The sequence below is a fragment of the Vipera berus genome, assembly GCF_964194415.1.
Source record: "Vipera berus genome assembly, chromosome: 2".
Taxonomy (NCBI): Eukaryota; Metazoa; Chordata; class Lepidosauria; order Squamata; family Viperidae; genus Vipera; species Vipera berus.
The window spans coordinates 198,208,317-198,352,495 of NC_138203.1; the positions used below are offsets into that span (position 1 = coordinate 198,208,317).

Genomic DNA, 144,179 nt, shown 5'->3' on the forward strand with positions numbered 1-144,179 from the left:
GGATGACTTGCAGAGAGCACCTTTAATGTCAGGATCTCCAAGCATTAACAAAGTCAGCGTTGGGAGTTACTTACCCCCAACGCGCCTTTTATACTCTGCTGATAATTAGGCAACAGCTCCACCCATTAACCCCACCCTCTCCCCGCGCAGGCCAGCACCCGCCTGAGCTGCGTAAATACCCCGCCCCAATCCCGTCACCCCACACCCTACCTCTTCCCCTGCTACTGTGGACCACATAACTCGAAGAAAGGTACAATCCCAGCACCCCCCTCCCCCATTACCGAAAGCCCTCGCTGTGCTCCCCTTCACCATCCCAGCGCCCCGTATTGTTCCCGCAGCCGCGCCGTGTGAGCGTAATTGTAGAGCCCCCTGGGCTACCGCCGGTGGAGGTGGCCGAGGCTTCGCAAGCCCCGCGTGGTCACCGACGCTCGAACTCAGCCGCCGCACAGCTGACCGCCGTGAGGACCTGTAGCTGTTTCTAGCCGCAGGTGTCCCTGGCCGTCCCGCAGCCGATGGAGCCGCGCGACCGTCAACAACCATGTCCGACCGCCTCCCGGCTCTCCATGCCGGCACGAGCTCCCCGCGGCTGCGCGTAGTTATTCCCGGCCGCCTCTCAGCTGTTCGTGCAGTAGCGGGCTCCTTTCGGTCGTTTTTAGTGCTCTCCAGCTGCCTCGAAGCCGTTCCTGCCGGCGCGGGCTCCTTTCGGCCGTTTGCAGTGCTCTCCAGCTGCCTCGAAGCCGTTCCTGCCGGCGCGGCCCCGTCTCGGCCGCTCGTAATGCCCTCCAGCCGCCTCTCAGCTGCTGACGCGGCTGCGGGCTCGGCGGTCGCCCGCCGGACAGCTGGTGAGTTCGGGCGCGGCTGGACAGGGCGGGTAATTCCGTTTGTGCTCCCCCGGTCCCTTCTGTAATGTCGAGCCCAAAGGGCTTGACAGTCGGCCCCTCCTACCAAGGCTCTTCCTGGAAAGCAAGACACAGGAGTTAGGCATGCACTAACGAGAGCAGTAGTTTCCCTTCGTCTCCCCCCCGAGGGCCTGCCAGGATGCCTTCGATGAAATGCCTTAACTAACCTAGGGGCCTGGACATTCGGTTCCGCCACCCAGGATGCCTCAGTAACCGGGTATCCCTTCCACAGCACCAGGTATTGCAGTCGCCCTCTCCGTATTCTAGAATCTAGAATCTCCTGTATCTCGTATTGATTATCGCCCACGGGCCCCGGGGCCACTGACTCCCCCCGGACAGGAACGGGAGCTGGTTTTAACAAGCTGCCGTGGAACACGGGATGCACCTTGCCCAGGAACTTAGGCAACCGGAGGCGCACCGTGACTGGATTGATGACGTGGGTGACCTGGAAAGGGCCTATGTACTTAGGGCCCAGCTTCTTGCTAGGTACTTGCAACCTCAAGTATTTTGTAGACAAGTACACCCAATCCCCAACCCCCGGGGTGTAGAACGGTTGGCGCTTCTTGTCTGCTTGGGCCTTTACGATACCGGCTTGTTTGGTCAAGGCCTCCTTGGTTGCTGCCCAGGCTTTTCTGATTTGCAGCATCCACTCCTGGGGTTGACAGGGGGAGGTCGAACCTTGGTCGCACTCGGGTACGGGAGGGAAATCGTAGCCAGACACCACTGTGTACGGTGGGAGACCAGTGCTACTGTGCACAGCGTTGTTGTGGGCGATTTCTGCAAACGCCAGTAGATCAGCCCAATCTGCCTGTTGGTACGAGACATAGCTGCGCAGGTATTGCTCCACCGCTGCGTTGGCCCGTTCAGCAGCACCATTCGTGCAGGGATGGTACCCCGAGCTTAATCCCTGAGATGACCCAATGAACTGGAGGAATTCACGCCAAAACCTGGCGGTAAACTGCACTCCCCGGTCCGATATAATGCGTCTAGGCGCCCCATGTAAGCGGTACACATGGGTTATGAATAGCCAGGCCAAACGCCGGGCCGAGGGTAAACCCCTCAACGGGACAAAATGGGCCTGTTTAGAAAACAGGTCAACCACGGTCCAGATAACAGTGTATCCCCGGCTCTCTGGTAGGTCCACAATGAAATCCATCCCGATGTCCTGCCATGGCCGGTTAGGGTCTGCCACCGTCTGTAAAAGCCCCGCTGGCTTCCCGGGCTGGGGTTTGGCCATAGCACACGTGCGGCAACGCTGGACATAATCTTTGACCTGCCGCCTCATTTCTGGCCACCAGAACTGACGTCTAGCAAGGTGCAGGGTTTTCAGGAATCCAAGGTGTCCGGCCTGTTTGGCGTCATGGCACCTATAAAGCACAGCCCCTCGCAAGGTTTGCGGTACATACACCTTACTCCCGTACCAGGCCAGGTCATCCCGTCGGGTTAGGAGTCGCGGGTGTTGCTGTAGCCAGTCATCTCCCACCAGAGCTTTTTTCAGCTGCTGTACAAGGTCCTCCACACCCTTGTTCTGAACAACCCGTACCATCTCTGGGGCGAGAGGAGGGATAAGAGCCTGCACCACCTCCTCCCGCTGGTTGTCATACTGCGGAAGTCGCGAGAGGGCATCCGCCAGGAAATTCTTCCCCCCCGGAACGTATTTCAGGGTAAACCTGAACCGCCTGAAATACAGGGCCCACCGTACATGCTTGGGGGCCAACGTACGTGGGGACTGTAGGGCTTCTAAGTTCCTGTGGTCTGTCCACACTTCGAAGGGCTTCTCTGCCCCCTCTAGGAGATGCCGCCATGTCTCCAACGCCCACCGAACGGCGTAGGCCTCCTTTTCCCAGATAGCCCAGGCGCGTTCGGTGGTCGACAGTTTTTTGGACGCATAAGCACAAGGTTGCAATGTGCCTTTACTGTTGTGTTGTAATAGAACAGCTCCGACTGCCACGTCGCTAGCATCTGCTTGCACAACGTATGGTGCTGCTGGGTCGGGATGCAACAGTATGGGCTCTCGGGTGAACAAACCTTTCAAGGTCTCGAAGGCCCGTTGACACTCTATGGTCCACGTTACACGCAACCCTGGCCGTGGTTTTACCGCTAACTTTTTAGTTTTGAGCAAGTCTGTTAATGGAAGAGCTACTGCAGCAAAAGATGGTATGAATTGGCGGTAAAAATTGGCAAACCCCAGGAAGCTCTGTAGCTGTCGTCTGGTCCCCGGGGCTTGCCACTGCAATATAGCCTCCACTTTCTTGGGATCCATGGCAATCCCGGCCGCTGAGACCCGATAGCCCAAGTAGTCCAGTCGAGACGCGTGGAATTCGCATTTTGATAGTTTCACGTACAACCGTGCGTCTAGGAGTTTTCGCAAAACCTGGCGTACAAGGGCGACGTGCTGGTCCATTGTCTCCGTATATATAAGGATGTCGTCAAGATACACGAGCACCCCCCTATATAAATGTACATGCAAAACCTGATTTATTAGTTGCATGAACACGGCGGGGGCCCCCTGGAGTCCGAATGGCATTACACGAAATTGATAGCTGCCCAATGGGCAGTTAAACGCCGTTTTCCACTCATCTCCTTTCTTGATGCGCACCCGGTAATAGGCCTCGCGTAAGTCCAAGCGGGTAAACACCCTCCCCTTAGCCAGGTGGGACAACATGTCTTTCATTAAAGGCAGTGGATACAAATGTTCAATACACACTGCATTGACCCCCCGGTAGTCCACACAAAGACGCAGGCCCCCGTCTTTCTTCTCCCTAAAAAGAACTGGTGCTGCCATCCGCGAGCGAGCTGGTTGTATGAACCCCCGTGCAAGATTCGTATCGATATAATTTCGGAGTTCTGTCATCTCCCGCGGGGTCATGGCATACATCCGGGGCTTAGGAAGCTTGACCCCCGGCTCTAGCTCAATCGCGCAGTCCGTCGGTCGATGGGGTGGCAGGAGATCGCATTCCTGCTCACTGAACACCTCAAGGAATTCGGTATACTCTGGTGGCACGTGTACCTCTGCCCCAGCCCTGCAACTCTCCTCCGGTTTCCCTGGCGGGCCAGATGTGCTTGGCCGCTCATGATCAGGGGGCTGTGGCCCAATCCCTAAGCGCAGGTGACGGCAACCCCCCTCCCACCAAATGGTCGCCCCCCACCTGTCCAGCCATGTTAACCCCAAAATCACCTCCTCCGTCATGGAGGGCACCACGATGAACCGCAACCGCTCCCAGTGCTCCCCCATATCCAGCCGCACAAGTTCTGTGACATGGGTGATAGGCGCCCCCCCCAAAAGAGACCCATCCACCTGCTGGAAACGTATTGGACTCCTCAACCGAACCACCCCAACACCCAGTGTGGCCACCACCTTCCGGCTAATAAGACACCTCGTGCTACCCGAATCAATTAAAGCCCTAAACCCCATCACCTCCCCCGTGGCAGGGTTGGTTAACGTAACCGGAACTGAAAATGGGCTAACCGGAGCACTTACCATGGGGTCCTCCTCTGGCCTATCACCATGCTCGTAATACTCCACGTTCACATCGATGGCACCGTCCCCCTCCGTCTGGCCGCTTCCCCCTGTTGTTGACTCCACAGCTTGCCGAGAAGCCCGGGAATGCTCTGCAAAGCGCCCGGGGGTTGTGCTCCTTGCTGGAGTTGCTGCTGCAACCACCCGGGATGCAGGTATAGGGCAGGCGGCCACGCGATGCCCTGGCTGATCGCACCTGAAGCATCGCAGAACGGACCGTGGTGGCTGGATGGCACGACGAAGTACGGATGACTTGCAGAGAGCACCTTTAATGTCAGGATCTCCAAGCATTAACAAAGTCAGCGTTGGGAGTTACTTACCCCCAACGCGCCTTTTATACTCTGCTGATAATTAGGCAACAGCTCCACCCATTAACCCCACCCTCTCCCCGCGCAGGCCAGCACCCGCCTGAGCTGCGTAAATACCCCGCCCCAATCCCGTCACCCCACACCCTACCTCTTCCCCTGCTACTGTGGACCACATAACTCGAAGAAAGGTACAATCCCAGCACCCCCCTCCCCCATTACCGAAAGCCCTCGCTGTGCTCCCCTCCACCATCCCAGCGCCCCGTATTGTTCCCGCAGCCACGCCGTGTGAGCGTAATTGTAGAGCCCCCTGGGCTACCGCCGGTGGAGGCGGCCGAGGCTTCGCAAGCCCCGCGTGGTCACCGACGCTCGAACTCAGCCGCCGCACAGCTGACCGCCGTGAGGACCTGTAGCTGTTTCTAGCCGCAGGTGTCCCTGGCCGTCCCGCAGCCGATGGAGCCGCGCGACCGTCAACAACCATGTCCGACCGCCTCCCGGCTCTCCGTGCCGGCACGAGCTCCCCGCGGCTGCGCATAGTTATTCCCGGCCGCCTCTCAGCTGTTCGTGCAGTAGCGGGCTCCTTTCGGTCGTTTTTAGTGCTCTCCAGCTGCCTCGAAGCCGTTCCTGCCGGCGCGGGCTCCTTTCGGCCGTTTGCAGTGCTCTCCAGCTGCCTCGAAGCCGTTCCTGCCGGCGCGGCCCCGTCTCGGCCGTTCGTAATGCCCTCCGGCCACCTCTCAGCTGCTGACGCGGCTGCGGGCTTGGCGGTCGCCCGCCGGACAGCTGGTGAGTTCGGGCGCGGCTGGACAGGGCGGGTAATTCCGTTTGTGCTCCCCCGGTCCCTTCTGTAATGTCGAGCCCAAAGGGCTTGACAGTACATAATCATATTGTGTTCCATAATGAAATAAATTATGCATTAAGGTGATACTAAAGGCAATGGCAATTTATACTGCTGATTGATCCAGTACATCTTACATTACAGCATACCTTTCCTACTGAAAAGAATTTAAAAGAGGGAACTATTAATATAATCCTACAACTAAACCTTGTTTGAGTAAATTGTTCTGATCGTCCAATACATTTTATACACGAAGGATTGTTTTTACCATTTAATATAGACTAAAACTTAAGCAAGTTTCCAAATTTTGTTGCCAAACGGCAATTTTAAGTCCCATAAAAACATAATATATAATAAAGTGACAGTCAAATATTCATCATCAAAAATGATGAAGAATTTGTATATTTCCTCTTCAGCATAATTATAAAGAGCTGAGCTGAAGAGAAATGTAAATTTTTTATGTATATCTGAAAGAAACAACAATACACTACATCTATGTTTTTCCAGTGCCATATTGTTGATGTTATCACTTATAACTTGCCACAGGACTGTACCCAATTCAACATATGGCCATATAGTGATACATTCTAGAAGCAACACAGAGGCCAAGTCAATGGTATAGGGGCCACATCATGACGTTTGGATGCACCCTGAAGCCTTTAAGAAAACTATTTTGTGGTAATTAATTCAACTTTAAGGTAATCCATTAGTTACAACCATTTGTTTAGTGACCATTTGAAATTACAATAGTACTAAAAAAAATCTTGTATTTGTGACCATCACAATATCCCCAGAGTCATGTGAACAAAATTAAAACACTTGACAACTGGGATATGATCGTTGTAGTGTCCCAGAGTCATGGGGTTGACAGGCCAAATTTGCATAACAACTATGTGATTCACTTAACTGCAGTGATTTGCTTAGCAACCATGGCAAAAAGGTTATAAAAATTGGGTATGACTCACTTTACAACTTAACAATGGAAATTCTGATCCCAACTGTGATCCTAACTCAAGGATTATCTCTACTGGAAATGAGTAGGGTTTTTTAAAAATCTAACAAAGGACAAGCTCCCAAATCTCTTTGTTTTGGTTCTGTTGCAATAAACTAAGAAGTGATTGTTTTAAGAGACACAAGTTGTGAAGCAAGGGTGAGGCAGTGAGTTTCTGTCAATGGAAAACCACAATCCTCTACACTAGAAGGTTTATGATTTTTGCTACAATGCATCTGAGGGAACAGTCAATTAATTCAACTGCCCAAGGGGTGGCTATTTATATAGGAATAGGAATCCACATTTACTATTGGTTGGTGCAGATGGAAGTCAGCATTCTGAACTCCTATACAGTTGTAACTACTGTATGTTTGATGTGTAGAATTATAAGCTTGGAATATTAACTCTTCCTTCCATTCACTTTATGTTGTATAACAGAAATTTTATAACTAACCAGTGGAACAACCTGCCTCCAGAAGTGGTGAATGCTCCAACACTGGAAGTTTTTAAGAAGAGACTGGACAGCCATTTGTCAGAAATGGTATAGGGTTTCCTGCCTTAGCAGGGGGTTGGACTAGATGACCTCCAAGGTCCCTTCCAACTTAATATATATGTATATGTATATGTATATGTATATGTATATGTATATGTATATGTATATGTATATGTATATGTATATGTATATGTATATGTATATGTATATGTATATGTATATATACAGTGCTTTTTTTGTAAAAGAAAAAGGTGCCGGAACTCACACATGTCATACAACCTGCCTTGCCTACCCTACAAGGTTCCATCCAAAAAAGGTGCCGGAACTCCGTTCTGAGCGTTCTATGAGAAAAAAAGCCCTGTGTGTGTGTGTGTGTGTGTGTGTGTGTGTGTGTGTGTGTATATATATATATATATATATATATATATATATATATATATATATATATATATATATATATATATATATATACTCTGCCTGTCCATTAAATCCCTTTTTATGTCTACATATTCTGCTTTGTTGATTGTGATCATAATAAAAGCTACAGCTAATATTAATCCAATGCAATTCTGATGTCACTGTGCATAATCTAAACATGTCATGTAGCACATTGCTCATTCTCTATTCTGGGACCTTCATGCACATATGGTACTCAGGAATATCATGTTTCTCAGATGCCAAATTCAAATTATGCCGCAGATAATATTACATGGTTCTTAGAACCCTGCTGAATTAAACTTTATATTGAGCTATTATCTCACAGTTACAATATTAAGACTTTTTCAGCTATTCCATTTTTTCAGAAATGATTTCCGTATTATAAATATAATGGTTATGTAACTTAGTTATTTTAACAGCTTATATTGTTACAGATATTAAATCCATGAAAGGATATTGTCTCTAAATGAATATTCTTACCGTAATTTGTACATATTTCATAATAGGAACATGCATAATTGCTGCGTTCAAATCTATTATACCATTAGTCGAAGAGGTCAGTGATAACAAATCCTTTGGGCTCAATGTGTCAAAAAATTCAGAAAATGCCTAATTTGAGTCTTCTAGCATGTCATACATACTCCCCCCCCCAAAAAAAAAAACAAAAGTGGAACAATTCTTTACATATCCATTTACTTTTTAAAAATATATAGTCCAATCATATGTGTGATCCCCGGGATCTGCCACATCTTACTTTCAGGCAGTGATCTCTTTCTGTTGACAGGCCTCTGCAGCTACCCAAGGCTGCTCTAGTTCACATAAGACCTTCATTCTTGAAGCAGCTCTGGAGAATGCTCTTCTGCAGCTTCCAAAAATCCGTGTGAAAACATGCTCTGTTCTCATGCAATTTTCAGAGGCAGTAGAAATTGCAGGAATTGGATATGTCTTTGTTGTTGTTGTTGTTAGTTGCGAAGTCGTGTCCGACCAATCGCGACCTCATGGACAACATTCCTCCAGGCCTTCCTGTCCTCTACCATCTTCTGGAGTCTATTTAAGCTCATGGATATGTCTGGTCTAGTGAAAAGGACTAGGGCTGACATGATAGCAGTGTTTCAATATTTGAGGGGCGACCACAAAGAAGAAGGGGTCAACCTATTTTTCAAAGCACCAAGGCAAGACAAGATACAATGGATGAAAACTAATCAAGAAGAGAAGCAACCTAGAACTAAAGAGAAATTTCCTAACAGTGAAAACAACCAGTGGCTTGCCTTCAGAAGTTGTGGATGCTCCATCACTGGAGGTTTTTAAGAAGAGACTAGACCAGGGGTCGGCAACCTCGGCTCTTTTATGACTCGTGGACTTCAACTCCCAGAATTCCTGAGCCAGCTATGCTGGCTCAGGAATTCTGGGAGTTGAAGTCCACGAGTCATAAAAGAGCCGAGGTTGCCGACCCCTGGACTAGACAGTCACTTTTTCTGGATGGTATAAGGTCTCCTGCTTCATCACACGATGGACTAGAAGACCTCCAAGGTTCCTTCCACCTGTTTTTTCCCCTCTTCGGAACAATATGCAGTAGACTATTCACACTGAGAATCCAAAGTGCTTGCATGCAGAAACACACAGAGAATTCTCTAATGACCTGAACGAAGCTAGACAAGTGGTGTGGTGTGATCTTTCATGGCCTCTGGAGTCTTCAGAGGTTGCATGAGAGGCCAGTTCTCCTCTACAGCCTCCAAAAATCTCATGAGAACAGGGTGTGCTTTCAAGAATAGTTGTTGGGTGTTGGGTTACTCTGCAATAATGCTAATGTGTCACCAAAACTTTGACACGCATGCCATAGGTTTACCATTACTGTCCTAGCCTATGTGTTGTGTGAATTCAGTCCATGTAGTTAATTTATGGTTCAGTGTACCAGAAAAAAATGAGTTTGTTGAAAAACAATGGCTCAGCTAATCATGAATAAACACGTAATGCAAACTGGCATTTTCTCAGAAGGCCACTTTAATGCCTTTTTAAATTCTATGTGAAACTTGTTCCCTATAGTGTTAGAGAAGTCAGTAAGTGGCTTAAGAAGTGTTACAGAGAAATAAAACATTCTGTGAGAGATGATGCCCATGAAGGGGGAGTTAGCATGATGGACTCTAGTGAAGTAGCAGTTTCCCAGGAAGGAGGGACCACATTCCACAATGGGGAGAGAGATAAGAGGCAGCCCAGCTCAGAGCTGGATAGGGGACAGAGGAAGGAAAATGACTGACACTCCCTAGAATCTCCCAAGGAGATCCATTAGGGTGGAAGTAGTAAGTGTTCAGTCTGGCAAGAACCTGTCTATAGGTAATCTTGATTTACAAGTAATTGAACCCAGTCTTAAGTCTTGCCAGTCATTAAGCAGGTCATCATGTAACCGCACCCAATTTTACAAGCTTTTCGTGGCAGTTGTTAAGTGGTCATTAAGTAAATCCATAGTTCAGAATGGGCTTTTCTTTGCTGGAAGCCAAAAGTAAACACTGGTTTCTGGGGGGGGAAAGTTGTACATCATGGTGATGTGACCCTGAACCATTACAAATGGCTGTAAGTATAGGCTGGTAGCTGATTGCCCAAAATGTGATCATGTGACCATGGGGAGGGGGCCTTCAGAATTTCCAATCTTGGTCATCTTTTTGGGTATCCAATATAGCATCAAACAGTCGCTCAGAGATCAGTGTAAGTCAAGGACTATCTGTATTGTGTCAAAGCAAATAAAGAACTTCACTCTGATTGAATTGCTTTTCATTTTTCTTAGGCTTAGTCTAACACACCGGTGTCAAACATGCCACATCACGTGACGTGTTGCGATGTATCGCAACTTTTTTTGCATTGCCGGAGCTGGGGTGGGTGCGGCCTCTGTATGATGCAACCGGCCCATGAGCTGGCAGTTTGACAGCCCTGGTCTAACATATTCTGAATAATTGAATCTGTCTTCAGTCAAAGTGTTGAAGTCAGAATTGCACTCAGATGAATTTTGTTTTTTGAAGAGGGTTTTTCACTATGTCCTTCACTGTTCTGGGAGGTAGGAATTTTGCTAGGACAACATGGAGAGGCTCTAGATATGGATGTCAAAAGGTAAAATTGGGAAAGATGAAAGCCTCCATATTTCCTCAGTGAATGCCAGATTTTAATTTTCTCCACTTATACTGTAGAAGGAATGTTCAGTTTAATGAGGTATAAGTTTGGATACAATTCTTTTTAATTATATTTCTTTTCTATATTTACATAAATATCAATATAAATTCCCTTGTCACAATACAGTACATGTATATTATTTCAAATTTTTTATAGGTATTTCAGCCTATGCGCCTGATTTACAAACAGGGGCTTAACAAATGTATTTATATCATACCAGAAAGCTGTCTTTTCATTTTTATAAACAGATTCTGAAAAATTACTGAGAAAGTAATTGTTGGATTAAAAATAAAAAACATAATCTTAAGAGTTAGATAATGTTCTGATGTTTGCCCTTCCAAAAGAAATAGTTTAATCAACTATATAATTAATCAACTGTATATAATTAGTTACATTCTGTTTACAATCTTGTAAAGACCAATTACAGACTAAAAGGGCCAATTACAGAAAATAGATATTAGTAGAACAGGCAATAGATAAATTATATTTATTTTAGCTTTGGTCATACTTTGTTGTGTGAAGATGACTAAGCGTAAGTTCCAATCTGCTTGAGTCATCAAAACCTTCTCATATTGTGTTATAACTTGTGAGGCATAAAAGTCTGTGTATATGCAACATAATAGGTAAAGGTAAAGGTTCCCCCGCACATGCGTGCTAGTCGTTTCCAACTCTAGAGGCTCATCTCCGTTTCAAAGCTGAAGAGCCAGCGCTTGTCCGAGGACGTCTCCGTGGTCATGTGGCCGGCATGACTTAGACGCCAAAGGCGCACGGAACGCTGTTACCTTCCCACCGTAGTGGTCCCTATTTTTCTACTTGCATTTTTACATGCTTTCGAACTGCTAGGTTGGCAGAAGCTGGGACGAGTAACAGGCGCTCACTGTTACACGGCACTCGGGATTCAACCCGCCAAACTGCCGACCTTCTGATCGACAAGCTCAGCCACTGAGCCACTGCGTCCCTATGCAACATAATACCCTAGAGTTAACAATTGTTGATAAGAAAGACAAAGAAGTCTGGATAGTGGACATGAAAGTACCTGGAAATAGCAGAAGAGAAAGAAATTGAGATAACCACAAAATACAAATACCAGAAAATAGAAACAGAACGACAATATGTTTAACACCATCAAACATCCATATCTACCTATCCCAGGTTCAGAAGGACTTGATAAATGGATAAAAATGCCAAATTGAGTCTGAACATTTGGTTTTGTTACGAACCACATTATTTCCATGTAAGTAAAATATGACAAGCAGTACAATAAATATTAATTTTTGAAATTATAGTTTCTTCCTTTTGTTGAGCACAGAATATTCACAAACTGTACCATACAGTCTCAAGTAACAATCCATTTTTATCATCTCTGGATTTTAGAACCTCATTGTATGAAGTTATGACTCTGGCAGCGTTATCCGAGACTGAAGGACATGTATAGTTTTGAACGCATCACGCTCAAAGAAACAAGGGAGGGGGGGGGAGAGAGAAAGTTTCCATATCAGAGACCAGCATCTCCCCCGCCTCCTTTTTATAGCTAATGTTCTCGTTTAAGAAAGAACTTGCAGTTCGAAATGGCTTATTCCATTCTGGTTGGACATAAAAAAAATACTTAAATAAAAACCGCTCCGTTTCGACTGAATCCTCAAGAAAAAAAGGATTACCAATAGCTCGGGAAAAGGCTAAGGAAGGCGAGAGATACTCGGAAGAAAAAGAGTACGGGCAAGCAAAAGAGAGCAAAGACGTCCACCTACGATGCCCAATGGTACCGTCCGAAGGTTCCCCTCCCCGCTCCTTTCACTGGCTGCCGAAATACGTCATCCGATAGAACAGGAAAAGGGAGGGTGGAATTCCCGGCATGCTTCTTGGGTTCGTGCCCGGCCGATGGCTAAGATGGCGACTCCCATGCATCGTTTGATCGCTCGGAGACAAGCGTGAGTGTGTGGCGGGTAGAGAAGGGCTGGAGAGGGAAGCAACCACCCTGGGCTTCTCGAGAGAGGGGTGTTAAACGAGCTGGAGGCAGTCCTGCGGGTGAAGCGCGGGAAATCCAAACCACTTGCTCCCCAGCTGTTAGGGGAGGACAGCGCTAAGAGGGAAGAATTGGGAAGACTTTTTTTTAAAAGGGCGAGACATAGTTGCGTGTGTGCAATTGGTCTTTTAAGGAGGGTGGATTCTCGTGTACGTGTCGAGAGGGCAGGTGCTGAAGTACCTAGAACGCCGCCGCTTCTGCAGGGGTCAGGGAGTAAAGGTGCGAAAGACGTCCTAGCTCCCTTGATGCTAAACTCGGGAGGAGAGCCGTTGTGTGTTGCGGTATGTTTCGTTCAGCATCGCTTGCTGGGGAAAAACTGGCAGAGTAAGCGGTTTAATCGGTGTCCGGGGCAGTTATGGTCGTGACTTCTTGCCCTGTTTGTTTTGCTTTGCTTGGTGGCGTGCACATGGAAGTGCCGTCTCCCATAACTTTCTCACAAAGAGTTATTTGTTCGAACATTATTAGAAATAAAAGGGTAGTTGTTTCCTGTGCAGCGCTGCTAAATGTTATGTGCATGGTGATTCTACACAGTCTTAAATAGAATAGAATCAGTGGCTAAAGGTGTACAGTACTGAGCTAAAATGTGGTTTGTTTGGTGTGTTAGTGAATTGTTAGTGAATTGAGCCAGATTATGGTTTCATAAATTAATGATTAAATACATGCTAACACCTTTAAAGACTTCAGTAATGCTGTTTATATATATTACAGTAAATGTAATGAATATCTTCTAATTGGCTTTGTGTTAAACATTTTATAGTGAGCTTTCACTAATGCTGGCACTCAAAGTGTTCTCTCTGTAAATTTAAATATTTTGTAATGCTGGAATTAGTTAAGAGGTTCTTAACTTCTTTGGACTTTTTCATAATCTCTCAGCAGCTTTTGATACCATCGACCATGGTATCTTGCTGCGACGTCTCAGGGGGTTGGGAGTGGGGGGCACTGTTTTACGGTGGTTCTCCTACCTCCTGGGCCATTCGCAGTTGGTGTTGATGGGAGGGCAGAGGTCCGCCCCAAGGCCTCTCGTTTGTGGAGTTCCTCAGGGGTCGGTCCTCTCCCCCCTCCTGTTCAACATCTATATGAAGCCACTGGGTGAGATCATTCGTGGTTTCGGGGTGAGGTATCATCAGTACGCTGATGATACCCAACTTTTTCTTTCCACCCCAAACCAACTCAGTGATGCCCTCGACGTGATGTCCCGTTGCCTGGAGGCGGTTCGGGTTTGGATGAGGAGAAACAGGCTCCGACTCAATCCTGCCAAGACTGAGTGGCTGTGCACACTGGCATCTCGAGTGAACCATTCTTCTCCATCTTTAATGATGGGGGGTGAGGTGCTACCCCCCCGTCGATAGGGCTCGTAACGTGGGCGTCCTCCTGGATTCACGGCTCAGTTTGGAAGATCATATAGGAGCCGTGACCAGGGGGGCTTTTGCCCAGGTTCACCTGGTGCGCCAGTTGCGGCCCTATCTGGACCGAGATGCCCTACGCACAGTCACTCGTGCTCGTGACCTCCCGGTTAGACTACTGCAATGCTCTCTACATGGGGCTGTCCTTGAGGACCACTCGGAGGCTTCAGCTGGTGCAGAATGCAGCTGCGCGAGTAGTAATGGGAGTTTCCCGATACTCTCATGTAACACCTCTTCTCCGCGAGCTGCATTGGCTTCCAGTTGCCCTCTGGGTGAGATTCAAGGTGCTGGTGATGACCTATAAAGCCCTAAATGGCATGGGTCCGGATTACCTTAGGGAGCACCTGCTGCCAGCATCAGCTTCCCATCGTCCTGTGCGCGCCCACAGGGAGGGCCTCCTTAGGGTTCCGCCGGTTAGAGATTGCCGGTGGGTGATTCCCAGGGGGAGGGCGTTCTCTGTGGGTGTGCCTGCCCTATGGAATCAACTGCCAACGGAACTCCGGACTGCCCCCGATCTTCGCTCGTTTCGCCGGGACTTAAAAACTTGGTTGTTTGAATTGTCTGGCCTGGACTGAGGGATTTTAAATTATATTAAATTAAATTAAACTAAATTAAATTAATTTTAAATTTCAATTTTAATGTTATCTTAATTTTGTGGGCTTGTATTAATTTAATTGTATTTTATTCTCTCTTTTTGTATTGTTTTTAACTTGCCCTGTGAACTGCCCTGAGTCCTTCAGGAATAGGGCGGTATATAAATTCAATTAATAAATAAATAATAATTTAATTCTAAGTCTTCAATCCTTTTTCAATTATTATTTATACAATATTTGGATGTGTTCAGAAAACCTGGTAAATACATAGTCACAACAGTAAACATAAATAATACTATCTTTCTCTGTCTCTCTCTCTCTCACACACAAACACAATATTTTTCAGACTATATCATCTAATCTCACAATTGTTGGTATTCCTGTTAGCAATAATCAGAATTTGAAACTATTAAGTACTGTAGACAATGGCAGCTGCTCTGGGAGTGGACGACATTCATAGCTTTAAGAAGCAATAAATCATGGTTAAATGAGCCACATTAAATGGGAGCCTGGAAGTTGTGTGTCTTAATTTTCTAAAATTAATCACATTCTGTAAACATTGCTTAGATGTAAAATTAAGGTGGTTTATCTTTTTGTGATAAGAGAATATCACATTATTAATTTGCAGTAAGGTTTGTGTTCTTGAAAAGATTGGTTGATTTATACACTCACTCACTCTCTGACACTTTGCTGTATTTCATCTGAACTGAGCTTCAGATGACTGGTCTTCAGACAATCTGTTGCCATTTTCCACTGCCTCATCAGGAGAAGCTTATTGTAAATACAGGATGAAATTTTTATGTAAATGTTTGGATGGCCCATCCAGATATTATCTATGTTATAGCTGTATTTTAATTCCTCAATCCACATTTTTCCATATACAGTTTAATCGTTTAGGGTTTTTCTGACTGTCTTATAGGTACAATTTTCAACATTTTTCACCATCAGTTAATGGAGTTAGTTATTTCTGAGACTCTTAAAAAGATCACCCTTTTCAAGGGAGATAATCTCTTACCTTTAGTTCTGCAAACAATCTTATTCTAATCCAGTTAATTGGGAAGGTATGAATCTAAGAAGTGAACAATCCACTCCATATGCTATATGTCTTTAAAGGATTGTAAAATTCTGCTAAATTGCTTTAATGAATGTAATATTAACAAAATACTTTATTTAAAAACGTAGAACATGATTAAAGAACCAATTTTCCATAACCACACACTGAAAAGCAATGTTTAATAAAGTAATCAAATCAGTTTAGTTAGAAATAGAGCTTAAAGGATTTTAAACATTCAATTTTTATTCTTACTCTTTCCTACTTTAATCTTCATAGCAATATTATTTAAGCCTTGCAGAGGCTAAACACATTAATTTTATCCCTGAAATCTGGTGTGGAGCTAGTTCGCCCCCTGCAGTGCATCCTGAATAAGCACAGAAGCTCTAATACAAAATTTTGAGAATAAAAACTGGTTTTTTACTTGCATCCTGATATCACATGAAAGTATATAACTTAGAGAGATTGTATCACAACACACCATAAATCTTCCTCTAAATTATGCTGCTAATTCTAAAAGAGATAGCTAATATTGAGATTAAAAGATGACTTTATGGATTAGAAAAAAAACCTTAGGTAAAAATCTGCATTATTCCAAGGAAGCAAACATTGTATTTGAGTCAATACAATACACACTTTTGAGTGAATATTGAGATACATTGAGTTGGTTTGTGTTCAAGAACTGATGAAATTCAATTGTCTTGGGTCAAGTGAACTATGGATCAATCATATAAATTCTAATTGCCACTAGGTGATTCATAGTAATATTTTAGCAAATTTTGAATAGCAGAGTAACCAGTGACTGTTGGTTTTATTGTGACTATGTACCTACCATACTAAGCCATGAGTTGTTCAGTTTACAAGTTGCTGCATTTGAAAAACTTCCTGAACCATTAACTGTGACTTATAAACTACAGTGGCTGAATTTGAGTAGTATGCTGAACTAAAAGTAAATAAAGTATATTTAGCTTGCTTTTTGTGAATCCAGCTATTGTGGATTCAACCTAGCAGCTTTCTATAATTACCGTATATTATTAGTTAAATATGCTCAAAAACTGGTTTTAAATGCTTTGAAATACCATTCCAGACAATGAATTTCTGAATTGCACAAATGAATTACTGATACTTTAAAATTTAGACACAACCGTAAGTGATTTCAAAAAATGAATATGCCAGCTACCTTGATATTTAAGTATAAGGCATTTAATAATGACATCTTTTGAATGTGACTGCTGTTTAAACAATGTAAAATGTTCCTTGTGCAGAGCTTTATGAAGATGCATTTATAAAGTGACCTTTTGTAGTAACCATCAACAGATTATAGGAGAGGAGCCATTTTGGGTCACTTGATTTGTGTGCTAGCCACAACCATTCCAATCAAACGTTGGGGCAATCAGCACAACACAGTGATGAAGAAAAAGGTGCTGGAGAGTCCTAGCAAATGGTCTGGATATTCTGCTGGATATAGCTGCAAGAGTTTGGGTAGCAGCAGACTCTCTCTAGTGATAAGAGCTGATGGCAGTAGGAGCAGGAATTGAAGACTGGTGATGGGATCAATCAGCCTGGGCCTTATGGCTGCTAAACAGCTTCTGGTTTGGTGTGACAGCTATCTGGCCTTTACCATGCAGGAGTTGGGTTATGGGGAATATGGCAGGAAGTAGGAAGTAGGCCTCACTCAGGGAATGTAGTTCTGGTGTCTTGTACCATTGCTGTTTCAGCCCCCTACTCTCTATTACATTTCTTAATCATTGAATCTTCAGAGGCAGAGGCGTTTAGATGCTGCTACTAATTGCCAGGACAATCCATAATAAAACTTCCCTCCCTTGCTTGCAATATTGAAACTTGGACGAGCATAGAGGAAGATTGCCTTCTTGGAAATCTGCCTGCCTGGGGTTCAGTTGTAATATCAGCCAAGGCCAGGAGGTGGAGGCAAGGACTAGCTTTGGTAATCTGGGACATTCAGGTGATATTTAGAGGTGCTACCCCCAAAATAACTGGACATGAGATTCTGTAAAGTTGGGCTCTAGGGTTTATGTGAAATACAAATAAATAAAATGATTGCTATTAAATTGACACGCAATTTCTATCTTGGTATTTGGAGGTTGCAGGGATCTGGAGAGGGAAGAATAGATTCCAGCTCAACTCTAGCAAATCTTGTGTGGCTGTGGGTGCTAGGACACCTTTATGCCAGTGATTTATCATCCTTAATTCTGGATGGGCATATATTATAGACAGAATCAGTGTGCTATTTGACTCAGGAATTCTGGGAGTTGAAGTCCACGAGTCATAAAAGAGTCAAGGTTGCCTACCCCTGTCCTAGACTCATGGTTCCTATTTGAAGAACAAGTGGCAACTATGGCCAAGAATAGCTTTATGTTGCTGGTTGTGCCCTTCCTGGACCAGGACACACTGTTCGTGGTATGTTATGCTGTGGTTATCTTCCATTGGACTACTGAAATGGGCTCTACATTGGCTGATTTGAAGGACATCGGGCAATTAGAATTCTGGCTACATCTGATATGGCCATGTTAACTTTTGTTACTCAAGCTATCCTGGCTCTCAATAGGCTTCCAGGTGTAATTCAAGGTGTGTGTTGTACCTATAAAACCTTTCACGTCATGGGCACTGGTTATTTGAGGGAATCACCCTTCTTTAATTATCTATATCCATCCCATCATATCAGGAGGAACATGCTGAGTTTCTTTGATTAGCAAAAGCCATCTTGCATGTCTCAGAAAACATGATTTTTCTATTGGAGCACCTGCCCTAGCTAAGTTATCCCCAACTTAGTTGGCCTTACAGAATTCTTAAAACTTGGCTATTTTATCAGATATGGGGCTGATTGCTGATTTCTTTGGTTTTTAGATTTTGTTATCGACCCAGAGTCATTGGCAAGATGAATAGCAAGATAAACTGATTAAACAAATGAAATTTATTGAATTGTGTGAATATGAGTAATCATCAAGTTATAAATAATATAACTAGCAGGAGTTAGTTTGAAACTGCCATCTAGTTACAAGCAAATTTTTGTTCTATCTGACTTTTTAAATAAAATACAACTAGTCTCAATCACTTTTATGTATTTCCACAGAGAGGCAAATAAACAACATGTAAGGTGTCAGAAATGTTTGGAATTTGGACACTGGACATATGAATGTACAGGGAAAAGAAAATATCTGTATAGACCATCACGAACAGCAGAATTTAAAAAAGCACTTAAAGAAAAAGAGAACCAGCTACTACAACAAAGGTATGATATACTATGTAAAAGATTACATGTCATTTATAGAAATATATATATATACAAGGAAAGAAGAGTGAAAACCTAACAAGTTCTGCACCGTTGGGGAGGAATGTATCAGAATGTCATGCATAACACTATAACCCAAATACCGTATATACTTGAGTATAAGCCGAATTTTTCAGCCCACTTTTTGGGCTGAAAAATTCCACTTCGGCTTATACTCCAGTCAACAAAAAAACTTACCGAGGACTTGTGCGCGGCCGAGGCTTTGGTGCTTCCGGGATCGCGCGCACCTCTCCCAAGCCGCCGCCGTCCGGAGACCTGCCGAAGTTTGGGGAGGTTTGGGGAGGTGCGTGCCTCCCCAAACCTCCCCAAACGTCGGCAGGTCTCCGGACCTCCGCGCCCTGCCTGCCTGCTTCTTTCCGCAGCGGAAAGAAGCAGGCAGGCAGGGCGCGGAGGTCCGGAGACCTGCCGACGTTTGGGGAGGTTTGGGGAGGTGCGCGCGCACCTCCCCAAACCTCCCCAAACTTCGGCAGGTCTCCGGACGGCGGCGGCTTGGGAGAGGTGCGCGCAATCCTGGAAGCACCGAAGCCTCGGCCGCGCACAAGTCCTCGGTAAGCTCCGGGCGGTCACTTGCTTCGCGTCTCCTGAGGGAAGGGGGGGCGACTGGAGCGGGCGTGTTTCCTCGCCTGCTGGGCGCCGCGATTTGCCCGGGGAACGCGCGGGCCCCGAATGGCAGCGTGGAGCAAGGAAGCGGACAGCCAGGGCTTCCCCGAGAGCCGCGGCCACACAGGGTATTCCTGTGTATTCAGGCTTGCAAAATGGCAGATCGAGCCTCTGCTGGCGGCAGAGGCTTGCAGAGCGCGGATCCAGCCTCCGCCAGCGGCGGAGGCTTGCAGAACGGCGGATCGGCTTATACTCGAGTCAATAACTTTTTTCAGTTTTGGGGGGTGAAATTGGGGGTCTCGGCTTATACTCGAGTCGGCTTATACTCAAGTATATACGGTAATCCTGAAAGCTAAGCTTATAAAGGATTCATTTTAGCTTGAGAGAATCCTGGGTGCAGTTATCAGGAGTTGAATGAATGGCTTCCTGTCAGTAAAAGTATTGATAGTATTGACAAGGTCAATAAAACATTAATTCTCTCTCAGCTTCCAAAACAGACATGAAATCTTATATTGGCAAAAATGCAGCTTTTTTGTTTTAACATGTATCTGACAGGGTTACATAAAGGGCTAGAAAAATCTTAGAAAATAGTGGAGATGGGTAAGCTTCTTAACTTTTTAAGTCCCATGAGACAAGCAAATTCAGGAAAAAGGAATCATTTAGATTTCTGAAAAAAAATCTTTATTGTTTTCAGGGTAAAGCCCGCTAACGGTAAAGCAGTTTTCTAGACCAAGTCTAATTAAGCAAAGTTCTGGCGTCTCACGGGAACCTTACCAGAAACATTCTGATATTGAAATGGGGCTGTCTCAACACAGTTGTTACATCATTACAATACTTACTGTGATACTGAGCACTCCATTTCAAACTTAAACCCATTCAGGAGTTCATAAAGTCCTGTCATGAGGATAAAGATTGGTGCCTTAGGACCAAGCCTCATGTGAATAGGGGAAATCACAGAAGGATTGGAGGCAAACTTTTGTCCAGCTATAGAATCATTGGCTATGAGAAGCTGCTAGAACACAATAGTAGAAAGGGGAAAAGTCGATTTAAAATTGGCTCAACAGGGCATCTTCTTCCAGGCACAGTTCGTTACTCTGCAATCTGAATTGTCTCTGCCCTCTAACCCTTGGTGGAAAAGAGAGTCTAGGACCCTGCAGAAGCAATCTTGACATTGAAATAGTTCCAATAGTGGTCAGGTTAATGCTCACCATTAGTAACATCTTACACAGTGTAAATGATAATTTGACAGAGATGGTAATAATTGCACAAGAAAAATAATGTGGGGAACATTCTGGCAGAATGGGTTCTGGCAAGGCTGCAGTTTGAGATCAGAACTGCCTGTTTTGAAATTGAAAATGCTTCAAATTGAAAATGTTTGTCACATCTCATAAAGACTGAAACTTGTGCATGGGAAAAGAGAATATTATGTCACTGCCTCTTCTCTTTAATTATGGGCAAACCATTAAAATAGACATAAGTTCGTAAGGATGTATGTTTGGACATAAATTAGAGTAAGTCTGAGCAAGCCTTTTTCAAGGTTCTGAATCAGTATGTAAAACAATTGCAGTGGGGGCTCTTTTTAATATCTCTCTATCATGATCAACAGAACTCTGGCAGCAGCTATTTAAGTCAGCAGTAAATACATTATTACAGTTCAGTTTTGAACTGTTTTCTTTCCTGGAACTATTATGTGATCACTTTTTTCCCCCTTGGTTATTCTCACTTATTCTACTACTAGTTCGGTTCTCCTTTTGTTGCAATTCTTCTTTTTCTTTTTTCTTTTTAGTCCTTTCACTCCATGTCTGTTCCTAGCATTGTTTTCCTGCCCACTCCCTCACTATTTACCCTCATAGTTAAAAGTTATTTATGTAATTCAGGCTGGTGCATTATTAAATGGAAATGGAATGTTTTGTTTCTCTTCGGACTGTGCCAAATTCCAGGGAGGCAGTTTGGACCATGCTATTCTGGGTGGAGATTCAGCCTTTTCCAGAATTAAATTCTGTGAATCAGCAGTAGTCCAATGTGTTCTGGACATAATATTCCCGATGAAACAGCCAAATAGTCCCTGAAATGGTATGTCCAGGAGATCAGATGATCCAAATAGAAACAGTTTTGTAGAATTCTCTGAAATGGTCCATTTCTGGCTGAATGAACTTTGCACATTCTAAGAACATTAAAATTATAATTAAATTAGATGTTATTCAAAGTGGACATATTATAAAAGTGATCTTTTGCTACTGTGATTTTTTTTAACAAATAGGAAGAGACTAATTTTTACTAGCACTTTTGTTTAAGTGACATTATAACCATTTTTTTCTATATAATGTACATTTCTTTACCTTAATAGGGTATTGTTGGACATTTCAGTCCAGCAAATAAGTCAGGGTTGTTACTCTTCATTAGAAATACGTTGAAGAAAATAATAGTTATACTAACCAAAGAACTACCCGGTCTATATTCCTATTTATATGGCTAAGATCTTTTCTTCAAAAATTGAAATGTTTTATTGGCCATTTAAATACCATAATTTATAATTTATTCTGCATTCTGTTATTTTGTTGCTGCTTGATTTGTTAAGAATTGAGACTAGGTTTTGACCTGTATGCATGTAATAAGCAGATAGGTTTAAACTAAGATTATAGAAAAGAATTAGTTAAGATTAAAAGTTAATATCTAAAACATCTTTTAAAAAAAGTTCAGTGTACTTGCTTTGTAGATCTGAAATATTTATATTAAGATACTCCATTACAATTAAACATGTACAACTGATTCTCTTTTAAGTTTGACTTAGTCAAAAGAAACCAAAATATATCAAAATATTTTTTTCACATATGAACAATATTTATATGCTGTTTGGTTATGAAATTTTTTGAATGATTTATAAATAATATTTAAACAGTTTAAATATGCAGCTCTATTTAGTTCTTTTTTATTTTTTGTTCATTTTTTAATATCTTAGATTTCCACCTTTGCCTTATAATTTCTCATTTGTTAAGAAACTGATTTTGATCTAATGTTAGTGCAGGTTTCTGATTGAACTCTTTTTAAAAAGTACATATTAACTGAAGTAATTTCTTTCCACCTGATTCCCTTCCCTCCCAATCAGTTCCGGAGAATGTACTACAGATAGGAAGAGCAAGAAAAAAAGGTATGTAAAGAAATAATTAAAAATAAATAAATAGATTTTATCACATTAATAGTTTCATAGCATCGCTATCTGTCACTTTGACTCATACTGACATGCTCTCCCACTTCCGATCCTTTCTTAGCTTGAAAGAAGAGATTCTTTTTAATATGATTATTCATTATTTTGATTTATATCCTTTTCTTCTATTCTTAAAGAACTCAAGGCAGCTAACAACAATAAAAACGCCAATACAGAAATATAATAAAATGTCAAAACGTTTTCACATTGAAAAAGTCTGGCTAAAAAAGAGCATGAGAATAACTGATAAATCAGGCCTATGCCCATACTAGCCCTGCATTCTGTTTCTCACATTGGCAAACCAACTCTCTCCGAGGTGTTCATAAACAGTAGTTGGAGACCTAATCCCTCCTGTCATTGTTGTTCTGTAACTGGTATTTGGAGGCACCCTGCCAACCCAAGGGAAACACTGAGTCCTCAAGACTAAGCCCTTGATCGACTACATACTCATTTAATCCTCTTTTAAAGATATATCTAGGTCATCACCACATTTGGTAATGAATTTCACAGGCTAGTTACATGCTCTGTGATATTTTTTTTAATGATTCTAAATTTCCTTTCAGTCATTTTCATTGGATGAAAACCTGATCCTATATTTTTGCGAAGGAAATGTACCTCAAGAATGTTTTCATCTCCCATCCCCCAGTTGTCAGGCTTTACGCAGGCTCACTGCAATTCTTGGCTCTCCAGGCACATCACCTTTTTTCAGGAACTGGTCTACTTAGTAGAAAGCTCCCAGACCACAACTCGGATTGGTTAGTCTTGTGTGGTTTTTTTTTTTAACATCAGACAAGCATGAAGCAACAAGCCAAAAGATGTATCTCTTGTGTTATACGTAAATCAAACCCCTTCTGTGTATGTTTCCCAGTCAGTAAATACCTAGATGTTCTCCTGAAGGCCTTGAAAGTCACTTGATTTGTGTTGACATAACAGTGCTCTCTAGCCTGGTTCTACTGGTTTCCACTTCAACAATTTTCATTCCTTGCATTACTTTTTCCTAAGCTGGTGCCTCCTAGCTATATTAGTGACTGCTGTATTTTTCTCAGCTAACATGTATTTTAATTTTGTAGTTGCGATTGTACTTCTTTTACCTTTATTGTAAACTTTGTTAGGTGCTTAGAGGCATTTGGGGCAATTACTTGCTGTGACTGATTTAATAAATAAAATGTGAGGAGGGAAGCCTTTTAAGTCCTTAAAATATTTTTGTTTCATCTTCAGTAGTTTTCCATATCTTTGATATTGCCTCCTCCTCCCCCCGCCCATAAAACTGTCATACTGTTTACAATATTATGGGTGTGGATATACTATAGATTTTTATAAGAACCATTATAATGACGACAATTTTATTTTTAGTCCCTTTCCTACCATGGATTTCTGCTTTTTTCCCAAAGCTGCTGCACAATGACCCAGACTTTCTCTGACCTATCACTGTGACACTTCCCCCCCCCCCCGCCAAGAGCCCAAGACCTTTTCTGGATATTTAAAGCAAAAAGATCCAGAGACCGAACTCAACTTCTGAGGCAGTACATTCTGTAGCTTGAGAAAAATATAGAAGGCTATTCTATTTGCTGGCCAAACTGGCCTTACAAAGTGAGAGCTTCTTTAAGAGGGCCTTTCCTGCTGGACAAGCTCTAATGAGTTAAATCCGGCGGTGTGCTTGTAAGAGCCAATTGTTAAATGTTCTGGAATTTTGTGAGCCAGTTCAGACCAGCGCAGAGCAGAGCTGCAACATGCCAGTAACCTGGTTGGCAGTGTAGCAGTAGCAATGGAACTGGCAGAGCCAGTTTATCAGCACACCCTTAAACAAATGGTTGCAAGATAGTGAGGTTCTAAACTGTTTAGGGTCTTAAGCACTAAAAAAAACCTTAAACTGCCTGGAACATGTTACAAGCAATTCAGATCATATAAAATTGATGTATTCTTATATAATGCACCATAGAAACCTTGCTGCAGAAAACTGTACTTAAGTATCTGCAAACACTTCCTGCCTTATCATCATCATCATCAGGAAGAAGGCGGCAGGAGAAGACACATGAACTTAATGCCTGCTGTAAATAATTGACAGTAGGAAATGATTTTCTAATAATTTCTATATCATTGCATAGGCTGATATGCCTGCAGAATTATTACTTGAATCAATTCAATGTGTTAATTAAAACAACAAAGCTTTTTTCCGATGTATGTTATTCTTTTATGATTATTGATGACCACATGGTAAGCCTGTGCAAAGCATTTGATAAGGGTCCCTTTCCATCATACTCCTCCAGGCACGGATTTGCTCCTTGACGTGCCATATATCCTGTAATCCATGAAAAGTCTCACTAGAGCCTTGAAAACAGCCCAGCAGACTCTTCTGCTTTGAGAGATGTGTGCCGAGGCAAAATCTCACAGAACGATTTGCATAGGCCTACTGCAAAAAATGTCAGCCCTTGAGCAACTGTCAGACTATTTGGGGACAAGATGCAAGCTGTCCCCTAATGCTGTGTATTTATTTGTTTTTTTTTCCTATTAAAAAGGTAAAATCTTTCTCTTAGTGAAACTGCTAAATAATGTCTGCTGGTCCTTTTAAAACTTCTGCCAGGTCTAAAAGTGTGACAAGTTCCAGCAGCAGCAGCAGCATCACCTCAGCTAGCGAGTCTTCATCAGAGAGTGATGACTCCTCCTCCTCCTCCTCCTCGTCAGATGACAGTGATAGTGATGAAAGCACATCCAGTTCTTCATCTTCTCCATCATCCAGTAGTTCTTCTAGTTCTTCTGACTTTGAAACAGAGTCAAGTTCTTCCAGCAGCAGCGGCAGTGGCAGCAGCAGCACAGACAGCAGCACAGACGAGGAACCACCAAAGAAAAAGAAGAAGAAGAACGATTTAGTGCGATGCTAGGACTATGGTGGCAGTAAAAAAAATAACTCGCATCGAAAATGCATAATGGCCAAACTAAACTAACCGGTTGTCTGTTTTTACAGTTGTAAAACGGTATGTGTTTTTACATAGTAGTTGATAGGCCATAAGCTGTTAAATGGCAAGTAATACTTACTGAAAGAGTATTTTTGTGGATTACTGTTTAATAGGGAATGCTACCTTTTTTTCTTAATTTTTAAAGAAATCTAATATTTATATGAATTAAGGTCCAGTCATCCTGATGTTTACATGCCGGAAAGCAGAATATATTTTCTGAATCATCCTGTGTTAATAGTCATTCAGCCATCTTGTGTTTACATCAGTTTTATAGTCTAAGTAAGATGGAAGGAGAATATGAAGTTTGATTTCAGATGGCTAAGATACCCAAAGCCATATTTAATGTTCCTCCTCAGTTACAGAGGAAACAATATTGCATTTTGTACAGGGGGGAAAAAAAACTTGTTTGAAATAGTAAAAAAAATAGTTCAATATTGTAGTCAGTTAATGGCTCAGTATCAAATTTATGTTAATTGGATTCTTTTGTGATCAGTATCCTATATACCCATCTTATTACCATCTCAGTCTAGTAGGATTGTTGAGCCTATTGAAACCAGGCTGTCTGTCTCAGTTGCCCTCTTGGACTTTGCCTATGCAAAATGATGATGGGTAGAGATCTTCGCATTATACTGAGGAGTACGGTATGTATCTTACTACAATTAAGCTCTCTCTCTCTCAAGTCTTGTTGCAAGCCCTCCTGTAACATTAGGTTTTGACTGTCTGCCATGTACAATTTCCTTTTGCTCTTTGGGTAGAATAATTGCTGGCTAGTTCATTCTACTTATACAGTACACAAACTTGTGGAAGAGGATATGATAGCTGGGGGAAGAGAAAGGTAAGCTCAATTCCCTCATACGCTCTTCCAGGCAAAGAAAACTTCATTACAGTAATCTACTGCGTTTCCAATAGAAATAGATATTAATACTATAAGTAAGAGGTAGCCCAAAGGAATAAAAATAGTTTATGCTATAGTTTCAAAATTAAAACTGTACGGGCTTCTGTCTATAGTATTATTTCCAGTTTAGAGGAAGTTAGAGAAAGAAAATGTTTGGGGTACTTCCTGACTCCTACTTCTAGTCATATAACTTACTTTCATATTTTTCTTCCTTTCAGAGAAAGGGATGTGTTTAAATTTATTCTCATGTAAAGCATTAGCTTGGCAACTGGTCACTGGGTAAACATTTCAGCCCAGAAATCCTTGGAAGAAAGACTTCATGCTATGTTTTACATTTGGCAGAAATATTGCCAGCTAACCATCAAGTTATCAGTGTTTCTGTTCCTTTAAGCCTCTGTTTTTACCTTTTGCCAGTTATTAATTGTCCCCCTTTCTCCCCCCCCCCCAAATCCTTGAGCTATTATGGTTGTAATTTAGTGGAATGTAAAAGTAATGAGTGAATACTTTACTAGATCATTTTAAGTTGTCTCTTTAAATGCCAAATCCTTGTTTATGATGACATGTAATGATTTATTATTATTATTATTATTTCAGAATAAATTCTTAGGGTTCTATTACAGGTTTAAAAAAGAGTGTACTTATGTTTATTATAAAGTGGAAAGAGAACACAATGACACTGTAAAGTAAAGAAATATCCAAAAAGTAGCATTTTCTAAAATAGAAAGTTATAATATTTAACTCAAAAATCAGTTAATATTCCTGGTATAATATTTAACTCAAAAATCAGTTAATATTCCTGGGTATCCCCTTGCAAAAAGCATTTAAGCCAGAGATAAACTTATTTCACTCCAAGGCAACACTGATTTCAGTTGATGATGCTGCAACCAAAAGTCGATAGGGCCAGTTCACTTCAAGCTTGCTGCTCCAAATTACTTTTCTGGAGGCAGATCAACACGTCCTTTGCCTCTTGTAGTAATTAAGCTTTTAAACTGCCTTTGCTAATACAGTATCAATTCAATCTGTTTTTAAATTGTGCAAATTTTGGGTTAGACTTATTTCTGATCAGCACTTGACACAGGTGGACATTTTTTTTTCTCTGCTGCTTCCAGCCCTCTAGAAGGAGGGAGATCTTGGATTGAACCTGAAGACCAGGCGGGACCCCCTCATCCCTCTGAATATGGCTTGAATAGAGGTTCTCCATGTTCATATTTAAACACAGGATGAATAACAAATTGCTCTTTAAATCAGAGGGAAATCTTGAGGCAAAAGAAGCCTGCTGTATGAGAATATATGGCAGCAACAGTTTTATTACATATATATATATATATATTTAGCAACACTTGTTTCTGCACTTTTGTCATTCTTTAAATAGTGGCTTGACATTTGTTGTAATAGCAATTATTCTTCTCATCCAAATCTAAATGGTTTAATGTACCCAGTGCCCTCATCTTGTCTAGAAGGCTAGGATACTCCTTTTTACACAGTTTGGACCAGACCCCTGATCCTCTGTCCACTGAAAGAGAAACAGCACTATCCAGTACTAACAAAGACCACCTTCAGTTTTGTAATAAAAATCCTTGCAGGGCAGCTACATACATGTCTCTCTCTGCACTACGTATCAGAATCTTTGAATCAAGGCCAAAAGCTTTGATCTTTTTAATCAGACGTGTTCAGGCTTAAAGACTTCCCTTTAAGCTGTTTTTGCACTGTGCATGGAGAGTAGTATTCAGTGCTGCAACTGAAATGTTTCATCTTTGTGCCTTTCCCTAATATTAAATATGCCCTGAAAGCATTATGAAATGGAGGAGTTTGAGGTGTTTGCTTTGTTGTCTGCACACTATTTTGGGCACCTAGAAAAAAATGTTATATAAATGCTTTCAATGAGAAAAATATTTATTTTCAGTGGAGCTGGATAAAAAAGATATCTTTAAATATTTCCCCTTGTGATATTTTTGCATAAAAATTCTTAGCCTATAACATGCATTTGATTAATCTGGTCATATTATAATTTACAGTCACTTATTTAAAAATGTTTATTTTTTGCATAGCACAAGTTATATATATAATACATTTGAATGGAAGATGCATATTATGAAAGATTATTGCAGTCCATTTCTTGTAGGTTATGGAAAAGAAATAACAGATTATAGCTATTGGAAGTATTCATTAATCCATAGTTTCTTTTTAGTTTCTTTTTTTGGGGGTGAGAGCCTTTTTATGAGGAATATGTGGGAGGGGACATGTTAAATATCCTAATCTAGTTAAAGTATGAATCAATGATTGAATTATTTTTTTATATTTTTATGAAAATGTGTGTAGAATGACTTTGGAATACAAATGTTCTATTTAAATGTTTATGTAAGTTGTGCATTTTAGTCTGTAATCATTTCTATGTTTTGCAAAATTTAGGCACTATAATTCTAAAACTATCAGAAAAAAATTTGAATCATGCTATATAGAATGTATAATTTAAGAAATTAATAAATTATTAAATGCAAATTAAGGGTTTAAACTTTTATTTTTACAGATTGTAAACTTAGTATGAATACTGCAGATTGTTTTCATGATGACTACTACCTATCATCAAAGATAATGAAAGAAGTGTCTAGAATGTTCTGCTTTACCTACAGGATTGTTGCCTGCTAATTAAGCAGAATAGGAAGAACAAATATAGAGGTTTAAAGCCATGAAGAAAGGCAGTAAAAGTGTTAATGACTCCAACAAGCATGTAACAAGACTGTATGGCCCAGATATTGGAAAACATGGGTAATACCTATGCAAAGAAGAGAGTTACAGGAGAAAGCAAATTACCTTACTATTGCACAAATTGCAATTGCAAACGAAATTTTGCTATACAACTTACAAAGAATAAAGTCATACATGAAAAAAGGGAAATGCCAAATGAACAAACACATTTCCGTAAGGCAGAGGACCCAAGATAAGGCAGATAATGTAAATCAGATAAGAAACAACACTCCGTTTCCCCCCCCCCAGAATGAGGTTTGTTTTTGCTTGATCAGATATAACAGAGCTTTTGACTATGTAAATCATGCCAAAATGTACAGTATAAGTAAGACTAATGAGGGTTACCAGAATATCTGATCACTCTTCTGAGGAATCTTTATAAGAATATATTGTAGAGACTGAGCTTGGAGATATAGAATAGTTCAGAGTAAGACAAGGTTGTATATGATTCCCAATTTTCTGTCTATATGATAAAAATGGTGAAGTTGGAAGAGATGACAGCAGAAGTCAAAAACAGGAAGGTATAATGTTTAACAATTTGAGATACCATTTTGTTAAATGAAAATATAGACTTAGTGGGGGATGGGGAGTGATGCAAGGAAAGATGCAAAATATGCTCATTACCACATTTATTTACTTAATCATATTTAAAAACTGCCCATCTCCCTCATATTTATTTAAGCGGAATGGATCTTACAGTGCTAGGTTGCTACTGATACTCTTGCCAAAAGCAGCAAGAGCTTGCAATATTCCTGGCTCATTATGAAAGTAAAAATGGATTACTCTCATGTTAAAACAATGACATGACAAACACAGTGTCAGCCCACGTGCCTAGTGACTGCACTATTGTTGGCAAAGAAATGAGGGTGGTAAGTTTGCTCAGTTGAACAATAAAGAAAATAAAGTATAGTGTGGTAGAGAAATAAAAAAGGCTCAATTTTAAGGAGGAAGACAGTGATAGAGAAAATTGTGAAATGTACAGATATTTCTCTGGTATAATGAAGATCTGAATAGTTAAAGCAAAGGTTTTTCCGGAGATAATATATGATAGGTAGATAGATGCTTTTTCAAGAAGCTTATGAATGTTATCATAGACTATAGAAAACAAATCAACTAATCCTAGGCTGATTGAAGCCTGACTGTTCCTTTCAAGTAATGAAACCTTGTGTGATTTGGATGATGAATTAAAAAATATGCTTGGGAGGTTCAGGGGATAGGAAGGAGCTTGACTTAATGATACCTAACCCACTTACAATAGTTAGGTGGCTAATAACTTGGAAATAGTGCAGTTTGAATTTATGCTGGTTTTGTGAGTTTACTTATGTACAATACTCCCTTCAGTGAAATAATAACTTTATATTAGGATTGAGAGTGTGTATTATCCAGCTGTCATGTCCCTTAAAACATTCAGAAAAGATTTAGGTATTTTTTTCAAGTATGGATATCAAGAACGATTCAGAACATCTGGGTTAGATGCCAAATGCATTTAGAATTATTCTGGCTCTTGAAAATTGAGCCCAAGTATTAAGGAATTATTATTATCGGGTGTGCCTCTCTTACAGCTTTTTATGGCTTTCCAACCTGGGAGTGCAAAAATATTACAGTTTGCAATCAGTTAAGATAATTAATTACAGACAGACAAAGAGTGAGCTAAGACATCACAGAAAGAAATGCTTAAGCTGAAGTACTTAATTTCTGGTGATCAAGGCTAATTAATACCTTAATCTACACATGGGCATTTAAGATTGGTACTGGTATGTACAAAAACAACACCATGCAATGTCTGTCCATTTGTTTGTTTGTTTAACAAATGTATATGGCTGCTCACACAGAGTGACTCTGAGTGCCTTACAAAATAAAAAATCCAAAATACAGAAACCCGTAACCTCCCCCCCCCAGCAGCATCAAACACAATCAAACCAATTACTTGATTGGCTCTGTGTCAACCTGGTGTCGCTGAAAGAACCACATCTTCAGCACCTTCCAGAAAAGTATCAAAGTAGGGTTAATCTTATATCTGGGGAAATGATATTCCATAGGGAGGGAGTCATCACAGAGAGGGCCCTTTTTCTCGGCCCCACTCTGTCAGATGGGACCCACAACACACCCTGCCTTCCAGTTCTGGTGGGCTGGGTAGATGTAACTGGAGAGAGTTGATCCTTCAAATAACCTGGCCCCGAGCCATGTAGGGCTTTAAAGGTGATAGCGCCTTGAATTGGACCCAGAATAAAATGGCAACCAATGCAGCTCCCGCAAAAACGGTGACACACGTGCAAATCTAGATTTGTGTAAAACTATGCAGGCTATTGCAGTTTGAACCAGCTGAAGCTTCTGGATACTCTTCCGTGTTGGTTCCACGTACAACGCATTACAATATTCCATGTGGGAGGTGACTAGGGGCATTGGTGATTATGAGAAGAATACGGTACCGGAATGGGGATAACTGATGCATAACTCACAAGTATACGAAAACCTTCTGTCTACAACTGCCACCTGTTCCTCGAGCAGGAGTTGCAAGCCCAGGAGAATCCCCAGATTACGTACCAGGTCTGGGGCAGTGCTACCCCATCCACAAGCAAAGATGTTAATTCTCCAAGGATCAAGAAGCCCCAAACCTAAAGCCACTCTGTTGCTAGGGTTCCATTTCGCCTATTCCTCCCTATCTTGTCAAGCTCCAAAAACCAAGGAAGACATGCTGAGATTCTTCTAAGCAGTTTCATTTATCGTTCCTTGTGCATAGACAGAACTCTTGCTAGACTAAAGCAAATTACTTACACCATTAAACAATACTCTGAGAACTCCTAGGGAGGAGCTATTCTGACTATCTTCCTCCCACTTAAACTAGCTAAACTTTGCTGTCTTTTACTTCTCTGGAATGCATTGCCTCCCTCCTGGGAATCTGGACTACATTTCACATCAACAGCCTCCAGGCACTAAGAAAGGGGAGTCGTGGCATCACTTAACTCACCATGGGCAGAGATATAAAGTTGAATATCATCAGCATACTGATGATAACTCACCCCATGGTGACAGATGATCTCCTACAAGTCATTAAAGTTTCACCAAGTTAAACAGGACTGGAGAAAGGACCAGACCCTGGAAAATAGGGCAAAGCAGAGACCGCAAGTTGGGCCACATGTTCTCATTCAAGCCAACTGAAAATGAACTTTAATGAAGAAAATGAACCGGGACATCACAGTGCTGTTCCCGACTCTCAATCCCCAGAGCTGCCCCAGAACAATATATAGTTGATATCAAAAGCAGCAGAGAATCAAGTTATGCAAGGACAGACTCACTAACCTCATTCCACTTCTGCCAAACATCATCAAAAAGTACAAGTAATATTTCCATTCTGTATCCAGACTGGCAATCTGACTGAATGGGATCCAGATAATTTTTTTCCATCCAGAATCCTATGGAAGTGCAACAAACCATCTTCTCAACAACCTTCCCCAGAAAGGGAGGTTGTAGTTAGGACAAAAATTGTCCATCAAGGTGGGATCTACTGACGGCTCTTTAAGAAGAGGGCAGAACCACTGTCTCCTTTAAAGGGCTAGAGCAGAGGTAGCCAACCTTGGCTCTTTTATGACTCGTGGATGTCAAATCTGGCTGGCTCAGGAATTCTGGGAGTTGAGGTCCACGAGTCATAAAAGAGCCAAGGTTGCCCACCCCTGGGCTAGAGCATCACCCCCTCATCCAAAGATGCATTGACTACCATCAGTACTCAACTGCATGTCACCTCTTGGGAAGCTTTTACCAACTAGAGGGAACATGGATCTAAAACACAAGCTGCTAAGCTCATGTTTCCTAAGATCCTGCCAACTTCCTCAAGAGCAGGGGTCTTCAAACTTGGCTCTTTTATGACTTGTGGACTTCAACGCCCAGAATTCCTCAGCCAGTGTGCCTGGGTCAAGAGCAACAGAGTCAAACCATTACCTACCTCAGGCTTCTCCACTGGATGAGTATCCATGCTAATATCCAACTGGGAACAATCTGAATTATATGCCAGAAAAATCATATTCCTCAGCAGGCCCCTACACCTAAAAAGAATTTGGTCACTTTAAAGAGGGCAGCTGGATGATGTTCTGCAGAAGCAATTAGTTTGGACAAGTATTTCCATTTCACTGCATGAATCGGTGGTAGGATTTAATAGCAATTTTATCCATTTTGATTTAGTTTATTCTATGTCTTCTGTCAGTGGTGCTCTAGAAGTCTCTTGTTCTGTTTCATCCTTCTCAAACCATTCACAAATACCTCTTAGGTATAATTGTCCAACCAATTTTGCATCCATCTTATAGCTGTATAACCTAGCTTACATGTTGAAAACTTCGTTAAGATCTCATGGAGCCTCTGCTGTACTTACATTATGACCACTTGATTCCTACAATCAAGGGCACGATGGTTATGCGGTTAAAGACACTGAGCTTGTCAGCTGGAAAGCTGATAGCCTGGGTTCGAGATCTGAGTGCAAGTTCCCATTATTTGCCCCAGCTCCCTAGCAGTTCAAAAGTGTGCAAAATTTGAGTAGATTAATAAGTACCATGTCAGTGGGAAGGTAACAGCATTCCATGCACCTTTGGCGTATAGCCATGCTGGCCAGATGACCAAGTATCTTTGGATAATGCTGGCTCCCTTGGCCAAGAAACGGAAATGAATGCCGGACACAACTGGACAGGGAAACCTTTACCTTATTGCTATAATTAACAAATTATTCTATCAGAAAAGATTAGTGGCTTATTCTTGATAAATCCATGCTGTCTCCTGATGTGCAATGCAATCTTTTTTAAAAGTTCACAAATTTCTTAATAATTTATTCCAGAGTTTTGCCCAGTATCAATATCAAATTGATGATCTGTAGTCGCATGGGTCCTCCTTGCTTCCCTCTTTTGAAGGTAGGAATATTTGCCCTTCTTCAATCCTCTGGCATTGTGGTTATCATAATTTCTGAAAAATCACAGAAATAGGTTTCCAATACTGTACCTTCACAAGCCCTTGGATGTAACAGGTCTCACCTTGGAGGCTAAAGTATAGATAGCATCCGGATGCTCCATAATTATCCTTTACGTACCTTGTATCAATTATTCTGTTTAAATCCATTTTAACAAAATTTCCACTGAAACAAAGTAGGAGTTGAGGAGATTGGTTATTACCCCATCATTGGTTAATATTCAACCATCTTCTCCAAAATGAGGCCACCCCATTTTTTTTCTTCCTTTTACTATTGGCACCATCACTGACCTTTTGTGGGCTAGGCTTCTTGTTATGTTGGTTGGGTTGGGTTCTTATAAAAACTTATCCTAACTTCTGACCTTGATGCAGTCAAAAAAAATCTACCTTTCTTATTCAACTTGGATTCTAACCAAAACTGGCTGAAGAAGAAGTTCATACACTGCCCAGTATATCAACAAATCACTAATAACAAATCACTAGTCTATAAGGACAGATTACTTATCTAGAGTCTGTGATCTGTGCTCTTCAGGCAGAAACTACGTGTCCAGTTCAGCCCTCCTGCTCTATTGAGTTGCCGTGCTATCAGCCCCCTCTACCACAACGATCCTGCAGGAGAAGGGCAGTATGGACAACTATGGGATCTGGCAGGATGAGAGCTGTGAACCATAAACAAAGCTTTCGCTGTGTCCCTGCATAACAGATAAAGTTCCCTTGCTGACCTTAATAGGGACACTAAGGAAACAGGTCAAGGTAGTCATGATGATGATAACTCACATAAGCAGGGGATCGTGGTCCGAGATGAAGAACTTGCTTTGGACAGGGGAAAGTGTGAATCAGATATTACACATCACTCATGCAAGAAGAGAAAGGCATCTAAAAAGAGAAACCACCTTCTGGTTGGTGATTCAATTATAAGGGATGTAAATTCAGGAAAGGATACAGAGGTTTTCCCCTTCATGGATTACTGCCTTGTCGTGGCGAAGGGGCTTGCTATGAGCTATGCCGTGCAGGGCTACCCAAGATGGACAGGTCATAGCAGAGAGCTCTGACAAAATGTGATCCACTGGAGAAGGAAATGGCAACCCACTCCAGTATCTTTGCCATGAAAACCCTATGGACAGTACCAAAAGGCAAAAAGACATGATGCTGGAAGATGAGCCCCTCAGGTCGGAAGGCGTCCAATATGCTACTGGGGAAGAGCAGAGGGCTAGTACTAGTAGCGTCAGAAAGAATGAAGCGACTGGGCCAAAGCTGAAAGGACGCTCAGCTGTGGATGTATCTGGTGGTGAAAGGAAAGTCGATAGTGTAAAGATTTTTTCTCCATAGGAACCTGGAATGTAAGATCCATGAATCAAGGAAAGCTGGACGTGGTCAAACAAGAGATGACAAGACTGAACATCAACATCTTAGGAATCAGTGAACTAAAATGGACAGGAATGGGTGAATTTAATTCAGATGACCATCAGGTATACTACTGCAGGCAAGAATCCCTCAGAAGAAATGGAGTAGCCTTCATAGTCAATAAAAGAGTAGGAAAAGCAATACTGGGATAGTAAAGGTAAAGGTTCCCCCATACATACGTGCTAGTCATTTCCAACTCTAGGGGCCGGTGCTCATCTCTGTTTCAAAACCGAAGAGCCGGCGCTTGTCCGAGGACGTCTCCGTGGTCATGTGGCCGGCATGACTAGACGCCAAAGGCGCACGGAACACTGTTACCTTCCCACCGGAGTGGTCCCTATTTTTCTACTTGCATTTTTACGTGCTTTCGAACTGCTAGGTTGGCAGAAGCTGGGACGAGTAACAGGTGCTCACTCTGTTACGTGGCACTCGGGATTCAACCCGCCAAACTGCCGACCTTCTGATCGACAAGCTCAGCATCCCCAAAATGACAGAATGATCTCAGTTCGAATCCAAGGCAAACCATTCAATATCACAGTAGTCCAAGTCTATGCCCCAACCACCGGTGCTGAAGAGGATGAAATTGACCAGTTCTATGAAGCCCTACAGCACTTTATAGAACTAACACCAAAAAATGATGTCCTTATCATAATGGGGGATTGGAATGCTAAAGTAGGAAGCCAAAAGATAACCGGAATAACAGGCAAGTTTGGCCTTGGAGTACAAAATGAAGCAGGGTACAGGCTGATAGAATTTTGTCAAGAGAATACGATGGTGATAGCAAACACTCTTTTCCAACAACCCAAGAGACGGCTCTACACATGGACATCACCAGACGGTCAACACAGAAATCAGATTGACTATATGCTCTGCAGCCAAAGATGGAGAAGCTCTATACAGTCAGTAAAAACAAGACCAGGAACTGACTGTGGCTCAGACTAGATTTAAGGAATTAGATCTGATAGACAGAGTGCCTGAAGAACTGTGGACAGAGGTTTGCAACATTGTACAAGAGGTAGCAACTAAAACCATCCCAAAGAAAAACAAATGCAAGAAAGCAAAATGGCTGTCTGAGGAAGCTTTGCAAATAGCTGAGGAAAGGAGGGAAGTGAAAGGCAAGGGAGAAAAAGAAAGATATGCCCAATTGAATGCAGAATTCCAGAGAATAGCTAGAAGAGATAAGAATGCCTTCTTAAATGAATAGTGCAAAGAAATAGAAGAAAACAATAGAATAGGGAAGACCAGAGATCTCTTCAAGAAAATTGGAGAGATGAAGGGAACGTTTCATATGCAAAAATGAGCATGATAAAGGATCAAAATGGCAGGGGCTTCAGAGGCTGAAGAGATTAAGAAGAGGTGGCAAAATTACACAGAAGAACTATACAAGAATGAGCTTAACGTCCCTGATAACCATGATGAGGTGGTCACTGACCTCGAGCCAGACATCCTAGAATGTGAAGTGAAGTGCGCCTTAGAAAAATTGAGCGACAACAAAGCTAGTGGAGGGACAGTATTCCAGCTGAGCTATTCAAAACCTTAAAAGACGATGCAGTAAAAGTGCTACACTCAATTGTCAGCAAATTTGGAAAACTCAACAATGGCCACAGGATTGGAAAAGATCAGTTTACATTCCAATTCCAAAGAAAGGCAGTGCCAAAGAATGTTCAAACTATCGCACCATTGCACTCATTTCACATGCTAGTAAAGTTATGCTTAAAATCGTACAGGCTAGACTCCAGCAGTATGTGGATCGAGAATTACTAGAAGTACAGCCAGGATTTTGAAGAGGCAGAGGAACCAGAGATCAAATTGCCAACATACGCTGGATCATGGAGAAAGCTAGGGAGTTCCAGAAAAACATCTACTTCTGCTTCATTGACTATGCTAAAGCCTTTGATTGTGTGGGTCACAACAAACTGTGGCAAGTTCTTAAAGAGATGAGAGTACCAGACCATCTTATTTGTCTCTTGAGAAACCTATATGCGGGTCAGGAAGCAACAGTGAGAACTGTACACGGAACCAGTGATTGGTTCAAAATTGGGAAAGGAGTCCGGCAAGGCTGTATACTTTCGCCCTGCCTATTTAACTTATATGCAGAGCACATCATGAGAAAGGCAGGGCTGGATGAATCAAAAGTTGGAATTAAGATTGCCGGAAGAAACATCAACAACCTAAGATATGCAGATGATACCACTCTAATGGCAGAAAGTGAAGAAGAACTAAAGAGCTTCTTGTTGCAGGTGAAGAAGGAGAGTGCAAAAGTTGGCTTGAAACTTAACATTAAGAAAACCAAGATCATGGCATCCGGCCCTCTCAATTCCTGGCAAATAGATGGGGAAGAAATGGAGGTCATTTTCCTGGGCTCCAAGATCACTGCAGATGGGGACTGTAACCAAGAAATTAAAAGACGCTTGCTCCTGGGGAGGAAAGCAATGGCAAATCTAGACAGCACACTAAAAAGCAGAGACATCACCCTGCCAACAAAAGTGTGTATAGTCAAGGCTATGGTCGTCCCAGTTGCAATGTATGGCAGTGAAAGTTGGACCATAAGAAAGGCTGAGTGCCAAAGAATTGAGGCCTTTGAACTATGGTGCTGGAGAAGACTCCTGTGAGTCCCTTGGACTGCAAGGCGATCAAACCGGTCAGTCCTAGAGAAGATCAACCCTGACTGCTCTTTAGAAGGTCAGATCCTGAAGCTAAAACTCAAAAATACTTTGGCCACCTAATGAGAAGGAAGGACTCACTGGAGAAGAGCCTAATGCTGGGAAAGATTGAGGGCAATAGAAGAAGGGGACGACAGAGAATGAGGTGGCTGGATGGAGTCACTGAAGCAGTAGGCGTGAGCTTAAATGGACTCCAGAAGATGGTAGAGGACAGGAAGGCCTGGAGGAACGTTGTCCATGGGGTCACGATAAGTTTGACATGACTTCGCAGCTAACAACAACGATATTGTTGCCATTACAGATGAAACCCACAAATGGAACACACAGCAAGAGGGATTTAAATTATTTAAAAGAAGCAGACCAAATAAAAGAGGAGGTGGAGTTGCTCTCTATATAAGAAATAACTACATCTCAACAGAAATAGAGCAATGATGAAAATGCATTTGGGTCAATATAAAAGGGGGGGGGAATGACATTGCCATAGGTGCATATATAGGCCACCCAACGAAATAGAGGAAATAGATGAACTTTTTGCTAGTCAGCTAAGGTATGTAGGAAGCACATCACAATAATAATGGGGGGACTTTAATTCTCTGGGAGACAAACTCTGTATCAAGTGGAAGATCAAACAGATTCCTGACAAACCAAGCAGACAACGGTGTCTACCAAAAAGTAGAGAAGGGAACTAGGGGATCAGCCATATTGGACCTAATTCTCACTAACAGAGATGAAATGATAGGATGTGTTGAAGCTACAAGAACCTTGGGGAGGAGTGATCATGCGATACTGGAATTCAACATTATGCAAGCACAAGCAATAGAACACAGTCAAACTAGAGTGTTGGACTTTAAGAGAGCAAATTTCAATAAACTTAGAGCTTGGAAAGGATTACATGGATGAGAATCCTCAAGGGCAAAACGACTTAAGAAGCTTGATAAATTTCCTGACACTTAGAACAATTAACCAGTGGAACAACCTGCCTCCAGAAGCTGTGAATGCTTCAACATTGGAAGTTTTTAAAGAGACTGGACAGCCATTTGTCTGAAATGGTATAGGGCAGGGGTCAGCAACCTGAAACAGGGAAAGAGCCACTCGGAACTGGTTCCCTCACAAAAGGAAAAACTGGGAGCCGCAAAAAATGTGTGCACATGCGCGTACATGCGTGCATGAGCAGAACAGGGTTTGAAGAGTGGAGCCAAGGCGAGATATGCACCTACCCTGCATATTTGAATTGATTGGTTGAACTTTAGTCCCACTTTTTTTTGGGGGGGACTGCACATGGCAGAGGACTGGAAGCCGCAGGAGACGGCTGAAAGAGCCGCGGGTTGCAGACCTGTGGTATAGGCCTATACCATTCCTATTTCTGAGCAAGGGGTTGGACTAGAATAGATGGCCTCCAAGGTCCCTTCCAACTTTATTAACAGTAGAATTTTTATGCCACAAAAGATGACTTGCAGATCATTTACAAAAACATCTGATAGTATCTTCAAACCTCTTTATTTAATGAGGTAACGTTTCTGCCTGTTTTTTCTATCTTTGCTTTTCGGGTCTAATATAACCACATGCTAAGTTTGGTCTAGTAGCGTGAATGACAATGTGCCAAATGTTGTTTTGAGGTGTCAACTGCTGAAACAACCCCTCCCCAGAATTTGATGTTATAGTTCTGATCTAATATCGCTTACTGCTTTTAATTATTTCCGCAATAATTGATAAAGTACTGGAAAAAGTACCTCACTACTATATGCATTTGGATGAAACTAAATTCAGTTTAGGAAACTAAATTCACTTTTGATCTGGTAGCCAGGAGGGCGAGTAAAAAAAAAAAATCAACGGAAAATTGTCGCCGCAGCCGCCCGATCAGGGCTGACAGCTCCGTCGACTCTCTCGCTCGCAGAGAGCATTTTACGTGCTTTCAAACTGCTAGGTTGGCAGAAGCTGGGATGAGTAACAGGTGCTCACTGTTACGCGGCACTCGGGATTCAACCCACTAAACTGCCGACCTTCTGATCGACAAGCTCAGCATCCCCAAAATGCTGTAGGTTTGGGGAAGACTAAATTTTGAATTAATTGAATCAAACTTACAGTTATGAAGTGTTTATACATTTCACAAAGAGTTCTTAGATTACAAATGAGTAATCTGATGCTTAATTGAGGTTCTCAAACTGTGGATCATTTGGTGGGGAGGGGGTTTGTACTTTTAAAACTCCCTAGAGTTTGATCCTTGGTTGTTTATATTGCATATCCCAGTGAGCAGTTGCAATATTGCAAACCCCCATTATGTAACATGAAAATTTAGACATATATTCACGTAACCCTCAAGAAGAGGCTTCCACACAAATTCATTTATTGATTTAGATGATTGCCATATTACAACCATGCCCCCGGGCTAAGTATTAATGTGACTTATGGTCAAATGCTATGATATGAATCCCAGCAACTGATAGCTATCACTTTAGATATATGTTAACACCATGCTAGAGAGCTCTCCCGCCTAAAAAAAAAAAAGCAGGCAAGCCGCCCGTTTGGCCACCGCCACTTTTCCCCTCGACACTTCGCGAGTCGCATCCCCCAAACGGGAAAAACCCGGGAAGCCTCTTTCCGAAGGGGAGGGGGAAGGAGACGACGCCCGAGCCTCGGCGAGGCCTTTCCGGGAGAGGGTCACGTGGTCGCCAATTTGGTCCCTCCCCCTTCAGCCGCCGGATGGGGCTGGAAAGCCGGGAGGGCGGCGGCGTCGGCGGCGGGGGGGGGGAGGGCCCGTCGGCGCGAAGGTTGCTGGGTAGTCCTCTCCAGGGGAGGGGGAGGAGGAGGAGGAGGGGCAAGAGAGAGAGAGAGGGAGAGGAGGAAGGAGAAAGCGGTAAGGGACCGCCCGGGCCTTTGACATCGCCGCCCACCCGCTTGGCTCCCGTCTCAGCCTCCCAGCCGTCGAAATGGAGTGGCGCCGGAGATGGTACTCTGCTGCCGTGCCTTCCTTTGGGCGGTGATCCGCCGCGGCCCGCCCTTCCCCTTCTCTCTCGTCAGTGGCTCCTGCCGCCGCCGCCGCCGTTCCTGGGGCCTTGCCGGCCTTTTGTGCCCCGCGCGGCAACGACCTCCCCCTCCCTCCCGAGAAATGGTTGGGGTGTAGCGGAATAGTCAGTGGAGGTGAGTGATGGGCGGCTCGGGGAGGTGGGCCCGTCGAAAGGGCCTTTGGGCTGGGCGGGGTTGAGGCGAGGCACAGTTAAGCCATTCGGAGCCAGATAGGCCCCGTCTCTCTCTCTCTCTCTCTCTCTCTCTCCCTCTCTCCCTCCCTCCCTCTCTCTCTCTCTCCCTCCCTCCCTCTCCCTCTCTCTCTCCCTCTCTCCCTCCCTCCCTCTCTCTCTCTCTCCCTCCCTCCCTCTCTCTCTCTCTCCCTCCCTCCCTCTCCTCTCTCTCCCTCCCTCTCCCTCTCTCTCTCCCTCTCTCCCTCCCTCCCTCTCTCTCCCTCCCTCCCTCTCCCTCCCTCCCTCTCTCTCTCTCTCTCTCTCTCTCTCTCTCTCTCTCTCGCCCCCCCCTCTTGTCCCACGCCCCGAATTTCCCACTACTTCGCTGTCTGGAGCTTCTTTTCCTCGGCTCCCTCCCTCCTTCGTCACACGCCGAGCGCGGTATTTTTGGGGGAGACGTTGTCTGGAAGGCTGGGAGCGTACCGAGGATCTTCGAAGAGGCTCGTGTTACAAAATGGACAGACACGGGTTATGTGTGAGTCATGTGTGCGTGTGTGTGAGCGTGACAAATGCATACACGCGCCAGGCCGAGTTGAGGGGTTTTTCTCTTATGCCTTTTCCTGTATTAAGATAGGATGGCCATCTTTTTTTTCCTCTTCGGAAGTGTCAGCAAAGTCGAGGGGAGGTAAAGATAGAAGAGAAGCTTTTGACGGGAGGGCCAAGTCATCTCTCGCACTAGTTGGGTTTCGTCTGAATCCGGGGTTTGACGTCATTGCTTTGTTCCTTCTACTTTGCTATCTCTGGTTTTTTTTTTTTTTTTTGAAGCACTGAGCATCTGAAGGCTCGTTCCAATTTTATTGTGCTTCCGACAACACGTCGTCCTGCTTTTCGTAATAAAAGCGCCCTCACAGTCGAGTTTAGTCAGAAGCAAAAACCAAAGAAATCTGCACTGATAGGGAGGGTTGTTATTACTCAAAATGCTTGGTGGAAAAGAAATGACTTCCCCTGGAGCTAAACCAAACAGTGGTGTCACCAGCCTCATTTCCAGAGGAAGGGATGTTGTACAAACTCAGGGCCTGTGCTGATTAGGATTTATTGCAAGTTTTGGCAGGTGCCTGCGGATCATTTATGCTGGGCTCTTCCAAAGGACTGATTTTTCTGACCTTGGCGTAATGCCTGCTTGCATCATTCTTAGGACGAGATTGTCAGATAGGATCCCAGTAACCTTTGTATTCAGGTTTTGGTTTTTGCCTCTGTCCTATGAACTTTGCCTTTTCCTCAGTAATCCGCTACATTTCTGCAGTCACCAATACATTTTTATGATGTTTCTCTTTTCTGTTGGGGAAGGTCATCCCAGGACACTTCAATTTATCACCTTACCATTAATTATTTGCATTTGATTTATTTCTCTGATATTCTACTTGTTGAAAGCTTAAAATAGTTAATGAATTTTTAAAAATTCAAACAGAAAAGAGACCCTAAAGTTAAAAATATAAACTTCAGTACTATTAATTAGCTGTTAAAGTTTGGTAAAATCTGTAAAAAAAAATCTACAGATTTTCTCCAACAAAATTTTTGGAGGAATGTATTTTTGTCATTGCCTTGCGGTTCAAAATGTATCATTTTGTATATTTTCGCCACACCCCATTAGTCCTTGCCATGTCATGCTTGGAGTTCATATGCTCAGGAAATCAACAACGAGCAAGCCTCCAAAGGACTTCTGTTTATGGAACTTGTGAAGGATGTGTATGAAGGATTTCTTATGAATTTCGAGACTTGCAGATAGAATGGGGGTAGGCTCTACAGACAAAGAACAAAACAATTATTGACTGGTCTTCAAAAAGATTCAGTGTCTATTGCAATTATGTGTACCATTGTATTATACAAGGATTGCAATGACAAAATGCAAACATCCTAAAACTAATCCAGGTATATATGGTTTCACATCTTTAAGCAAAATAATACAGGAATAGTTCAGAGTTTTTGTTCAAAGCCATTTTGGCCAGGGTTCTATACATGAAACAAACACACTGAGTTGGGCTGAGTGCCAGGTAATTAACCAACGCTCTTGAAGGATCAATTTTATATGGCCTCAGTTGCCAAACCAGTTTTCACCCTCACAGCTGCATTTTGTGCAAGCTGCTCTCTCCAATTCAATTTCAAGGCATCTACATGAAAAAGTGTTTTATAGTATTTTATAATACTGTAAAACTATATAGTATTATAACCAAGAAGTTAGCAGAATACAGATGCCTAAAAGTATTGATAATTGAAGTAACAGTTGGAATTGAAATAGGTGTCTTGTATTACTAAGAGTTTAGGCAACCCAAGTGACAGGTAAATTAAGTAATACACATGACGTATGATATAATTATGATGAATTATATTTTAGATGAATTCATCTAGACCAAACCATTTCCATGATTTATGGACTTGGGTGCTATCAATCTACAGTTTCTCCATCTGATTGTCATCCAATCTATTATTGATCAAGCATCTTCATATTGTAGCATAGTCAATTCATAACTATGAAACTGAGACCAGTATAAAATATTGTTTACTATATTCAGGTGTCAGAACTTATTTTTGCTGTGGTTGAAACAAATCTACAAATGTGAAGTACCAAAGTTGTTTAATTAAAAATTGATTTAAAAAAACACTTAGCCTTAGTTTATATACATCTTTTGATTAATTGGTTTTCTTAGACTTAGGCTCAGTTAATCTGGGACACCTAACTTGCCTGGATTTCCTTTTTCAGTTTACCACAGAAGTTGCCTCAGAAGTACATTCTTTGGCTAGATTCTATGAAATCGCGCATCAGTCATAGATAGTCATAGATTATATAAATAGCTAAAGCTATTAACCTAGCACTAATGGTCTGAATTATTGTTATCTCTTGCATGAATTTTGGTGGTAGACAATATTGTTCATTTCAGATGTTTTGAATTACAATTTTTATAAATTTCAGTTAGCATGAACAATACTTTAAACTAGAATTCTCCTAATGCCATACATCTGAGGATACCACATAATTTTGTTTGGCAATCTCACTAATTATAAAGTGTGAAGATAACTTTCTAAGCTTGTAAGATAAGATGATCTCCAACCCTAGTGTGCTATACTTGAAATACATTGTTGATCATGATTTATTAGCTTTTCTTCCAGGTTTGGGGCCAAAGATCTGTTCTGTCCTATACTTCTATTTTTAATTGAAATGGATGGAATCACTAACTCCCAATCTGTGTATTGGCAAGGTGGAGAGATTTTTAAGAGGTGAAATCAATGTCTTATGGCACACATAGCAACCCTGAAAACTAACCACCTTTCCAAATCACGGCAGGACAACAAAATATAGTCCACAGATAGAAAAGAGTTGCCTACATATGCTATAGTGTAGCCTGTTTTTCAAAGAAAGGTAATACTGACTGTACTCTGATAGCATATAGGTAGTCTTTGACTTATGACCACAATTGACCCCAAATTTTTGGTTGCTAAGAAAGGCAGTTGTTAAGTGAGTTTTGCCTCATTTTACTGCTTTTCTTGCCATCTCTATAGTTGTTAAGTTAGTAACACGGTTGTTAAGTAAATCTGGCTTCCCCATTGATTTTGCAAAAGGAGATCTGGAGGATCACATGATCCTCAGACATTGCAACTGTCATAAATACATGCCAATTGCCAGAATTTTGATCACATGACCTACCATGGTCATAAATATGAAAAATGGTCATTAGTCACTTTTTTCAGTGCTGTTGTAACTTCAAATGGTCATCAGGATTATCTGTATTTCTAAATTTTAATGGGCTCTTATCCAAACTTTACAGATTTTAAAACGTAGATACATTCAAGACCTTTTCTTAATGTGTGCATTTATTTTGCATTCTTTTCCCAATAAATATATTATCCAAAGTTTATTTTCCTTATATGGTATGCTTATAATTCACCATCTCCAAATAAAGGTATTTTTGAAAGTTGTCAACTGCATTAAAATATTTGGGGAAGTATGATTTTCGATTATATAAAGTGTGCTAGTTCTCTAACAGGAATTAGGAAGTGTGTTTGCTGGAAATGTCCACATGTTGTAGATGCTCATAAGACACCTGCTTTGAGCATGATGCCAGTCATAGAACACTCACTTATCAGGAGTTGGCTGTTGAAGCATCTTCTGTCAGTTCCCCAACTTAGCTTTTCTTTATGAGTGGGTGGGAGTGTTTTTAGTAGGTATATACCAGGGGTAGGCAACCTTGGCTCTTTTATGACTCATGGACTTCAACTCCCAGAATTCCTGAGTCAGCTGACTCAGGAATTCTGGGAGTTGAAGTCCATGAGTCATAAAAGAGCCAAGGTTGCCTACCCCTGGTATGTACGCTTCTACCCAAAGTGCTAAATTGTACTCAAGCCAAAATCTTACAGTGACATTACTTACAAGACTGTGCATAAAAAATTGTATTTAATAAGTATATATTGTTATTTTTCATAATTCTGCTATTAATTTGCACATGAAACTAAATCTTGGGTAATTTACATATAGTTTTCATGTAATGAAAGTTATTGCTAAAGACAAAAACACTGCTATACAATAGTATTAATAACATTTTGATAAACCATACCAATAAATATTGAAGTAATCTCCATAAATAAAATGCATTTTAACAAGAACAAGTTAGACATAAAAATGGATGTATGGAATTGAACAAAGATGTTGCCATTTTTTTAAAAAACACACACCTGTAAACCACTTTTATATCTATTGTTAAGGAAATTTAAATGTCTCTTTTATGTATGAAAGCATATGTGTACAAAAACACTAAGAGTAATTAACAGTGAGCTAGTTTTAGATATAATGCACAAAATTCTGCATATTATATTAATGTAGAATTTTCCTGCCTCCAGATACGTTTGCAGTATTGTAAGTAAAAAAGATCAACATAATGCTGAAGTGGAATAGTTTTTTTTCCCCATACCTGAGACATATAAGTGGTGCTTTTTCTCTTTAACAGTTTAATGATATTTTTGTCAAGTTCATAATGCCTGCTTAATTGCCAGTTTTGTTCTGCCTATAACTGTAGTTGGAATGATGGTTGATTAGATGTTCTCTGCTTGTATAATTGAATTTATTTGAGCCAGGAAAGTTTTCTTTAGTACAGCGTTTAGACGTGATAGGGACGCGGTGGCTCAGTGGGTTAGGACACTGAGCTTGTCGATCAGAAGGTCGGCAGTTTGGTGGATCAAATCCCGAGTGCCGCGTAACAGAGTGAGCGCCTGTTACTCGTCCCAGCTTCTGCCAACCTAGCAGTTCGAAAGCACGTAAAAATGCAAGTAGAAAAATAGGGACCACTCCGGTGGGAAGGTAACAGCGTTCCGTGCGCCTTTGGCGTCTAGTCATGCTGGCCACATGACCACGGAGACGTCCTCGGACAATCGCTGGCTCTTCGGCTTTGAAACGGAGATGAGCACCGGCCCCTAGAGTCGGAAACGACTAGCACGCATGTGCGGGGGAACCTTTACCTTTTTACCTTAGACGTGATGCCTTCTGAATTACAGACTTAGAAATATCGTGCTCTGTTATTCCTCTGTGAGCATATGACAACACTGATTAAAAAAGTTGGAGAGGTGATATCCAGAATTATGTGGGTGTCTCTCGTCTCCTTATCTGGAGAGATTCAGAAGTGTATATATCAGTCTCTTTCAAAGACATGCTAGTTCTCCCCCAGAAGTCTCTTTGGGGTAAGCATACTTTTACAAATTATAGAAAAGGAAATAGCAAACCAAAGAAATTAAAGGCATGAGATTAAAAGAAAGGAAACACGTAAAACTAGTTTATACCAACTGCAAAGGGGTATGGTGAGGGAAAGCCTCAAGATGTTGCAGATAGACAGAGGAGAATGGTGTTGGAGGGGATCAAGTTACAGTCTCATCGGATGCTGCTGGAGAGCAGAGGATGTTGCGTGCCGCCCTAAGACGAGTGGGACGAGAGCAGGAGCGAGACCAGCAGAAAGTTATGGAACCTCCAAAGTGTACTTACAGTGAAGCTGTGGGAGGGGCACGGTCCAAGAAGTTACAGGGGCCATTTCAGACGTGCTCCAAAAGCTTTGGGGTGTCAAGATTGGTGACTAAATTTCTAATTTAGAATGTCAGTGGATTAAATTTATCATAGAGGAGAAAGAAAGTCTTTCAATATTCAAAACAATTTAAGACTGATGTTATTTGGTTGCAAGGAACGCATATTAGGGTTATGGTCCAAAAGTATTTATTGAATTTAAGATTTGGTACGCAAGCTCCTAATTAACAACAAGTTGACTTTACTTAACTTACTACATATAAAGGGTACTTAATTGGATTATAAAAATTTTTAATTTTTTTATTTTTTTTTCATTGGAGATTGGAATGGTGTCCTAGACGTATAGATGGATAAAGTGGGGTTTTTTTTTTTTTTTTTAAGCGTGTCATGAATCATGCTAGATTGCCTAAATTTTTTTTTATTTGAACTCAAGGATGATCTGGAATTGTGAGACATTTGGCGTGATATACGCAAGAACTATTTTTGATCATAGTTCAGTTTGGTTGAGATTAATAAGGTTAATAGAGATAGGCGCTTTTGGCGCGTAATTGAGAATTTGTTTAGAAATTAGAGGTAAATAGTAGATGAAAGTTTTTTTTTTGAAATTAATATGAATAAGGATTGGGACTAAGAAATTTCATTTAGCATTTGAGTAAAGCTCCTTTTCTGTTTTTCTTCTTTTTTTATCTGTAATATTAATATTGTTTGTAATCATTTTACATGAGCCAGAGGGTGATAGAATTAATAGTTTATTGTAGATAGCATATGGATGCTTATGTTTGTCTTTTGTTTCTATACCCTGTATTTAGCTCTGGGAAGTCGGGGGGGGGGAGGGGGGAATGGGGGAGAGGGATAGGGAGGGTTAGATAGGGGTGGGGGAGGGGGGGATTGATAAAGTTAAAATGTACTGTAAAACTTTTTAAATAAAAAAAAAAGTTGGAGAGGTGATATCCAGAATTATGTGGGTGTCTCTCGTCTCCTTATCTGGAGAGATTCAGAAGTGTATATATCAGTCTCTTTCAGAGACATGCTAGTTCTCCCCCAGAAGTCTCTTTGGGGTAAGCATACTTTTACAAATTATAGAAAAGGAAATAGCAAACCAAAGAAATTAAAGGCATGAGATTAAAAGAAAGGAAACACGTAAAACTAGTTTATACCAACTGATCACTGTGCCTCTCATACCGCACATGTTTTTGCAAATTGTCTTAGCTACCATGAAACATGCATTTACCACTTCAGTTGTTGCTTTTTCATTGTTTAAACTTCTCACTTACCGTAATTTCTCACCTCTCATTTTGAGGATCTCATCAACTCTATCGAACACAGCTTTTCTCTCAACTCAGGCACCTCTCCACCTTCATTCAACACCCCTTTATTCTTGGTCATCTCTTTTTGTTTTAAAAATCTTCCATTCCAACTGCATTTAGTTTTTATTTTTCCTAATATACTTAGTACTCACTTCCATGTAGTAGGACAAAAGCGTGTTTTATATGCAGCCATTTTGTGCTTTTTTAAAAAAATGAATATTCATTTCTTGCAGTAAACCACAACCTTTGTACTGTATTAATATTTGCATGTCTTAAAATTTTTCCAACCATTTTTCCATCTTTAATAACAAGGTAACAAAATGTCTTCAACAGCTCTAGTTTCTCACAGTTCATAATTTCTGTTTGTTTATTGCACTTTCCAGTTCAAACACAGCTACTTGTTCTTTGAAAATTTGATTTTTAGATCCATAGTCATCATGCTTCATACAATCTAACATTCACTGAAGTTCATTCAGATTCTCAGCCGACAGCATGGAGTCATCTGAATAGAAAAGTACACATACGTTCAAATTCCCAGCAAATTCACCTTGACCAAACATTTTATATGTTTATCCATAGATACAATAAACAATCAAAGAGACATAACACACTCTTGTCTTATACCTTGATCCCTGCTGAACCATTTGCTAAACAATACTTTTTCAGACATGGTTCACTTCCATCATATAGTATATTGCTCTGCCACATTGACAGCTAAACCAAAACATTCACATTTATTCAGTTTATCATACTTTTACTAAACCAATAGATAGCTTCTTTTATTTCTTAAGATGTTGAAGAATAAAACTTGATACGTGTACCCTGTACTAATGCATAAACCTACACTGTACTTCTCAAACTGGGTCGATTTTGATTTCTTTTATCCTTTTGATCAGAATTCCGCCATACACTTTCCAAGAACACTTAGCAAGCAAATCCCCTTTAATTTTTGCCTGCATTTTTGTTTTCTTTTACCTTGTGGTGGGGATCAGTGTTAGAGTTATTAGACACGTGCATTAAAGTAGCTGCATAGTTCCTACTCAAACAAGCGGCATCCATATTTTAACATTTCTCCAGTTGCACTATCTACATTTTCAATCTTGGAATTTACAAGTTGCTTAGGGGTAGTCCTCGACTTACAATCACAATAGAGCCCAAAATTTCCTTTGTCAAGCAAGGCAGTTGTTGTGAGTTGTGAGTCATTTTATGACTTTTTTGGAACAGTTGTTAAATGAATTATCAATCGTTAAGCGAATCTGACTTTCCCCATTGACTTTGCTTGTTGGAAGCTGGCTGGGGAAGTCGCAAAGGGGGATCACATGATCCTGGGACAGTGCAGCTGTCATAAATACATGCCAGTTGTCAAGCACCTGAAATTTGATCATGTGACTATAGGGATGCTGCAACATCATAAGTTGAAAACTGGTCATAAGTCACTTTTTACAGTGCTATTGTAAGTTTGAACAGTCACTAAATGAATGATTGAAAGTCGAGGACTACCTGTATATAATTTTCAATTCCATTTTCACCCATTTTTCTTGATTCATTTATACCAAGGGGTCCCCAACCCCTGGGCCACAGCCCACTACCTGACCGCGGTGTGTTTGAAACTGTGATAGGTAAGCGTGTGTGCGTGAAGCTCCACTCACGCAAGCAGTATGCCCTTGCGCTCATGCACGAAGCTCCACTTGCGCAGGCAGAGGGTGCTTGTGCTCATGCACGAGTGGAGTGGAGCTTCGTGCACGAGCACAAGCACCACCCACTCTTTTGTGAAGCTCCATTCGCACAACTAGAGGGCACAAGTGCCTGCAGGCTCCCCCGCTCCCACCCCAGATCAGGCAGTCAGGCTGGAAAGATTGGGGACCGCTGATTTATACCATTCTTTTAAAATGCATTTTTGGATATATTACTGTCATTCTCGTACAAATCAATAAATACTTCTTTCAGCATTCCCTTGCTTCAGTTTTACTGGAAATCATTTTCCCGTATTTATTTTTAATTTAGTTCACTCTGTTGGAGTTTTCTTTTTTTGCCATCTTGGCTCCCTTTCAAAACAGTTTTGTATTTTCTTTAAAATTATTCTGCATTTTCTTTGTCTATTTTAATCTTCATTTGCTTTCTTTTGATGCATTCTTCGCCACTTACTTTTTCTCCATATACACATTGTAAACATAATTACATTCTTGTGTTTTGAGCAGTAATTTTATGTGTTTCCTTCTTCATCCACAGCCTCTTTCATCATTCTTCCTTCTCATTAACTTCATTTTATTCTTTTCTAAGCAGCTTCCATATTCACTCCATGTATGACAAGAAATGTTGCCTCAGTTCATAAAGAGAAAAAGTCCCCTTAACACTGTCAGCACATACAGTAGGGAAGGGAAGGATACCATATATAGTGTTACAAAACTCTTTCATCGTGGTATGTTCTGTACTGGAAACATTTGATTTCTATTGCCTGTATATTTTGATTCATACTATCTACTATAAGAGGAAAAAAGATATAACAAGAGAGCAAAGTTGTATAATGAAGCTATGCAATGGAGAAAAGACTGTTTAGAGTGTATATTTGCTAACAGGAAACAGTAAGTAGCGCACATAGTTCTTTCTGAATAGCAGTGCCTTGAGTGATGGTTTGTTTCTATCAGCATTCCATGCATAATGGGAGGAAGGGGCAAGCTATAAGCAAAATAGGGAGCAAGTGCTCGAGATTGTAGTAGCGAAACTATTATTTAGAAAAATTGCTCCATTCTTGCTTGCCTATAATCTGCAGTTTATAAGCTATAGAAACCTTGATGCTCTCCGAGTTTGGTTGTTTGCTTGCAAAGAGAGTAAAGAAGCTAAAAAGGACACAAAAGACCGGAACAACTTGCCAGCAATCAATACCCAAATAAGCAGGGGTTGATACATGGATGGACAACAGCCACAATTAAGCAGTAAACTACATCTCAATCAAAGAACTACCAATTTAGACAGCAACCAAGTAGTAAATAACAATTTAATCAAGGAACCACCAAGGAGGAAACAACATTCCTACCAACACTGACAGGACAAGCTGCTGCAAATTAAGAGAGAGCAAACCCCACCCTCTTCCTAGCACTGAAGATGTTACCCAGTCTGGTAATGAAATATCTGCAAGCAAACAACCAAACCGAGAGAGCAGCAAGGATTATACAGTTCAAACATGAATTACATATGCAGGTAGTCTTCAATTTAACAACCCCATCTGCTGCCGGGAACGTCTTCCCATCGCCCAGTACGCTCACACAGAGAAGGCCTCCTCAGGGTACTGTCGGCCAGACAATGTCGGCTTGCGACCCCCAGGGGAAGAGCCTTCTCTGTGGGAGCGCCAGCCCTGTGGAACCAGCTCCCCCCTGAGCTTCGGATGGCCCAAGATCTCCAGTCCTTTCGCCGCAGCCTCAAAACACTCCTTTTCCACCTGGCTGACCTGGACTGACAGGGGTTTTTAATTATGTTTACAATTTTTAACTCTAATTTTTAATTTATTTTAATTTAATTTTTAATTTTAATTTATTGTACAGAGGCCTTTAATTTTAATTTTATCTTAATTTCTGTATTTATTGTATGTTATTGTTGTTAGCCGCCCTGAGTCCTTCGGGAGATAGGGCGGGATCTAAGTCCCATAAATAGATAGATAGATAGATAGATAGATAGATAGATAGATAGATAGATAGATAGATAGATAGATAGATAGATAGATAGATAGAGCTGTATGAATTTTAGTTTACTTTTACTTGAAAATATGTCAAATTGAAACATTAACAGAAACAATGGTGTTGGAAGAAACCAATGGAAGAGTGTAAGTGGTCATTAAGCAAAGAGGTAACAATGCAGTTGTAACCATTGTTTCAGGTTTCAATTTATGACCATGTGACATGATGTGGGAGGAAGTTCAGAAAGTGTTAACAGAATTTGAACTATTAATTTTTTTCAACATTCTGTAAGGCAAGAAGGAAAAAAAGAATACAACATCCAATAAGCACAACGAGATGTTGACTCATGCATATCCTTAATCAGAAAGGTTTTTACACTGGAGCCATGTTAGCCAGTACAAATGAGAACTTATCTATAACTCAATATCTCCTTTATTACACAGTTCCTGCTATAGTAGAAATCTTCTAGTCCATGGCATCTGAGATCTCTTCATAGCTTTGTTGTGTTTGACCTGACTTCCATATTATGGACTCCTGAATATACTATTAAAAATGCTAGGGAGAAAATATTATCTGTCATTATTGCATTTATTTTCCAATCCTGAAAGTGTAGCTTTGGTGAACGTAATATTTATATTGCCTACTTACAAAATCCCGTGGAAGAAAAAAAAACATTTGGTTTAGGAATATATCTGCCTATAGGTTTTTAATTGGGTCTAAACTGTCTTGGTGGATCTTTTTGTATTGCCTGATAATATAATTTTAAAAACATAACTCCCCACTGTTTCTAGAATCCATTCTATTAACTTTTAAATGGTCTTAGTATTGAAAAAGTAACGTTTTCTTTGCCATACTTAATATTTATGCAGCATTTCAACTGGTAAGGGTTTACAGTGTTTTTTAAGCCATCATTTTAAATGTCATAATAGATGCGATATAATTTTACATTTCTTATTCCAGAATTCAATTTCAAGAAAAAATTCTTTTGCATTGGAGTAAAATTATTAAACAGTTAAATTGAAAAGTATTAGATTTTTCTTTGTGTTTTAAGAGAGTATGAACAATTTTGACTATTTTTTTAAAAGTACTGTTAATCCTACAAATGTCTCCAATTCTGTCCTTACATTGAACTGAATTATTAAAAGTCACAAATGTTGCTATTATATTGCCTGCAAATAATTATTTAGTTAATTAGGTAATTGCAGCTCTTTTTTATCCTTTTAATTTTCTTGTTGCCATGAAGTTCCTGTTAATGTTTGTATAACAAAACTAAATGCCTTTTACACTTAGTAATTGCTTTATATTGCTAGCTTATAGAAGTGTATATACAGTATTCTGTCAAAAAGTCTACAGATTTTATGGATACTATAAGCCAGCAGTATAAAGAAACCTTTAGTATGTGATAAAATAACCTTTAGTATTGCCTTTATATATCTTTTTTCAGATTATTATTCAATAATTTCAAGTTCTTATTGTTAAATGTGTATATTTTGTTTGAAAAATAAAATTTGGGTTAATATTTTGTCAGTTTCTAAAATGTTGAGCTCTTTTCCATTATTCCTTGCTTGTCATTCCTGCAAATTAAACTCACCAGATATGAAACTCTGCCTATTCTGTCAATAAACATACTGTATTTGTGATTAAATTCATCAAATGAAAAATGATTTTCTCACTATCTTTATCATCCTTTCCTTGGTTCCCTTTCCCAATAATCCCAGCCCCAAGCCATCTGAAGAGAAGTTCACAGAGGATTAATGAAAGCCTCTAAGCAGTGTAGTTTAAGGGGGTGTTGTGTTCAGCTTTGGTTACCTCTTGACAGCTCATCTCATTACAACTTTTATATCAATCTACCAATTTCTGTATTTTTGTCTTACTTCCCAATTAATATGAAACTATGTTAAACATTTGTATTTTATGAATGTTATAACCAGCAACCATCTTACTAGTCTCTGTTTCCCCAAATATCTTTTAGCGTAGCTTCTTTTTATAAAGTTATATCAGTTATTTGGACATCAAAGATTGATCTCTTTTCGTCGTGCAATATTTTTAAGTTTATGATAAAGTCTTCTCGTATTTTTCTCTCTTCCTTGTGGTTGAAATAAAATTAGCTTGAAAGGGAACCTCTATTTACATTGTAATTTTTATTTTTAATAATTCTTGCAGATGTTTGAAGGCTTTTCCTTGTTATAACGTAGGGGTCTTCAAACTTGGCCCTTTTACGACTTGTGGACTTCAACTCCCAGAATTCCTGGGAGGGCCAAGTTTGAAGACCCCTGTTATAATGGAATAGGACTAATAGCTTGGAAAAAAACCTAAACTTTCCAACCCAGTTTATCTCTTTTTAGTCAATATGTTTTTAGCAGAATTTTTCTGTCAACAGAGCATTTATAAATCTTGCTACTTATCTCTTAAATTTTGCATTTGATTGAGTTCAGGATAAAAAATGCTACGGAAACATTTACATCATCATCTTAGAGCTTTGCTATCTTGTTAACTTTTGAGTTGAGATATCCAATTAAATTTTATCTTTTCTGCATTTTCTCTAATTCTTCTAGTTCGTTTTTACCCTCTTCTAATGCTATAAATCAGCCAAATCCAATCTAATGTCTGTAATAGTTCTTTAAATTTTTCTAATATCGTCGTTTTATTTTATTTTGGTGTGGTTTGGGTTTTTTGTTTATTTTATTTTAGTAGCAACCTATGTTTACTATCAGACTCCACAACGTCTGAAACGTAAGCCTATTTTTTTCAGGGGTTTATTAACTTGTTTAAATGTATCTGCTAAATCTTGTCGAAACATGTTAGCTGGCATTCCCTTATGGCTTTATTTGTTTTGGGAGTTGCTTAATTTAATTTCCTGACGAGTGAGCTTCCAAGCTACTTCGTAGGTGGTGCTTGATTTTTGTACAACCCAATAAGATGACACGTCCTCCATCATTTTTCCTGCAGTACTAGAGTGGGATGCCCACTCGTCAATTCTTGATTCACTCATGTAAGGCTTAATTCCCCTGCCTTTTGATAATTACATTTCTTAGACTTTTTTATTGTTTATTTGACCATTTAGTTGTATATTAGTAAAAAAAAAGAGCTAAAACGTATCTGGAAAGCTGGTTTGGGAAGAGAACAGTTAGCTCAATGAACACTCTTTTTCAGTGTCCTCCACCCTCTCACACCATCGCTGCTTTCAACCATGTGTTGAAAAACAGAGGGTAGAATTTGGGATCAAAATGTTTATTTTTGAAATAAAATCAAATGATAATCAAGAGATTAATGCTGACTATGTATGATTTTCCTACCTGATCAGAATAAATAATCTGGTAGTACTGTTAGAAATTAAATTCCCGAGCAATCACTTACCGATTAGTTTCAGCAGGTTTCTGAGACACTTCTGCTTTTTGTTTACATTTCAAGTCTCAATCATCAGACTGTAATCCTAGAGAAAATTTAATGACATGATTATCTTTACATTACAATACTGGATAAATCTGTAATGTTATACTTCTAAGGCTCAGGTTATAGAATATATTTCCTATATATGAAATTACACAAAATTCACAAACCATTGACTTACGCATAATCTTGAAAATAATTATGGAAATAAAAGCAGATTTGGAATTATTTTTGAAATATATTAGATCTATTCAATGTTTACTTCTGATCTTTCAGAGCCTTGTCTATGGATTGCTATCTTTTCTTTTATTACAGTGAGCTGAGCCACTAAATGGCCTCTACCCTTCAACCCTTTTATTTCAAGTGCGCTGCTAGAGAGATACAACTTTTTGTAAGGACTAGCCTCAATTTAGTTGTTTTTGACTAGACCAGGGGTAGGCAACCTCAGCTCTTTTATGACTCATGGACTTCAACTCCCAGAATTCCTGAATCAGCATGCTGACTCAGGAATTCTGGGAGTTGAAGTCCATGAGTCATAAAAGCCAAGGTTGCCTACCCCTGGACTAGACTCTCTTCCAGGTAAGAGGTTTGTGTGAATCTCAAAAGCTGTGATGAGAAAAAATTGGTGACATGCCCAAGCAGATGTATCCCCTTAGTTTTTCAGAGATTATGGGAAATAATTCAGATAATGTTATCCAAGCTTATGTGTAGCTTTTCAGTTTCATTTTTGAACTTATTCCTAGACATAAGTTCTGTCATAAACCTAAGAACTTTACTGCAGATAGGCACCTGCTCCTGTTTCTATATGAGCTTCATGAGAATTTCAGTTTAAAAGTTAGAAACGGTATGTGGGACCATTACACTAAGAAATGGCTGTCAGCAGAGCAATCACACAAAGATGTATCTTGGCACCATTACTGTTTAATCTGTATACCAGCCCTCTTGTAGTTAAGATAAATAATCTAGCTCATCTGTCTAAATGGAAGGACAGACATATATATTGCAATCCTCTTATATACTGATGATGCTATGCTGTTATTTCAGACACCAGTTTGTCTAAAGCAAGCTTTATGGGCTCTAGCTGTACATAATGTAGCATAGCATAGTAGCACTCAAAATCAATTATGCTAAAACTAAAGTATTAATGTTTATTAAGTGCCCTAAATTCATCCCTAGCAATTGAATAAACACCTGATCAGATCTCCCAAGTACATAAAGGTAGAGTTCCTGTTAAATGCAGTGCACATATAGAGGATATTGTTCAAAATGCACAGTAACAGCAACAACCCAGCAATCTTTTTATTACATTAGAGATGCATTGTTCATATTTGCGTCACTAAAAGTATTCTCAGCCAGAAAATGGGCATAATCTTTGTTTAGAGCCCAAATGGAACTATACAGTGCTTCACACTTTAAAGAGGGTACAGTCTAAACTCTTAAGGAACATATTTCAAGCCCCACAACAAGTTGCTAATGTAGTGTTGTGCCATGAGCTAGGCTTCAACAAAATTAAAACCCACATTTAATTTGCATATTCTCTTATTGGTTAAAGTTACTTTTGTTCCAGCATGAGGTTAACACCCTAATTTTAAGTGACAACTTCATTTTTATCTTGTGGTAAGGACATTGCATTAGAAGTTGAACAACTGTAGTGTAGTGCAGTCCTGATAATGGGATATCAGTAGGCAGAGACGATCTTTAGACAGCACACCAAGGACTTGGACAATATATCACACCCAGTTCATAGGCAGTCATTCACGTTTTTCTCCATGCTTTCCTAAGCCAAGTAATAATTCCCAAAGTCAGAAGATTCCTATCCTGTCAAGTTTTAATGTCCTCCAAACAGATGTTCATGGGAGAAATTATGTGGTAGCACACTTGAATACAGACTTTGCCTCTATAATGCAGTTCCTGAATATTAATGCAGGTTCTGCTATATTGTTTCTATTACAAAGATGCCTGGTTGCAGCTAATGACATTCTATCACCTTGAATGTTCAAACCACCCAGATCCATTTTATGTATAATTGTTACTGCTAATGTGATTTTATTTCTCATAACATGGTTAAGGTTCATGTGTCAAACCTTGACTACACCAGTTCTGTAGTTGAGTTTTACTATAGTTTTTCTTGCTGTCTCACAATTTTGTTTTCTGGGGTTTGTTTGTTTTTGAGCTGGTCTATGACTGTAATAATCTAATAAAATGTTACATGTTTATTTTTTTCATAGTTTTGAGACATACTTTCTACATGATTTATATGGTACACATAAATACTTTATTGAACCTGCTCTAAAATCAGCAAGCAATTTGGGAGCTGGCCATCCTAAATGAATATGTTTAGATGGGTGTACAAAGAGCTAGTTATTTATAGTGGCATAGAAGCTTATTTATCATTCATAACTAAACATTGGCAAGTAGGAGTAAAATTGTGTCATCTCTTGCTCACTGGCAGCAACTGCTAAGAGCTATTACTTCTTTGTATTTTTATATCCCATAGAAAACTCTAGTTAGTTAAAAGGTTAGAAATAAAAACAATTGAAACTAACATTATTAATCTTTAAAAGTCTCTCTAAAAATCTCTTAATTTTTTTCATCATATTAGAACTATCTCCTGAAGGTTTGTGTTATTTTAAATTTTAAAATAAGCTCACTTTTCCGGTGCAAGTAGTGTCAGTCCCAACTTATAACCATAATTGAGCCTCGAATTGCAGATATGTCATGGCAGTCATTAGTTGAGGCATCACGTGACTGTATCCAATTTTTGACATTTCTTGCGGTGGTCATTAAGTGAATGTGGTGGTTGTTAATAAGTGAACGCTGCAGTTGTTAAGCAAATTCATTTTTTCCCTGAAACCGAAAGCAAACGCCAGAAACCAACAAGAAAGCTGCAAATCGCAGTCAAACAGTTGTAAAGGTGAACAAATTGCCAAGAGCCCAAAATGTGATCACATGACTATGGAGTGTGGGTGCAGCTGTCGTAACTTTGAAAACTGATCGTAAGTAGCTCTGGGGAGATCCATCATAACTTCAACTTAGTTATTAAGTGATCAATTGCAAATCAAGGACTACCTATATACTGTATATTCTCTGAGCTTTAGTGACTAATGATAGTTAAAACAACTTTATTTTTAACATGTTGGAGAATGAGCCTGTTTGATATTTATTCTTTTCTCTTTAAATATATTTGATTACCCAAGGGAACTTTAATATCTCTCTCACATATTTTTGTTTCTATATTTGTTTTAGATGGATATAGTTGTTTTGTACCTAGCTATTAGCCTTTTGCCTACATAGTGTTAATTGAAGTATTAAGCATCATGCCTCCTAGTTACATTTTATGTATTGTTTAATATAAATGTTGAAGTCTGAGTGATCTTATTTTTGCAAATACATAAACTTATAAATAAACACAGTACTACTTGGATTGTTTTGGATAAAATGCAGTTTCTGGTTGTTACAAACCAAAGGAGCTAACATTTCAAACAGAATTTCTTACATTATCAAAGGAAATACCTATATCATATATTCACAGCAGAATTTATTTCGTCAAAAGCTAGTTGACAGTACATCATATTGAGTTCAAAACTGAACATCTGAATATTGATGAACTTTATGCAAAGATGGGTTCTTAACCCAGAATAATTAGTAGCTTTTTATTTTGTGAGAAAGCTAGGTGTTTTACTATAGCTTTGGAGATATTTAAAATTAAAATATTTAAAATTAAATATTAAAATTAAAAATTTGGATTCAGAGTACAAAGAAAATCCTTTATAGAGAGCGTATGAAGAGTAAAGTAGAGACATTCTGTGGAGCGTTCTAAGAAGATTCTGACAGAGAGAGGATTCCAGGTTTTGCATGTAAGAATAAAGGAACATAGTTTTTGCTGGTAAGAATTTTGAATAAAATACAGGCAGTCTTTATAACAGCAATTGGGAGTGGAATTGCCATCACTAAGTGACACAGTCATAGAGCACAATATCATATGACCTTGCTGCTTAGCCGCAGCAGTTTAGGCACTTCCAAATGTCATCATTAAGAAAAGACCTTATGTGATTGTGACTTCTGACTTGATGGCTTCTCCATTGACTTTGCTTCTGGGAAGACAGCAGGAAAAGTTGTAAATTATGATCATGGAGACACTGCAACAGTTGGAACTCTTGAAGATTAGTCATAAGTGCCATTGATCAGCATTGTCACAAGTTTGAAAGGTCACTAAATAAATGGACATAAGCCAGGGACTACCTGTACTTTATTAAAAAGTCCTCAGTTACTAAGAAAATGTTTTAAAATGCTAACGTAGACAATACATTTACCTATACAACAAAAATAATATTTTGAATTGTTTGGATTCCATTATGTTTGTATAGAAAAGGACTGTCAAAACCAGAATTTTGTTGGAAGTGTAATATGTTTCTTTAAAACATATGTTTTTACAATGATCTCATTTCCTAAGATTTGGGAGAAAGTATGATTGTGCAACAAAAGCAAAAATTCTTAGAGAATATTACTGTCTTAAGCTGCACACCTAGTACATGGAAGTTGATAACTGGACAACGTCAGTGGATTCTTTGTGTCTTTAAAGGTAAAGGTAAAGGTTCCCCCGCACATGCGTGCTAGTCGTTTCCGACTCTAGGGGCCGGTGCTCATCTCCGTTTCAAAGCCGAAGAGCCAGCGCTTGTCCGAGGACGTCTCCGTGGTCATGTGGCCGGCATGACTAGACGCCAAAGGCGCACGGAACGCTGTTACCTTCCCACCGTAGTGGTCCCTATTTTTCTACTTGCATTTTTATGTGCTTTCGAACTGCTAGGTTGGCAGAAGCTGGGACGAGTAACAGGCGCTCACTCTGCTACGCCCGGCACTCGGGATTCGACCCGCCAAACTGCCGACCTTCTGATCGACAAGCTCAGCGTCCTAACCCACTGAGCCACCGCGTCCCGATTGTGTCTTTACTATGGTCAAAATACTGATATTGCAGCATTGAAAATATGAATTTATGCCCTTTTCCTTCAATGAATTGAAGACCTGATTGCACATGCCATCCATGAGTGGATTGCCTATAAATGTAGACTGTAGGGACAAGCATAATGAAATATGGGACTCATTTATACAGAGAAAAAATATTTATAAATATTTAGAAATATTTACATATTTGAATAATATTTGATTAGGTATGTATATAATTGTTATAATGATATGTGTCATATTTTTTCACTTTGTTAGAACATTTTTATGTGTGTTTTTTGACAATGTATGGTTATCATTCTTACATTTTATTAATTAAAAAGCAATAAAAATTACAGTGGTATCTCAGTACCTCATCATTAATTGGTTCTGGGAGGCGTGACGAGTACTAAAAATGATGAGTATCAAATAAACCACATGACTAACACGTGACCCTTTGTTTCAGCCGGAAAGGGTAGCAAGTCACGAGGCAGTTGACAACGAAAAGTTCTAACTTGTGGGTCGAGTACCCAACAAACGACGAGTACCAGGACAAAAATTTTGCGTCAAAATGCATCGAGTACCAAATTCAATGAGTTTCAAAGCATTCGAGTACCGAGGTAACACTGTAATTTTAAAAAAATAAGAATACATTTAATAGTTTATTTAAAGAATGCAGCATAACTTTTTAATATGAAAGTAAATGGCTAGGTTTTGTCAGTATGTATGCATAAGACAATTTCTGGTGTGTAGGCACTTTTACTTTAAAAAAATGTGCATTAGATTATTTTTTATAAAGAGGGAGCAAAGCTATAGACTGCCATGGTGTAAAAAACAGAATCACTTCCTTCTATATCCTGTCATATAACTATATTATTTTCCTTTATAGCAACATGAACCGTGAAGATCGGAATGCGCTGCGTATCAAAGAAAGAGAGAGGCGTAATCAAGAAATTCAACAGGGTGAAGAAGCCTTCCCACCTAGTTCTCCTCTTTTTGCTGAACCATATAAAGTTGTAAGTGCATGAGGTTTGTTATTTTTCTTAATGATCATACCACGGAATATTTTTTCTGTAAATTGAGCACTGTGATGAACTTTCTAAGTAAATGTGGCGTATACTGTAATATAATCAGTATTCTGGAACATGAAAATAAGAGTTTGAACCTCACACCCTAGATGCAAATACAGAGGAAAAAAGATGTCTTATAAACTTATATATATATATATATATATATATATATATATATATATATATATATATATATATATATATATATATATATATATATATATATATATATATATATATATATATATATATATATATATATATATTTTAAACTTGATAGACCTATTAATGAAATGTTAAAATTGTTAGGAATAATACAAGCATGTTCATGTCATCATTCTTTTATTTATATCCTAGCACTGAGAGCTCAAACCACTTGACCCCCAAACTATCTAAATCTGAATTGATAGAATAAAATTATGGTTAAAAATACTTGTAGAGATAATTGTTAAAATGTATTTTTGCCTTATAGCAAAAGAGTGATTCGAGACAGTAGCATTACTGAGATTTGTGGAGAATGTTTTCTATAGATGACAGGTAATTGTTAGGACTTGATATTTTTAGTGCCTGGCTGTTTGTAATAAGAGATTCACTTTGATGCTGCAAAACATGCTTCTTTCAAGCGTTTGAATTATTTTCCTGATCATGAGAGCATGCATTATTTAAGCATAAACTGTTATTTTTATTTTTATTTTCATTTTCTTTAAGACTGAAAGAGGGGAGTAGAGAATATGTTATTGCTTTCCTTGTCCCCTTATTTAAAGGTACTATTTGCATTTCAATATTAAATAGTATTTAAATGTTATTTTTAAAAGAAAGAGGGAAATAAAGCAGTAAGAAGGAAAAGTTTGCCCACTTGCAAAGTCCACATTTTGGACAGAGGACCGCTGGTTTGAAAGAGGGGTCAAAGAGGCCATGTATGTCAAAATTGAACAGCCCTCTCTCAACAGAGGGGGAGGGATGCACATCATCTATCTCCAGTCTACAACACTGTCCTTTTCGCAGTTCCAAGAAGGCTCCACATCCATTTGCACTACTCAGGTTCCGCTAGGAGGACAGCTTATCAGTTTCTTTAAAAATAGGGTTTCAGTTTTGTGCCTTAAATTTATATTGCAAGATTGAAATGATTTTTTTTTAGTTTCCTAAAAGAAAGGCATGTTTACAAAAACCACATTTAAAAAAGTTAGAAAAGATGGTGTACTTTTGATATAAGAGTTCAAAATGTTGAATATTTTTATTACAGAACTAAAATTATTTTGATACGATACTCAGTTTGATGAAAATTAATCACTGAAAATACAAAGCTCTTTTTTGCAGTGAGTGTCATGGAAAGGCTAAAAGACCCCTCCCCTAATATCTTTATATTAAGAAGCTAAAATTTAGAAGCATATAAGCCTTGATACTTAGTAACCTGCAAGAATGGTCATGAATGCTTACAAAAGCAAAAATACTTGAGAATGCTTGCTGAAATGAAACCCCAAACATATCATAGGACAAGGCAATGGCTTGGGAAAAGAAGAACTTAGGGCAATGTACTAATTATGATATAATGTGCTAATTGTCACTGGAAATTAGGGACAAAAGTGTTGGTTGCTGCTAGATAATGCTGATGCTAGCTAAACAATATTGTCTGAACTCAGGTAACATGGATGAGATGACCTAAAAGGGGTGGGCGTAAGCTGGGTTTATGAAGAAATAACTATAAAAACTGTACTATTGAAGGAGTAGCCTTTGCACAGGCCTACAGAGTGATAACCCATGTCCTTTTTTTGCACAGAATAAAGTCTTTGCAATCTCCACCTCCATATGTGTTTCACTAGGTATGGCACACCTGGTAGGAACCCAGCTTTTTCAGACAACGTGTAGTTTAATGCAATCTCCACCTCCATGTGTATTTCACTAGGTATGGCACACCTGGTAGGAACCCAGCTTTTTCAGACAACGTGTAGTTTAAAAATCAAAGGAATTTTGGTGTTATTTCTGGATAATAATTATGTATTTTTTTCTGGGCAGGTGGATTGGTTTTCAAATAACTTTGCTTTAAATGCCTGTGGCTGCTGAAAAGGATTATATAGATAATTTTCAAATGCATATTACCATTTAGCAATTCATCTGATTTAACATTTATATGATTACTGTATATTTTAATATTGTAACATTATGCATCTTTTTTATTTTTATTCATTCTTGTTACAGACCAGCAAGGAAGATAAATTGTCTAGCCGTATCCAAAGCATGCTTGGAAACTATGATGAAATGACGGATCTTATAGGTGACCAGTCTCTCCAGAAACTTGTTAGAATTCCCAAACCGACAGTTCCATCAGCAACAGATGACAAATCAAACCAAAGTTTCTTTGGTGATCAGAGACACAGTACTGGCTCTCATCAAAGCAGCAAATGGACGCCTGTAGGTCCAGCTCCTAGCACTTCTTCCCAGTCACAGAAACGATCCTCAGGTTTACAGGGTGGACATAGTCAACGCAACAGTGGCAACAGCACTAGCAATAGCGGACAGAGGCATGATCGTGACTCATATAGCAGTGGTGGAAGCAGCAGTAGCCGCAAAAAAACCCAGCATGGATCAGAACATTCAAAATCCCATTCTTCCAGTCCTGGAAAAACATCTGTTGTTTCTTCTCTGAACTCCAGCCATTCCAGATCTCATGGAAATGATCATCACGGTAAAGAACATCAGCGATCCAAATCTCCACGAGACCCAGATGCCAATTGGGACTCACCTTCTCGTGTACCGTCTTTTTCTAGTGGTAGCCAGTCGTTTCCTCCTTCACTTATGTCAAAGTCAAGTACAATGTTGCAGAAGCCTACTGCCTATGTAAGACCTATGGATGGTCAGGAATCAATGGAACCAAAGTTATCTTCTGAACCCTACAGTAGCCAGACTCACAGCAACAATATGAATGAACTGAAACCTAGCAGCAAAGTACATCTAACAAAGCTGAAAATTCCTTCTCAACCACTTGATGTAAGTTGTCTTTTTAAAATGTGTCAGAACCATGGTTACCTCTGATGTTCTGTCAATATAAACTAGCATTAAGAAAGTTACTAAGAAAGTACAGCATGCACATTTTCAGATAAAGGCCATTAAATAAACTAAAATAATAAAAAGTAAAAACAGATCCATCACTGTTAGCATATTAGTTCTGATCATCAGTTCTGCATATTATTTTTAATTTAGCATTAAGGCACTAGTCAGCTGGTAGTACATAGTTTTTTTGTTTGTGTTCATATTTGGTTCTGATAATTTGAAATGCAAACAGCTAATTTTGGTAACCTCGGTATATTAAATGAGCTAAATTCTAAGGCTTAATCCTAATTCATTAGTTGTTCTGTGAGTTGAATCCAAATTCTAGCAGATCCAAATTCTGTATCTACCTTCTATACTTAAAATAAAAAGACTGTATCATATATGATGAATGATTAAAAAATATAATTTATGTTTTTGTTCCATCTCCTGTGTGGAGTGATAATCTCCCAGAAAAACTGGTATTAGTTTTTAGTATGCTATGCATTTAAATTGAATGATTCTTGTTTTTAGTTATAGAATACAGCATGCACATTTTCATATTAAAGAATATTTTTTTCAATGAGTTAAAAGTATTTGCTTTTCATTCTGGATCTAAGGGCATCATTCCAAAAGACAAGGGTCAGGGATGACATGAGAGCTGTCCAGTCATAACCATTTGCCTCTTACTTTTTATTAAGAATTATAGTTTGGTAAACAGCTACAGATGTCTGAGGGCTTTATTCAGCCCATTGTGAATTTTAGTGAGATTTGTAATGCTTGGGGGAGGATCACAGTTATTAGATGAAAGTACCTAATTGAGTTGAAGACCTACTTTATAAGATTTATATACATTGTAACCCACAAAAACAATAGCTCTTTACAAGTAGTCCTTGACGTACGACCACAGTTGGGACCAGCAGTTGTTAAATCGGTTCTGCCTGATTTTATGACCTTTTCGCCCACAGTTGTTAAGTGAATCACTGCAGTTCTTAAGTGAATCCTGCGACTATGGCTTTTCCCCATTGACCTTGCTTTTTGGAAGCCAGTTGGGAAGGTGGCAGATGCTGATCACATGGCCCCCAAACTGCAGCCATTATAAATACATGCCCAGTTGCCAAGCACCTAAATTTTAATCACATGACTCTGGGATGCGGTGACAGTCATAAATATGGGGAGCAGTCAGAAGTGACTTTTTTCAGCACTGTTGTAATGTCGAACGTCAGTAAGCAAACAGTTGTAAGTCAAAGACTATACTGTGTGAAAACATTAAGACGTTTTAAAATGTTACTGTAAGTTTTGGAGATGTTGACATGTAGTTCAGTGAAATTTTCAATATTGATTTATAGGCTTCAGCATCTGGTGATATGAACAGTGTGGATGAGATTCTAAAAGTAAGTTATATGTTTACATTGGCTATTGTTTACTTGCTTAATTATTTAAAAACTACTTACAAGTTAAGTATAATTTTAAAAATTATGAAAGAAAAGCATATTCATATATTAAGATAAAAGTAGAGAGCAAAATTCACAAGGAATATTTCATTGGACAGATATTAATGATGTTAATTAATTCTCCTTTATCCTGAAAAGGTCAGTTCTAGGTTCTGAATGAGCATTTTGGCAGCTCATTGGTAAAGAAACAGTAACACTGCATGTCTTAAGGGTCCTTATGAGCAGAATTCATATTATCATTTATGAGCCCACTGATAAATATTAGCGCCATTAAGTTATACCTAAAAATACTAATTCCAATTGAAAAAGAACACACAAGACAAACATAATCTTCATTAAAATAGTTCAAAGGCAATTAACATAATGCTTGATTATTTTAAAATTTACTAAACAAACTGATTCTTGATTGGTGCCAAGTAGCAATGTTAGTGCTAGCCAAGTTTTTGCAACTAAAATATTCAAAGAATGGATGTCATTGACAATGACCTCTTTACCCACATGCGTGCGCAGACATAGACACAGACACACACAATATTAGTATTGATACAGGAAGAGGTGATACTTTGTATATTTGTTTGCCAAGCAATTTAAGGGTTTAAAGTATCTTGAAATGGGTTGAGAATAGACAGGTAGTGTAGTCTTTAAATAAAATGTTACGTTGATCCCATCTAATTGTACCAATTGTAGCTGTTGCCTTCTGCATTAAGGTTTTGAGGTCATCAAGGGACAGACAATATACAAATTATAAAAATCCAGTCAGAAAACTGAAATGGATTATCATTGTCAGATCATTCCAGAAACACTCAGAAACCAGCTGACATTAAAGGCATTCTGCTGTACTGAAGCCACTTAAGCCTTTAGTGAGTTCTTGCAGAAGAAGAATTCTCTCACTTTATTTGTCTTTGCCATTTTTTTATCTTTTAAGTTTTATTGGCTGTATAGTAATTTCTTTCTTTGCTATTGTGAGATGCTGAGAGTTTTGGGTAATCAGTCAGCATACAAATTTAATAACTTATTTTCATGATAAGAATGTGGCCCCGTCTAGAATGAATGGTAGCTATTTTTCAAACATGGAAATAACCATCTACAGTAGTCCATCTTATCAGTTTGCCCTCAAGTTTATCTGGGCAATAAATCCAGTAGCTAGAGATCGTCATTGACTCCGATGACAAAAAATGGAGTTGATTGGTAAATGAGCCCAACTCATTGAATTTTCCAGATATACTTTCCACCCAGCCTTTTAGTCACTCTACTTTTTAATGTCCAGAATAGATTCCTCTCTGATTATAGCACCATAGTTGGGGAGTTGAGGGGTGAAAGATGGTGTTGGGTGATTATCATTTGGGGAAGAAAGAAGAGATTGAGGCAAATTTCCATTGTGTGCACTAGAACCGTGTTTTTCAATGTTAACAATTTTAAGGTATGAGGATTTCAACTCCCAGAATTCCCCAGCAAGCCATGCATATAGAACATGATCAAGTGACACTGAATAGTGTTCTGTAGGTATATAGTTAAATTGTATTGTATTGAAGCAGATTTTTTTTTTAATGTTTTGGGTTTCTGTTCACAACAGGAGATGACCCATATTTGGCCACCGCCACTTACTGCAATACACACACCCTGCAAAACTGAACCTTCAAAGTTTCCATTCCCAATGAAGGTAAATGAATAGTGCTATAAATATCACAGTAGCCGTTGTTAGAAGTCAGATAAGTCTGGGATGAGGAAACAATCTTTTCTGAAGCACGTTTTTCAGAATCTGTTTATTTCAATTCAACACTTTGCTTATTTTGTGGCCTTGAAATTTCTCTTTCTTGTGTAATTGTTTTGACGTTAATGTCATTTTATACTATTATTTCACCTGTAGTTAAACATCTTTTTAATATATTCTCCGCATTAAATCATATCAGTTATTCATAACTGGAATCCTGTGGAAGCTTGAGTTGTGCTTTTTTCTAACACGACATTTCATTGCCTTCAAAGAATTATTAGTACTATAAAAAATCCAGTGTAAACGGTGCGGTGCTAGATTTCTAACAGACATGTACTATGTTAGTGACAGTTTATTCTAATGAAAAAATATTCAAAACTGCAATAATCTGTTAACAAATCGTTGTAGTACTGGGCAGAATCAGAGATTCTAATAGACTGGAAATTGGTAGTTTTATGCTAAAAAAGAAAACCTTATATCTGAGCACATGAAATATGTCCCATATTGTAATTATAGTAATTTCTCATGAAATTATTTGTTTCTTTTCTCAATAATTTTTTTGTTCAACAACTTAAAAAAAATGTTCCTATTTTCAAATAATTTCTGCTTGGCAAAACTTGAAGATTTATAGCCGGTTACCTAGGCATCTATTTGCAGATCCTAAAATACCTTCTACTCATTCTTTCTCCACCTCCTTTGCTTATTGTAAATTGATAATTTGGGGTTAGGCAGAATTTCTGAAGATACTAAATGTTTTATATAGCATAAAATGATTTTTATGTAGTTTAATGTTTCTCCGGTCAAAAATTGAATAGAAAAATGACAAAATGAGAAAACACCTGCCCAGACATTTCTAAATAATAAATTGTTTAATAGCAACTAATAACTCAGTGGAAAAAATAATGAATTAAAACATTTAGGCAAATATATTTCAATGTGTGTTTGTTTTTAGAAGCAGAAATCCTATGTGAGAATTTTCTTGAATGAGTTAGAAAGCCTATTAGTAATAACTATTAAATTAATTGTTTTATGGAGCATTCAGTATGACCAAAGTTCACAAAAGTTGTGAATTTATGTAAAGAAATAGCACTATAACATGTCAACATTTCTCATCTAATTGTGTTCTTTGCTATAGTTTTCTGAACCATATTTATGGAGATACCAATGAAATATTAATATAATCTTGAAATCCTAAGAAGATAAAATGATGAAGCTGCACTTTCATGTAGTTCCAGCTAAAGTTGCTCAAGCGCACACTAGATGCCAGCTGTTATCCAAGAATGTAGAAGTACATCCAGATCTAAAAACTACCGAACTAGTGTTTCTAAAACAGGGTCCATTCTTACTTACTGAAGATCTTTCGCTTTTATCTTTACAGCAGCCACCATCTGCTTTTATCTAAAATGAACTTAAATTTATTTTTTTTCATTCAGTATTTGCATTAGTCAGAAACAGCATAATCTCTTTTTGACAAAATTATTTGAGAAAGCTGTCCAAGGTCTATGAAGCAAATAAATTTTTCTAGATTGTCTTTATCAGTCAGGTTTGAAAGATTCAGGTGAGTGCGTAATATTGTAAAAGAAATCATTGTTTCCAACTATAAACATTACTAACATTTGCAAATATACCCCATGTACAGTTTCTTTCTTTTTTAAAATACGGTATGTGGATATATCAGTGTTTTAACTTCAAACAACATATATAAACAGAAAGGTGATATAATTGAACCAAGGAGAACTATGAAAAAATGAGTTTGCAATCATTTATTCAAGAAAAAATTAACAGATTACCATTACCATTACATTCTGTGGAAAAAGCAAGTACACCTTTGGCAGAAGCAACTTCAGTAGGCATCTCTTATAATAGATCTACCAATCCCTGACATTGACTGGGAGGAATTTTATCAGCTGTGCAATGTTTTGAGGGACTTCTTGCAGACACAGCACATTTGAAATCATCCCATAGTATCTTGATGGGATTTAGATCTGAGCTTTGACTTGGTCAATCCAGAGCCCCCCATTTCCTCTCCTTTTTCTCCTCTAGCCATTCGTTGATAGATTTACTGGAATGTTTAGGGTCATTGTCATACTGCAGGGTTGAGCTCCAATCTTCTGACAGATGGTCTCACATCATCTTCAAGCACTCTTTGGTGCAATGAAAAATTCATAGTGGATCCTATGATAGTGAGCTGTCCAGGCCTTGATACAGTAAAACAACTCGTAAGCCATTACATTTCCCCTATCCTCCTTTATAGTTGGTTATCAGGTTCTTCTGATGAAATACTGTCTTTGGATTTTACCAACATGTTTTCTATCATTGTGACCAAAATCTCGTATCTTTGCCTCATCTCTCTAGAGCAGACATGTCAAACTCGCGATGTCACATGATGTCGTGTGACGTATTGGAACTTTTTCCCCATTGCTGGGAATAGGGTGGGTGCAGGTTCCCCATGACGTGTCCGGCTCGCAGGCTGGCAGTTTGACATCCCTGCTCTAGAGCAGGGCTTTTCAACCTTGTTACAGATTGTGCCACTTTTCGGACACAACAATATTTGAGTACCACCAGTGCTTAGCAAGGTGTCAAAAACTTGATGACTAAAAAAAGGGGGGGGAATTTTGGGTTTTATTGATTAGATTCATTTGTTATAGAGATGGCTAGTTTATAATATGGAAAAATAAAAAGTTGAGATTCAATGTTAATGCTTCCTTCTACTGCAACAGAGGAAGGCTGTTCTTTTTCTCTTCTCCTCCTCACTCCCCCCCTTTTTCCTCCCCACTGTGTCCTACTATTTAATTTAATTTAATTTAATATTTGCATTTGTATACCGCCCTTTCCCTGAGGACTCAGGGCGGTTTACAGGGAATTAAAAATCAAAACATACAAAAGTTAAAACCAATTTAAAAAGCATTAAATTCACCCTGTACATTAAAACCCCAGTTAAAATTTTCCCCTCAGCCTGGGCCCGAGAGCTCAAAGAGCCAGGTCTTCAGGCCCCGGCGGAATGATCGGAGGTCGGGAGCAGTCCTCAGCTCTACTGGCAGCTGGTTCCAGAGGGCAGGCGCTCCCACTGAGAAGGCCCTATCCCTGGGTGTCACCCGCCGGCAATCTCTCACCGGCGGGACCCTGAGCAGACCCTCCCTGTGGGAGCGCACTGGGCGAAGGGCGTTTGATGCCGGCAGCAGGTGTTCCCTCAAATAACCCGGACCCAGGCCATGTAGGGCTTTATAGGTGATAACCAGCACCTTGAATTTCACCCGGAGGGCAACCGGAAGCCAATGCAGCTCGCGGAGTAGAGGTGTTACATGGGAGTATCGGGAAACCCCCATTACAACTCGCGCGGCCGCATTCTGCACCAGTTGAAGCCTCCGAGTGGTCTTCAAGGGCAGCCCCATGTAGAGAGCGTTACAGTAGTCCAAACGGGAGGTCACGAGCGCATGAGTGACTGTGCGTAGGGCGTCTCGGTCCAGATAGGGACGCAACTGGCGCACCAGGCGGACCTGTGCAAAAGCCCCCCTGGTCACGGCTCCTATGTGATCTTCAAAATTGAGCCGTGAATCCAGGAGGACGCCCAAGTTGCGAGCCCTATCAACGGGGGGTAACACCTCACCCCCCATCATTAGAGGTGGAATAACTTGGTTAACCCGAGACGCCGATATGCACAGCCACTCAGTCTTGGCGGGATTGAGACGAAGCCTGTTTCTCCCCATCCAGACCTGGACCGCCTCCAGGCACCGGGACATCACGGAGAGGGCATCACTGGGTTGGTTCGGGGTGGAAAGAAAAAGTTGGGTATCATCAGCGTACTGGTGATACCCCACCCCAAAACCACGAATGATCTCGCCCAGCGGCTTCATGTAGATGTTGAACAGGAGGGGCGAGAGAACCGACCCCTGAGGGACTCCACAAATGAGAGACCTCGGGGCGGATCTCTGCCCTCCTGACAACAGCGACTGCGAGCGGCCCTGGAGGTAGGAGGAGAACCACCGTAGGACGGTGCCTCCCACTCCCAACCCCCTAAGACGCCGCAGCAGGATACCATGGTCGATGGTATCGAAAGCCGCTGAGAGATCTAATAGGACCAGGACAGAGGAGCAACCCCTGTCCCTAGCCCTCCAGAGATCATTCACCAGCGCGACCAATGCCGTCTCCGTGCTGTGTCCGGGCCTGAAGCCCGATTGGTACGGGTCCAGATAATCAGTTTCCTCCAGGAACAGAGGGAGCTGATGCGCCACCACACTCTCAACAACCTTCGCCAGGAAGCGAAGGTTGGAGACTGGACGATAGTTGTTTAAAACAGCCGGGTCCAAAGCAGGCTTCTTGAGGAGGGGTCTCACCACCGCCTCCTTCAAGGCGGCAGGGAAGACACCCTCCTTCAAAGAAGCAGTTATCACTGCATGGAACCAGCCTCGTGTTCCCTCCCGAGCCGCATAAGCTAGCCAGGAGGGGCACGGATCCAACAAACAGGTGGTGGAGCTCAGTCTCCCCATGATCCTGTCCACATCATCAGGGGAAACAGGGTCGAACTCAGTCCAGATAACATGCTCAAGACCGCCTGATTCCTCCACATCAGACTCTGCCCAGTCAGAGTCCAAGCCGGTCCGGATCCGAGCGATTTTGTCCGTCAGATGATGACTAAACTCCTCGGCTCGTCCCTGCAAGGGATCCTCCCTCACCTCCTGGTTAAGGAGGGAGCGAGTCACCCTAAACAGGGCGGCCGGGCGATTAACTGCGGACGCGATAAGGGCGGCAAAGTAGTTAGACTTCGCCGTCCTTATCGCCGCAAGATAAGACCTTATGAAGACCTTATTTGCTTTTGTATTTTTGTATTTTATTCTATAATCTAATAAAATATTACAAACTGTAGGAAAAAAGTACCAGTTTTAATTTCTTTGGTGGCTGTTCCTTTGCTGAATCACTTTCCCTTTGCACTGAAAAATACATGATGAATTTATCCATGTTTATTAATATGGACCACTACTAGCCAGCTCAGGGGTCTTCAAACTTGGCATATTTAAGACTTGTGGACTTCAACTCCCAGAATTTTTCAGCCATCATGGCTGGATGAGGAATTCTGGGAGTTGAAGTCCACAGGTCTTAAAGTTGCTAAGTTTGTAGACCCCTGAGCTATCTGGTCGGCCCTTCTTAGCTCTTCTTCCACAGTGTAGTAAGAATGCACACACACCCCAATCCCTTCCCTATGCTTAAAGACACAGGAATCAAGTGCAAAGCAAGAAAGGCTCACAAAATAAAGAAATACATAACCTCCGTTTTTTCTTTTCTTTAAGCTGCCTCAGGGGTGTCACGTGTCACAATGTTGAAATCTCACACTGAAAGGCTCTGGCAATTGTGAAAAGCTTTAGCTTTAAAATTAAACCTGTTTACCTTCAAAGAAAACTTTCTAAAAGCCATAGACAGACTCAAGATACGGGGGTAAAACTAATTACATTTGTTTAAAGGGATTAAATCTACGGAAGTCAACACTTTGGACTCATTGCTAGCCTAAAACACAGACAAAAATATTGCAATAACCAAAGCACACAGAGGAGCCTCTGAATTACAAAACACTGTAAAAACTGTACAAAAATCCTTATGGTAACCCAGTCAAGCTGCCAACTGATCCAGAACTAAATAAACACACCTCCTTTCCGACATGCCGGCTTTTCATTTCATCAGCGCTGTTTGCATTCTTCTGGTTGGAGAAAACGAACCAGGGGACCTTTTCTTCCAGCAACAACTGCTGCTTCTCTGTCCCTGTTTCCTCCCTGCCAGCTGACCTCTCCTTCTCTTTCCCTGTTGTCTTTTTTTCCCCTTTCCTGCCCAAACCACCTCCTTTTATAGCCTCTCCTCTGCTTCCCCCCCCACTTTTTCTTCAGTTCACCTCCAGCTCCGGGCTGCTTCCGGAAGCACCAATCAGCTGGAGCCCTGCTGTCTCCTGCGGCTTCTGCTGAGCCCAGACAGTTCTGCAGCTGTAGCTGCCTCTCCCTCAGGCTTGGCTCGCTTCGGCTCATTCCCCTCCCTTGCTACACTTGGCTAGCAGTTCTGTACCACCTGCCACATGGCAAAGCACCACAGGTGGTACGTGTACCACCGGTTGAAAAGCCCTGCTCTAGAGCACATTCTTTCAAAAGTTCTGGTTTTTTTCTTTGTTGTTGGTGAGCAAACTTTACCCTTGCCCTGATGTTCTTTCTGAGCAGCAAAGATTTAACTTGTGTAGATTCTTTCTAAAGCTAGACTTATGCACTTTGACATCAATAGGAGTTAGAGTTACTTGTAAGTCATGGATGGAATTCTAGAATTTTTAGAGATTTCTTTCAGCATCTTGCATGCTGCTCTTGAACTTGATGCACTGGAATAGCTTGCCCAGAGCAAGTTGGCAGTTGTTTGAAATTTTCCCTATTTGTAGATGACCTTCTGGATAGTAGAATGATTTATGTTCAGTTGTTTGGCAATCTTTTTAAATCACTTTAAACTCATTGTCATCTCTAACCTTCTTTCTGAAGACCTCAGAGAGTTTGTTTGATGTAAGCATGATGATATCACACATATCAATAAAAAAGGAAAAATCAAACTACCGTAAATACCTAAAATTTAAATAAGACAGGTTTCTCTCAGATCTGCATCTGATCTGGTGCATCTGATCCTAATTTTGGTATTTGAGGTAGTGATAAATGCAGGGCTGTATTTTATGTAGTCCTTGACTTACGATCACTTGGTTAGCAACTGTTAAAGTTATGATGGTGCTGAACAAATGGTGGTTACCATCAGTTCTTGGAGTTCCACCCATCCCAGCATTCCCATGATCCTGTGACTGAAATCTGAACACTTGGCAACTGGTTCATACTTATGAGCGGTTACAGCTCTCTGTGATCATGTGATTGCCATTTGCAACCTTCCCTGCTGGCTTCCCCAGAACGTCAATGGGGAAGCCAACAGGGAAGGTCACAAGTCACTGGGGTAAGTCTTTTCCCCCCCTTGCCCCTCCCCCCAGCCATTTTGTGCTCATGTTGGCCACTTGCAGACCTTCTCTGACATACGTTGCATCCTCACCCACTCTCCCCAACGTGCATGTTCCCCAATCCACACCAAATACTCGCCAACCTGCATCCCTGCACACCCTCTACAACTCATGATACAGCTCTTACACACCCATCCTGACCCATGCAGGCCTCTCACGCATATCCTTGCGCCCCCTACCCCTACCTGGCAGCAGCCACTTACCTGCTCACTGGCATAGAACTTGTAACTTCCTGTCAGCTTCTTCACTGACTTTGATTGTGGGAAGCCAGCAGGAAGTTGCCTTGCCTAAGAACCTTGGGCTTTGGTTAATAATGGCAATCAAGACTGCAAGGATTGGGTTTAGCATCAGAAATTCTGGTCTTAAGTGCCACTGTAAGTCAAGGATTACCTGTACTTTTTCATATGCAAAATTTGCATTTATGCTTACTTAAATTACACATGTGGGTGTGAGCTTGAATGGACTCCGGAGGATGGTGGAGGACAGGAAGGCCTGGAGGAACGTTGTCCATAGGGTCGCGATGGGTCGGACACGACTTCGCAACTAACAACAACAAAATTACACACTGGACTACCAAATGTAAAAGGTGTGTGATATTTGGTAACTTAAGCTTTTCCTTTTAATATATTCTGTTAATAGCAGAACTTTTTCTGTTTATTACAGGAAACTCAGCAATCTAACTTGGGCACTGGGGATCAAAGTAAGTACATTGTATTGAATTATTTCTCTTGTCTAATTTTGATGTTTTAAATTCAGATTTCCTTTGGAAGGCTTTTTTATATAAATAAACATTTAAATACTGATCTAGTGGGACTTTCATTGGAGGAAAGAACTGAATCATGTTGCTCGTGCATTCTTCCAGTCATGGTTGTAGACTTGCTTGTTTAATAGGACATAAGATTAGAACATTGGACATATTACAGTTAATTTTGTATTTCCTTACTTACTTGCTCTATAGCTAAATTTGAGATTTTTTCATGATATATTTTGAGCCTGATAGATATTTGAAGCTATAGAAGTGATTCGTGAATCCTATAATATCCACAAATAAGAAAAATAAGCACCAGCAGAGCTGTGTACTTGCTTGTCTAACTGAGAGAGAATTGAAAGCAGGCGACGTCTATGCCAGACCTTTGTGAGATAATTTTCCTGTTCTTTTATTTTTTCCAATTGGAGTGATTCCAATTTTAAAACAAATTTCTTTTAAAAAATGATTGTTGTCAAAAATAGCATTCTGACTAGTATTACTGCATGCCGTTTGAAATATCAAACTATTCTATAACTTTGATGACTGATCTTCATGTATATATAGGTGTGCTGTTGAGTGTTAGGGCTCGCAAACATCTTGACTTCTTTCTTTATTCCTCATCAGGTTCTCCTCCATGCCATATTTGCCCTTTGTCTAACATTTTGCTAATATAGTGAGCTTGAATGTACAGGTAGTCCTCAACTTACGACTACAATTGAGCCCAAAATTTCCGTTACTAAGTGAAACATTTCTTAAGTGAGTTTTGCCCCATTTTATGACTTTTATTGACACGGTTATTAAGTAAATCACTGCAGTTGGTAAATTAGTAAATGGTTGTTAAGTGAAACTGTTTTCCCTATTGACTTTACTTGTAAAAAGGTTGCAAAAAAGTGATCACATGACCTCTGGACACTGCAGTTGTCATAAATATGAGTTCAGCTGCCAAGCGTTTGAATTTTGATCATGTGACCATGCAGTGGTCATAAGTGTGAAAAATGGTCATAAGTCGCTTTTGTCAGTGATGTCGTAACTTTGAACGGTCACTAAATGACTGTTGTAAGTCGAGGACTACCTGCGCTGTATTTTGCTTATATTGAAATCCTGAACAAATGATGGTTGTTACAAAAGTGTCGCTTCCTTCTCCCTGAAGCAGCACTTGCTTTCCATGGTCTGAAATAAGCAGACCATCCATTTACAAAGGTTTTTTTTCCTGAAATAATAAAGTTGTCCAATCTTGCAACATCAATCCGAGCCATTATAGTCTGTAAAGGTATAATTTGGTTAGTGCATATGTTTTCAGAGTTCATTTTTAAGCCATTATATTCTCTTCTGCTCAGAAAGATACAATCCTTCACTGAAAACATCTAATGGCCACCAGTCTAAGTCGTAAGTATGGCTATAATTCTGAGTGAACATAAACCAATTAGCTATGGTCGTATTTTATACAAATACCGTTTCAAGATACCTGAGTGTGTCCTAGAGAATAGGAAATGACTGTGGGCCTAGGTTTCCATAATTTTTATTTTATTTAAATTTTTTGTTGTTGTAAAGATATGTCAGGTTTACTTGGCAGCAATATAGAAATGTTTGGAATAGGATGTTTTTGATTTCCAGTCCAGCCTTTTGCCCTGATGTTTGCTGGGAGTCTACCACTTAAGTACTATCCAGGTCCATCCTTTCTTAGCTTCCAAGTCCAGACTAAATCAATCAGATGTTGCCATCTGTTTTGAGTTATTGGCCTTACTAGTCTTATTGAATTTTCTAGCCTTTTAGGTCCCTCGATACCTCCTTGCTCTGCATTTGTGTGTAGGATCAAGGACATTCTAGAGTTGAGGCTTCCCAGTGGTTTGGCAATCCAAACAGCTGTAGAGCTGATATTTCCTATTTTTGCTCTAGACTTAGAACTGGACAGACAGATAGTTTGAATACTTTATGGTTCAACATTTAAACGGCAATCTCGGACTTCTTCTCCAGGGTTGTTTTTGTAGCTTATAGCATTACTGTAAGTGCAGTGATTCCATTTCCCCCCCCCCCCCAGCTTGAACAGAAGAGCCCTTACCGCATAAATATGGTGAGCAGGGTCCTACTAAAACCTTACTTGTTTGTAGAGAAAAACATCTCTTGTTCACCCCTAAGATTATTTAGAAACATTCTCAAAGACTGCTTCTGATTGTCCATGCCACATAGGACTTATGAGAATAAACCATGTAATTGGTGTCTTGTATTAAGAGCTTGAAACTCATGTGCCTCATATGCAGTCTGCAGTAGTTACAATCCATTTCTTTACCTTTAGGGACTTTTCTGCTGTATGTGTAGAAGTCAAGTCAGAATGTAAATAAAATATCACTCAATCTAAGTTTAATATTTACTTTGAAGTCTTAGCTTGAAAATGTTTAACCCAATCTCTGCTTCTATTCCAGATGTGAATCAAACCAGACAAAGTAAGATATTATGTTTGTTATCGTGGTATTGTTTATCATTTACTGTAATGTCTTATTTTTTAAAAAAAAATATGAATATTTTGTTCAGATTTAGTTATATGTAAAGCATTCAAAACCCAGGTCTTAAAAGCATGAAAAAATGAAATATGAGTTAATAACTTTCAATTCAGTTAAACAGTTATATAACAGTTCCTAAATTGTAAATCTAAAAATAGGTTTTAGCTTGCTATCTACTGCATCAGTTTTTCTTGGGATCGTTTGTAAAATTATTACCTGTAGCCTCAGTGATGCTAGTTACTTATATTATAATTGTTGAAACAGTAATTATTACAGTCCCTGATCAATTGTTCATGGTTTATTATTGACTGATTTTTAAATTTTGGTTAGATATTGCAGCTTCTAGATATGATTGCAACATAGTTTGGACTTTGCTAATGCTAGTTCCATGTTGTTTTTTGAGGTATGAATTTTTACAATTAATGCTTGAATTTTCAGAATAACTATTGGGCTTTGATAGCATTGTAAGTCCTTACTATCATTCTTGGAGTAGTATTTCAGTTTAATAATAAAGGAAAACTGACATTATCATGATATGGTGTATCTGACAATATTTTTAACAAAATTATTTCTTCCATCTCTCCCTCCCTCCCTCCCCCTAGTGTTCTGATAAATGATTTGAAACTCAGCAGCAGTGAAGACAGTGATGGTGAACAGGTTATTATTACTACTAATTTTGGTTCTGCCTTTTTTACTCCCAAATTGAACAGCCTTGTGACATAATCAAAATAACTTAATATAAATATAAAAATGAAATTAATCCAAGGCAAGACAAAAACAAAATTAAAGCACAGTTTTAAATTGCAGCACAATTAAAATCTTTGCTCTAGGAAGGCCTATTTAAATAATAAATTCATTATTTATTTTTTTAAAAAAAGTTAGTGAAGCTGTCGGGCTCACTTTCATGCCTCAGTTGAAAAAGCTGCCACGTGGTTACCCGGCCATGTCCTTAGTGGCAAATCCTTGAAATGGGACTACACTCCTCTGACAGCCCATATGACGTGTTGGTATTCAGGTCTTTGGGTTACCTTCTAGGCCGGGCAATCACGTATAAAATACATAAGTGTACTCTTAACTCGGACATGGTGAAAACGTGGACAGATCGTCCTCGACTTAAACCACTTATTGAGCCCAAAGTATGCATTGCTAAACAAATCCGTGTTAAGTGAGTTGTGCCCCATTTACAAACTTTTTTGCCACTGTTTTTAAGAGAATTAAGCGGTTGTCAAGCAAATCTGGCTACCCCATTGACTTTGCTTGTCAGAAGCTCCCTTGGAAAATCGCAAACGACAAGTCCAGGATTCTGGGATGCTGCGAGCCAGAGGAAGTTTGCAAATCATGACCATGGGGTGCTGCAACTGTTATATATGTGAACCAGTTGCCAAGCATCCAAATTGTGATCATATGATTGCAGGGGTGGTATGGTCGGTTGTAACTTTGAGGACAGTTCATAAGTCACTTTGTTTAGTGCTGTTGTCCCAGGGCTACCTGTACAGTAAAGTACACCTCTAGCCAGAGAAAGTTGTCCACTACAGGTAATTCTCAACTTACAACTTGAAGTTACAACATATTGAAAAAAAGCGACTTACGACCAGTTTTCAAACTTACGACTACTGCAGCATCCCCACGGTCACATGATCAAAATTCAGGTGCTTAGCAATTGATTCATATTTGTGACGGTTGCAGGTTCCTGGAGCCACGTGATCCAATTGTGACCTTTTAACAAAGTCAATGGGGAAGCCAGATTCACTTAAGAACCAGGTTACTAATTTATCAACTGCAGTGATTCACTTAATAACTGTGACAAGAAAAGACATAAAATTTTAACAAGTGTCTTGCTTACCAACAGAAATTTTGGGCTCAGTTGTCATAAATCAAGGACTACCTGTACTGATTAAACCATTTTATTAAAAATCTTTCCATTTTGAATTCAAGAATAAGTGAGAGGTAGTAGGGCTGTGCAGTGCTTTAGATTTCGTTGGAAAGGTGTTTCAATGAGCATGGGAACATCAATTCAGTCCCTGTCCAGTGCATTAAAACAGCTTTGTCCTTACGCAGAAAGACTGATTTGCTATAGGGAGATTTCCTGCCCAATCATATAAACAGATGTCTCTGCTTTAGTGGGTCCCAAACAGGTGCTGTGTTCATACCCCTGGGCTCTTAGGAAAGGACCTCTTCCTAACAGAATCAGAAGCATTGCATAGACATGACAGGACAAAAAAAATGTAATAAACGATATCACTAGTGAAAAATAATGGGCATTATAAAAAGCCTGGGGGAAATGTTTAATCAAGTGTTACGAAAAAGAAAGTCAGTGGGAGGTTTCATGGCAGATGAATTAGCTCAATTAGAAACATTACACTGTTTTCTGTCATTTATTTCATTTTCAAATAAAACTTTAAAAATTAAAAACCAACACGGGGATTGTACACATAAGTGTATTTACTTCAGGTACCAGTCATAGGAAGAAAAGCTGGGTTATTTTGAGCGAAAAAAAAGAACAAATCTATGATCGATCTATTCATAGTGTGAAGTAGTATTTAGACTATGAGTTGACAATTTAATTTCAGATTATTTTCCTTAGTTTTCATTTATACAGATGATTCATCTTTATCCATGTCGTAAAACACTAACAAAGCTATTATTACCATAATAATGGTAACAGATTAGCAGATTAGTCAGTCCTAATCTGCATTTTTTTTCTTTACTTACAGGATTTTGATAAGACAGTACCAAGAGGTACACCCGGAAGGTATGTAGATATAGTATCTGGCAGTATGCAGTTGTAGTAAAGTAATATGCATGGTAGTTGCATGTAATCTACTTTTGAGAATTGTGTTTGAAACAAGAAGCCATGGAACTTTATCTGCAAATAGTTGTTTGATTACTTGCTCTTCAACCTATGAATAATACTTTTAAGATTTCAAAACCTCTCAGCCTTTGTTCCTTATTCTTTTTTTCCCTCTTAGTAATTCTGAACCTTCCCAGCATACAAGTGAAGGAGCAGATAATTCTAGGGATGACTCAAGCAGCCATAGCGGGTCTGAAAGCAGTTCCGGTTCAGACTCGGAAAGTGAAAGTAGTTCCAGTGACAGCGAGGCAAATGAGCCTTCTCAAAGTGCATCTCCTGAGGTAATTTTTCCCCTCTGCCTCTCAAATAGTGTTATGGCTGGCGGTCATGACATTAATTGTCCTCAGGTACTTTAATAAACAGCAATAACTCTGTATGTTACAGGTTTATGGAATCCATTAATTAGTTTATACAGATCCTCTTTTTGCAATCAAAACCTGCCTAGCTCAGGGTGTGTAACATCCTTCTTTCTAAAAGCAAACATTGTCTGAAGCCTATTTAGCTGAAAACCAAAAAGCTACTGGTGATTTCTATTTAGTCTCAGAATTTCCAAAGTTTGCAGAAGTAAATGTATTCAATTTGTTCTGATTACCTTTTAAATTTTGCCAAATCTTAAACACTGTAAATTAACATTTGTATGTTGAGAAAGCTAGAGGAACTCTTCTTGTGCGTGGAAGTGGAATCCCCCAAATTCACAACAAACACCAAAGGCAGGAATTCTTGGGTGACTTGATTAACTCTACACTTAAGATACAAGTAGCCCTTCACTGAAACAATTTGTTCAAAGCTCTGAAAAAAAATGTGACTTATGACTGCACTTAATGACCGTCGCAGCATTTCTATGGTCACATGATCAAAATTTGGGTGTTTGGCCACTTGACATGTATTTATGACAGTTGCAGCTCCCTGGGGTCATGTGATCACTATTTGCGACTTCCCAGTTTGCTTCTGACAAGGAAAGTCAGTGAGGGAAGCTGATTCGCTTAACAATCATGTGATTCACTTCACAACGGCAGTGTTTCGCTTAGCAAGTGTGGCATGGAAATTCTGGTTCCACTTGTGGTCGGGTCGAGTGTACCACCTGTACGAAATGTTACACTGACAGTTATAAAGAAGGAAATAAGGTGGTGGGATACAGATGGCATTGACCTGATCAAGCAACAGTTTTATCTTCTGGAGGGAGAGTGGAGTAAAATGGTTGTGTGCATGTGCACACACCTGGATAATTTAAAAATGTCCTCCAAAATGAAGGAAAGCAAAATGTTTTCCTTTTCCATTCTTCAGAATTATTGCCTCACTGCTTCTTTGTTTAAAATGTGCTAACGGTTATATACAAGGGACGTGGTGGCTCAGTGGGTTAGGACGCTGAGCCTGTCGATCAGAAGGTCGGCAGTTTGGCAGGTCGACTCCCGAGTGCTGTGTAACAGAGTGAGCGCCTGTTACTCGTCCCAGCTTCTGCCAACCTAGCAGTTCGAAAGCACGTAAAAATGCAAGTAGAAAAATAGGGACCACTACGGTGGGAAGGTAACAGCGTTCCGTGTGCCTTTGGCGTCTAGTCATGCCAGCCACATGACCACGGATACGTCTTCGGACAAGCGCTGGCTCTTTGGCTTTGAAACGGAGATGAGCACCGGCCCCTAGAGTCGGAAACGACTAGCACGCATGTGCGGGGGAACCTTTACCTTTACCTTTTTAACGGTTATATGGCGTATCCAAGCTGCTGAAAATGTTATATTCTAAAAAAAATGTATTATGAGTAACAAAGACAATGTTAAAACAATAAACAACGAATATAGGTAGTCCTCAGCTTATGACAGCTCATTTAATGATCGTTCAAAGTTACCATGGCACTGAAAAAAGTGACTTAATGACTGTTTTTCACACTTAACCATTTCAGCAGCCTCATGGTCACATGATCAACAGTCAGATGCTTGGCAACTGACTGGCATATTTACGACAGTTGCGGTGTCCCGGGGTCATGTGATCCCCTTTTGTGACCTTCTCACAAGCAGTCGGTGGGGAAGCCAGGTTCACTTTACAGCCATGCTTCTAACTTAGCAACTGCAGTGATTCACTTAACACCTGTGGCAAGAAAGTGGAAAAAGGGGGCAAAACTCACTTAACTGTCTCGCTTAGCAACAGAAATTTTGGGCTCAATTGTGGTCGTAAGTCGAGGACTACCTTTAGTCACGGTTGACTGACAAATTAGATATCCGAATTGCACAGTGAAGCTTCTGTTCTGTGCTAGCTGAGTCCCTAGGAACAGCTCTCTTAGAAGAGAGGATTGTGCTGCTGATTTGTGTCATTTATTACTGTATCAGCCATTTTGGTTAATCCTAAATCTTCTTGTTTGAAAAGAGCAGTGCTTCCTTCCAGGTAGATGGTATGAATGGTGAGGTGAATTCTGTAATTCTGATGCAGTTCTCTTGGTTGAGAAATCTAGCAAGCTGTGGCACCCGTCTTCTCGTTTCTAGATGATCCTCTTTTCAAATTTGGATGCGGTCACAGACTTGGTGCCATAGGAGAGAAGTGAGCAAAATAATCCCTGTTTTTCCAGGCTGTATTCATGCAGAATTTTGTCATTTGGGTTTTCCTCTTTTCTTTCTTTAGCCTGAGCCGCCTTCAACCAATAAGTGGCAGCTTGACAACTGGCTAAACAAGGTGAACCCACACAAAGTATCACCAGCGTCTTCCATTGACAGTAACATCCCATCAACCCAAGGTTACAAAAAAGAAGGGAGAGATCAGAGCACAGGCGGAGGATATGCAGACCAAAGTGGATCAAAGGATTCCATATCCTCCACACCTGGGAGAGATTCCAAAGGTAGCCAGAAAGGATCAGAGAGCAATCGTGGTCGACAGAAGTCACCTGCTCAGAGCGATAGTGCGATCCAAAGGAGGACTGTAGGCAAGAAACAGCCCAAAAAATCGGAGAAGCCGTCAGTAGAAGAGCCCAGAGGAGGCCTGAAAATAGAAAGTGAGACCCCCCTGGATATGGCAACAAACATACCTTCTAACAGACACAAGGCAGCCACCAAAGGCTCCAGGAAACCAAATATAAAAAAGGAGCCTAAACCGTCCCCTCGGCTTACCGCAGAGAAGAAGAAATGCAAGGTGGCAAACAAATCCGCCCAGAAATCCAAGGAATTCATTGAAACAGATACCTCCTCCTCTGATTCTGATGAGAACGAGAGCCTTCCTCCTTCATCACAAACCCCCAAATATTCTGACAGCAATAGGACTCCTGTTAAACCCTCCATAGAGGAGGATGACAGTTTTTTACGGCAACGAATGTTCTCTCCTATGGAAGAGAAGGAACTCCTTTCACCGCTCAGTGATCCTGATGAAAGATATCCCCTTATTGTGAAGATTGACTTGAGCCTCCTAACCAGAATACCAGGGAAGCCTTACAGAGAGACGGATCTATCAAAATCGGAGAGAAAAAATGTGTGCGAGAAGCATCCAAGAGAACCCCAGAAAATAACTTCTGAGAAAAGTTCCAACAAGGGCAGAAAAAAGCATAAATTATGTCAGGTCAGTTTTCAGCATGAAGATCTAGACTTGTTATCAGAACTGAACATTTAATAAAGCAGTTTTTAAAGTTGGTGGCCTTCATCCAGAGGTTATTTTGTGTTATCTCTGCCTAATGTAACTCACAGGGTTGTTGTGGAGGAAAATAGGGGGAGAAAGTACGGTGCCTTGAGTTCCTAAAAATGATGCACAAATGAAATAAATAAATGAAATGTTAAGTGTTCACAAATAAGTACTGTTCTTTACAGCATTGATGCAGAGGTCTTAAAGCCTTCTACAGATCTATCTATATAAGCAGGATGGAATAATAGATTATGGTATAGTCCCTTGTGGACATAGTGTCTGTAGCATCATTAGTAAACGTGGGCAATTTTTTTTTCATTTTTTAAAAATAAGTGCATTAATTTTATTAAACTTCAAGAACATTGCAAATATTTTTTAATGCTTAGCAGTAGTATATAACTAGGTTGTTTAAGGTAGATAGGTAAGTAATTCTTTTTTTCTTTCCACCATGTAGCTTGACATTCCTGTGAGGTTTATTTTTTAAATTATCTTGCTTTGTTATATAATAATATATTTGCATAGTTGTATTGCTATATGAAGGGGACGTGGTGGCTCAGTGGGTTAGGACGCTGAGCTTGTCGATCAGAAGGTTGGCAGTTTGGCGGGTCGAATCCCGAGTGCCGCGTAACAGTGAGCGCCTGTTACGCGTCCCAGCTTCTGCCAACCTAGCAGTTTGAAAGTACGTAAAAATGCAAGTAGAAAAATAGGGACCACTACAGTGGGAAGGTAACAGCGTTCTGTGCACCTTTGGCATCTAATCATGCCGGCCACATGACCACGGAGACGTCCTCGGACAAGCGCTGGCTCTTCAGTTTTGAAATGGAGATGAGCACCGGCCCCTAGAGTTTGAAACGACTAGCACGCATGTGCGGAAGAACCTTTACCTTTTTTTATTGCTATATGATGTTAATTTCATTTTAATGAGAAGACATACTCATATTTTTAGATTGATTTAATACATTATTAATGATCACAGTACTGTTTTGGCTTTGAATCATACTGGGTCAATGTAATGGTTACAAAGGCCAGGGGAAAGATGAAGCTGCTTTAATGAGTTCCTCACAAATGCCACATGAGCATCTCTTATTGCACTTTTTCCCTTTTGAGGCCAAAGCAATACAAAGCCCTACTAACCTAATAGCTTAATAATAAAAATATTCTTCTTACATGTTTTTGGAAACACTGTAGTAAATAGGACTAGAAATTTCCATTTTTAGACAGTGCTGTTGTCAGCATAGCAAGAATTGTAGCCATTTTGACGGTTTGTGGTCAATGAAAAGCGAGGTGTCACATTTGTTTATATACATCTAATTAAGCAGTATTTCTCGTACCTTGACATCATACATCATCAATGTAATTTTATACTTACAATATTGTGAGGAATATTATTTGTTAACAGTTGTAAGGAATTATGGGTAGTAGGCTGGTAAAAAAATGGAAGAAATAGCAGTTAATAAAAAGCAACTCAGCCCAAATGGGGAGAAATATAGGGGAAAAACATTCATACCATTCAAAGAAATTTTGCCTTAGTATAACTGAAAATGAGGCTGGGACATAACTAATATAATTTTTAAGAACTTATATTTACCCTAGGGGAGCATTAAAGCTACCTTCTTGAAATCTGAGGTATTTTTGCTTCCTTGCTCTTGCCCAGCTACACAATTATTGAGAAAAGCTGCTTTGCCAAGGTTGTTACCTCTCATCAGGGTCTAGGGCAGGGGTCTGCTACCTTGACAACTTTAAGACTTGTGGACTTCAGCTCCCAGAATAGCTGGCTGAGGAATTCTGGGAGCTGAAGTCAATGAGTCTTTAATTTGTCAAGGTTGCAGACCCCTGGTCTAGGATAATTTATCACATACAACTCACCGCGGCCATCTCACTGCAACCAAATCACTGCGGGACACCTCAACATGGCCAACTCGCCATGGGACAAGACTTTACACTTATATCAAGAAATGGTGGAATAGAATAATCAAAGAAGTGATGCCAAACAAAGGACAAAATGAAATATGAATGATTATTAAAATATTTTACTTTGATTATTTTAAATATTGAAATCGAATTGTTGAGTTGTCCTGCAGCGAGTTGGCTGTGGTGAGCTGTCCCATGGTGAATTGACCTTGGTGAGTTGGCTGTGGCAAGTTCTCCCATTCCGCATTCATACCATCCCAATGTTGTCAGTGGCCATTCTTTGAGGGTTGTGATGATTTATAAAAAAATCCGTCGAGTTGAGATTATTAAACTTTGTCTTGGTAATTATCTCTCAAATGTTCTGTCACAGAACGCAGAAGACAGCAGAGGCACTGAAAGCAAGAAAACTAAACTGGAAGAAAAACCTTCTTCAGCACACAAGACTTCTAGTAATAGAGAGTGAGTAACTTTCCAAGCTATAGCACACAAGTACATGGTGTAAGCACGTTCTTACGTACTCAGTTTCTAGTTTTCATTTCATCCAGGGATCAGACAAATAATTTCTTTAAAAATTCAGTTATATAGTATTATTTGAACAAGCACTGGTGCCAAGTTTATATTCTTACACCTTTAATATTTCCACTGCAGTTTTTAAATCTTTGGGAGAACATTTTAAAGAGACACTCTTCCAAATAGTAGGGCATATGCATCTTTCTGGATGATAGAATACTTTATTTGGAGACTTCCAACAAAGTGCTTCCAGCTGCTATGATGCCCCTGGAACTTTCTATACCCTTTGTTTTATTTTTTAGTTTTTTTATTCTTATTTTCAAACTTCCCAATAGTCAGAGCTCTTGGGCAGTTTACAATATAACACATTTAAAGAAAAACAATTTATGTAAAAATATCTGTACCACTTTTGTATATTGGTTATTACTTAATTTGATTTATAGGAGCAAAATTTTAAAAAATGCTTTCTAAGCCTCTGCTGATTTTCTGTTTCCTTACTATTTCATATTTGTATTCTATCATTTTATTCAAAATACCTCCTCCATTCTGATTGTGACAGTTTTCATTAGATGAAAAGATTTGTAGGCTGAGCTATATTTATATCTTGAAGAAAGGATTAGGACAAGGATTAGGGAAGATGGAATCTTTGTGTGATTTTGGCATATTATGGTTAGTTGCACAGTCAGCCAGATGTTTAAACTGGATTTGGCATTTTTATCCACCTACTGAATTTTTCCTAAGGACTTGGGTAAGCATATTTGTTATTCGATGTTATTTGAAAAGGTGTTATTGAAAGGTGAAAACCTTTTGAAGTAAACCTGCCTTTTGCAAATGACTGATGGTGATTTTATCAATGCTGATGGTATTCATGTGGTGCTCCAGATGTTTTGGGATTGCACCCATTTATATGACCTTTGGATATTGCAACTGGTCTTTTGCTCGATCTGAATAATTGTGTCAGACTAAAGTCATTCTCTTTCTCAGATATAATGAGTTTGATAAAATAAGCTTATTGTTTTGGAGCTGATGTTTTGAAGCAAAAAATATATATCCTTTACACAAAATTAAGTACAAAATCTTTAAATTCTGTTTCCTATTTTATTTTGTGGGGGACAGGTCTTCAAAGCAAAGCACTGTTAAAGAGAAGGATCTTCTCCCATCTCCAGCCACAACCTCAGTTGTTGCAAAAGATCCAAAGCAAGAGCATGGATCTCGGAAAAGAACTATCAGTCAGTCTTCTTCCTTGAAATCAGGCAGTAATAGTAACAAGGATAATAGCAGCACTAAAAGTAACTCATCTAAGCAAAAGAAAACAGAAGGAAAGGCTTCAAATAACACTAAAGAAACAAAGGTAAAAAAAAACTTCAACTACTGATTATAGCTTGTTTTTGGAGTCTTTAAATCTTGTGTGAAATTCAGCACATGTAAACTTTATTTTTTTAAAAAGGTCCTGCACTAAAACTCATGCCTGCCACTATTCCTCTTCCTAATACCAGAGGTACATACCTAGTTGCCTTACACTTCATGCCCCTCTGTAAAAGAGGTCTATCCATGTGATTTGGATCATTGCATCATTTGAGTCTCTAACTGCGTAAATGCCCAAAGACCCCTTCCCTGTAGATGGTTGAGCTGAGTTTAAGGTGTTGGGGGAACAGATCAGGTTTGTGTAGATCAGCGTTTCCCAACCTTAGGAACTTGAAGATGCGTGGACTTCAACTCCCAGAATTCCCCAGCCAGCTATGCTGCTGTAGATAATACTTAGAGCTAAGCTAATTGATACGATCCCAATTAATGTTGATATTCCTAAATAAGCTTACATTTTCACAGCAGTTAAATAGTTGGAATATTTAATCCAAGGATATACAGATGTGGCCAAACATATTGGTAGCCGTCCACTTCCATCTCTCCATCCCAACTTGCCATGAAATAAATTCAAGCCTGCAGAATATGATGTTGTCCATTTTGCAAATTCTACTACTATTTTTAGATGAAATGCTTTTTAAATATGTTGGGGGGAAAACAGTTAAATGGGATGAAGCTCATTTTTTGTCAAATATTTGCTGCATAGTCTTATCTCAACATAAGTTAGTATACTATTACAGAGACAACAAAGGTTTATAATTAAAGTATTAAATGATGCAAAATAATTATTGTATTAACAGTCTTCATGCAAATTATAATAACACCATTGTTAAAATCTCATCTGCTTTCTGTTTTGAATTTTTTATTATGGTTAACAGCTTTGTTTGTCAAGTTAGATTTGTGGCAAACATCTGGGCTGCATTTAACTAGCCTGAATTTGGCAGTTGCAATGCCTTTCCCTCCAAACAGTGTATTAATTAACTGAATTCTCTTTTTTTTCCAAGGAAAAGGTTTTAAATAACTCTTCTAATTGTCCTTCTGCCTCCGCCACAAGTTCCGATAGTTCAAAGTCCCGAAGAGCAAAGCTAGTATTTGATGACAGGTGAGAACAAAGATGAAAACCAGATGCACGGTTTTGTTGCTAGAATGCATGCATAAACTTACGGAAACATCTGGGTATAGTTCATTTTTCCCCCCGTTAACTGTACTGTAATTTGATAGAAGTTATAGGACAGTCTATTATAGCCAAAAGTCAAAAAGAATCTACAAGGACTTTTTAAGATGAACACGTTTCATAAGCTTTCATGAGCTGTAGCTCACTTCATAGAATGTGGGGATTGGTTTAATTGATGTAGGAGTTAGCTAGTGACTTATTAATATCTAAGTCCAGCTGTCTCATGCTAAACCTAATTTTGAAATCTGTAGTAGAATGTCCCGAGAGGTTAAAATGCTCTGTTATTGTTTTGTGCTTGTTCTGAGACCTGATTTCAGATTTGTTCCATTAATTTGTTCCATTAACAGGTCTGGCCTGTTTTTCCTATAAAAAATCTGGAGGGGCATTCCAGTTTCGTAGCGCTAGATTTTTTGGGGTGTCAATGTGATAAAATACTGTTGCTTTGTTATATTTTAAAAATTGCTGATGAATAAGGTTGTTCCTAGAAACTGAGCGGTATTTTGAACCTGACTTTCCATCCTAAGATATATATTTTCTTCTGTGGCATCCTTGCAAAATTTGACCCAGATTCATTGATTGTATATTCAGCCTGAACACACTGATGAAATTGCAGCCAGTTGAGTCAAAGTTTGATCTGGTATATCTGTTATTCACAGAGATGTACAGATGTACATCTGCTGTACACAGGGTCTAATGCTAAGCAGGAACATCGTCCATTTACACCAGTATTCTAAAAGCTCTGCATTGTATCAGTGCCGATTGGAGAAGAGTGAACATTGCTAGGCTGGAGTTATGTCTTGAAGAAGATAAGATGGTTTGTGTTTGTTTTGAAGGCAGGAAGACGACTATTTCACCCCTGGTTTCTGCCACAGTATCCTAAATAGTAATATAAATGTTTATTTTCAAGAGGCAACTGGACTTTCTTGTTTTTCTTTGAAGACATTTTGCGTCTTTGGGACAGTCATGACCTGGATAACTTGAGAATCTCCATAGACAGAAATGTTTATTGTTCCTGGTATCAGCGTATAATTTTGCAACCCAAGAAAAGTCTTTCCCGTGCCAAGTTAGTGACAATTTAGGCAGGCTTCTCCGTTTCTTTTTGGGTTGTTTTTTTTATTCTGTCTCGGTTAAATGTGATATTTAAGCCCACTCCTAATCCCTTCTGTTAAACTTGGATACTTTATGGGAATTGGAAAGTGTGCTTTTTCCGTGGCAGCCGTTGTCCTATGGAAGACTGTTTGCCCTGAAGTTCAACAGGCTTCTACCCACCTAGCTTTCTAAAAAGAGCTGGAAATGTGGGCTTTTCCCATCTTCTCTGAGACAGGATAAGGTGACTGCATGTCAGAAGCTTAATTTGGTGCCGGGTTTTTGTTTTTAACGTTTATGGCTTTAATATGAAATAATCAGAGCAACAAAGATTCGAAATTTTGTAATTTTATGTTGCAGAAGCTACTCGGCAGATCACTACTTGCAAGAAGCAAAGAAATTAAAACATAATGCTGATGCATTGGTAAGAAAAAACGTATTGTCTACTGATTGAATCCTTTTAATTCTTTGACTCTATCATAAATCTCCATGTAAGAACTTTTTTTTTTTTAGTCTGACAGGTTTGAAAAAGCTGTGTATTACCTTGATGCTGTGGTTTCATTTATTGAATGTGGGAACGCATTGGAGAAAAACGCTCAGGAATCCAAGTCCCCATTCCCTATGTATTCTGAAACTGTGGAGCTCATCAAGTAAGTTATATAGACAATTAAGTATAATTATCAGAATAGGGACACAATAGGAAATTGTACCCCTAATTGATATACTCTTAATAGTTGGTTCTAGAGGTGCTCTTCAGTTACCAACATTTGTTTATAAGATTTATATGGCAGCTTTTTTTTTGTACAATAATCCTGGATGGTTCACAGAAAGAGAAATGTTTTTAAGGAGTCAATCAGATCAACATTAAAAACTCCCAACAGCCCAAAACTAACCCTCAGTTCAGCAGTTTTTACATTGACCAGACTAGAGTCTCATCCTAACTCACCGTTTGAAAGAACCAGTTCTTCCAAGTCCTTTGGAAAAGCATGTAGTGGCCTGCTTTCTAGGTCCCAGCAATTGGCAACCTTTTAAGGCAGGGGTCTTCAAACTTGGCCCTTTTATGACTTGTGGACTTCAACTCCCAGAATTCCTCAGCCAGGCATGCTGGCTGAGGAATTCTGGGAGTTGAAGTCCACAAGTCATAAAAGGGCCAAGTTTGAGGACCCCTGATTTAAGGGATCTGGAGCGAGCATGCCCACATTATCTGATATGGTGTGCTTTGAATTGCACCTGGATAGAAACTGGAGAGCACTGGAGAGGTACAGGCAAACCACCCAAAACTTTGTATGCTGTTGCATTCCAGACCGGTTGTAACTTTCAGATTCTCTTCAAGGGAAGCCATGTAAATCACATTGTGATCCAACTGGGAAATGAGTAGGGAGTAAGTGACTGTAAACAAGGCCTTCTTGTCTAGGAATGGGTGCAATTTCAGCACGAGATGAATCTATGCCATTGTTGAATGAGATAAATCTGCCCAAAAGCTCCCCTAGCCATGACTCCCACTTGTTCGTTCAGCCTGCAGGGTAGTCTAGAATGCCTCCACTCCTAATTGTGCACCAGGTCTCTCCAGGGGAAAAGCAGCCCCACAAGAGTTAGATATGGCACCAAATCCAAGGGGACCAAAACCCAGACCTGCTAAATCTTCCTAGGGTTAAGTTGAATTTGGTCCCTCCCATCCAGATTCTCACAGCCTCTAGGCCAGGCATGTCAAACTCGTGACATCGCGCGACTTATCGCGACTTTTTCCCCATTGCCGGCAAAGGGGCGGCAGTTTGACATGCCTGCGCTAGGCACTGGGTTAGCGTCTGAACTACATTGCCTTGCTAGCTAGGAGTGGAGATGTAAAACAGGATGTCATTGGGTTGTTATTGTTGTTGTTTAGTTTGTGGCCTAAGTAAGGTATTAAATCTTATATAGAAATAGTTAAATGAAAAACTAAATACCATTTTAAACGCTTTCTTAACTCTTAACTTTGTACAGTGTATTTTGCTATATTTGATATGGTTTTAAGAAATTGTAGAAAGCTCAACCAACAAGCTCTTTGAGGAATATTTTTTTTGTAAAAGTGAAAAAACAGAGTTATTTTTTGGTTGAAGGTACACTATGAAGCTAAAGAATTGCTCAGCACCAGATGCAACTGCTGCAGACAAAAGGCTAGCAGTACTATGGTATGTATTCAGAACTAAATTATTTATTTATTTGTTTTGATTTATATACCGTCCTTTTCCCGAGGGACTCAGGGCGGTTTACAGGGCAGATTAAATGTACAGATTAAAATAAAATAAAATTAATAGCCCCAAGAGTTTAAAATTTAAAATTTACAACCTTAAAACCCCTCAATCCAGGCCGGCTAACTCAAATAGCCAGGTTTTTAGGTCCCGGCGAAATGAGCAAAGGTCGGGGGACGATCCAGAGTTCCACAGGCAGTTGATTCCATAGGGCAGGCACGCCCACCGAGAACGCTCTCCCCCTGGGGATCGCCCGCTGGCACTCCCTGACCAGTGGGACCCTGAGGAGGCCCTCCCTGTGGGAGCGCACAGGACGATGGGAAGTTGATGCTCCCTAAGATAAATTAGAAAGATGGGAATAGCTAGAGGCAAACTGTATTTGGGCAGACTTTCATTTTGTGGGTGGTAAGATAAAGCATATCCTGCTATTCTAGTTTAATACAGTATCTGCTTAGACTGGAAGCAGCACAATCACTATCTAAAATAAATAATTATTATTTACTTTATTATTAATAATAAAGAAAGAAAAATGAAATTTAACTATTTCAATAAAAAGCTGGTTTTTAAAGAATCCCAGTATGTGTAATTTCTAGTTTAAAATAAATTAAAAGATCAGTGAGGATCTTTTACTAGCAAATTTCTAAAGTAGTAGCATTCTTCTTTTTATTAGTCTCAGATGCCAGTCCCTCTTATATTTAAGACTTTTCAAGCTGAAGAAGGAGAGTGCATTAAAATATTCCAAGACACTGACTGAACATTTGAAGGTAAAAAAAAATGTATTAGCCTGTAATTTGAACAATTGTTTGTCTTTTCAATTTCCCTAAATAGATGTTGTCATTGATATATATATAATTCAGCAATAATGCTTATGGAAAGTTTGTTGTGACACGTAATTAGGCAGATATATTTACACTTCATTTTAGTAGTAATTATGCCTAGATTAACTTCCATTCTTGCTCAAATTATTCCTGGTGCTGTAATTTTTTAAAATTGCCTATTTTAAAGCACTTCATGTATTTATTTGTTTTTTAGAAATTTGTTATTGTAGAATGTATAATACTGCATCTGTATTCATTTTAAAATTTGTGGGTTTTTCCTAAACAGAATTCCTATAACAATTCTCAAGCCCCATCACCTGGTATGGGAAGGTAAGCATTTATGTAATGCATTAATGTGTCTTTTGCATGAAGGCACGAATTAAATAGTAAAAACATGAGATGGATATCTGAAATTCAGATCCAATTTTGAAGCATTATAAAAGCAGTTGTTCTATATGTCTTTACTTTTTAATTAATTTGTGACTAAATCTTTCCTACATGTTTTATATGTCAGAACTTTTCTGTTTTCTCCTGATAGTTTCAAACTTCTAACGCAGACCTCTGTCAAATTTTCATAAATAAAGGGGAAGGGGATTTTATTGCATAATTATATCATCTCCCAGAGCAGTAATAGTATCATTGTAACACTAATAATATGACTGAACACTTATAAACAGGTTGGATGATTTAAATAAGAGATTGCACACATGGGCCCCAATCATAAGTCATTTTTCAGAATAAACATAAACATACACGTACGTGTTTGTGTGTCCTGAAAAATTAGATAGACAGAACTTGTATGCTGCCTGACTCAACAGCTCTGGCCTGCTTATAATTACAATAAAGCATAAAAACTAATTTTAAAAAACAAAGGAGTGCTTAGTACTCTTTACGTTCAGTTACCCTCTTAGACAGGGTGTTTAAAGGAAGTTTAATACTACCAGATAACTCAGGGTCTGAATGTTGAAATTGTATTTTCTACAGTTAATAGCAGAAGGCAGGTTTTGAATTTCGTAACTATTCCAGTAGATAACGTTTTTCTGTTTTGCAAGTGTTAGTAAAGAAACTTAATGTTTTTTTTTTAAATTTTAGCAAACCTGTCAGTATGCCATCTCCGGTTTCACCGAAACTGTCCCCAGGGAATTCAGGAAATTACTCGTCAGGATCAACCAACCCTTCAGGCAGTGCTTCTTCAGTTACTATTCCACAAAGGATACATCAGATGGCAGCCAGCTACGTCCAGGTTACTTCCAATTTTCTGTATGCCACTGAAATTTGGGACCAAGCAGACCAGCTTGCCAGAGAACAAAAGGGTAAGATTGGATTGCATGAATTTATACTCGGGGGTGTGGGTGTGAACTTTTTTTCACGTTAAAAAAAGGGGGAAGCATTGTAGCTGCTGAGTCCATTAAAGCAACTAAAGTTTTGATATATTTTCCAGTCTCTTTTTGGATTACAGTTTTATATAAAAAAAACTAACAAAGCTTGTGACTTTTATCAATTTTGTTTGGGGAGATGTCATGGGAAACTGTAGTTCAATCAGATTATTTTTCTTTTTTTTTTCCCTATAGAATTTTTTGCAGAATTGGACAAAGTTATGGGCTCTCTGATCTTTAATGCAAGTGTTATGACAGACCTGGTACATTACACCAGGCAGGGATTACATTGGTTGCGTTTGGATGCCAAGTGATAACTGGATTGAAGAAGTCTATAGCGTCACAAGAGGCTTTGCTGCCTCGGATTTTTTTTTCAACACTGTGTCAATTAAAAAAAATAAAATAAGGAAGACTGCCATAATGAAAGCAAAGAAAGTGAAAGAGAATGGAACACTTTCCTGTGTCTCCCAGCATCATATGTGTAAGAATCTCCAAACATTGTGTTAATGAACTTTTTCAGCTGACCCCATTTTTTAAAAAAATATTTAAAAATAGTTTAAGCTCTGCAATGTTTTAATGTAAGATGGATTCACTGATTTGCAATTGGATTGGAATTCTAATAATTATGCCTAACAAACCTGTTTTGAAACTTATTTATTTTAATTTGTTTTTAAAAGCTGTGTGTTTGGGGCTGGTTTAAAACTTAGCTGTTTTTCCTATGAATTTTACCTAATCAAGTACTTAGTGAAGATTAAATGTAGACACTTTATTTAAGTATTTTGTGAGCTTTGTTATTCTGTAATGTCTTGTGATGGTGGAGCTTGTAAGAGAAAGTCAGGGTTGATAGATTCTAAAGTGTAGACACACATTTTCATGCATATTTAAGTCAACCCTTAATGATGGCCACAGTTTTATTGATGTGCTAAGTTCCAAGGTTATATAACTTGATCATCAATTAAATCATTTTAAGTCAAAATATTCAAGTATTTGTATGGAAAATCAGTTTTGAAACACATGTCTTAACACTAATAATCTCAGTATGTTACAAAATATTGCATTTAATGCAATATTCAGAGTGATGTGAGTCACAATGGACTTCAGTCTCCAAGTATAAAATAGGAATGGTTTCAGATGGACAATCTCGTACTTTGGTGCAGCCTCTTTTATTTCCTTGCTTGTAATTGTTAGACACCAAAGCTTCTAACAGTAGTAATTCCTATGTGAAACTGATGTGCTTCATCAGAAAACGTGCTGTGTGACAAACATCTGTCTTTGTCAGAATTATGTAATGGACAACAAGGGGTAGAGAATAGACCTGTGATTACAGGGACATTTTAAACTGGTCCAATTAATTTGAAATTTTGCTTTTATGCCATTCTGTGGCACATTCATTAATGTTAAATGTTTGTGATGGGAACAGAGTATTTAGTTACAATGAAATAACTGTGATCAGCAAGAATCATGCATGGAAATCTGCTTTAAGGTTAATAAGCAAGGTACCTTTTCATAGAAGGTGCTTATCTGACTAAAAGAAAAAAATACTGCTTTAGCGTCCCTATCATGTCTGGTGTGCCTTATGCCTTTTTAGATGAAGATTTTAAATACTGTTTACAAGACGTTTTACACTTAGGACCTGGTATCCAGTCAGTCTCCAGCAGTAAAATTGTACTTCCTTTTCCTAATTCTAGTGGCTGTCGTTTGTTGACAATTCATGTGGCTTGTGCTTTAGAGTCAGACTCTAAACCCTTTCGGTGTGGAATTGTGATATGCTGCTTTGCCTGCCCTTTTTCCTAAAACCCACCCAGATGTGAACATGCATGTTCAAGAAAACAATTGCACTAAAATTATGTCTAGCTGTATAGCTATGTGCCAAAATGATGGCGAGTTTTGAAAGAAGGATAGAATTTTACATCAATTAGTATTGCAGTATCTTTGGGACAGTAGCTTCATCAATTATCACAACTAAGTAATAGTTTGTATATTCATAGAGACTTGTATCCTGATGTGATACATGGTTTCTTTTAAACCCTGATACTTTGGGACTCTAAGGTTGAAGTTGCTAATCACTTGGTTTGTATTCAAAGTCATTATAGCTTACTGTTGCACCCTGCAGCACAAGAATGCATTGTGAGAGCAGAAGAAGAAACATGTAGACACATCCATACAGCGTTTTTGGTTATACGGTATAAAAAGTATATTGTGATTTTGCCACGTAAGTGATCAAATTATCACTGTAAATTTACTATGTGCAAAATCACCTTAGCTAATCAATAATGGGAAAACCCGTCTGTTTATAATGAAATTGCAACATACTAGTGTTCCACATACTTGTGTTCCTTTCAGTCAGTGTGAGCAGCTGTCTTGGAGAAGCTTTTTTAAATCACTCCCTTAGCAAATAATTCATTGTATTTACTCTCAGCACAGAGATTAAAGAGTGAAAGAAATATTTTTAGCGGGCTTTCAGTGTTTATTTCGTGTGAGCTGCTTGAGTAAAAATATCAATTGTGAAAAGCAATTTTTAAATATATGCATTTACATGAACCATAGATTCAAGAGGAAGAGCACAGATTCCTACTAGCATCAAATAATAAATAGCTAATTTTCCACAACTAATTTCCCTGCTAATATCAAAAGTCAACATCCTTGACATTTGAAAGTGCCTGACACATTTATTATAGTGAAATCTTTACATTATCCCAGAGTGGATTATAGGCTCTTTTCTTATAAGGTGCTGCAATGATCGTTTGACTAGTTTGCTTCCTTTTGTATCCATTTAACATAGACTGGCAGTGAGAAAATGTCTCTTTTTTTAATCTGTTGTTTTTAAAACTAGAATAGTATATATCAGACTGATTTTTTTATATATATATCTCCAGATACTTCCTAAGTATTTGTGTCTTTATTAATTTAGCAAGGCTTCTCTAGGTTTAAATGTAGACTTAAGCTGCAATGAATTATCTGTTGCAATAGCTGTCTCATGGAGGTCTTATTTGGGTGTCCTAAATAAACAGATTGCTTATTTATAATAAATTGTTCCTTTTCCAATTTAAGGGTCAGTTGAGTTTTCAAACAATTTAAATCAAATTATCAACTTTTAAAATACCATTTAACTTTAGAGTTCAGTTGTCTCAGGAGTGCATGAGTAATTTGCCAAAGTTAATTGTTAAGTGCAAGAACGTAATGAACTTTTTAAAATTCAAAGGAAAGTGACTATCCTTAATCTGCCTTTTATTGAGTTGGATTTAATCTGTGCTGAACCCATTGCATGTACATCATGACCACTAACAGAAATTGTTCGATAATTTCCGTTTAAAAACCTCTGGAATATTATATATTATCAAGTCCATGACTGCTTATTAACACATATCAGTGTTTTAATATATCCCAATGATGCGTCTTTATAAGATGGCTTAATACTTTTCATCTGAGTGAGCAAAAATGAATTGCTTCACCACACACATAATTTCGATCTCCTGCCCCGCCCTCCAATTGCTGAGTTTTTAGGAGAACAATTCATGAATGGTAGCATGAAGTCCACTAGAGAACTTGAAATGTTTTGCCAGAGTGCTGTCAATGAATTTAGTTATAAAAGTTTCATTTTGGGGGTTAGGAATAGGTTAGAAGACAATTTGTACATTCCAGACTGAGATGATGTGGCAGATTTAGTCTAGGACCCAGTGATTTTGTAGATATGTGGCTACGCCATTTTGTATCTTAAATGAATACCCACTTACTAGACTAAGTGACCCAATGTGTTCAAATGCAATTTAAGTCTCTTATCTGTAAAGAAGAGTAAATGGTGGTAGACCTTTTGATGGCAGTATGCAATTTGTAATATACGTGTTTCTAATACTATTATCTACATGCATAAACAGATGAAATTAAGCCTGTTCAAAGTTTGTTATATTTGTCTTAGATTATAGAACATCTAACTACATCAGAATATCTATTGAGTGTTGAGCCATCCTCATTTTGATGATGGTGATAAATTTCGCATTTTATGCAGGAATGCTTTCAGTGTCTTTTAGATTGTCAAAGCTTGATTACTATGATTTTATACAAAACAACTTCTGTAAGAGTGTTATGAAGCAGGTGCAGCCATATGGAGCCAATAGGTATATTTGCTTGCCTAAGGCAAGTAAGTCACAGCTGCAGCAGAGAACAGTATAGTTTGCCAAATTTGGCAGTTTATAGGAAATGCTACCTTTGCTATGTATAATTCCTTGCACTGTATTCAGCTCTGCAGTATTTTTATTAAAATGGTTTAAAGGGGCCTGAGGAAATCAAGTTGAATACTTTTTACTAATGGAAGGAGAAAGCAACATCCAAATCATAGGATGAGAATCTTGAATAGCAAATATTTCATAAATATTTGGGTCAAGACATAATGATTTTAAATTGAGCAAGAAATCAGTATTGTGGGAAATTTGAGTTTCCAATAGTTCAACAGTATATATACTTTACTAGTGAACACTATTATGCAACTTCATTTTCCCCCAGGCTGTAACAAGCACAGCTCAGCTGTACAATACAAAGTGTGGTGATCAGATTAATTCTTTTAGATAGGTTCTGTCTATTTATGGCATTTTATAATCAATAAATTACTAATAAATCTCACTGGAGTGAGGCTGTCCTGGAAATGCAAGCATTTTCACTAAATGCTTTCATGCCCTCCACATTTACAACTTCGGAACAAATTCAGTTCATTTGTACCACCGCTTCCACTTAGAAATGTGTTGAAATTATTGAAATGTTGGCTTTGCTTCTTGGTTCCATTTAAAAACCTGTTGGCAAAGCATTTAGTTTCTGATAATGTGCCTGCAAAAATAGAATTGATGCTGGCATATTGGATTCAAAACCATTTTCTCTCTCTTAGTGAATAAATAACATCAAAACTGCAGCCACTGTCCCCCAATGATTACATTCAGATGCCTGAAAACGTGGCTGTGCGGCCCAGGCATAGTCTCTGCAAGCACATTTGTATCAAACTCCCCTTTTAAATGGTTTTAAGAAGTTTTGTATATTGGAGGATAAAGTGCTTATATATTTATTAAAGATTCTTTATCTTATTTGAAATTATTTGGTAAAGACGGTTTTCTTTTAGTTTGGGCAAATGTATGGGATGGGGGTGGGAGAGAGGTTATTTGTACCCTTTTTATCTTTTTAAAAAATCTTTCTTTAAAAAAAAACCTTGAACATGCATCTTGGTACTGATTATGATTGGCAGTATGGCTGTCCGTTGCGTGCATTGTACATGCTATGTCCACGACTTACATTTTTGTACTTACTATTTAGTCATCTGTTCTCAACCAAAATTAAACATAAAACTGTGATTTTTCTTCTTTTCCTTTCCTTTGCAATACATTTGAAATTCCAAAAGGGTACTTTGGGGCTCCAAATTAGGATTTCTAAGCAGTATGTGCATTTCACGTATGTTAATGGTGAGCAAAGTATTATATACTAACCAGATTTTTCCCCCACATCTGTATAGTATATTCTATGTATTTTGTGGTATTGAGATTATAGAAAGTTTAGTGTCTGAAATATGCGTTTAATGTGTATTTTTAAACAAATTTATGGCAATTAAATATTTGGAGAAAAGGGTATCGCATTTCAATTTGTAAAGATCTTTTTAACTACTGTGTCATTAAAATGCTTTGTACAATGCAGAACTGTAACTGGAGAAACTAAGTTTAATAAATATCAAATAGATTTTCTGTATTAAACTTTATAAGCACTGTGCTTGAATTAATCCTTTAGTATGAGCCTTTCTGGTATGGCACTGCACATTAGATCAGAAAATCTTTTGTTTTTAGAATGGGAGCAATTGTGAGCTGTCCTCTCTATTTCCTGAACACAGAAGAATGGGAAAGGGACAGGACTTCCTACAATTATCATTGAAATATTTTCATTAAGCTAACAGCAGCATTACCCACTACGCAATGAAAGTTTGAAAGCCATAGGAAAAATTAAAAAGGGAAAAAACCTGGTAGAGTGTTGGAATTGGTGGTATTTAAATGCCTATTGTTAATAAGTGCTTCATTAAGACTGGAAACTGCTTGAAAAACGTCTAGCACTATTAACGGTTAGATAGTGTCAAAATCTTATCACTTTTTGCTCAGAAGATTCATCTGTCTCAGAATATTTTCATTGTGTCTTAATTGCTATGTGTCTTTCTCTTTTGACTGGTATGCAAGACAAATATCAAACTGTGGTTGCTCTTACAAGTATTTATTTTTTTTGCACACAAAAAATACAAATAAAAGATAAAATCAATTAAACCTACCATAGCTTGGATAAAAGCCCATCTTGGTACAAGATGGAAAATATAAACTAAATTAGCATATATTTCTGTCAAATTGAAATTCTTTCATTTGTCCATACAATTGAAGCATCAATTGAAAAGCTTTAAATATATATATTAGGAGAGGTGACAATAAATAAAGGGGAGCATCATCCAAGGTAACAGCTTGTTCTTCTTAAGACATAATTATTCTTGCAATATTGTTAAAGAACATTGTTTGTTCCTGCAAAATAAAACAAAGAATCAGTCTGATTGCTATTTTAGGCACATTGATATTAATCCATATGTAAGAAAGAATCTAGTATTTTAATAGTAGTTTCTGTAATATTGAAGCAAACTTTGCATTACTTTGTTTCAGGAAAGCAATAGTGTCACCAGTACTTATTTAGCTCATTTTTTAGAGTTGCACATCCAAATGGGAGACTTTTGTTCTTGATGGTAATGATGTACAATTGCAAGGAATAAGAAATGTATCAATAAACTTAAATCAGTTTTCATGTTAGATTGTCCTAGGATTGCCTGCGTTGCATTTTCCAAAATGTTTTTAATTTCAATCTGTACTGTACTATATTAAAAATGACTGTTTAATGTTTTCAGTTTTAACATTAAATAGAAAATATTTTGTAAATCAAGTCTTAGGTTTGTAAGTTCTTTTCTCTGTGGGTGCGCCTGCCCTATGGAACCAACTACCCACAGAACTTAGGACTGCCCCCGACCTTCGCTCATTTCGCCGGAACCTGAAAACTTGGCTCTTCGATCTGTTTGGTCCAGACTGTGGGGTTGTTAATTTAACTGGGTTTTAGATTTACTCTTGGGGCTTGAATTTAATTTAATTGTTTTAATTGTTTTTAATTTTTGTATTCATGGTTTTAACTGCCCTGTAAACCGCCCTGAGTCCTACGGGAATAGGGCGGTATACAAATCCAATAAAATAAAATAAATAAATAATGTATATAGACCTGGAGAAACTACTACTACTACTACTACAACTACTACTTATTATTATTATTATTATTATCATCATCATCATCATCTTCCTCTTATTCAAAATGACCTGATAATTGCAGTTATCCTAACAGTAAAAACACTTGCTGGTTGGCATGAAACTCTTTCATTTTCAGTCATGAGAAGGAAATTACCTGCACAATCCTGTGAAGCATTCACGGTTATACTTGCATGGTGCTCCAGCTGGTCTTGAAACTCCTCTCCAGAAAGGTGTCGTTCTTTTGGGCCTAACAAGCTGAGCATTTTCTGGATGCAGTGAAGCACAGTGTATCTGAAACATAATTATAATCTGGCTATGAAATGAAATTGAAGTCTGTTTGAACATTCAGCCCTTAGAATTCTCTTCAGACCTTTCTCAGATCCTGTCACTTCTGCAGGAAATTTATGACAGCTTACCCTTTCTTTACAAACATTCATTAATGATAATTTCATTATATATATGATAATTTCAAAACCTGCCTTTCCTGCAGAAATTCATGTAACTTACATCTTAATGTTATCCATTTTCCACACTAATTTATTGTAGTTTAGCCCAATTTTGAAACTCCTGGCTTTGTACAAAACGAAAAGGCAAAATCCAATAATTTAAACAAGTGATACAAAGCTAGACACGTACAAAACTATACATATACAAAGCCAAGCTATCACAATAAATTCCCAAGACATAAGATGTCTTGCTTATCTCTTTTCCAGAAAAGTCAGGGTTTGTGGCTTCTCAAATAAACCAATGTGGTGGAAATTTTGAGACGAATGCCATTCCCAGTAATGGAAGCCATAACATGGAAGGTTTGCCCCCACGTTCTTTGAAGATGACATTAAGAGAAGAGACTTGGGTAGCCCACCCTTGCTGAACCTACTGGGTAAGCAGAAGCCATTGGAAACTGATGTCATTCATTCCATTGAGGAAGAAATCCAGTATTGAAACAGAAATAGGTCATTCCTGGATTTTTGATAATGGGACTTCAGACATTGAGCCCCTTCCGATACAGGCATATCTTAAGCATGAAATATATATTGAAATACATTTGCCTTAAAATTTTGAAATTCAAATGCCAATTATATCCTTACCTGAAATAGTAGAGCTGAACAAATTGAGAAGATTGCCAAAACTTTCAAACACCGACTCATCTTGGGATCTTTTTGGGCCCAATTTCTTTTTTTCACAAAAAGGGAATGAATACACCTGAACATCCTTGTTCACCTTTTATAGATGCAAGTTCTCATTGCATCACCCTACCAGCTTAATCAAAGGACAAAGATCACTTTAGAGAGACAAAGATTTAATAAGTTAATGTCTACTAAAGTGATAGTCCAAGGCCTGTTCTATAAGCTAAATATATTTATTTTTCAAGTACTTGTACCTTGATCACCGTGATACATGCCAGCTTTTCCTTTTTAAAACCTAGAATTCATTCGCTGCTCCGTTGTGTATAAGTGGGTCAATGGTCAAAGCACAACAAATAAAACTGGTGCTATTTTCTCCTTGTATTCTTAGCCTTAATTACATAGGAAATAACTACATGTTGCAATACAAGAAAAAATTGCAGATTTTAAAAAAAGAAGCTTCTCTGCAGCGAGTGATGCTTCTTTATTATGATCAAATAAATGCATAATAAGCATGCATGTGCCCACAATTGGAATTGGTAAATTCTAAGACTGATTTCTCTTAAAGATTTTGCTGAATGAAACCGATCACCCCTTAATTCTTCTGAGTGTTTGGCAATAATACATTTTAAAAATTTTCTGCAACAGATAACGGTGTTCAAGTTCAGAATTTGCCTCAATTGCTAATTCATTGGGAGTATCTAGGAAAGCTACAGCATCTCAGCCACAGATTGAATTACATCAATTCCCTAATATATAGAATTTATGTAACAATTTAAAGTTTGTCTATTATATTACATTTTCCTCTTTAATAAGTTCAGGCAGCACAGTATCTTCCTGTATCTGTGAAAAAACATCCGCAGAATGTTATAGCAAGGTCAATACTAGTTTTGTGCTTCCCTATGTAAATTTATTTCCCAGTCCAACATTAATAGGAACATTAACAATTATGATTGGACAAGAATTCCAACACTATAGTAATTATTGTACAATGCTGTCTGGATTTTTGCCGATCCCCTCTATGTACTACATTATTTACAAGACTTTCCAAAATACTTTTTTTGAAAGTGTAAAATACTTCCTTTTAGAGAAAAATACTTTAAAAAAAAGACTTTCCAAAACTGATGCCTCCTACTCTTATACAAGAATTGCAGAATCCAGAGTGGTTATAGACATCATTTGGAGGAAATTCCACAAAATATGCTTCCACATGCTGGAAGGCACTAAGCTGGTAGGTGAATATGCAGTTCTATGAATCTAAATTGCAGTTGCATGACTATTGCAGATAAAAATAACCATCCAGAACCATTGGGAGATGTGGGTGGCATGTATTGTGTTTAAATAATAAATAATCTAATAATCAAATTCCCCATCAGTCAATTGCAAAAGGCAGCTTTACTCGGAACAACCTGTGATGACACCTCTTAACACCATCACACAACAACATCTCCCTATCCAGAGTTCTTCGGAAGGACTGGCTCTCCACTATGCATTATCCCCACAGTAATATTGATAGATTATATCTGGCCTGTGGAAATGGAGACAGAAGTTTACTTTAAGTCAAACAAAGTGTTGAAGAAGAAAAGCAAGCATTGGCTGATATAAAGCAACTTAAAAAATCAAGCATTGATGCAAGTTAAAAATTGAAACCTACTGAATGTACAGAAGACAAAACACGAGTATCAAATAATATAATAAAAATAAGAACAAAATGCTGGCAAGGAAAAGCACTACATTGTCAATTTCTATAAAAGTCAAGGGGAAAATGTATAAAGATAAAACCTGGCAATTGTTTACAATTGGAACATTAAAAAAGAAGCCAAAGGCTTGATTTGGGTTATTCAAATGCAAGCTATTGGAATTAATGCAGCCATGGCCAGAACTGAAAAATCATCAAATGATTCAAAGTGCAGATTCTGAAAAAAGGGCAGAAGAAACAGTACATCATATACTGTACTCAGTTTTGCAAGAAGACCACACAGCTGATTATAAATAACGACATAACACAACTGCCAAAATGATTCACTGGAACATCTGCAAAAGTCATGTGCCAATAAGGAAAAATTGGTGGGAACAAATAGTTGAAAAGATAGTTGTAAAAATTCAAGTTAAAACATTGTAGGGTTTCTGAATACAAGTCTTGGGCTCTTATCACACCAAATTTAATTGTGGTTGAAAAGAAAAAAGTGTACATAATTGATGCGACAATACCAGGGGATAGTAGAATAGAAGACAAAGAATTGGAGAAGGTCACAAAGTTTCAAGATTTGAAAATTGAAAAAATATGGCATAAACCGGCAGTGGTGATCCCAGCCCTTATTGGCGCAGTGGGTGACATACTAAATCTTGGAAAACACTTAATCTCTATGAAGGGCGACACCAAATAAAAAAACTGGCAGCTATGATTACACAATGATGTGTGAAGTGATAAATTATATAGACAAAAATGATTGTTGTTATTAAGTAACCAGAACCAGGACCACTGGAAGAAAAGTTACTTTCCTGTCAGAAATATAAAATGACTGAAAACAAAGGAATAATGATTTACTATAACAAATCAAGTCCAACGAGAAGAGGACATCTGAAAAGAATGCACCAGTTCAGGAAAGAACAAGATCCTGGTTCAGAAGTAACAGAACAGAGGCGATCAATAATACAAAATAAAGCATTCACAGAACTGGAATTAGAAGAATTGCAAAGGTCTACCCAGGACAAAAAATCTGAAGCCTTGCCAGAACAGTTCAGATAGTGGAGAAAAAACAGATGGAGTCAGTAGTAGAGGAAACTAGCATAGCTATTGAACCATTCTCATTTCCAAACCCAGCACCCTCCTCTGCTTTCTTCCCAGAAAGAATAAAGTCCTCTAACTGAAAACAAGGAATGGAAACAAATTAGTGATTATCTAGAACAGCACAAAAATGTTGCCTGCATTGAAACATTTACAAAAAAACAAAAACAAAAACCAGCTAGCACAGTATTAAAAGATGCCAATACTGTAATATTGAACATTAGCCCACCTCTCTGTAAGAAACAAACTGATGTACAGCGCGGCTATAGTAATAACTGAAGATCTTGGATGCAAAATCAACAAATTTTTAAAAAGCCAGTGTACCACCAAAATGGAAGCTCAGATTGGAAACTAAGATCAGCATGCTAAGTTCAGATGCACGCAAGCTAGAACAGGTGAAAGAAAAGAAGCTAAGGAGAGCCAGTTTGGTCTAGTCAGGGGTGTCAAACTCAATTTCATTGAGGGCCGCATCAGCATTGCGGTTGCCCTCAAGGGGCTGGGTGGGTATGGCCAGGGTGGGCGTGTCCTACTGGGTGGGCGTGGCTAGAGTGCGTATGGCCTACTGGGTGGGCATGGCCAGCTCTACATCGTTCGCATCAAGGGTGCCTATGGGCAGGAGTGGGACAGATCTGAGGGTCTCTGGCAGAAGGGAGGGTCTCTGGGCCGGGGCCAAGGCAGTGGGGGCCGTTCCCTCACTGTTTCCAGGATGGCTTCGCGGGCCACATGAAAGCACTTCGCGGGCTGGATCCGGCCCCTGGGCCTTGTGTTTGACATGTTTGGTCTAGTGGTTAAGGTGCTGGGCTAGAAACAAGGAATCTGTGAGTTCTAGTCCCTCCTGAGGCATGAAGGCCTGCTGTGACTTAAGCCAGTCATCCTTTCTCTCAAGCAACCCACCAACGGTGTTCTGGTTGTGAGAAAAATAGGAGGAGGATGGAGTATTAAGTATGTTTGCTGTCTTGAATTATTTATAAAGTAATAAAGGCAGGATAAAACTCTAATAATAAATTAAGTAAAAGTAAATTAAAGAATTAAATAAAATTAAAATAAAGAATAATGATAAAAATATGACCTAGAAACAAGGAGGATCAAGGAAGCAGTGGAAATATTAAAGCAGCAAATAACAACCATGGACAAGAAAATAAGCAGATGCAAAGTTCAAATTGCACACTATAGGCAAAATCTCTAGTTTCAGATGAATCAGAAACATCTCTACCAATCCTTCAATCCTCCAATAGACTGACTGCAGTGAGTCAGTCAACACCTGAGAAAGAAGAAACAGTGCAGTTAAGCTATGGAACAATCCCCTAGTAATACAACAAGAATGCAGTTTGGATAAAAGGAGTGGGTAAGAATTGAAAAAGAAGAAGCTGAAATGAAAAAACTTGTAATAACAACAGAAATGGTAGAGAAAAGAGCAAGGAAATTCAAGAACTGGTCAGTACCAGGAGAAGATAAACTGCATGGTTTTTGATTGAAACATCTGTCTGGTCTGCACTCAGTCATTGCCAAGCAGTTTAATAGAGGCAACACCAGGCAACTACAGACCAGTTACTTGCTTACTAACAATGTTCAAATTGTTAATTGATATGGTAGCAGTCCAACAGCATTTAGATGAAAAGAAGTTCTTTCTACCTGAGCAGAAACAGAAACTGCCCAAACAATGCAAGGACAAAAGTTCAGTTCCTAATTGACAATTGATTTTGGAAAGCTATAAGAGAAGAAAGACCAACTTGAATATAGTTTGGATAGATTATAGGAAGATATTTGCCACATGACTGGATAATCAAGTTTCTGGAAATAACAGGAGTCAAGAAAAAAATCAGAGGTTTTGTGCAAAGATCAATGGCACAATGGAAGACACGGTTGCTGGTCAACCGTGAGGAACTGGGAAAGGTTAATATCAAGAAAGGAATCTTTCAAGGAGATGCACTATCATCACTATGGTTTGCCAATACATTGATTCCTCTGTCAAGTCAGGCCATGGCTATCAAATATTAAAAATATCTGCCAGGCAATCCCACCTCCTTTACAAGGATGATCTAAAGCTGTTTGGGAAAACACCATCTAAAATCGAATTGCTACTCAACGCTGTCCGAATGCATAGCCAAGAAATTGCAATGCCGTTGGATCAGACAATTGTGCCACCTCTACAATCAACAGGAAAAATAGTGAAAGCTGAAGGAAACAAGATGTCCTATAGAAATAAGATCAAGAGTCTGGATGAAGAAGGTCACTACAAATACCTGACCATTCTTCAGGCTGATAATATCAAAAACACTGAAGTCAAGAAGGTTAGTAGAGATGCATTGAACTTAGGACAACATGAAGGCTTAATGAACACCAGAGATAACAAAGGCTTATAAGAAAGACCACAATGAAGAACTGAAAAGAGACATGGCAAAGCATAATGTTGCATGGCCACTATATAAAAAAGCTTGACAGAGAATGAGGTGGCTGGATGGAGTTTGTAGACGTGAGCTTAAATGGACTCCAGAAGATGGTAGAGGACAGGAAGGCCTGGAGGAACATTGTCCATGGGGTCGCGATGGGTTGGACACGACTTCGCAGCTAACAACAAAAACATATAAAAAAGCTAGTAGGCAAAACAGATAACCACAATGGCTAAGAGCCAGAAAGGGGGCTTAAGAACATATGCATATAAAGCCAGAACTGAGAAGACAACAACAGACTGTACAATACACTATCTCTGCAAAGAAGCTGAAGAAACATTGAACCACTTAGCTGCTGCAAGAACTGATTACAACAATAGCATGATAAAGTAGCAACAGCAGTTCATTGGAATAACTGCAATAGATATGTACTACTTGCCTCCAAGTAAGAACTGGCAAGACTACAAAATATACAAAATAGATGAAGAAGCTAAAGTGTTCTGGGGCTTTAGAATTCAGACAAGCATCTGCTACACAACAGCCCAGACTAAACAACTGTTGCTCAGAAAGGCAAAAAAAGTCTGGATAGTGGACATTGTAATACCCGGAAACAGAGAATAGATGAGAAAGACTAGAGAAAATCACAAAGTCGAAAGACCTGCAAATAGAAGTAGAAGAATTGTGACAGAAGAAAGCCAAGATAGTATCAATAATAATAGACACCTTGGGTGCAATTCCAAGACAACTGGAGCATTACTTGAACACCATTGGCATTGACAAAATCACCATTAGTCAATTGCAAAATTTACTAGGAACAGCTTATATCCTGCAACAATACTTTTAATATTGTTCAATAAAAATATCTGCCTATCCCAGGTTCATTATTTTTTATTTTATTAAATATTCATTCTGTCCAATTCCCCTATACAGTGACTCTAGAGAGGGATTTGGTAGGTGGATAAAAATGCCAAATCCAGTCTAAACATTTGCCTGCCTGTACAACTAGCAACAACAACAACAATAACAATAATAAAAATAAAAATAAATAAATAGAGCTACATATTACAGTCAAGTTCAAGGTTGGTACTAAGGGATTTCTGTACTACTTAGTTATCCTACAAAAACCAATGCAGTAGAGAAAAGAATTCAGACCCGGGTCGATAGAGATGCTCTGAACCAGCCAGGCAGCCTTGTCTCTCCAAAAAAAACCTCCTGAGCAACTGCCCGCTGAACTTTTATTCACCTCCTCTTTCTGAATACCAAATACAACATTACATAAACCCCATCAATCTCAAAAAATAGGATACGTAGTGATAATTGGATACATAGTGAGAACTACTCAGGTGCCTATGAGATCATTACAAAAACAAGATACTAAAAGATATATGTGAAAGCTTTATCATAGCGTTTCCCAAACCTCCCAAATGCCATCCTGTGCGAACCAGGAGAGTGTGCTCATCACTGTAATTCACGTAGAGGCCGATAAGAAACGTTTGGGAAAGCTGAAGGTTGAGAGGCCAAAAAATGGCCGTTCCCACAAATGCTTATTGATGAAATATTCTAGCCCATTTTAATTAATCTCATATGTTAAGAAATAGTATTTCTTTTACCAACACCACAAAAAGCCCAAACTTAGGTAATGTTTCACTTCATCTAAGCAAAAAAGTGCCCATACAGTAATGCAGAATTTCTCTGAATCCAGCACTATGCTCGCTCTGTTTAATGTTTTCTGTTTCCATGTCAGTACTGTTTGTTTTAAGTAATTCATCAAATCTCTTGGAAGCTAATCTTAGCTTGTTTCAAAATACTTTGCACAGAAGGAATATTTTGGCTTGTCAAACAGGACATATAAGAGCAGGAATTGCCTAAAACCTGCCAGGAAAGAGAAAGCATAAACCCTTTACAGTAAATTTACTTCATTTAGTCCATTTCTGTGGGTGCCTAATAAAACATTCTCATGTGTCTCAGAAAAATAAGGGCCAATGTAGTCTTTGAAAGCAAATTTGATGTAACAGTAAAAGAGACAGCTTAAGAAGTAGCCTCATGATCTTGCCAAAGTGCTTTGTCACTTTAAGATGAGATATTTCACTTAGCCAGGAATCATTTGTAGAGCACCACTTTTGACTTGTTTGCACAGCCCTAATGTGTATGTTTCAGATTATATAAGATATTGACAAATTGCTTGGAGAATTAAAACTTAAAATCACCTAAGTGGTCCATTCTACTTATCAGTTTGGCTCATGAACGTTAATGTACTTCATACTAGAACAGACATGTCAAACACAAGGCCTGGGGGCCAGATCCGGCCCGCGAAGTGGTTTCATGTGGCCTGCGAAGCCATCCTGGAAACAGTGAAGGAACGGCCCCCACTGCCTTGGCCCTGGCCCAGAGCCCCTCCTTCTGCCAGAGACCCTCAGATCTGTCCCACTCCTGCCCAGGCCCCCAAAGGCACCCTTGATGCGAACGATGTAGAGCTGGCCACGCCCACCTAGTAGGCGACGCCCACCCTGGCCATACCCACCCGGCCCCCTGAGGGTAACCGCAATGCTGATGCGGCCCTCAATGAAATTGAGTTTGACACCCCTGTACTAGAACATGAATTGTTATTCTTTGAAGAGCACAGTGTTGAACCTTGTGATGAAAAAGTTTTAGAAATAATCAGACTCTGATGTCTTGTTCCTGGTGTTGGAAACAGTGATGCCATGAACTATTTGAAAATTTTTATTGGACTAATACTTTGGAAAGTTTCATATCAGTTGGAGCTGGTACTCCAACAGAAAGAATATGCCTTTATTACTTGTTCAGAAATAACAATCAAGGGTCTTGTGACATCTTCAAGATCTCTTGTTTCACAATCTTTTGTGATCTAATCAATCCATCAGATGCACAAAATACAGTTCTTTTATTTAAAGTGCAAATACTCTCACTTAGTTGGGTCCTGGATGCTTTGTTGCAGTGTTCTATTTACATGAGACTTCCTGTTTACTTGACCATCTCATTTCTGTTCCCTTTGTGTTGTTTTATTTGTATTTGTTTTTCCTAGCAGCACAGGATGTTGTTTTTTTTTGAAGTTGAACCTCTAACCTCTCTAATTACAGTTACCTACTTCCGTCACTTTTTCAAGCAACAAATTGTTCTTGTGGGAAGAAATAATAATAATAATAATAATAATAATAATAATAATAATAATAATAATAATAATAATAATAATAATAATAATAATAATAATAATAATAATAATAATAATTTTATTTATATACCGCCCTTCTCCCGAAGGACTCAGGGCGGTGAACAGGGCAAGCATAAAAAATACAGAGAAAAAGAATTAAATATATGCCCACTAAAAACAGTAAATAAACAGTAAATACAAATATTAAAATAACAATAAAAACCCCACCCATCCCCCATCAGGCCAGGCCGGCTTGTTCAAATAAGAATGTCTTTAGATCGCGACGGAAGGAGCGAAGATTGGGCGCCATCCGGAGCTCAACCGGTAACTGATTCCATAGCTCCGGGGCGCCCACAGAGAAGGATCTCCCCCTGGGGGCCACCAATCGACATTCTCTGACCGGTGGCACCCTGAGGAGGCCCTCTCTGTGGGAACGCACAGGGAGGAGGCAAGTTGATGCCGGCAGCAGGTGTTCCCTAAGGTACTCCGGACCCATGCCATGTAGGGCCTTAAACACCATTACTAGTACCTTGAATCTCACCTGGAAGACAACTGGCAACCAATGCAGCTCACGGAGCAGAGGTGTGACATGGGAGTATCGGAAGACTCCCAACACAACTCTCGCGGCTGCATTCTGTACAAAGCCCATACAAAGTCACAGTATTATATATGTTTGGTGCTTACTGCTATAGATAAGGGTCTATGGATGAAAGTGGAGAAATACAGAAACTGGGTTTTTAGCATGAGCGCATTGTACCTTTAATTCTCCCACTTCAGTCTGTTTCTTTTGCCTCATTACTACTCATTCTTCATCTACAAAACTGATATTGGATAAGACTTGATTAAGATATGGAACAACTACTATGGCTGTCCTTGAAATATCTGGACACCTATTTTGTGACAAAAATGGAAAAAATCTAATACAATTGTTTCAAGATATCTATTTCCACAGAGAACCCTATTATTTATCCGGAAATAAAGGCAGAAAATCAATGTCTCCATATTATTTCCTTTAGTGTAGAAATATAAGGTCATAGTTGCAAAATCAGGGCTTTTTTTGTCATAGAATGCACCGGAACAGAGTTCTGGCACCTTTTTTCAACAGATTTTCCAGAGTTGTGTTCTTTTCCTATTGTTGCCCTTCCTGTCCTCGTTTGTTTTTGAAAATGTCCCACTGGCGGTACAGTGCAAGCAGGGTCCCCTCCATATAGCCTTGACTATATGCACTTTTGTTGGCAGGGTGATGTCTCTGCTTTTTAGTGTGCTGTCTAGATTTGCCATGGCTTTCCTCCCTAGGAGCAAGCGTCTTTTAATTTCTTGACTACAGTCCCCATCTGCGGTGATCTTGGAGCCCAGGAAAATAAAATCTGTCACTACCTCCATTTCTTCCCCATCTATTTTGCCAGGAATTGAGAGGGCCGGATGCCATGATCTTGGTTTTCTTAATGTTAAGTTTCAGCCCAACTTTTGCACTCTCCTTCTTCACTCACAACAAGAGGCTCTTTAGTTCCTATCTAATATCCATATTAAACTCCAAATGTAAATTTTTCCACTTTGTTTGACAACTTCTTAAAAATAATTCAATCTTTTACAAGCAACCAAATTTTGTTTTATTGGACCAATTTCACTCCACATAGAAAGCTGACATTTCCACTCATTAAACTAAATGGATATATGCCAGTGGTAAATGTCCCAAAAGATTAATAAAATGCCTTCTTGCAATTTAAAGCCACACAGTGCATGGTAACATTAATAGTATTAACTTACCTTGAACAAAATCCTAGTCTTTTAGATACACTAAAACTTAAAGGTTTTTTTTTTCAACTACAAAGATAAACCTTGTAGGGTAGGCAAGGCAGGTTGTATGACGTGTATGAGTTCCATCCACCCTGAACTATCACGGTCTACTTATGATCTGACTGCACTTAGCAAGGTCTGTATTTATCACCTCTTGAAGGCAAACTGAGTAGGGGGGCTGGGTATTAATTACTTCAAAGTGGGTTTTATTGAAAGAGAAAATGAAAATCTTGAAGTGAAGAAAATTATGATATTATTTAACCAATGTGTAACTGCTGGGATGGGAAGAAAATGAAAAAAAAAGCATCCTTTAAAATATTATGCATACACACACAAGGCGTTATCTAAGTACAGTGGATTGCCATGTTATAAGAACAGAATGTGGCTAATTTTGCCCACCTGCTAAGTTCAGAATAAAATACGAAAATTATTCATGCCATGGATGAAGTGAAAATCATAAGGTCAGGAAAAAATCTTGAAAGATTTTTAGTTCAGCCAACACTTACATTAATTGATGTCCTGAAGCAAATTTTAGCATTTATGAATTTAAATCTTCAATTTAAAATACAAAAAAAAATGTCATCAGCTAGTATCAACTTTCCTGACAGTATACAAAAAGATCACGTTGAAGAGAGACTTTCTTGGAAATAATGCAGTTAATTTGAGTGATGAAATAACATCAAGTAATAATTATTTACCTAAATAAAGTTCATAGGCAAACATTCTGCATTTTCCTTTTGCCAAATGAAGCCTTTTTTAAAAAAAAAAAAATAATGAACCCTAAGGTAAACACTGGAATCTTAGCTTACAGGGGCAAAAAGCACAGATCTGTCTCTCCCAGACTCATAAATTAAAGTTCAAGTAAACAGCAAAGCCAGTTACTAACTAAAACTAAACAGAGCTGCTATAATGGACTCTTCCAAATTTTTTCTGCTGTCTACTTACCATTCTGGATCAGTGTGGTCAACTTAACATATAAATGTCTCTAACTTCAAACTATGAGTTTTCAGTTATCTGACTTAAAGGAAGAATCTCCAGACAACTAAAAGTACTTTATTGAATCAAATATGATTCCATGAAATATCCAGGTTCTACTTACTGGCTTATAGCTCTCTGAGCAGAAATATTCTCATACCTACATACAGTGCTATACTCACAGGTATTTATGTTACTTCACCTCCTTTAAAGGTAAAGGTTCCCCCGCACACGCGTGCTAGTCGTTTCCGACTCTAGGGGCCGGTGCTCATCTCCGTTTCAAAGCCGAAGAGCCAGCGCTTGTCCGAGGACGTCTCCATGGTCATGTGGCCGGCATGACTGGACGCCAAAGGCACACGGAACGCTGTTACCTTCCCACCAGAGTGGTCCCTATTTTTCTACTTGCATTTTTACGTGCTTTCGAACTGCTAGGTTGGCAGAAGCTGGGACAAGTAACAGGCGCTCACTCTGTTATGTGGCACTCGGGATTCGACCCGCCAAACTGCCGACCTTCTGATCGACAAGCTCAGCGTCCTAACCCACTGAGCCACCGCCGCCACCTCCTTTAGTCAACCACATAGTCCCATTTTTTGAAGTCACATATTTTCCTTCTTCTGCATCCATATTTAGTTGTTTACCTCCTTACTACACACAGATCCACCTACAGAGCAGCAGATTAAGACTGTGGCCAAAGGTGACTTCAGCCAGTTTTGGTAGTTCTGAAAATTACCAGCCTTAGGGAGGCCTTAGCAATTTACGTATTTATTACCTTCCAATTGGGGTACTGTGGTATGTTTTCTTAGGGCTACCCTTGAGGACTATTCAGAAACTACCGTTGGTGCAGTGGTTTATGTGACCCTGCACCCTGGGGGTTGAGAGCCACTTTAGCAGCAAAATCTTGGTTGCAATAAGATGCAATGTTGATAATAACATATGAAACTTGAATGCCGTGAATTTGGGAGAATTGCGGGACCATCTCCTCAGTATGGAATCTGTCCATCCTGTTCAAATTATCCACCTTTTTAGTCTTAACATCAGTCAAACTACCTGTTCTTGCAATGTTATTCAAAGTCAGAAAATGGCAAAATAGTGCATTTTTATAAAGAATCTTTTGCCTAAGATATCACAGTGAATTCACTGTCAATTATTTCCATCTTCACATTACACAAACAAGACATTATAAATGATATAGACTGTGAGGCTACACAATATTATACAGTATTTTCTCCAATGCTGAATTCGTGCAAATTACATATACAATATTCTTAATGCATTTTATGTCAATCTGTGTGTGCTATATTACTTATGCCCTTTGTTCCTCTGTGATATTTACAGATTTATCACAACCCAATATCCAACATTAAAATCTAGTATCATTGCTTCGCTTCCATATAACAAAATTTGTGGTATGTTCATCTATATTAAAAATAGGCATAGAAATCAGCCTGTGATTTCAGTATAAATTCTACTAACAAGCAAAAATTAACATGGTTAACTGGAGCATTGTTTAATTTAGATGTCTGACTTTGCATTGAACCATACTGGTCAGTTTCACGAAGGTACCTAAGCCACCAATCAGCCAAGCACATTTGATTTAACATGTTGTTCTGCAAACTTAATCTAGAGATCTGGCTTGGATTCCTATCATTCTTCACTGTTTCTTGGTCTCAACAATTCACTCTTTCTAAATAGAAAGCCACTGCTGCCAACCCAGTCACTGCCTTTGCTTTTCTACTGCAAAAACCCTCAACCCAACCATGAAAATGCTGAAACTTTCTGCTAGTGCTGCAATAATATTAAGCAAATAATAAACATCCAAACTGTATCATTTTGATGCTTTCATGTCAGAAAGAGCTTGTCCCTCACAATCTTTGGCTATTTATCAGAATGACAGAGTTGAAAAGGACCTTGGAGGTCTTCTAGTCCAACCCCCTGCTCAGGCAGGAAACCCTATACCATTTCAGACAAATGGCTGTCCAGTCTCTTCTTAAAAACTTCCAGTTTTGGAGCATTCACAACTTCTGGAGGCAAGTTACTCCACTGATTAATTGTTCTAACTGTCAGGAAATTTCTCCTTAGTTCTAAGGTTGGTTCTTTCTTTGATTAATTTCCATCCGTTGCTTCTTGTCCTGCCTGCAGGTGCTTTGGAGAATAGTTTGACTCCCTCTTCTTTGTGGCAACCCCTGAGATATTGGAACACTGCTATCATGTCACTCCTAGTCCTCTTCATTAAACTAAACATACCCAATTCCAGCAACTGTTCCTTATATATTTTAGCCTCCAGTCCCCTGCTCATCTTTGTTGCTCTTCTCTGCACCCTTTCTAGAATCTCAACATCTTTTTTTACATTGTGGTGACCACAACTGGATGCAGTATTCCAAGTGTGGCTTTACCAAGGCGTTATAAAGTGGTATTAACACTGCACATGATTTTGATTCTATCCCTCTGTTAATGCAGCCTAGAACTGTGTTGGCTTTTTTGGCAGGTGCAGATTTCTGGTTCAGGATATAAACCTGGCATAGTAACTCTAGTCACTGGGATGTTACCTAATATCAGTGTACTATAAATGATCACTGGCATCAGTGCCAACAGTGCTTTGGTTTTAAAATTCGTATTCAACATATTCAGGAAAAGAACAGCTAATGGAAACTAACTATGGGAATCAGAGCCATTGTCAGCCATAGCCATGGGAAGAATAGTAGGTCTGTCCTAAATAACTGACACCCATTTTTTTATTTCAAACCTCATTAGACTCTTTAGGCATGGTTAATGAGATTGTGGGAGATGTAGCTCAAAACTTTGGAAAGATTTGCTTCAGCAGCAGTAAATCAACCAAATGACTGAAGGAATAGCTCAGTGTTGACAAGGTAACATGATGAAGGCTCAGTGCATATTTTAGCCCAAGAAAAATATGTGATTGTGCTTTACTGTGCAAATCCAGCTGCAATTTAAAAGAAACATGGTTTGATTCAGCACACTGTCCAAATCAAACTTTTTTCCCCCCTAAACTATTCAAGACACCCCAGATCCTGAAAATGTTGCTAACTATCCCACTGAACATTTTAGGTTTCAGCTTAAGGTTCACAGCCAGCTTTGAAACTCAATGCATTGTAACATCGGGAAAAATGCCATCTGTTCTTCTACTAATCCAGGGGTGTCAAACTCAATTTCATTGAGGGCCGCATCAGTATTGCGGTTGCCCTCAGGGGGCCGGGTGTGTGTGGCCTGGGTGGGCATGGCTTACTGGGTGGGTGTGGCTAAAGTGCGTATGGCCTGCTGGGTGGGTGTGGCCAGCTCTACATCGTTCACATCAAGGGTGCCTATGGGGGCCCGGGCAGGAGTGGGACAGATCTGAGGGTCTCTGGTAGGAGGAGGGTCTCTGGGCCAGGGCCAAGGCAGTGGGGGCCGTTCCCTCACTGTTTCCAGGATGGCTTCGCGGGCCACATGAAACCACTTCGCGGGCCGGATCCGGCCCCTGGGCCTTGTGTTTGACATGTCTGTTATAGATGGAACAATACAGTAACATGAGAGATAGTAGCAATCTGTCTTACAGGTGATTCATAGTAAAATCAATCAAACAAACAAAAAACTAAACTAAACTAAACTAAAACCATGGGCATCTGTAGGGTGGGTCCAAATAGTGAAGCTGGCAATTGTGTCAGGATTATCCAAGTGGTCATTTTGACTTTTTTGACACCCCCCCCCATCACTGCAGACATTCTTGGATAGAAATAAAATGGCAAATGAGGTGTAGAAAGCTTAGGTTCCCAGAACTGCAGGAGGGGTGGAAAAAGTAAAAAAAAATATTGCTGATGGGATGCTGTAGCTCAGGGGTGTCAAACTCAATTTCATTGAGGGCCGCATCAGCATTGTGGTTGCCCGCAAGGGGCCGGGTGGGTGTGGCCTGGGTGGGCGTGGCTTACTGGGTGGGCGTGGCTAGAGTGCGTATGGCCTACTGGGTGGGCATGGCCAACTCTACATTGTTCGCATCAAGGGTGCCTATGGGGGCCTGGGCAGGAGTGGGGCAGATCTGAGGGTCTCTGGGCCAGGGCCAAGGCAGTGGGGGCCGTTCCCTCACTGTTTCCAGGATGGCTTCGCGGGCCACATGAAACCACTTTGCGGGCCGGATCTGGCCCCCGGGCCTTGTGTTTGACATGTCTGTACTAATCCATGCTTACTTTCCAAGGCATGGAAATTCAAGTGTGCTAATTTCTAATGCCTTCCTGCAATATTCTTCTATTTGCACACTGACAACCCATATCTCATCCACCTTCTATCACAGATGTATTGCTCATTACAGAGATACTTTTTCACATGGCCCATTACAAAATCTACCACAAACTTCAGATAGCAGGCAAACTAGGTAAGATTGCATTGTCTTTTGTGTATTACCTGGTTGTTTTTAATATCAAGTTTACATATTTCAACATACCTAGATAGTTCCAAGAATGCAAAAACAATTACTTTCATTTAGGCAGTACCTTTTTTTAAAAAAAAACTGATAAAAGCATTTGACTACCAAAGTTTGCTGCAAAAGATATTTAATAAAGGATTGGGATTAATGGAAAAATAAAAAAACCAAGCCAAATTACAGCTCACATTTATTTACAGCAAGGGTTCAGGTTTATAAATAAACTTAAATGGCATTTCAGTGAAAGACAGAACCTTAAAAAGCTTTGAGATATCTACAGAACACCTACTTTTTAAAGTTCATTATCATATGGAACATAGTGCAGATTTTTAATTTATATTTAGGTGAATGATATTTTCCATTGATAAATCAGAATGCAAAATTGAAAGCATTTAAAACCTGAATGTCAGAGTTAACTAAAGTCACAAATCTGATAAAGACTCATTATAAAAGGATTTTTTTCCAGCCTATTAGGTCTGCTGCAAAGAAAAGATGCAACCTGGAATTAAAGAGAAACTTCCTAACAGTAAGAACAATTAACCAGTGGAAAAGCTTGCCTTCGGAAGTTGTGGGCACTTCATCACTGGAGTTTTTTTAAGAAGAGACTAGACAGCCACTTGTCTGAAGTGGTATAGGTTCTCCTGGTTGAGCAGGTGGCTGGACTAGAAGACCTCCAAGGTCCCTACCAGCTCTATTCTATGTCACTGGCATAAGGGTGTCCTAGCACCTACATCAAGCCTGTAAGAAAGTAACTTCTGCATAGAGCTCATGCTTATACCATAACCAATATTTGTACATAACAGAATATAATTTCCTGATTATTGCAGAAGTATCTTCACATAGCCATTACAAAATCTCAGTTATTTCCTGATAACTGCAACTTATTATTTTGCAACGTGAACCTACAGTCAGAAAAAAGGTTATCCATTGCTTTAAAATGAAATTTACATCCGGTAGTTATAATAGTTTCAAGACAACCAGCTTCAATCACTTAAAGTAAATATAAAAATTAAGCTATTGAGAAAGTTAGCAATAAGACCCTCTGTGGCTAAACACTTGTCACAAAACTTTTTATATTTACTTTGACACAGGAAAGACTAAACAAGAATGATATAGCACGACATGGTATTTACTCCCTTTGTTAATTTAGAGAAATAACTGCTTTATTTTTGTCAAACCAAAAAACCCTCCCACAATTCATGGAGAATTTTTCTACTTTGAAAACAAGAAAACTTTTTAATTTCTTTTGCAGAACAGAAAAAGCTAGGAACAACAAGTGCTGCATTAGAATTATCTGCTTTTGCACTCCACACTTTATTTTTCAAGTAATTGGCAATTCACAATTAGGGAAAATACCAAACTACAAGGATCGTTACATCATAATGTGTTTTAACGACATGTACAAGTTTTCACTATCATATTGCGATATTCTTTATATACAATTGATCCATCAGCCTCCATCTTCAAAACACTCAAAGGACTGTAGTCAGCCGGAATGCAGGAAAGCTCAGGGATGGAAGAGTCCAGTTTTTCACGCACAATGTTCTGGATCACTGCATGCACAGGAGAACCATAGCGATGGCCCACTACCCTTGGACAGTCACCTTTGCAATAGTGAGGGTTGTACCTATGTGGTGCAATTATCCATTTGTCCCAGTTCAGTTGACTGAATTCCAGCCAAAAGCTGTGAAGCTCACATTCGTTTTGAGGAAAAGGGAACCGGTTGTAATACTGACTTATGTTAAATATTGGAACTGGAGTGTTTTTCATTTTCTCATCTTCTTCTCTTCGATGACGGGGTGCTCTTCTTCCCTGTTTAAGGCCTTCCCTGGCGTTTTCACTGGGAACTGTGAAAGGACCCTTTTTCAGATTAGATGTAAGGTTCCTTCTGACTTGGAGAAAATTCTGTCTGTGATAAGCGTGCTCACTAGTGTCAACAGTATAGAGGAGGAGAAAAAGTGATCTTTGGGACATATTGAAGAAATCATATTTAAAGTGGGGAGAATGTTCATTTTTCAAGCAGGTGAAATTCACAGCCATATGGATGTTTCCTTTCTTGGTGACTATCAAAGGGTGAAGAATAGTGGTCACATCAATCTCAATCCATTTGCGTCTAAGTTCCAAATGCAGGTTGAATACATGTGGAACACTGATGCACACTTGACTGGAGGCATCCCGTTCTCGAACAGCCATGCTGTAAATACATGTAAGATTTGAGGCTGTAGAAAGAGACTCATCAAATGAGAAGAGCAAGACTGACTTGAGTAAGTGCTCTAAGGTAATAACCCAATCCAAGTTGAAAAACAGGTCTACTGAATGAAGATCTCCTGCAAAGAGATGGAAGAAAAGAATGTTTAAACAAAGCTATCCTACACCCCCAGTTTGCTTCTCTTAATCACTTTATACTTTAGTATATTTGGGAATGACAGCAATTAATCTCAGTAACACTTTTGATTAGGCATACATTTTTTTCTCAGCGAATGGCAAGGAAGGCAGTCATTTTAGGGTGGTGGCCATTTTGAATATCCATTTAAAAAAAGCTTATCAGTATAAAGCTTTGGAGAAACAAATCAGCCACACTATTAGCATTTTACTAAGAAAAGGTAATTTTCCAACTATAGCACAATATATATATTTACACTATTAAAAGAAACCCCAAAGATGTACACCATCCCATTTTATACGGAAGAACAAGCAAGAAGTGAAAGGATTCGCTCAGACCCATATTTTGACAAGGGGCAAAAAAAACAATTAGTTAACCCAAACAAAGTTTTCACATACCATTAGTAGAAGGATGCTTGCATTCAGCCTGTGGTGTGACAAGGCGGACAGTGTTGTAGAGATGCCTTTTGTTGCCCTTAAGAACACCTTCCTTGGTAGCAAACTTTTTATACAGGTTCTTCATGTATCTCAGACCTCTAGAATCCGGAGGCAGTCTTGAGACATCACTTCCCAAGCCCTGGGGATTGTGGCCAGACAGCAGCTTGAAAAGAGGGGCATATGGATCTTGGCCATTTTCTTTGGGAAGAAACAGTGATGGAGGAGATCTCTCAGAGTCCTGTATCTCTGACAGCAGTAATGGCTGAGAAGTCCTTTCATGTCTCAAACTGGGGGAACCCAGGACCCCATGAAAGAATAATCTGTTCAAGTAGAAACAAATAAAGAGTCCCCCCAAAAGCTTCATGGTGAGAATTAGTTAGGCAAAGTAACTATCTCCCCCATAACAGATCAAACCCTCAAAAAACATGAAGCAGCTCCTTCTAGCCTCTTAAATAAAGCTGCACTAATTAGACACAAAGGAAAGACACACACCTGATGGTGTCATCCCATTTACTTCAGGCTCTGCCCTTGGCTGGTGAATAAGTTTAAGTGACAGCCCCTTTTGCCTGTGGTTTAGTAAGGTTAAAACTAGCTTAACTAAAATAATTTGGAACATGTGGTGAAATGTGTGCTGTGACCCTGTAACACTTTCCAGAAAGTAAGCCCATAGCTGAAAATAGGACTTCCTTGTGAGAGATTTAAGCTTGTGCTTAAGGTTAGTTAGACCTGGTTCTAAAACTACAGCTGTGCTTAACTTTAGTGCCAGATGCTAGAAACATTTAATTTGATAATCCTGTGCATGTTAAAAAAAACATTCACAGATTACTGTTTGTTTGGGATGTGCTTTTCACTCCTTCAAGTGAAGACAAGCAAATAGGGAATAATGAACTCCTGAAGGGTAGAAAGGGTCAGTATTACCACTGTATAACTTGTTTTATTTTCTGATAAGGTGAATAAAATAAACAGGCTGTTTTATTTATTTTTTTAAATAAAATCTCTACAATTTAAAGAATTATAATAATGATCCAGTGTAAAATAACATTTCCTACTTAAGTCACAATGAATGGCAAGATAATTTCATTAGAGAGTTTTCCATGAATGAAGAAAGAACGTACAGTGGTTGGAAAAAGGAGGCAAAGAAATAAAATAAACAGCTTTCCAATTAGTTCCTCCAGCTGCCTCCAGAAGTTGTGAATGATCCAACAATGGAAGTTTTTAAGAAGAGACTGGACAGCCATTTGTCTGAAATGGTATAGGGTTTCCTGCCTGAGCAGGGCTTTTCAACCTTTTCACCCATTGTACCACTTTTAGGATATGGCAACATCTGAGTACCACCAGTCGCCTAGCAAGGTGTCAAAAACTTGATGACCCCAAAAAAAAATAAAGGAAAAAAGTGATGAAGTACAGGTAATCCTCGACTTAAAACAGTTCGCTTAGCGACTGTTCGAACTTACAATGGCACTGAAAAAAGTGACCCCCAAGCCACAGCCGAGCAAGACACTTGCCTGCCCACCTGGTGGCGCTCTTCCTCATGTCTGAGGTTTTCATCGTTGTGAGCATTTCTGTTGAGGATTGGCAGCGTGGGTGGGGTAGGGGGTGTTTGGTTTTTATCCCTCCCCCCCGTCTGCTGGGTGGTTGCAACAGGTTTTGGTCACTTCACATGACCCTGGGACACTGTGACCGTCATAAATATGAATCAGTTGCCAAGCAACTGGATGTAAATCACAAGACCCTGGAGATGCTGCAATATTCCAACTGATCGGTGCTTCTGGGCTCAGAAGCGCCAGGATCAGCGCCAAACTCCAGCTGGAGCCTGGTGCTTATCCTGGCACTTCCGCTGAGCCCTGACAGCCCTGCAGCTCCAGCCATATCTTGCTCAGGCTTCTGCAGTGCTACCATCAGTTCAGCTCATTCCCCTCCACTGCTACCACTTTTCTAGGATGGTCACGTACCACCTGCCAGGTGCCAATGTACCACAGGTGGTACCCGTACCACTGGTTGAAAAGCCCTGGACTAGAAGACCTCCAAGGTCTACTCTACTCTACTCTACTCTACTCTACTCTACTCTACTCTACTCTACTCTACTCTACTCTACTCTACTCTATAGCTGAAAAATTGTAATTATTACTGAAGATTTCTAATTAGAATCCTTGGCAAATCTAGCCAGCAAGCCTAACTCCTGAGTAACAGTTTCTACCAAGTTCAAGTCTATAGTTAATGTAGAAGAGAAATCCAAAGATCCTCATAATGTTTCATTATGCAGTTTCACAATACAGTGACTGGATAGATAGATTGGCTAGTTAGCTAGTGTGTTGTGTACCAATGTGTGCCTTTTGTCTCTTCCAAACAAATTACATATTGTTTGGAAGACTTCCTTCAAAGTTCCCTTGATGGAGAGGAGTTACCACAAGATGAGGAGCAAAAAATATTCTTCAACCACCCAAAACAGCATATGTAGTGCTTTGAATCTCGAGACTGGATTTCAAATCACATTAAGGCTAAAGGTATTCCCTGCTATGGCTGTTAGCCTCAAAGGTACTGGGATTTTCTTACAGATCTACAATTTGATTTTTTTTATACTTGAATTTGTATACCGCCCTATTCCCGTAGGACTCAGGGCGGTTTACAGGGCAATTAAAACCATGAAATACAAAATTAAGATCAATTAAAACAATTAATTAAATTCAAGCCCCAAAAGTAAATCTAAAACCCAATTAAAATTAAAACCCCCTCAGTCTGGGAAAAACAGCTTGAAGAGCAAAGTTTTCAGGTCCCGGTGAAATGAGCGAAGGTCGGGGGCAGTCCTAAGTTCCGTAGGTAGTTAGTTCCATAGGACAGGTGCACCCACAGAGAACGCCCTTCCTCTGGGAATAACCCACCGGCATTCATTAACCAGCAGTACCCTGAGAAGGCCCTCCCTGTGGGAGCGCACAGGACGATGGGAAGATGATGCCGGCAGCAGGTGTTCCCTTAGATAGTCCGGACCCAAGCCATTTAGGGCTTTATAGGTCATTACCAGCACCTTGAATCTCACCTGGAGGGCAACTGGAAGCCAATGCAGCTCGCGGAGAAGAGGTGTTACACGGGAGTATTGGGAAGCTCCCATTACAACTCGCACGGCTGCATTCTGCACCAGTTGAAGCCTCCGAGTGGTCCTCAAGGGCAGCCCCATGTAGAGGGCATTGCAGTAGTCTAACCGGGAGGTCACGAGCACATGAGTGACTGTGCGTAGGGCATCTTGGTCCAGATAGGGCCACAACTGGCGCACCAGGTGAACCTGGGCAAAAGCCCCCCTGGTCATGGCTCCTATATGATCTTTAAAACTGAGCTGTGAATCCAGGAGAATGCCCAAGTTGCGAGCCCTATCGATGGGGGGGGTAACACCTCACCCCCTATTGTTAATGATGGAAAAAGCTGGTCAGTCCGAGATACCGGTATGAACAGCCACTCAGTCTTGGCAGGATTGAGACGAAGCCTGTTTCTCCCCATCCAAACCCGGACCGCCTCCAGGCAATGGGACATCATGGCGAGGGCATCACTGGGTTGGTTCGGGGTGGAAAGAAAAAGTTGGGTATCATCAGCGTACTGGTGATACCCCACCCCAAAACCACGAATGAGCTCACCCAGCGGCTTCATGTAGATGTTGAACAGGAGGGGAGAGAGAACCGACCCCTGAGGGACTCCACAAATGAGAGATCTTGGGGCGGACTTCTGCCCGCCCGTCAACACCGACTGCGAGCTGCCTAGGAGGTAGGAGGAGAACCACTGTAAAACAGTGCCCCCCACTCCCAACCCCCTGAGACGCTGCAGTAGGATACCATGGTCAATGGTATCAAAAGCCGCTGAGAGGTCTAATAGGACTAGGACAGAGGAACAACCCCTGTCCCGAGCCCGCCAGAGATCATTCACCAGCGCGACCAATGCCGTCTCCGTGCTATACCCGGGCCTGAAACCCGATTGGTACGGGTCAAGATAATCAGTTTCCTCCAGGAACAGAGGGAGCTGATGCGCTACCACACTCTCGACAACCTTCGCCAAAAAGTGAAGGTTGGAGACAGGACAATAGTTATTCAAAATCGCCGGGTCCAGGGCAGGCTTCTTGAGGAGGGGCCTCACCACCGCCTCTTTCAAGGAGGCAGGGAAAACACCCTCCCTCAAAGAAGCAGTTATTATTGCCTGGAACCAGCCTCGTGTCTCCTCCCGGGCTGCATAAACCAGCCAGGAGGGGCACAGGTCCAATAAACAGGTGGTAGAGCTCAGCCTCCTCATGATCCTGTCCACCTCATCGGGGGTCACAGGATCGAACTCAGTCCAGATAACACTCTCAAGACCACTCGATTCCTCCCCGTCAGACTCTGTCCAGTCAGAGTCCAAGCCGGCCCAAATCTGAGCGATTTTATCCGCCAGATGATGACTAAACTCCTCGGCCCGCCCCTGCAAGGGCTCCTCCCTCTCCTCCCGATGAAGGAGTGAGCGAGTCACCCGAAACAGGGCGGCCGGGCGATTAACTGCGGACGCGATGAGGGCAGCGAAGTAATTAGACTTCGCCATCCTCATCGCAGCGAGATAAGACCGTATAAAGGTTCTTAATTGCAATCAGTCAGGTTTAGACCGGCTGGATCTCCAACAGCTCTCTAGACCCCATCTCCGACGCTTCATCTCCCGGAGCTCCAGAAAAACCCATGGAACCCACCGGGATCTGCACTGGGTTAGGGGTCACAAGGGGACAACACGGTCGAGCACCTCAGTGGCAGCCCTTTCCCAGGCATCCACTAAGGCAACAGCTGAGCTGTGAGTGAGGGAGATAGGAATAGACCCAAGCACCATCTGGAACAGATCCGGGTCCATTAGGCGCCTGGGGCGGGACCACCTGGTTGGTTCCGCAGCCCAGCGGCGGGGGGTGACAGAGCCATACCTTATAGTATTTTTCCATATTTATTTAGAAATACTTCACAAGAGCATTCTGCTGTACTTACTCAATAATAAGCATTTGTCATGTGATTTTGAGTTTTTTCAAGCTGCATATTCTGCAAGTTGTTTTTTTAAGTTTTTAGTATTTTATTTACATAATGTTATACATTTGTATATTTGATTCCTGTTTCCTGGGTATTTACACACAATGTAGTGGTTAAAGATTCTTTCATGTTGACTGAAATTCCTTATAACTATTTTTTTTTATTAAAAAGTTTTACAAAAACAAAGTTTTACAATATATCCCCAAATCCCCCCACCCCAAACCCGCCCACTTCCCCCCCCACTTCCCAGAGCTAAATACAGGATTATAGTTACAATAATCATATTCTAAATAAAAATTATGCATAATATACAATTAACCAAATTCATAATGTGCTTTAACTCCCCTTTAACATAACTACAAACAAAGTACCAATAACAATATCCCACTAAAATCTACTCATAAGCTAAATGGAACTTTTTAGTCCCATATTTGTTCTGAATATAATTTATCCATCTCCTCCAAACTGAAATATATCTTTCCTGTGAATGATCTTTCAAATAAGCAGAAATCTTAAACATTTCTGCAAGATTCGAAACTTTAAACACCCATTCTTCTATAGTAGGCAAACTATCCTTCTTCCAATATTGTCCCACCAGTAACCGTGCTGCTGTTATCATATTCAACATCAAATTAGTTTCTTTAACATCACAATCTACAACAATACCCAATAAAAATAATTGCGGAGAAAACTTTATCTTTCTCTTAAAAATCTTTTGAATGTTCCACCAAATTTTGATCCAAAAAGCTTTTATGTTTCTAGAAGTCCACCAAATGTGAAAATAGGTAGCTTCTAAACTACCACATCTCCAACATTTAGACTGTAAATTAGGATACATGTTGGACAACTTCTTGGGATCCAGATGCCATCTATAAAACATTTTATAAAAATTTTCTTTTAAGTTTTGAGCCTGAGTAAATTTAACATTTCTGACCCAAATTATCTCCCAGGTGTCCAACGAGATTGGTTCCTGAATATTTTGTGCCCACTTTATCATACAGTCTTTAACCAATTCCGTTTCCGAATCCAATTCAATTAAAGCATTATATATCCTCTTTATATGTGCACAATTTAAATCTCTAATTTGTTTTACTAAATTTTGATCTGTAATTGTGATGCCAACCTTTTGATCTGACTTCCACCTAGCTTTCAATTGGGTATATTGAAACCAAGAGTAACTTATATTTTCTTGTCTTAACTCCTCTAATGATTTAAGTTGCCAATCATTCCCTTGCAATCTAAGTAGTTCCTTATAAGAAACCATATCCATACTCACTCCCATAGATACGTCCTCTATCGCGTGTCCAGGAATTCCCCAAATCGTTATTTTATAATTTAACTTATAATAATACTTTTTCCAGACACGCAATAAAGCACTTTTAAGAATGTGGGATTTAAAAGCCCTGTCCACCTTCTTATCGTAAAGCAAATATGCATGCCATCCATATACCAAATCCCATCCCTCGAGATGAAGTATTCTCTTATTAGTTAAATTAAGCCAATCACTAACCCACGTCAAGACAACCGCATCATAATACAATTTCAAATTTGGCGCCTTGAGTTCCCCTCTTTCCCTGGCATCTTGTAAAATCTTAAATTTAACTCTTGGTTTTTTCCCCGCCCAAATAAATTTATTAATACCCTTCTGCCATTGATCAAGGTTGGCATCCTTTTTCAATATAGGTATCATTTGAAACAAAAAGAGAAACTTTGGTAGAACATTCATTTTAACAACTGCAATTCTTCCCAGTAATGATAATTGTAATTTTTTCCAATTATTTAAGTCCCTTTGTACCTTCAACCATAGTGTTTCCTAACCTTCAATAAGAAAAAAGGGAACAGGCTTTCAAATAAGCAAAATCCGATACTGGGTAAAGTCAGTTGCAAATTGTATCTCTTGCTTTGTAGCAAAATATAACAATTTTCCAACGCAGTCACTTCACACAGGAGAGAAACATTCCAGCGCCATTTTTACTCCATTTCAATCTTGAAACTTGAAGAAGATAATGAAACTGAGTTAAAGTTAAAATCCAACTTGAAAATTCAGATCTTCCTGCTTTGCTCTGCCTGCTTCTCAAAGAAACGAAATACTCACAATCCCATCTAAGCAGCAGGTGCAGTTGTTGCGTCTGGTTCCACTCCTTTTGGAGCGAAAATGTCCTGAGAGCGGAGAAAGCCTGGGCTCCGAGGGGGCTCACCCTGTTATCCCCCAAACTACTTGGGAGAATCACAGGGGAGCTCTACCTCTACCCAGGCAGGCTCGCCTCTCCCTCTTCTCCCGAGGGAGAGGCTCCAGCGCCGCGGGACAGCTGATTTTCGCTGCCTCCGAGCGCTTTGACACTTCCCAGGATCGGGCGGCTTCAAAACGCCGCCATTCGGCGCGGCAGTGCTACCGGAAGTCAAATTCCTTATAACTATTGATTTATTAAATACATTTCTATCCTAGCGTAATTTAAAAAAACCTCTCTGTGCGTGCTATAGACATGTGGTGGAGATATGTAGGTTTTTTGGGACGTAATGTAGAACTGGTTGCCGTTGGTCTCTTCCAGAATGTTGTTGTTTAAAATTCCAATCTAGTTTCCAGCTCTGAGTTTTCCTAGTGTCTAGGTATGGGTGTGTGAGTGGAATTCAGTTGTGGTTGGCAGAAATTCCTTAAATAATAAGGCCATAGTTGTGTAATCTGAATTTTTGTCTATTTAGAGGTAAGCCACACTTTGCTTGAAGGGTTTTGTTCAGAGGATTATAGTTAGAGAATTAATCACTAACATTTAAAATGTTCTTTTTTGATATTGGGCTGTTCAGAATAGGGGCCTTTCTCTTCCAGAAATGAGCAGCTTCTGCAGGTAGACCTTATGAGTTTATTACATTGTAGAGTCTGTCGTCCCTATTCTGAAATTCTCAGGATTTCCAGATAACTTAATTCCAGGCATTGTTTATGGCAGAGGTCTAGAGAATAGCTCAGAGAGAGAGAGAGAGCTTAGTTAATGTTGAGAAGTCCATTTGCTTGCGGTGGAGAAAGGAAGCAAAGCTAATTGTGGGTGATGACACCACCAAAGCGAGTGCAATACCCACCATTTTTTCTTCCCTTTCCATCTTCATGTAGGCCCAACAAGCAGACAAGAGAACAACAGATTGCTTTGTCAGAATCCCAAACTGGCAATTACAAAGACTTTGGAAATTAAGGACTGCACATCACTTTAGCCTCAAGAAAGCACTGGAACGAGAAAAAGTTTGTACTCTATTGTAGTAGCTTAGGAGGACCCTACCATTCCTTTCATCCTCCATTCAGTTTTAAGAGGAGTACACAATCAGAGATGTTTGGCCTCCAAATAGACTTTATTTAAAAGAATATTTTACAGCTATTTCTGTTGGGATCTCTATCAAGCCAAAGGAAGGACGTTTGTCCTGAACTAGCCCCTAAGTCTCTTAAGAGATTGAATTATTCTCAGGCTCCGTTTAAAAGAACTGGGCTAGAGCATAGCCTTTCTGATCTGCAAATATTTCAATAGTTCATCTACTTTGAATGGGTCTAGATTCAGTTATGAAAGTCTTTCTCTTCTATTCCTTATTTTGTTCCACTTTAGTTCTGGCAAAATTTCTTTTGCATTCTTTACTCTGGACTGCTGCTTGATTTCTGCTGAAGTTCAGGCATGACAAGGACTTCTTGTTGCACTCTTACATGAGTTCGTAACAATTTCTGATGAATCCATTATTTCCTCAAGGTATTTTCTGCTATGTCTCAGTTTCGTTGCCAGTTCATCTTTTCCTCACATAACTCTTGCCATTATTGTCATATTTGGGGTTTGGATTTGGTTTTAACATTGTTTTAATTATTGTATTATATTGGGCATAATTATTTAATCTTTTTTAACTTTTGTATGTATATTTTGATATTTATTGCCCTGTACACCGCCCTGAGTCCTTCGGGAGAAGGGCGGTATAAAAATTTAATAAATATAAATATAATATAAATATATTGATGCTGCTTTGTGCTGGACTCTGCTCTATTTTGAAGGGGGCATTAGATTCCCTCTTTGGGCCCTGTTTGTAAGACTGGACGAGCTCTGTCTCACAATTGTAATTTATTCCTTGTTTCCTAAATTCATTAAGAGATATCCAGTGATTCAAATAAAGCTTCTCTATTCTTAGTCTTAGTAAACAAATCCTTGTTCTTTGTCTTGATAACCTTTGTGCTAGATTTAAGTTTGTGGCTGGTATCTTTTGATGAACAAACAATGCTAGACATGGATTTGGCCTTGCATCATTTGCTTTTTTTTTCTTTCAAAATAATTTTATGGCAGGTTCTACTTTGCATCATACAATGTTAAGTATTTGGATCCAAGTCCCATCCTAGCTTGCTGTAAAAATCTTTCAATACTCTAATGCTATGAGTGGACTTTGTGCTTGATTTCTGCCAATTGGGGAATCATCACTCCTTCTTCCTAGAAATTGATGCCATTCTACATAGATAGGTCATGTCATGTTGAAACAATTGCATAATTTTCTTCAGTTCATAGTCTTTTGTTTCTCGACACCTTGTAATACCACAAATGTCAGATTCTAAGAAAAGTCATTTTCCTTTTATTATCTTCATTGTAATTCCAGCAGATTCCCATGGATTGGATCATTATGATACTATATCAATGGATTCTACTTCAACTTCTACTGACCCCTCTAGTGAAACTTCTGGTAAAGATCATCCTCCTATGACTTCTTGTGACCCGTTGAATTGATCCCAGATTCTGTCCTTATTTAATGTGATATTTTTTGTGTCTATGGACAGTCATGAGCTTGTGGTATGTAATTGTTCTCTTCAACATTGACCAGATTCTTATCAGGTAGTCTAACCTACTGTAAACCAACGTTTCTTTTTTTCCCCCTTAAGACTTCTTCCTACTTCTAAAAATTATTGAGGACCACAAAAGATGTATGGGTTATATTTATTAAGATTTACCATATTAAAAATTAAAATTAATGCACTTGCTGCCACTAGTACTTCTCATGATTTTACAACATAGGCTAGAAAATAAATTTGATTTTGTGGACCTATGAGAGAGTCTTGAGGGATGCACTGGGATCCTATGTGTCTTGGAAGAAATATGTCTGCCTATTGGTAGTATTAGCCAGGCAAACGAATGGGTTGCTGCATAGGCATGGCTTTATTAATTTAATCAATTAATTGATTGATTGATTTACCTGGCTGCCCATTCCAAGTACCTGACTTTGGACAGCCAACAATAAAAAAACAGAACGAACTTTGTGGGAAGATCATGTTTATTTGTGGGTTCATCTATGTTGGCATTTTGTTCAAACCCTGTGACATCTGACTCAGTTATAAAGTATGAACTGCACACTCCAAATTGTTCTCTTGACCCTAGTGTAGGCATTACTTAAACTGACAGCTGCTCATTTATTTAAAAAGCAGCAAACAAGTGTGCACATCAAGAAAAATGTTTTGAGGTACAAGCAAAGGGACACCTGAGTGCATTAAAGTAATAGTTAAAAAAAGAGAAAAGAACAATAGAACAATTAAAAGGACAATGAGCAGCATTGTAGGAGACAAAGCCTCCACTGTGGCTAGAGTCTAGACCAGGGGTAGGCAACCTCGGCTCTTTTATGACTCATGGACTTCAACTCCCAGAGACTCAGGAATTCTGGGAGTTGAAGTCCATGAGTCATAAAAGAGCCGAGGTTGCCTACCCCTGGTCTAGACCTTCCATTTTTGAGGTAGGAAAGAAGCTAGGTGGGCTTTAGATGGAATTCAGCCACTACATGGAGAGAGGAACTTGAATTGCTCTCTCTGATTAACAGGCATCTGATCCTGGAAGACAAAAAAACATAGAAAAGAAGATCCAGCACAAATAAATAGACAAGAATTAAGGAAAGGAGAGTAATTATTTACTATAGAACAGCCTGCCAAAAGAAGTTTTATTCCAAGATTGATCTTGGCTGGCTTGACTGATGATCTAAACTTTGTCTTCCCTCCTTTATAACTTTTCCCACATATGGGGGAGCACAGACAGTGAGCAGACATGAAACTGATCAAGGGCTAAGTTCTTGGTCAACCATGGAAACTTACTGGTGACTTTAGGCCAATTATTATTTCTCAGGCCAGCCTTCTTCTTTTGCTGAGGAAAAGTAGAAGGGGTAAGGGGCATGAAAGATACTATGATAGTGGCATGTAAACAACATTTGTAAAATCATTCCAGAATAGCTGGAGAAAGGACAAATGTGTTTCTGTATAGTGTCACAGGGGGGCAGAAGAGCTATATACTGATGATAAACCCCAACATGATATTCATCCAGTTTCCCAACAAGTCACAGAATGATTTGATTTGAAGCCTAGCCTTGAGTAAACTGAAGGAGCCACAGTGAATGGCCACTATCCCTAATCTTTAATTATATTAGCCTTATCTTAATTTTATGGAAAATATCGTAATATTGGATATTTTCCTCAGAGAGTGGTATTTTGGAAAAAGAAATAGATTCTTACATGCAGGCAATATAAAGATAGAATCTCCAAATAAAACTAAACAACAAAACAGAAATTTTCAGGGATACCTGAAAATAACCACCTGATTATTTTTATGGTTAAGTCCTCATACAAAAAGAAGGAAAATCAAATTATGTTTATGTTTTTATTTTTTGCAAAACAGTTTACCATTTCTTATCTATTTAAAGAAATTGCTAGAAGTATAACAATTATATTTAATTTCATGAACGGCAGATTATTGCAACTAAATTATTTCATCTGCCTCCTAAGCACATATTTTCCCCCAATCTGAAACACTTTCAAAATTAAACATATTTTTTTAAAAAAAAATGATACGAAGAGACTTGATATAGTGTAACTGGAGCATGATCAGTTAGACAAAAAAGGCAATAAATATAAAATATAATTTTAAAAAATCCTTAACAGATGTACTCATGGGAAAAAAATTCTTTAAGCTATTAATCAATTTGAGTTGGCATTGTCCTCCCAGCTTTAATGCAGTGTAATTCAATGTATATTAAAAACTCATGAGTCTCTTTGAAGGAAATATGGCGGTTCATCAGGTTTCTTGATAGCTGGTTTCACAATCTTAATTGGGATGATAACATTTTGTCTTCATTTGCACTATTGCAAAGTATTAGTTATTCATTATTTGACCTGCTACCAACAGAACACCTTCACTTTCACTAACAGTCGTCATTTTTACAGAGGGCAAGTCTTGATTGTTTTATTTTGATAGGCACCTGAATGCAAAGTAATTGATCTCGTTTGTAATCTTTCTTCTCACAGACTACAGATGTTGACATATTTCTCTTCATGTTGCTCACAGTTTACTGTATTGTTTAACCTCTGCTTAGTTTTGGTTATGGTTATGGTTATGGTTATGGCTTCCTTTATGGTCTGTCTATACCGGTAGTCCTTGACTTTACAACCACAACTGTGCCCAAAATTTATGTTGCCAAGTGAGTTTTGCCCCATTTTAAGACCTTTCTTGACACAGTTGTTAAGTGAATCACTGCAGTTGTTAAGTTAGTAACAGGTTTGTTAAATGAATTTCGTTCCCCATTGACTTTGCATGTCAGAAGTTTGCAAAAGGGGATCACATGACTCCAGGACACTGCAACCCTCATAGATATGAGTCTGTTGCCAAGCATCTGCAATAGTTGTGTAAAAAATGGTCATAAGTCACTTTTTTCAGTACTGTTGTAACTTTGAAGGGTCACTAAATGAACTGTTGTAAGTCAAGGATTACTTGTATACGGATTCTTGCCTGTCATACCTTGCTTGTTTCTCCAAAGTTTCTCTTTCTCTTTTCTATCTCCAAATGCCCTGGATTCTGCACACCCTCTGATCCTCTGTATTGCTGGGAATTCGAAGGCTGTAGCTCGCTGCAACTTTTAAAACTTTTAAAAATAGCTCACTCTGTCACTTGAATCCCTGATTTAAAAAAAAGAAAAAGAAAAAGAAAAACTGTGTCTTTCCATGCCTGCAAATATCAGGGACATAGAATTTGTTATTAAAGCTGGTTAATCCCGTGCAGAGGAATAGTTGCTTTCTCCTTTTTTTCTTTCTCTTTCTTTTTTGCTTTCCTCACCTTTCATTTAAAAAGTATAAAAACGGTTTCGGTGTCACAGCTTTCTTTTTTAAATCTGTTCTGCAAAATTTATGAAGAGCTTAAACACTTCTCAAATATTTCACGCCCAAACTCAGTTCTCAGGTTAAATGTGGTTGGTGATTTTCAAGTCCCCATTTATATTCTTTTTCACTGTTTGTTGTTCTTCTGGCGCAGTCACTGCGGCCAAAATGTGTGTAACGAGTTAGGAATGCTTTGAGGTTTGCAGACTTTCTTCCAACAACAGGGAAGACGCTGGTGTTGCTTTTAACTCGTTCCTTCCCACCAGAACACGGAAACTGTATCTCACAGTTGTCTATGGAGATTCTCAGTCATCCAGGTCACGGTTGTCCCTAAGGTGCTTTTTCAAAAGGCAACTGGACTTTGTTTTTCTTCATGGATCTTTCATATTACAAGCCACCTGTCATGGTTCATGATTTAGGAGGGGGGGGGGCTTAATCTCCTGCATTCTCAGTTAGAGAAAGAAAAAAAAATAGGCTTATCTGTTTTTCATTTTTATTTTTTGCTGTTCAGGCATTGACTAAATTGCAACATTGCAACAGATTTTAATATTCTGGAATTGAACAATATTGCCTGCTCAGATATACAGAGTAGTCAGACAACATGGACACGAGGGCAAAAGACAGAAATGAAATTGGTTCTGCATAGTTTTGGCTTCTAGGATAAAACAAGATCATATGGGGAAGATGAACGATAAAGCAATGGCAGGATATGTCCTGCAAGAACACGATTCAGTATCACAAGCTGAATCACCTAAACTTTATTATCACCAAAGGCCAGCATAAAACAACAGAACATAAAAAGGATATAAGACTAGAGGCAGTTTGGTCTAGTGGTTAAGACACCAGTCTCCAATCAGGAGAGTGTGAGTTCTAGTCCTGCCCTGGGCATGAAAATCAGCTGGGTGACCAGTCACACTTTCTCAGTCCAACTCGCTTCGCAGGGTTGTGGAAGGCATATTAGGTATGTTCACTGCTTTGAATTACTGATAAAAACAAAATGTGGAAAATAAATAAACGTAGTTGTTGACTTACAACAGTTCGTTTAGCGACCGTTCAAAGTTATAACAGCACTGAAAAATGTGACTTATGACCATTTTTCACAGTTACGAGAGCAGCATCCCCATGGTCATGAGATCAAAATTCAGATGCCGGATAACAGGTTCCTATTTATGACATTGGCAGTATCCCAAGGTCATGAGGTCACCTTTTGCGATCTTCTGATAAGCAAAGTCAGTGAGGAAGCCAGATTCACTTAGCAACCCGGTTCCTAACTTGTCAACTGGAGTGAATCGCTTAACAACTGTGACAAGAAAGATCGTACAATGGGGCAAAACTCACTTAACCAATGTCTCACTTAGCAACAGAAATTTTGGGCTCAGTTATGATCGTAAGTCGAGGACTGCCTGTAAATGCAAAGGATGCAGTGCGGGGAAAAACAGACCTTAGGACCTACCATAGGGAATCCAGGCCTAAGTAAGAATCAAATTCAAATATGGTTAAAATGTACTTTTGTATTTTACAAAAAATCCTCTGTATAAATAAATAAGAAAGGAAGTTCAGTAAGGAAATAAATGTAAATACATAAACTTACTAGCCTCTTAAGAATTAAGAAACCCTTTGGAACCTGCTTACAATACTTGACTCCGAATAGGGATGGGGCAGCTAATTTAAAAGAAACAGCACCTGAGTGATTGACTCCCTATCTGAAGAAAGAGTATTTTGATGCAATTGTTTACCTGTGATATTTCCCTATGACACATGGACAGAGTTTCTAGGGAGTGTCCTAACTTTCTCACCACACATAATCTCCTGCACTAGCAAAGGATTTTTGAGTCATGTTTGTCCCATGTTATCTGTGTTTCATTTATTATGCCCCTAACTATAATTTGACTCTGAAGAGCTGTTGGTGAGTGGGTAGGTGATCTACTGCTATATGTTGCTACTATTGAGGTCCTTGTTATGCAGTCGCTGATTCTTGCATGCCTGGCTCAGGAATTGGGCATTTTATTGCTGAAAATCAGTTTTATTATTTATCTTTATTTATTCAACTTCCACAGCTGCCAACTCACCTAAGCTTACAATTCTAAAATTGTAAAACAATTAAAATAATCTAAAAATATTAAAATAATAAAAAACATCTACAAAATAAGTATAAACAGCAGCTGTGATAATTAATCAAGTAATAGTAAAGCCAAATGACAGGGCCCTTAACACATTCGGAGCCCCACGCCCAGGTATATAGCCAAATGCTTTGTGAAAAGTCAAACACGGTTTTGTAATCAGAGTGGAGAGAGAGAGAGAGAGAGAGAGAGAGAGAGAGAGAGAGAGAGAGAGAGAGAGAGAGAGAGAGAGAGAGAGAGATGGGATGAATCTGGGCTGTGCCATTCCCCTTCTGCTGTCATGCATTATATGTGGATATGTTACTTTAATAAATAAAATGTGGTTGCCATAATTCTCCCTCACAGAGCCAGATGAAGTGTGGGGATTTTTTCAGTGCCTTTGAGCCAGCCTTGAGTCCTGGCTATTGCCTGGCAAGTCTCTGCAGTTTCCTCAGCAAGATTTTTTTTTTAATCCCATTTATATCCCGCCCTTCTCCGAAGGCTCAGGGCGGCTTACAATTTAAAGCACAAATCAATGTGCTTTAGCAATAGCCTTCATTCTATGTATATGCCTGCTTATTAGGGCTTTCGCCCCCCCCAAGCGGCATTATTACAAAGTCAGCTTATTGCCCCCAACAATCTGGGTCCTCATTTTACCTACCTCGGAAGGATGGAAGGCTGAGTCAACCTTGAGCCTGGTGGGATGCGAACCTGCACTAATTGCAGGCAGCTGGTGTTACTTAAGGAGGCATTAGCCCACTGCACCACCAAGGCTCTTTTGCCATTGCCTCCTTCTTAATGACGAGAGAAAGTGACTGGCCCAAGGTCAACCAGGTGGCTTTGTGCCTAAGGCAGGACTGCAACTCACTGTCTCCAGTTTTCTACCCTGGTGCTCATCAAACTGGCTCACCGTATGAGCTCATATGATACTAATATTTAAAGAATGCTGTTGGTTACCAAATTATTTAACTCCAGTTGAAGGTTCCGATAACTACCTAGAAAATCCATTGTAGTTTTGGATTCAAATACCTGAAGGAACACCTATTTATGTGGGCAGCATTTTGGAGAAGTGAGGGGTCACTTTTAACCCCATATGGGATAATGTGGTTGGGCAATGCTTTTGACTGCTTATAGAAACCTTGTTGTTCCTAGCGTGTATGCTCAGGAAGGATCTGCAGAAGCGAAGAGGTGCCTAATTCTGAACCTGAACTGATCTTAGAGACAACACTGATACTTTTCTACCTCCTCTGCCTTATCTTGAAAACAATCTTGATTTGGATGACTTGTTATATAGACACCCGGCTGACATAAATTCCTTGCCCTAAGACTTTTTCTTGTGAAAAACAAATGGAAGCTTATTCCTCTCCTGATCCTGTTGCTTGAGAGCAGGTGGTAAGGAGAAAAGGCAGACCTTATTTGTGCATCAATCGCTTCTGCCAGGATTGAGGACGGGGGACAGGAAAATCTCCAGGATTCTCTGGGGACATTTTAAGGAAAAATTTTAAGAAGTGGTTTGAGAATTATTTCTCACACTGATAGGAAGTCTAGCGAAAGTTTCAAAACTAACAGCCATGTGCTGCATTTATCCAACTTCAAACCTCCTTCGTTTTAAGAGCATAAGAAAATTATGCTCCATAAATAGTATATATAAAGGTGCTACATTTAACATAGAGAAGTCACTGGAATTTTTGTGTTTGTATCTAACAAATCATCATCATCATCATCATCTCCTCCTCCTCCTCTTTCTTCTCTTTTACAGCTTCGGGAGTCAAGGAAGATACAAAATTCTGGTTTTTGCTCTTGCTCTTTGCTTATTGTGATTTGATCCTGTTGTAGTGTGTCTTTGATGTTGTCTCTCCATCTTCTTCTGGGTTGGCCTCGTCTTCTTTGCCTTTCTCCTCTTTTTGTTTATGCCTTATATGGTATGGAATCCCAAGACATCCTCTCCAGATGGGGAAACCATTTTATTTGCTGTTTTTGTATGCAGTTTAAGATTGGTTCTATGCCACAACTCTTTCTCTTACAATCTCATTTCCAATTTTATCTCTTCTGGTCATGTTTGCTTTCCCCAAACATCTTATTTCCGTGGTGACTAATTTTCATTTATGTTTTATTGTAAGTGTCCATGTTTGATACTGGCAACATAGGGTGGCGATGAATATGTTTTATATGAAATGCTTCTTTGTACTGATCGGTACTGCCTTATGCTGTAGGAGTGGAGCTAGAGCTGTCCCAATACTTGGTTTGCCTTACTGCAATGTATGTTAATCTCTTAATCTCATTCATTCTAACAAATATTATTAATCTGAATTCTGATCCTTTTTTTCTTGGATTAACTATTTCCAAACTGGACTGCTAGGAGGGAAATCTATCACCATTCAGTTGATGTAACACAATGGATTTTGTGTCTAATAAGATGTTCTTTTGTCTTCTTAAGACCTGGCTATTCTTCCAAGCTGGAGTTAGAAAGTTAGGGGACCCTATGAGTTAGTATTAGTGCTGATAGTTGGGGGCTGCCATTTTAAATTTTTCTTGCATATTATTACTTTATTATTATATTGATGTTTTTATGTTTGTTCACTGCCTGTATTAGTTGTACTGTAGTAGGTTGACTGATCAAGCAGAAAACAGTACTAATCAAGGAATTCACACACAGAGACACACCAGTCCTCCACAATTTAACCCTAAGCTTCATATATTCTTTTTCTTGTAAAATGTTTCTTGGATTAAAAAGGTAAGGAACAAAGAGCAATATTTGAAGTGATGGATACAGTTTTGATGCAGCAGTATTTTCATGATGCTGCTTGCTTTCATCCTTTTAATCTGGGAGCTATCACTGCAGATATAGATCACTTTACTTACCATAATTTTCTGTGTCTTATATCTTTAATATCATCTTTCTGATTTTATAGCCATATTTATTTGTGTCATTTTTAATTGGACCTATAGCGCTCTTCCTGTCAAGTAATATTGTCTTACGAAGGAAAATATTTCCATTATCATGTTTACATAGGTTAGGAGCTCTTTTTAGAATGCTTATAACTTTTGAATTTTGCTTTTTTTCATTTTTGTTTAGTATTTTATTTTATTTTATTGATTCCTCGTAGTTCTATGCCATTATCTTTGAGTTACAGTATATCTCAAAGTAATTTAAAGTAAAAATATTTCAATGAACATCTCATCTCTGGGATTGTTGAATGATAAACAGTCTATCAATTAAAATAATAAAAGAATTTTATAGCTCCAATTCTATTTTTCTTTTTTAAAAACACCATCTTTCTGTCAAAGGAAGATTATTACTGTAACTTCTTTGCCACATTGCTACTTATTCCCATAAATGTGCATAGAATGGAAGGAGATGTAAGATTAAGCTTATAACTTAATGCTAAGATCAACTGTGCCATTAGACGAATCCATCAACCTGGTCAGATGGAAGATGCCATAGTTATCTAGTTGTCTTTCCTGAGCACCAATTTCTCCGGCTAGAAGACTAAAAAAAATTTTGGCCACTGGATGAAACTGTATCTTCTAAAGTGATTTGCTACTTGATGGTAGAGTGGAAGATATCAACTTACCTGGGTTTTACAATCCTGTCAGTTCTCTAGATGGAGTGAAGGAAGTTCTTTTTATTGTCCTCACCTCAAAGAATTGGGTGTCTTGTTCTGGCTCTCTGCACAAAGGAGAAGAACAAGAATTGGATATCTTTTAGGTTCTTCTTTATTTATCAACCAAATTTATATGACTGCCCATGTCACAAAGGGGAGCAATGAAAACGTTCTTCAAAAGCCATTAAGACATTAAGATGTAAATACAAACAAGTTCAAGAGGGAAGGCATCAGAATCTTACACAGGACACAACCAAGGCGTGGGCTTCCTATCCGGGGATCCCCCAGCCTGTTGAAAAAAAATACATTTTGAGAGAATTGAGAGATTTTGCTTTCCAAAACATCCTCCCCCACCCCCCATCATCATTCATACCTCATGATGCAAAATTCAAGTGAAACAGAGCAGTTGTGTCAGGTATGTGAATTTGTCTACCTACAGTTTACTGTAAGTAAAACTTTCCAGAGAATATTTGTGAAATGTTACTTTCAGGAGAGTTATGGTTCTCACGCCATCTCCTGGTCTTTAGGTTTTTGGCTGCTCAACTTCAGTGGACTCTTTCATGACCCAGGTCACAAAAGGAGAAGGAAGTTTTTATTCACATACCCAGTTATAATTTTTGGAAGTCTTGCTAAGTCTGCTCCTGTTGAGAACCTTTTTTTAAAAAAAAAATCTCAGAAAGGTTTTCCTCTTAGTTGCATTACCTGAAGAAATTTAATTGAAGCTTTTGGAACTGTAGCAGAGGCCTTGTGGCCTGGAACAGTTATTCTGCTGTCGAACAAATAGTCTTTCCCAGCAGTTGTTAATGAATTATATATGGGTTACACTCGGCCAATCCTAGATTTTTAATATGCACCTGACATGTGAGAAGTCCAAGTATACATACTTTCCACACTATGATTTTCCTCTTGCATATAATTTGCCAGGGTCTTTCTGGGAACAAAATATGTAATTAGAAAGTCAGAGAAAGAGCTGGAAGCATTGCCAGAACATTCTGAAGTCAAACTTCGCTAACGTCTGCAACACAGGAGAAGAAAAGGCAGGAGAGCCTCGCCATAATTTTCTACAGAGACAAAGGATTCATTTGAAATCCTTACTGTAAATTAAGAGCCTTATAAATGTGTAGCCGTTCTATGCAGTGCATTAATACCTTAAAAGAGTCTAGGTGTAATGCGAGCCTTGACACAAATTCTAAGCTGCACGCAAATCTTCCTATTTATTATCATTTTGTATGCTGGTGGGCGCTTCTCATTTTCTCTTGCATGAGAGGATCTGGGTCAGGCTGAAACACAGTTAGTCTGAAGCCAGCGGTTTCAGGTTCATTATTTTAACTCCACCTACTTTCATGTGATTGGATGAGGAATTCTTCCAAGTGCCTGTATGATGTAAAAAGTAGCTAGGGAACCAAAGAAAACTCAAAAGAGCAGCTTCTACTGTGCTTAAGGAAACCGTACTCCTATATCCAATATACAGGGATAGCGGCAACATCTTGCCATAGACCGCATGACAAAGAATGCATCTCATCTGCCACAGTCTATTTAAAGTAATTCTTCCAAGCTGCTACCTGGGAAAGTGCATATAGACAGAGGCAGCATCAAATGATGACAAGCAGGTAATTATGACTGGTTTTATAATGATCCTCATATAGTCCTATACTAGTATATTGAGTATATAGTATATTGAGGAATAGACAAATCCAGAGTGATAACATGATATCTACTTTAAGCTCATGAGGTCTATTGCCTAGGAATGTGGCAAAAATGTATGCATCTGGCACCAAAAATGTTGTGTGTTTTTTTTAGATAAGATAAATTGAGATTTCTAGAGGAAGATGCCTTTGAAATTGGTAGAGATTGGAAGGTCTTCTTGTTGATTATGGAATTTATAGTTTAGGGATATTTTAAGGAAGAAAACAATGTACTGTAAGCCAGTTTGCTGCATTTAACAATGACAAAACAATAACTGTTCAGGGAAAACCACTTATTTCTGTCAAGCAAGATTGAACTGGAACAGAGGAGGAATGAATAAAAATGGGAGCTATGTATGTTTTTTTTTGCATTTGAGCTATAGTTGGTTTTTAATACGTCAATTTATAGTTGTAAATTACTATAATATATAGCATTTTCTATAAGTGTGGGGAACCTTATAAGAATCTATTGTGTGTAAAATAGTACTTTCCAAATTCAGAATCAGCGGACTAAAATTCTCAAGCACTTTAGAATTACATTATTTGGAGAAGTTTATTTAATTCAGAAGAAGCAAGTTCTTTTGGGACCAAGCATTACCTTATCTTCTCCAGGATGCTGACGTTGTAAAGTATGGGAATATTATTCATTTTATTATTCACTGATACGGTGTTAGTAAAACCATCACCTAAACAAGCAATCTTTGATTGCTGAATCGTGCAAGGGTCCAATAATATGATTTTCATTACTTCCAGAGCAATATCTCAGGCCAAAGAAATAACCAGAAGCTGTGTAAAGAGAGTAACTCTTTCTCAACAATAAGTTCAAAGGGAAAAAAAAACAACCAACAATGTTGCACAAATTAAATTCCATCAACACCAGTGGTGGGATTTAGATATGTGAACAACCGGAAGTCTGTTCTGGGCCTGGGCAACAAAAAAAGTAGCTACCGGTTTTGCCAAACTGGTGCGAACCAGCTGAATCCCACCACTGATCAACACTACAGATGTTCCTGCGTACTGCAATATCATCCGAATATATTTTAAATGACACTTTGGATATATTCTCTGATTTTGTTTTAACTGCTACAAAATATAAAGTTATATGCAGCTTTCAATATGCAAATAATCAAATAAGAGAATAAAATGATCAGTTATCTCGAATGAAAATGTTTTATAATTTCCTTTAATAAAAAACTTATTTTCCTATGAACTGTTCAGGAGATTTTCCAAAGCTTTTCTACAGAATTAAATTAAATTAAAAGAATTAAAATTCTTTTAAATACAGCTGAAGATACATAGATACCAGAAGAAATAATTCTGGGACTACCACATTTTGGCTGCAAAACTTCAAACAACCTGCAGTGCAAGCCAAAAATTTAGAATCTTCTATTTGTCTCTGGTGCCATCTAGTGGCTCTCTGGAGTACTGCAGCCCAGATGTGGTCACCATATGAAAAGCTATATCTTAGTCCTTGATATGTT

At 39.3% G+C, this 144,179-nt stretch overlaps 3 protein-coding genes across 8 annotated transcripts; 2 read left to right on the top strand and 1 right to left on the bottom strand.

The window, feature by feature from the left end:
- Window positions 1-12,512: 12,512 nt before the first annotated feature.
- Window positions 12,513-29,976, top strand: ZCCHC10 (zinc finger CCHC-type containing 10). Of its 4 annotated transcripts, none has more exons than XR_014025334.1 (5): window positions 12,513-12,568; window positions 18,802-18,960; window positions 22,727-22,768; window positions 25,407-26,420; window positions 29,202-29,976. XR_014025334.1 is itself a non-coding variant. In XM_081319537.1 (4 exons), exons 1-4 carry the CDS (start codon window positions 12,519-12,521, stop codon window positions 25,702-25,704), a joined length of 549 nt encoding a protein of 182 aa, XP_081175663.1. In that variant the 5' UTR covers window positions 12,513-12,518; the 3' UTR covers window positions 25,705-29,974. The 4 variants fall into 4 exon arrangements, 1 of the variants encoding a protein (XP_081175663.1); XR_014025335.1 differs by having other exon boundaries at window positions 25,407-25,797; window positions 26,305-29,975; XR_014025336.1 differs by lacking the exon at window positions 29,202-29,976 and having other exon boundaries at window positions 25,407-25,797; window positions 26,351-26,367.
- An 11,208-nt stretch (window positions 29,977-41,184) lies between these two features.
- AFF4 (ALF transcription elongation factor 4) lies at window positions 41,185-97,080 on the top strand. Of its 3 annotated transcripts, XM_081319667.1 has the most exons (24): window positions 41,186-41,568; window positions 58,893-59,028; window positions 61,440-61,593; window positions 61,863-61,989; window positions 64,240-65,028; window positions 66,417-66,461; window positions 68,095-68,181; window positions 75,911-75,947; window positions 77,333-77,381; window positions 78,416-78,436; window positions 79,096-79,150; window positions 81,208-81,245; window positions 81,463-81,625; window positions 83,955-84,878; window positions 87,220-87,308; window positions 88,476-88,710; window positions 89,726-89,823; window positions 91,342-91,405; window positions 91,495-91,631; window positions 93,078-93,149; window positions 93,880-93,973; window positions 94,314-94,357; window positions 95,120-95,340; window positions 95,599-97,080. In XM_081319667.1, the coding sequence occupies exons 4-24, from the start codon at window positions 61,867-61,869 to the stop codon at window positions 95,715-95,717; spliced, it is 3,504 nt and encodes a 1,167-aa protein (XP_081175793.1). In that variant the 5' UTR covers window positions 41,186-41,568; window positions 58,893-59,028; window positions 61,440-61,593; window positions 61,863-61,866; the 3' UTR covers window positions 95,718-97,080. The 3 variants fall into 3 exon arrangements, with proteins under 3 accessions (XP_081175794.1, XP_081175793.1, XP_081175792.1); XM_081319668.1 differs by lacking the exon at window positions 61,440-61,593 and having other exon boundaries at window positions 41,185-41,568; XM_081319666.1 differs by lacking the exon at window positions 58,893-59,028.
- Window positions 97,081-120,635: 23,555 nt separating this feature from the next.
- GDF9 (growth differentiation factor 9) lies at window positions 120,636-122,266 on the bottom strand. The gene is made up of 2 exons (XM_081316464.1): window positions 122,128-122,266; window positions 120,636-121,673 (listed from the first exon to the last, which is right to left on the bottom strand). The coding sequence occupies exons 1-2, from the start codon at window positions 122,249-122,251 to the stop codon at window positions 120,736-120,738; spliced, it is 1,062 nt and encodes a 353-aa protein (XP_081172590.1). The 5' UTR covers window positions 122,252-122,266; the 3' UTR covers window positions 120,636-120,735.
- Between the last annotated feature and the right edge of the window lie 21,913 nt (window positions 122,267-144,179).

Coding starts and splice junctions, on each gene's coding strand:
- AFF4 (XM_081319668.1), top strand. CDS start 61,867: ATGAACCGTGAAGATCGGAATGCGCTGCGTATCAAAGAAAGAGAGAGG. Junction 75,948..77,332: donor CTTGGGCACTGGGGATCAAA/GTAAGTACATTG, acceptor TCTTCTGCTCAG/AAAGATACAATCCTTCACTG. Junction 93,974..94,313: donor CACTGACTGAACATTTGAAG/GTAAAAAAAAAT, acceptor TTTCCTAAACAG/AATTCCTATAACAATTCTCA.
- GDF9 (XM_081316464.1), bottom strand. CDS start 122,251: ATGAAGAACCTGTATAAAAAGTTTGCTACCAAGGAAGGTGTTCTTAAG. Junction 121,674..122,127: donor CAAGCATCCTTCTACTAATG/GTATGTGAAAAC, acceptor ATCTCTTTGCAG/GAGATCTTCATTCAGTAGAC.
- ZCCHC10 (XM_081319537.1), top strand. CDS start 12,519: ATGGCTAAGATGGCGACTCCCATGCATCGTTTGATCGCTCGGAGACAA. Junction 12,569..18,801: donor TTGATCGCTCGGAGACAAGC/GTGAGTGTGTGG, acceptor GTATTTCCACAG/AGAGGCAAATAAACAACATG. Junction 18,961..22,726: donor AACCAGCTACTACAACAAAG/GTATGATATACT, acceptor CCTCCCAATCAG/TTCCGGAGAATGTACTACAG.